The 112379-nt window shown below is 38.4% G+C and overlaps 1 protein-coding gene across 1 annotated transcript; it reads right to left on the bottom strand.

Annotated features, from left to right (window-relative positions):
- Positions 1 to 283: 283 nt before the first annotated feature.
- On the bottom strand, positions 284 to 103660 carry LOC140141122 (uncharacterized). The gene is made up of 3 exons (XM_072162908.1): positions 103087 to 103660; positions 8375 to 8695; positions 284 to 407 (listed from the first exon to the last, which is right to left on the bottom strand). The coding sequence occupies exons 1-3, from the start codon at positions 103423 to 103425 to the stop codon at positions 375 to 377; spliced, it is 693 nt and encodes a 230-aa protein (XP_072019009.1). The 5' UTR covers positions 103426 to 103660; the 3' UTR covers positions 284 to 374.
- Positions 103661 to 112379: the final 8719 nt, after the last annotated feature.

The following is a 112379-nucleotide window of genomic DNA, read 5'->3' as shown; positions in this document are numbered from 1 at the left end:
ATTTTGAGTAGGTTTAGACAATAAATATAATGATATTTGGCCAAAACTTGAACTCATTTGCAATGAAATGTCATTTTTTATTAAGCAAAGCACTACATGTATAATATATGGCTTTTGCACTGGCAATGTGATTGCAATGGCTGTTGAATTCTGCAACTTTTCCGACGTAGAACTTCATTTCGTGGAATTCGACAAACTTTTATGGCATAAAGCAACATTTTTATAGTAAGTACACTGCTCGGGAATGTTCATAATTGGTTAAAAGCGAGAAATGCGGCGTTAAAAGTGAGATCTCGTATTTTACCAGGCCTTAATTTTGAGTAACCAAGAAATGGTCACATTGAAGAAATTACTGTCAATCATTAGCATAATCCTTACCTTCCTTTCCTTGAGAGACCAAGTTCCTTCTGAAAAACAAACACACAAGAAAATGAACTATTAGTAAACTGCAGCAATATAATGCAATGATTGGAGATACATACACAATGACACCCCTCCGACATGTTTGCACATATGCAAGCACACCCCAACATGTGGACACCCCATACACACACAAATAAGCTGTATGTGCTAACTTAAATTATACCAGAATCTGCCTTCCGCGCATCTATATACAAGCTGAACCGAGTTGACTATTTGTATCCAGAGCTACGTAATGGGCCAGTTGAAATCCATACACTGGTATGGAAAACCTGTAGATTTCATAATGGAGTCACCCATTCAGGTAACCCCATTTGAAATTCACACTCCCTGTGTGGAAGATTAACGTAATGTCTTCCATAGGAGGTGTATAGATTTCAACTGGAAGAGCTCAAAGTGCAAACCACCTACCCACATCTTTGGTTGCAATTCTTGATACCGAACATTTACATTTAGGTGCAGAAACTGCCTTCTCCGACACAACATAGGTCTAAATTATGTTTGAAACAAACACCTCCTTCAGACACAGCATCACAGGCATAGCACGACCCCCAAAACACATCAAGGCTTCCTTCCGCACAGAAAGGTCTGAACAGTGATGATGTCAGAATTCTACGAAATCAAGTGATCATGACTTCATCTTCACTATGGACCACAATGGCCTCAACCCAATGGCATAGTTCAATAACCTCAATTAAACAATCATAGTGCAAAATTTGACCTCAAGTTGAAGAGTATGAGTTTTTGTACCCAAATTTTCAAAGATCATTCAATGAATGTGCAAATGTATTGGGGTTAAACAACTGTGCCCTGATAGATGAACATGTTATGGATCCTAGTGCTTATAATGCCAGCTACAAGTTTCTTCAAATAGGCCAATACTTTTAACGAAAGGACAGAACATAACTGGAAAAATACAATGTCTTGAGGGGTGGTGAAAATACTAAAAAATAGAAGGGTATTTTTTGACATTCCTTTTGGAGATATTCAAATTCGTACAAAAATCGGTTCAACCGTTCTTGACAAGATATTTTACATTTGTGTATGACTGAACTAAACATCAAGAAACTTTGGCACTTGCTGATGCCCTCTTTATTGTGTAAATAGAATGGGGTCACACAAAGCTATCCTGATTTGTTGGCGAGGATCTATATGAACAATCAAACTTTTTTTCTGGCCTTACAACAAGCCATTAGGTATTGTGTTCTTGAGTTATAAAGTTCAAATCAAATTAAGAAAATAACGCAAAACAAAGTATGGAACACTGTTGCTTTAATTGTTTCCAAATAAAATTTGGACATAATGAAGTGGTGATCGTAATCATGCTTCAATAATGGACTCTTTTAACAGGGATGCAAGCTGACTTGAAGAAAAAAGCGCCTGAAAAGTGTGTGAATCGGGGCCAAAAGCCTCCAAAACGGGCTGAAAATAAAGAAAAGTACGGGAATTTGGACTTCATAAAAGCAGGAATTCCTGCAAATGCGGGAAAACTTGCATCCCTGTTTCAAAATTAGTTTCTTCCCATTTCCATTCCATAGGAATGCAATGGGAAGTGACAGTTTTTCAAAAAGGTCTGGCCCCCTCCCTCCAGCATCAGTTTAATCAACTTTTCCTTGACATTCAATCACAAACCATAACATTTGGATTACGTCCCAGATCGTCCCAAATTTTGTCAGAATTGATTGGGGAATTATTTTGTACACTGTCTAATCAGCCTCTTCAAACTAAATTACATACCGAAGGGAAACATGCAATTATTATGCCAAAGATGACATCAACCATGCCAATTCTGGTCTGCACCCACAACTGGGTGCTGTTGTACGGGGAGAAAGGGGTTTAAGGGACCGTTCACAAACACTTGTTGGGGGCCTGATGAAAAATGGGGTGTCCTTAAAAGTTTTGACCCTCCTAAGCGGGGCCCTGAAAAATATTGACCACAAATTTTCCCGGGAAAATTGAGTTTATATGCTTTTCTATGGGGTTGGCCGATAATTTTCATGTCAAAAAGGGGAAGCCCTGACATTTTTAAGATCTGAAAAGGGGGCCCCCAAAAAAATTTTGTGATGAAATTTTTTTGCATCAGCCCCCCCTAACAAGTGTTTGTGAACAGTCCCTAATAATGTTCACAATGTTGTCCCTGAAGTTGCAATCTACAGACAGTTAAAGAATTAAGGCACCGGTTCTTTTCACCCATGTATATCTTAAACATGTCATAATTGGAACCAAAAGCCAATAGCTACATCTTTTAGCTCGGATTTAAGACTTCATTGGTTGAAATCGGTCAACAGATTAGGGTTAGGATTATGGTTGCTCTATTTTTGTCAATGTCATGGATGAGGCGTGTAAATGCAAAACGGAAATCCCAACTGGCTAATATCGGATTTATATTCAAGATCAGTTGTATATTTCCCAATACAAATCAAAAGCATGACTTATGCACTACATATCCAACTGTTTTTTATGCACTAATGACAGCACAAATCGTTGCTAATTATCGAATAAATATGACAATCGGATCAAATTTTGCCATGAAAACCACAACACTCAAGATTTCTATGAAACTGGAAAACCAATATCACATCAATCAATGCTCTTCGGTACAATCCACATAGCCTTCAATCAGCCATAGACTATAAAATATTAAGGCCTATGTCATGAACTAAAAAATTACCTACATTGCTTAAATTTCTATTTACTGTAGATGGGTAATTTTTGTGTAATACTTCTCTGTAGCAAAAAAAATACACCAATTGCAATCTTTTTACAAGACTTAATATATAGTATGCAAAAAGTGTGAAAATCAACTGCTCAGTGTCAGATGTGGGTAAGTGCCATGTGTAGCTGCCATGTGTAGATGAGTACAATATACCATGTGTAAATTGCCAATAATGTTCACAGGGTGGCAGCTATTGCACAACCCACTTCTGGCACTGAGCAGTCAAAATGTCCACTTTACAGGCCTTTTAAGTTGGGCCTCATGGAAGAGGATACCTTATAACATCCACTGATTTAGTAACCCAGGCAAAAGTAAAAATAAAACAAACAAACAAACAAACAATATGTACTTTATGTTTCATACTGATGTAAAATCAGAAAAACTTTTTAATATGGTCGCTCAAGAAAATTTGTCTGTGTCTTAAAACAATCAAGACATCAGATTAGCAACATTCATGTGTTATCTATCCCAAACTTAAACCCCAAGGATTAAAGTGGAAAGGATACAATATATTTAACAAATGATCCCAATCAAGACATCCACTGTCCTCAGAATAAGGTTAAATAAGTTTGGTCAAAGACCTCTATACATGATATGAGCCTCACTCCCCTTTACAGTCTCATCAGCCGCAATCAACAGCCTCTAGCATATACACACTATCATGTTTAAAAGGGACAAACGAGGGGAAATTACCAAGCCCCACATTACATCAATGGCAATAACGGCTCGTAACCGCACCATCCCGGTTAACTTAAGCTTGTATGTCTGCATTTTTGGAATATGCAATTCGATGTCCTCCTCTTGAACGTCAGAAGCAATTTTACCAACAACAAACTGTCACCGAACCTTCGTTGACTCATGAATCAAGGCAAATTTGTAAAACCACAAATTGTCATTATACTCGTGTATAGGGAGTAAAGTTTAAAGGGAACTAAATGGATGCTTGTTATTGCTTGAAACTGAATTAATTAATAGTCAAGAAGCTAACAATTTCTGGGTACAATACTCTCAACCCCAGAGACAACAGTACCGTATTCCAAGTTTGTAATGAAACGACCGACTCTCGCAAGTCAAATGCAGAAACTGCAAAACAGCAGACATTAATCAAATTATGAAAGCCAAATGTCTAAATATTGCACTTTTGAAATTCATCACTTTCAATATTTTATATGCTTTTCCACTATTGTTACACAAAACAAAAGTTTCAAAACAGCCAAAAACCAATTGTCTGTCCTGTCCACTATTTTTCCTCATGAATATTATTAACTTGAAAGCAAACACCACCCTGGAACGGGCTGTCTAGATAAAGGTCTCGGCCCAAAGAAGCCAAAATGCCTCAAGTTTCCACCTTATCTTCAATCTACATGGACACCTGATCACCTGGGCTTCTATTTTATAAAAAAAGACCTATCTTAGAGGGACATATGGACTTAGGCTGCTACTAGACTAAATACATCAAGCAGGTGCAGCTGAAGGAAATATTGACCTCAGCCAGCAAATGTAAGCTTATTTGCTCCTGGACAGAAATGCGAGTCTGTCTTGATTATCTGTTAGGACTCGATGCTTGCTTACTCCTGGATAAAAGCTTATAAAATCCATCTAAATGGGCTATTCCATTTAAAGCCCACCCTCCCCTGAGGAAGATAGATTTTGCAAATATCTTCCACAGGGGGATGATGCTTTTCAAATAGAATTAGCTTGGGATAATTATTTTGAAACCCATACTCCCCCTGATAAGGGGTGATTTCAACTGGAACAACTGAATCGAATCGAGACTGCAAAAACCTGAGAAAACCTACTGCATCTGGGATTACTATTTCTCCTTTCTTTTGACTTGAACTTCATTTGCAGAAAAAATTATCCTTCCCAATTACAGGAAATTTGATTTTCTATTTGTTCCTTAAAATAGACAGCTCAAGCCTGCATGAAAAAAAGATGATTTCCAGGTGAATTGCTAGCATTTTGTGTCCAGATGACAATCATTTCCTAAAAATTCCTGAATATCAGGGGTGGGGGAGGGGAATTGAAATTAAACTAAAAGACAGTTGGGGATACTAATTTGCAGGGGCGTAGCAAAGGCCTCGGGGGGCCCATGGACAAGGAGCAGTGCGGGGCCCCTAACATTTCCTTTATCAGCCATATCTTTAACCCATAATAACAACTAATAATACTAATTAGTAATGTCGTCACTAAATGCTTTTAAAAATGCCCACTGTTTCAAAGCTGAAACGTCATTTTATTTGTTTTTCTAGTCTCAGAAATCTTCTAGATTTTCGAATTTTGTGCATAATTGCATAAATTATATTCTTATAATTATATACTTACAAAAAGCTATATAGTTTACTCCAAATTACCAGTGGCGGTGGCAGCATTAAAATGTAGGTGGTCAGGAGACAAGCATATTTCGTTCCGGTTTTACTTGGACTTATTTTTGTTATTTTTTTTTATTTTTCGTTATAGACTCCGCAAACTGGTGTGTTTTGCTATTTGATTGGGCCAGTTTCGCGCCAAAAATTTTACACTGTTACCAATTTGGGCCCAACACACGATGTTTTAAGTGCTAAAAAAGGAAGATGAACAGGGCAATTATTGCTTTACTTTTTCTGCTATTAAGATTTTTATGGAAAAATTTAAGCGGTGATCTTAAGATAATTTACTAAATCGTTTTTTCACTAATTATAATTTTGCATGGAATAATTTTCATAAATTTTCCAACATACTATAGGGGCCCCTTGCTTGCTGTAAATATCACAAAGATGCAAATGTTTAATTTGAAGAGTAGGGGGGCCTATCGTTTTGACGAATTTTATTGAACCTCAATTGCCTTATGGCGAATCTTACAGGGGGCCCCATCAAAATCTGATAGGCCTACTAGGACAAACTAAACTGCTTGTGTTTAGTTTCGTTAATTAAGTAGTCAATATAATTGACAATGCACTGCACTTAATTAGAGTTACATGGGGTTTTTTATCTCTCTTTTTTTTCTTATTTCATTTTCGCTTTTGCTCGGGGCCCCTAAACCCTCGGGGCCCATGGACTTCGTCCACCCTGTCCTCCCGCTTGCTACGCCCCTGCTAGTTTGCTTATTCTTTTAAAAAAATATCAAAACTATAGTAATTGTTTCATTTTTAAACTGTCTTGTTTTCCATATCTATGCTCTTCCAAACTGTAATATTAGCAAAATTGACATTTTATCTTACAAATTGGTTTCAAGTTCCTATCTGCTTAATTATCTGTAAGCCTTATTATTTACTAATTTGAGTAAATTTTAATTTTTCTGCTTGGATCAATTCCTTATGACAAATAAAATATTACCAACACCGATTAATACACCATGAAATATGAATAATACATAACTATTAACTGCAATCAAATCAAATCAAATGTGACATTATTATTTTTCCTGCGGGTGATTTCCATGAAAATCCCGTCATCAAGTCACACACTGCTTGCTACTGCTATACTTTGAAATCCATGCAAAAACAGCGACCTCATAAAATCATCAGAAATTGATACAGATTCTCCGTAGCGGCACGAGCGACACGTGTCAGCTGTAAAGCATCATTTTGCATGTTGCCTGGTTGTGCATTATAAGCGCTAACATAAAATTTTGTTTGCATAATAAATCTGGAAAAATAAAACCATGCAATTCTTGATATCAGTTCGTAAGACTGATTTTCACTTTCCATGGCTGGAAATGACTTGTCAATATGTGAAGCATATGTCGTGGTGTATTTAATGATTTCTTTGAACTCAAAACATATTGGTGTGATCCTGTAATAACTGTTGAATACATCATAACTTTTTGACAAGACATATCCACTTGAGACATTAAAGACCTTGTTTAGAAATGCAGATTCCCCGTATATGATATGCAACAAAGGAATCAAATACTGCAACAATATCTAATACTGCTTTATTTGACGTAATCACATTAAGAAAACTGTCCGAATACGATACCAACGACCCAGTTAATAACAGGTTAAGTGTGTATTGCGGTTTGGAGATTATCTAGGCTAAAATAATGCCTGCATCAAAACTAAGAAAGTGAAAAACTGTCCTGTCATGATTGCATATATAAACAGTCCTTTTACTATGAACTGAATACTCAAATTCTACTTTTAGAGATGTTAATGTTCTGCATACTACCCATATATAAAAAGTCCCAAGTTTTGAGATATTTTCTCAAAATATCAAGAGCTATCTCAAGAACCACTGAACCAATGTTCTGCTTGTTTGTTCTCATTTTAATGCATTTTCATGCTGATTCCATATCTGGTCATAAAAACGTACAATTCTGAAATAATTTTTTGAAACTTTTTGTCTGCAGTCACACCCGGGTGGAGAAGGATAAGAACTCTTTCCATGACTGTATTGTCAATGATTCCCTGGCCAGAAAATTCCCTTCTTATATAAGGCCAAAATTGGTTTGTTGTGTTTTACTCCCAGGGTAAAATGGGAGAGGTTGGATGCCTCCCCCAGATCAATATGCCATTATGAAATTCTGCACAAAGACAGGTATAGCACTGGTCAGAAGGGCGGCCAAAATTAAATTAAAATGTGATGTGATCAAGCTCAGGGGTAGCGCTAGGCTGCATTTTGGGGTCCCGGACCCACCAAAATAGAGTTCGGACCCCCTGTTTTTATATTTTCTGTGAGTTCAGGGGTCCCTGCAGACCCCCAGTTTTTCAATCTAGCGCTAACGCAGACATACTATTTATGCTACATTTGTGCAACTCGGACTCACCAAACTCTACTTCGGACCCTCTACTTTTTAATTTTCTGCAAGTTCGGGGGTCCCTGCGGACTCTGGAATGTTTTGTTCTAGCGCTACCCCTGATCAAGCTAAATTAGGCGGTGGTCAGGATATGGAGGATCAATGTGTAAAAAATTCCTATGTAATTCCTTTGTTTTTGTGATGACTAAAATTTGAAACAAAAGGCGATCTAGAGAGTTAGAAACATTAAGTTTTCAGATAAACCCTACAAAATTTCTAGTATGTCTATAAAAGGGTGGAATTTGATTCAAGTCCTATCAGACTAATTTTGCTTGATCGCATTACATGCTAAGAAAACCCTCTTTACATATCGACTGCTCAACGCCTGAAGAGGTTTAAGTGCAATAGCTGCCATGTGTAACTGCCATGTGTAGATGTGTGTGTAAATTGGCAAATGTTCACAGGGCAGCTATTGCACTTACCCACTTCTGGCACTAAGCTGTTGATATTGGGATACTTACAATGCTAGCTGTTAATGATGGTGCTGATTGGCCCAACAACTGCCTCATTCTCTGCAGATTGGACGAATCGCCCAACGTGAGGGCGTTTGTGGTACTGCTATGATATCCCATCTTGGGCGTACTGGATGAAACGACGTTTAGTCCGCTAATGAGACTTGCACCAAGACTTCCTCTCCGTCCATTGCCGAACCGACCTTCGTCTATGGATAGAGGGCGGTTTAGCTTTGGAAAGGCGCGTGGGAATGATGCATTGAATCCGGCGCTTCGAGGTTGGGGGCTTTGGGGTTCCAGACAGCGGTGTTCTACGTCTTCATAATCACTCTGAAAGGAGAAGAGAAAATAAGAGAGAGTGAATGGAATATTCAAGATAAAGACAAATAATTTAGTACTTGTAAGCAAATGTGATTGAGGAATAGTAATGTATACCCCCAATATTTTACCAGGGAATGGGGCACAGATAATATGGCCAATATTTAGTGCATCACATCTCAGGTGGAAATGGAAAGCCATACAGGTTTTAAGGGTTAACAGTTACCCTAAATTAAGCATATGTGTGTTTTGTTGAAAATATCTTGTCATCATGGAATAATTGGACTTTGTCAAAATAATACAAGAACAATTTTCAAAAATCATCAATTGCCAAGTACTCAAAAAAGAAATGCAAACTATCATTATTTAATGTCTTATTTATCGCAGAACAACTGAAAATCACAGACTGTGCCTCAAGAAAAACAATACTAAATTATGTTTTCAAAAAAGAAAGAAACTAAATTGTCTAAATTTTATCGTTTCTATAATCACGAAAACGATCACACATGACAGACTGTGCCTCAAGATACTACAAACTACAATTTGTAACCACAACAAGATGATTATTAGAGGCCATCAGCATTTGATGTCTGTGTTAAGAAAAATCACTCTAGCCTACGGTGACTTGTCCCATTGAAGACTGCTGTAGTAATATTTACTTTTATACATAAATGATATATAAGATCTGTCTTATTCCCCTGATTCCAAATAAATTATACAGTTGCATTTGAATTGTCTATGTTGAAGGGTATCATATTTATTGCTAAATAAACTTTCTATTTTTTTTTTGTCAATTCTTTTGTTCTTTTCAGTTGGAGCATTGCGTCTAGGATAACATCTCTCAGATCATTTTCTTCGTAAGTTAGTCCTATAATTTCCGTACCCAAGGCACATAATCAAGTGATATAGGTTTTAAAAGGATCTAGTTGTCATTTCTAATGTTTGCTTTTGTTTACTTGTTTATTTATTTTTGCATTCTTTTGTAATTGTGAGCATACAAGGTCAATGACCTTTGCAGATTTTAAACATACATACACTAAAATGCAGGTTTTAACCAAACAAAAACATTTTTCTGTAATTCTATATAACATGAATAAATAAACACAAGTCACAAAACAAATTTGTGCTAATTTCTACTCTGGCGACCCTGGCTGAACTCAATCCAGAGGGTGGAAACAAGTGTATATTTATTCAGGGACTACCTTTTGAGGAGAGCAATCACTCTCTACTGCCCTCCTTAAATCTGAATATGAGTGATTTTTAGCTCTCCTTAGTTGACCATTCTATTATAAATGCTCTAAACAGCTGTTCTTGAAGGCTCCAGAAGAGCTATTTACTCTCCCTCCTCCAAATTCCAAAAGACAGTCTATGTGTATTTAGTAAGAGAACTAGAAAGGATTTGCCAGCATTGGAGCAAAACATTTTGACCCACTAGCCCAGAGGCCCAATTGAATAAATTGATGTGGTTTAGGTCCTCCAACATTGTAACTTGTCAATTTTTTCCTAAATTTGTATTATAATCATATATGTTTTGATTTGTGTAAGGAACAACTAGATCCAGCAAGTAACAACCATATTGCAACTTGCCCAATCTTTTACAACTCTTAAGGTAGCTCACTCGGATACTACACCCTTGCAGGAAAATAGCTCATGCATCAAATCAATCAGGTCTGTTCATTTACATCTTGAATCATTCATAAGAATGGAAGGTATTTTCCCCACCTATTTTAAGAGTTTTGTAGGAATTGTAACAATTCTTATGTTTTTCTTTATTTTCAAGTCAGGAGCTCAATTTTAAGAACTTTCCAAAACGTGGCACAAATAACCAAATAATTCATTCATTACTAACAGTCAGACAACAAGTGGAGGCATGGTAGCCGTATAATATCGCTCATTAACAAGTCTAATTCTATTCGCTGATAACACTTTTATGCCTGTACTGAATCAAACAGTCTCCTTGTGGGGCTCTTCGTACATCCCACGCCTTTGCTTGTACACTACCATCTCAATATGCTCATCATTCAAGGCACAGTTCTTTGACCCTCATACGTTTGTACATTCAATAGAATGACCTTTATAAAATCTCATGCTTCGCAATTTGGGGTCAAATTGTTAGATATGGTTGTTGAATGAAGGTAAGGAACTTTGCCATTGGATGTGCAACCATGCTGGCTCAAAGGGAGTCTTGTCAAAATACCAAACTAATGAAAAGTGGAAATGTTCGCGGCACAATTTTCATGCTTTTCACAATTAATACTGCCATTAAATATAAAAATGCACATGTATTCTTTTATACATAGATCTATTACGAACACTCACAATCGAATCACAAATTTAAAACAAGCAATGAAGTTCAACAAAAGCAAAGTGCAAAAAATTACACACAAAAATTACCATTTTTACACTACATTAAAAACAAGAGCATATTGTTTTTATGCAGTACTGCTTAGTTAATCATCAAAGATGAATTTCAGTTTGAACCTATTAACAAAGTAGTCTGAGACTGCAAACAATCAAGACATTTTAAAACTTAAGAGCACATTAAAACTTATCAGTGGTATTGCCCCCCCCACAACATCAGAACTATAGCAACCCTATTATCAATATAATTCACTGAAAACTTTAGGTCAGGATATACATTGTTTGAGGAAAAAAGTTGAAAAACACCTTTTTTCGCTAAAAACTTAGCTAAATACAATGTTTATGTTAACTGTAGTTCATATATATCCTTTGATGCATCCTCCATAAGCAGCATAGTTTGGGGGAAGTGTTACTAAAAACAAAATGTGTGAACTTGTAATTAATAAACAGTAAAACCAGATGATCTTTATATCCCTGATCTTTCCACATGTTCTTGGATCAAGTTGCGAATGATGTCCCCTACACTAAATTGTGATGGGAAATGTATGCAGCCCTGAATCCAGATAACACAAAATAAACTTCACTACACTTCCGTTCTTCCGAATTTGTAAGTTCCGCCAGTGTGTTTTTTTTTTTGTGGTTGCTCACCAAGTGTGCCACCAACCCACCCCTGTACGTGTGTGTGTACACTCTGTGCTTTTTAGTTAACGTGCAAACTTCGATACGGCAACCAGTATAATATGCACTTTTGTCACTACCAACCAAACACAGGACCTAAGGTAAAGCCAAGTATAACTGCACCGTCCATTGCAATAAATGAATACATCCCTAATTGATGATAAGCGGAAAACCATCCACATAGGATTCTGGGCGACACCATGCAACGCAATGATCATTACTCAAATGGGATTTACTTGCTATTTACACATCTTGTTGAAAGAATACTTGGAAAATGTTAATGGTGTCATTTTCAACTTAAAAGGCAATTTTACACCTCTACCAGTGGCGGCACTACAGGAGGGCAATGGGGGGGCATTTGTCCCCCCCCTCCTACTTTTCTTGCCCCTCAGTTTCTCGCTGCCCACTTTTAAGGAAAATACCCACAATTACAGAAATGGCCACTTTTGCGTCAATTTTGTCCAAGATTGGTTATCATGTTTTGATGGTTATCATATGGATGCATGTAGAAAATATGAGTAAAATTGGGCGGAAAATCAATTTATAAATTTTAATCGATATTGAGTGGCCAATATATCCTTTTTTTTTTAAATCCTGACATCAATAGTCCTAAGTTTATGGTCAAGATGTGACTTTCTTTTAAACTAGAAAAATTCTTGATAGGTATGAAAAAAGTAGGTTGCTGATTCCTCACCTTTTCAAGCTCATACCAAGGACAAAGTTCACTGACCATCAAATACACCTATACTAGTCCCAAACAGAAATGTTTGGTAGACTCATAACCGGTGCGATCTTACCTTTCCGATGTTGATTAAGATACTTCTTGCATCGATCCCGAGATGCGGAAAAACCAATAGTCATTTTGTCCCACATAAATGAATAAATAACAAAAACCCCGATCCCCGGTGGACTCACCCAAAAGGTGACGTCACACCATATGATCGTCCCTTATCCGACTTGGGATCCCCTACCGGACCAAACTTGTAGGGGGTGGCGGGGTCGGGATAATCAACATCGGAAAGGTAAGATCGACCGGTGTACTGAGTCTACCAAACATTTCTGTTTGGGACTAGACTCAGTACACCGGTCGATCTTACCGCTTCCGATGTTGATTAAGATACTTCTTGCATCAACATCTGAAAGATCGATCTAGCAAGTAACCGACGGATGGAGGTACAAGATTGGTCAGCATCTGATCAGGGATCGGGAGCGGGTAACGATGGTTTTCGCGAGGTCAGAAAATATTTTCCCCCAACGGTCGGGAAAACAAAAAAGACCACGCGATCACAGACATAAACCTCCTTACTTAATAAGTTTGGTGGTTAAGAATAGCGACACTGGTTCTTACCATGCTGAGCATTCTGAATAGTCTGAAAACCTGGTACCCGTACACCACCGTATTATGATCGCCGAACAATGTCCGGTAAACCTCCGCCCGTCTCTGATTACTAACGTAAACGGAAGTATCGTAGAGAAGGGCGAAGGTGGCTTCCGGGACACCGCCTGCTAGATCTCCTCAAGGGACAACCGAACGGTATACCTAAGATGATGAGATAGCTCGTGTCGAGTGGGTCGTGGGGACGCGAAACCTTCGCGATCCCCCGGACCCCACCAACACCTGGACCAGCCACTGCGACAGCGGCTGGACCGAAAGGCTTTGTAAGGGTGATGAATGCGGTCGTGAGTCCCTCGCAAGGCTTGTGTTCGGAAGAAATAGTGCTGCAGCGCCTTATCGGACACCCCAGCCTATCTTTGGCTTCAGCCGAACCTTGCCCAACCCTGGGGATTGGAGAGGGACGAATGTCGGTATGCACCGTGCCCGTTCAGAGTCACGAGAACAGAGCGCCGAACCCGTGTCGCGCCAGTGTTTGTGAACACGGAAGCTAACCTCGAGACCGTGTGCAACTCAGCACCGCCGTCCGAAGCCAACGCCAAACCGGAAAGCCATCTTGAGAGTTACGTATTTAAGCGTCGCTTTTGGACGGAAGGTCAAAAGGTGACCCTTAAAGTAATCTAAGACTGTGTTGGGATCCCTTAGGAGGATCACTTTCCTTTTTGGTAGACATTCGTTGAACATACCGTCGAGGCGTAGACTAATAAGGTAACCATCGTCTATGATAGTCGACCCGTCTCGAAACCTCGGTGAATGGAGAGGACAGCTGACTTATAGCTGGCCCCAGTGGCCCGCTGAAGTCTTGCTTGGAACTTTTCTGTCAGAAACTCCGGAACTAGCAGCACAGAGGCTCTAGCGGGAGAGCTATTTGTCTCATTGCACCAAGCGTAGTATGGAGCCAGACTCTGGCTATACGTACGGAGGGTAGACTTCCGTCCAGCCCGGCGATGAGAAAAACAGCTTCTGATGAAAAGTATCCCTCGCTGCTGCGTTCCTGGTAAGGGCCATGCAGCTAACTGCAGGTGCTCTAGTGATAGACTGGGTACCTCCGCTCCGGGCATCCGGAGTAGATCTGGTACCTGGGAGTGCCAGCGGCCTTGCCGCTAGCAGAATGACAATGCAGTCTTCCCACCCGATCTTGGCCACCACCCTCATGAGTAGTGAGATCGGAGGGACTGCATAAGCTGTCATCCCTCCCCAGTCTATGAACAGAGCGTCCACGGTGAATGCTTGGGGGTCCGCGACCCTTGAGCAGTACACCGGCAGTGGATGATTGCGATGAGATGCGAACAGATCTTTCGAGGGGTGGTACATCCCTTGAAGATCGTCTGAGCGACTCTGCGGAGCAAGGGACCATTCTGCTGGTCCCGACACCCTTCCTCGTGACAGATTGTGCGCGAGGATGCTGGTGACGCCAGCGATGTGTATCGCTCTCATCGTAATCTGCCTGAACTTGCACCACCCTATCAGGTGTCGTGCATGCAGGCTCAATCGTGGTGGCCCGGAGTCCCCTTGTCTGTTGGGGTAGGCTACCACGGTTGTGTTATCCGTCAGGACAACGGTATGTGATTCCACGATCACCTCCTCGTAAGCGAGGGAGGTTGATGTGAAACTCTGTCTCTATGGCCCCCATAGGCCCGAGACGGAGTCTCCGTGGATGTGGACCCCCCAGCCCCGTTTTGACGCTATGGTAGTCACTACGTGACATACCGGGGGTGCAGGAAACCTGACACCCTGGGTCAAATTGGGCTGATGGGTCCACCACCAGAGTTCCTCTCGCGATCTCCGACAACGGAACGCGAGGGATATTGGTGACGACTGGGCCTGCAAGCAGGCTAGAAGGTGTAGTTGGGTAAGCCTAACGTAGAAACGGCAGTACAGTACGAGGTCTACCATACTGGCCATTAGGCCTACCACCTTCATCCATGCCACAGCGGGTTTTGCCCGAGACTCGGCCAAGAGTCAGGCACACCGCACCATGTTAAATCACCCGCCGGGTGAGAGCACGCGAACCCCTCCGTGAGGGTGATCTGGGCCCCTACAAATAGTGGTGTCTGCGTCGGGACCACGCTGGACTTTTTGAGCTGATCAAAAATCCAGGGTCCGCACCCCACGGACTATCAACCCCATGAGACCCGTAGTCTTCAGTGGAGTGCGTCCGTATATGAGCCAAACGTTCAGGTAGCAACTGATGTTGACACCCCTGTGCTTCAGGTACGCTGCCACCGCTCTGACCAAGAGTGTTAAACACCCTGGGAGAGATGGACAGGCCGGGTGGCCGGTAGCAAAACTGGTAATTTTGATCCTGTACCTAGAATCGCAGATGCCTCCGATCTTGAGAGGCGATTGGCATATGCAGATAGGCGTCCGAGAGATCTAGCGATGCTGTTCCCATGCCCCTGATGGGGCAGGCTAGCACCGAGGCGAGAGTCCCCATTCTGAACCTCTTGGGTCTGAGGAACGTGTTCAACAGCCTGCGGTTCCGGATGGGGCTCCCGTCGCCGGTCTTCCTTGGAGCCAATGGCTCCAAGATCACCGTAGAACGGGGGTAGACCGGGACAATCGCCCGCTTCGTGAGAAGCTGTGTGATCCCTGTCAGTAGTGCCCGACGCTGGGGGCCGTCTGACGGCACTACTGTGGACCTCTGAAATGTGCAGACAGAATGTGGGGAGACTGGGTTGCCAGTCTGTAACCCCCACTCACCACTGACCATACCCAGGCGCTCAAAGAGATGGTTTCCCACCTCTGGGTGAAAGCCATAAGCGGTCGAATCCACTGGGAGATCCCCTGTGGAAAAACCGCTGAGCCCCCCAGGAATGCTCTGCCTAGCTTCCCTTGGAAGAGCGCTGGCTCTTCTTCGGGGGTTGCCAGCTGTTCCTGCGCTACCCTTGCGCCTCCCAGAAATGGGTGCTGCAGAGGTAGTGGGCTCGGGTACTGTTGGTGGTGCATGGCCTGCTGAAGTCGGAGCTCCTACCCATGGTAAGGGCAGTTTCCGACTTCTTCAGAGTGCTCCGTTGGTAGCTTCTTTGCACGGTCCTCCACCGTGGCGCAGAAGCATCCAAAGAGAAAAGGACCCTGCCTTTCCATCGCGTTGAGCGATTGGAGTGGCAGGCCCCACCCGGCGCTGAGTGGACACCCTATGGGCTAGGCCCATGGAGCTCTCGTTGAGGCTAGCTGTTAGCACCGCTAATAGGCTCACCTCGCGGAAGAGCTCAGATGTTGTCTGAGCGTGATACGCTTGACGACATCTGGGTCCCTCTCGGATCCCCTCAGGTAGGTCCCGTGGTCCTCCCGCGTTACACGCAGAGGAAGCGTGCAAGCACGCGGCGCCATAGCTCTACTGAGCTCGACAGCCCTACGATATCTACCCGTGAGGTTTGCCGGGAATGAGAGTGCAGGCGTCCCCTGTGAGGAAGCAGCAGCTGAGCATCCTACTGAAAGGATCCCTGGTCCTCCTCCATGGACTCCCCTTAGGGGGTGTCCGGAGGAAGATCAGTGTGCTGTTGCTCCCCTCGCAAGGGCAGCGGGGAAGGAGATTGTAGTGATGTCACTACGGACTCAGCTTCCGACTCCTTTCCTCGCCCACAGTATCCGTATCATGCTCCGATGATGACGGTAACTGAGGACGGGCATCTGAAAGCGGGTAAGAAGGCATAACCACTGTGTGGCTCGCCGACTACCTGCCAGCAGAAGAGGGAGTACTCCCGCAAGACCCTGAGGTATCCGCCATGGCACCACTGGGTCCGCATGCTCGCGCAGCCGTCGTCCTAGCGCTAGCAGCACGGGGCCTACCCTGATCAAGATCTGGGTTAGCCCCATGCCGGCTGGCCTGGTCAACAGCTGATGTTGGTACTGCGTGGCCATCGCTAGGCGACACTTGCCACGGTGCTAGGCCGTGGAAGAAACACCCTGCGGCGGGTACCACGGGGCATACCCAGCCGCAGCTGACCCTGAAAGGATCCGCCACCAGGGTAACCCCATGGTACTGCAGTACCAGCACCGCCTCCCCCCCCCTTGTTGCCACAGAGACTGTGGCGACTAAGGCGGGTGCTGCGGTACCGGTGCGGTATCAGCGTGGGTACCCGTGAGGGTTCCCAACTGTGGACCGCTGGACCCTCGCCACACTGCGTTCGCTGTTTGGGGGATCAAGCTGTGTGCTGGCGTGGTACCGGCGCGGTACTAGCATGGGTACCCGTGAGGGTTCCCGGCTGTGTACCGCTGTAGGCGCGTGGTTCCAGCGTAGGTGCCCGTGAGGGCTCCGGCTGTGTACCACTGTACCCATGCCTCACTGCGTTCCCCGCAAAGGGATCAAGCCGTGTGTATGGGTACCCGCCATACCGCTGTCCCTTGGCTAGAGGGAGCTTGCCTAGTACCACGGGTAGCTGAGCGTGCATACCCCCGATCAATCACCTCGCCACCTGAATAGGCAGCGTCAATCAATGGAGCTATGCCCTGTTGATTTGACAGTGATCGATCAAGAGAGGGTAATTGACCCATTGGCGATAATGGATCACCCACGCTCCGCTGGCTCTCGAGGACATAAGTGGGTTGTTGATCAGCTAGGCTGTTCAAGCTACTTACTGTACCCTCTAGAGCTTCGCCCAAGTTCGCTGTGTGTGGCGGACCACTCACGGCAGCTATGGGCGGGCGCATAGCGGCTACCACTGAAGTCAAGCCGTAGCTCGTCTTTGTAGCTGCCACGAATGCACCTGGGTCGCTGTCCCGTGAGAGACTGCGAGCCCAACCCCTGAATAATCGCCAGCCAGTCCCTGTGGACAGCCAGCAGCTATTCTAGGGCCCAGGGTATCACTCGGCGGTCCCGCCATGGAACGCTGCCGTGTGACAACCCCAGTTGGTTCTGCTAAGACTACACCCACAGCGTTAGCAGCGGTATCGTCTCTGCTGAACCCATGCATGCTAGGGTTCAACCCAGGCAAGCCCGGGTACCCTTGCATGCTGCCCGTCGCTGGCTACTACTGTGGCTGTTTGAGCCCGGAGATATGCCTGCAACAGACGGGTGTCCTCCTGCTAAAAACCCGTGAGGATTTTCGCTAGAGGACTGGTATCCTCCTGCTACAAAACCCGCTAGGGTTTTCGCTGGTGGTTACCGCTCTGCTGCCTGCTACTTTGCTCCGACGTATAGTCAGTGCTTTCGCTGGCTGCTGAGCCTTTGGACGCGCTTAGCAGTCCCGAAGGAACCGCCTGCTTGTCCGGGACCGGAGCCCCTTAAGCAGACCTGCCATGACCCATAGGGGCTGTCACAGCAGAATCTACCGTATCGACTGGTATCCTCCTGCTGCAAAACCCGCTAGGGTTTTCGCTGGTGGTTACCGCTCTGCTGCCTGCTACTTTGCTCCGACGTATAGTCAGTGCTTTCGCTGGCTGCTGAGCCTTTGGACGCGCTAGCAGTCCCGAAGGAACCGCCTGCTTGTCCGGGGACCGGAGCCCCTTAAGCAGACCTGCCATGACCCATAGGGGCTGTCACAGCAGAATCCACCGTGTCGACCTTACCAGTGCCCTTGGTAGATTTCTTCTTCGTCTTATGGCGATGACGGAGCCTATCCCAATCGTCAAGCTGGAACTCGGAGAGTCCTAAGCAAAAGAAAGACATCTAGAAGATCGTGAGCACTCCCTGTGGGGGAAACAGAGCGGGTGTGGGTCCCGCTCCGTCACCAGGGAAGGGCAAGCCCGACAGGGCCGAGGCGAAGCGAGGAGAAAAGGGGGGGCACTACCCCCCCCCCCCCAACACCCGCCCCAAGCCCAGCAAGCAAACCTGAGCACGGAGGCTGGTCGCTAACGTTAGTGGTAAAGTAAGGACTGGCTAACTTTATTACTAAAATGTCAGACGGGTCCCTACCAATCCCCACCGTATGAATATCTGATTAACTCGTCTTATCGGACGGTAATGAAGACATAACGATAGAGTAATCACCCTAACATAGCAACAATAACCTACCGTACATGAAATACAATGTGTATGTACAAACATCTATTGTAACTTACAGGCTGCAATGGTTGTTTTACGTGGGAAACAAAATGAATGGCGTCAACGTGCGGCCATTTTGAATTGCTCGTGTGTCCCGTATACAAACGGAGGCACGATATGTAGCTAAGTTTTGGATCGTTTTTGTCACTTTTTCGCCAGAAAATGCCGTCAAAACTATCCTCAGCCGAACAATACCGGTTTGGTTTTACCTAAGGTGTGAAACTACAACCGTATATCTCTTTGGTCGAGAAATTGTCTGTGTCAGTCGGAGACCAAGGAGGATAAGGGGCGATCATATGGTGTGACGTCACCTTTTGGGTGAGTCCACCGGGATCGGGGTTTTGTTATTTATTCATTTATGTGGGACAAAATGACTATTGGTTTTCCCATCTCGGGATCGATGCAAGAAGTATCTTAATCAACATCGGAAGCGGTAAGATCGACCGGTGTACTGAGTCTCTTATAATCTAACCTTATCTTAAAAATATCAAACCTCAACCTCCCATCAGTTTCCACATATACACTGTATAATGGAGAAAGGTGAACTTAAGCCTGGAAATGAGACTATTACAGGTTGACCTATACGACCTGGTTTCAAGGTCAAGCCTCATCTGTTGGCAAACTAACGCCTCATTTCAGTTCCCTTCCCCTACGCGTTTCTAACGGTTGCACACATTATGCGCGACAGACTGTGCAATTTCCTCCTGTGAGCCCGAAAAAGCTCCATCCCCTATCCCCACTTATTAAACTTAATCAAGTTTCGGCAATTTTATAAATAGTAAGTAGGATCGTTACAGTATGCAGGTGTAAGGGTGTGCAACTAGGCATTTTTCCTAAATGTTTTTGCCCTCGGGATGTTTTGAACCTAAATTTAACTAAAGTTTATCATATCATTTCATATGAGATCAGATCATGAGTTCACTTTGATGAATCCAGATTTGAGCCTTGCATATCAAGAACATTTTGTCCAAAATTGTTTTCTCCAAATGGTTTGGTCCAATGTTGTTTGTCCAAATACACTTTGTCCGAAATAGTTTGGTCCAAAAACATATCATCCATGTGTACTTGGGTCCAACAAAAGTTTGGTTCAACATTAATCAAGCCTAACATTTTTCTTTCATGCGTAGAACAATTTTTCAATTTTCTATTGGCCAAAAATATATGGGACAAAAGTCCATTGGAACAATTGTCCTTAGACAAAGTGCTGTTTTCCTGCCTGTGCAGCTCAGCGGTGGGGTTCAAGTCCTGTTTTTTGTACCTGGTTATCTGCAACACTCGTGTGTGTGATGTGTGATTCTTTCTTCCATTTTTTAATAGTTGTTTTATCACAAAACACTCTGAAAAAAAGTGGTTTTTTTCGACGGGAATAAGCAAACTATGATGCAATTTTATCAGTTTTGCCATCGAGCAATGACGTCATTGCTCAACTGCGAAACTGATAAAGTTGCATCATACAGAATACTCTGCCATTTTGAAAGAATAGAAAAACATGTTAAAGTGTAAAACATGTTTCTTTGCACACCACTATTCTTAAAATATTACCAATCTTGCTATTTCACAATAAGATGCTATATGACTGAGAAAAAAACAAAGTTCATCAAATTCATCTTCATCTAGCCATTTTCATTTTAATAAATCATTATGTTAACAAAATTGATCATGTTCACAGTTGTACCATCTACCAATCCATTATTATACACATCACACTATGTCACAAAGGGACCTATAGAAGGCCTATAAACTAAGCAAATCAGACGTCATCATGCACAAAACTCAATTTATCACGGCCCAATTTTTTCCCTGAATACAGCGTGTTCCCAATCATCAATAACACCCTGAATTATTTATATAGCATTAATTGCTCTAGTTTGCATCTCAAAGAAAACACAAGCAAATCGAAATCACATCGGGCTATTCCAGGTGAAATCAATACCCCCTCTGGAAGACATAACATTACTCTCTCACAAAATGGGTGTAGATTTCAAATGGAGTCACCCATTCAGGTAGCCCCATTTGAAATTCACACTCCCTGTGTGGGACATTGAGGCCATGTTTTTCCATAGAGGTGTATGGATTTCAACTGGAAGAGCGCATTCGAGTTGCTTGATGATCCCCCTGCGTCTTTAATAAAGCTGGTGTGACATTTCAGTTGAGACATTCATCAAAATGCAAATGGTTGTCCTCTAAGAATTGAAATAATTGACTTGTATATGTCTGCAGTGAATCCTGTGGTAATTAGGCTATATAACCCACTTGGAATGTTGGTAATGACTATCCGTAAGGATATGTGAAGATATACTTCTTACTAAATGAAAAAGGTGTTAGGTGAGCATTGACAACGATAGTCAGTCAAATTGAATCACGAGAAAGCAACTCAGACAGCCAGACACCCGACAGACACAGACAGACACCCCCCAGAGACAGACCGACAAAAACAAAAATGGAGAAGAAAACAGGGACTGATCATCAGTGAGGTATAAATATGGAAAAGAGTCACAGTTACAAGCAGATAACCGAGCAGACACGTAACTCTAACCCCACATGGACGGTTCTGGCATGAGAATATAGTTCAATGAAAAAAAGTAAAATTCTGAAAAAGAAATGAAAAGGGGGTGTCAAATATGGCAAAAATGCTCAAAAGGGGCTAAAAGAAATAAAAACATTGAAATTAGGGCCAAAAAAGGGAATTCTTTATAAAAAAAAAGGAAAATTCTCATGCCTGATGGTTGCTTGGGCTGGAGTGTCCTGTGTGATACCAGCCCCTACCCCAGCCCCAGGGCAACTCCAAACAACTTCAAACAAGGCGAATAAAATAATTAAGGGGGCTGAGTGAAATGGGGAATAGAAAAATAGAAGAGAGAGGGATAGGAGAGGAGAAGGAACGAGTGACAACCAGTGAGCTACAGAGACGATCTTAATTATTAGCCATCTGCTTGTTCAGCCTGTAGATAATTAAGATACAAAGCTATCACATTAACACTCAAAACATTTGTCTGCGGTATGCGTTCTCACTCCGCAACTTATGATCATCCATCTTCACATCATCCCAACATCAGCCTACGGCATGCCCGAATGATTAGGCATCAAGACTTCAAGACATACCAAGGTGAACAGATTCACCGTATAGGCACTCTGTCATTGCCTAATGGTATGATCTAGTATCTTCTGCAAGTTAATATCCTTATTTGTTTTAACTTAAAGCAATTCTTCTTCTACCCGCAGTTTGTGGCTCTCACAGACTTAGCGAGCGTGAAGCACAGGCAACTGTGCGTATGGCGTTCAACCGAGCACACAACACGAATACTAATAGCAACAGAGCCCGAAATTCAGTTGCTGACGCAACCTCTCTGGATAGTATACTAATAGCAACAGAGCCAGAAAGTAGTGATATGATTCTTCTTCTTGCATTCACATTATCTGACATATGGTACATATTGCTAGACCCTATAATCCTAATAAAAATAAACTGTATCTTTAAGGGAAGGGGTATCAGGGGTGGAATTTCGGCGGGAGTCCGAGAGTCGACACTCGCAGAGACTCCCGTAAAAGTCCTATCGCGAGAGTCCATGTGGACTCGCGCTGGAAATGATCGGCTCAGCGAACTTACGTTTAAGTTCAACGCGCCTTAAAACTCAAAGCCTGCAAAATATAAAGGAAGAGTCGCCAAAGATGCAATTGATGATATGGAAGTGAGAGCATGATGACACATATATTAAAAACTTAACTTTGTTAGTTTGTTTGTTTGAATGCATTTTACGTAGGCCTACATATAGTACCTTTTGGACTCCCGCAAGATTGTACAACGAGAATCCATTTACGGGAATCCATGGACTCTCGCAAAACTCTCTTGCGAGAATCCACTTGGACTCCTGTGGCACTTAACGAAATTCCACCCCTGGGGTATGAACGTTTGGACAGTATTTATTGTGGGACATTAGAGCACATCAGACATATTGAATTGCATTCTGAATACGAAGAATGGCCTTCTGATATCAAATAATTTTGATTTTTTGAAATTCGCAATGTAATACACATTTTATGGCAAATCATTAAAAATTGATATTTTTGATATTTAACAGTACTCGAAGTAAACTTTATAAATCTGATGATTTCTACCTAAAGTGTATGTAGGTGGGATGAAAAGCCGACGATCAATTGAAAATTTTGATTTTTCATTATTGAAGATATGGATTTTTTCCCAAAACACAAAAAAAAATTAGGTCTTTTGGGGAAAAAATCCATATCTTCAATATGAAAGGTCAAAATTTTCAATTGATCGTCGGCTTTTCCTCCCAGCTACATACACTTTAAGACTATATCATTAAATTTATAAAATTTACTTGAGGACTGTTATATCTCCAAATGTGAAAAATATCAAATTTTAATAATTTGTCATAAAATTTGTATTATATTGTGAATTTCATAAAATGAAAATTATTTGATATCAGAAAGACATTCTTCGTATTCAGAATGCAATTCGATATGTCTGATGCACTCTCATGTCCCACAAAAAAAAACTGTCGAAACGCTCAAAACGCTCATTCCAGATCCCTTAATGGGAAATAGAAAATAAATTGAAATTAAATTGTAATCAGCAAATGACTTGTTCACATTAATACAATTTGACTTTAATTTCCGTATTTCAAGACATCCATGGTCACCCTGTTCTTTCATCACCTCATTTCATCAATTTTTCCTTCCTCCTTTCCACATTCTTACTCACATCCTCTAAAATTTTCACAAAAAAACTTTCTTCATAACTTTTCAAACTCTTATTGTACAAGATTCAATAACAACAGTCTTTGAAATTTGTTTAAAATATGAAATTTATTAAAACATACCCACTGAAAAATTCACAACTTTATAATAGCTGGGGCAAGAGGGGAGAAGTATTCTCACGGGGCAGCTGCCTGCCCCTTGCCCCCAGCTATGCCACTGAGATGTAGGGTAACTATGTTATTTTAAAACATTGAACTTATTACTCATAATTTGCAATAAAGCACACTGTAAATGACACTTCACTAAGTTATTGTCTTAATATTAATCTCTAGACTGTTTCAATGACGTGCAGTATTTATTTTTAAGCTGCCCAAAGTTAATTGTTTAACAATGTAATTTCCTTGCCCAACTTTCACCTTATCCGATTACTCTATCTTTAATTTTCAGTAGACACAGAATTTACTGCCTACAAAGTTTAAAGTAACACTGCCTGGGCCATACCACTTCAACCTGTCATCACTCCTTGTATCACTCAGGGGGGTAGAGAAATTGTGCAAAATAAGGGGAGTTTTTAGATCTGTGAAACACAAAAAAGAACATTTTGCAAAATACTTTTTCGAGAAATTGAAAAAAAAAGACATATTTTAAATCTAATGTTGATGTATATTAATATGCACTCGTTTTAAAAAGAGGTGATATATCTTTGCAATAGATCGCAGCTTAATCCAAAACGGGTGCTGTTGAGTGGCTAAAAATTCGCAAATATTGCTGAAAATGGGATGTATTTTTCACCTAAAATGAGATGCAAACGGGGGGGGGGGGGGTTCAAAATTCGCACAAGAACATCGTATACAAATTTTTTAGCTTTTGTAATTCTTTACCCTCTCATACATCATAAAATCATATCAAACCATAATTCCTTCAATAATTGAAAAACTTAAATCAAGTGTGATATAGCTGTTGAGAATGAGTTATAGTACCCAACATATTCAAAGGCTATCATATGAGTGTACAAACATACTGAAGTTGAGGAACCGTGTCTTGGAAGATGAGAATGTTTAAAGTTCAAAGTTCAATGTTATTTGCCACCAGGATAGGAAATAGGTTTAGTATGAATAAGGTGAACAAGGTGAGCGGCCCACCCCAGCTTCCCCTTATAAATTTCATGAACTTTGGATGGAACTAATTATAAACTTGTTCATACATCCCGGTTGTTTAATTAATGGGCATTATTGGATTTAAACGCATGCTTGAATATGTTATTTGTCTCAGCGGTCGCAAAGCCGTCGAGACTCATGGTTCGAGAACTGCCTTGTTTGTTTGGCAATATTGGTGTCATACCAGGAAACAAGAGCACCAATGGTGCAGCAGCTTAGCAGAATTTCATGTTTTGAAGCTCGCCAAGGTATATAGTCAAATGGTGATCATTTAAAGACATTAGCTATGAGGTTGTTATTTATAGTTATGACTCTCCAAAAGTAGTAGCATGATGAATATAAAGGGTTCGTTACATGCTTTCATACCAAAAGTGATCATAAAAATTTGAGCACAATTAATTAAAAGCAACCAATTCCAGATGAATGTGTTGAGAATTATTTAGCTGCAACATGATACCGTAATTATTTAAAAAGAAATTGAAATGGCCAAGGAATTAATGAGTAAGTAACATCTGATGCGATTCAAAAAGTTGCTGTGATGTTTACTGTGTAAAATCAACTGTTTGAATGAGTATCAATAACTGTGCTCAATGCTCTCCGGATTGAAAAGACTGTAGTCAGCATGGTCAGTTACCAATCAACGGCACACACTAGCTGCCACTGACTTCACATGAGTGGAACATGTTAGGCTGATTGAATTTACAACTTTTCATCAAATCAATACCAAATTTGGTATCATACTGCAGCTAACACAATTCTTCTTTTATCTCTGCGAGATGAAAGTCATGTCCGCCCAACCAAGTGGCGACTTTCGTTTTTTTGATGCGTTTATTTATATACTCGCTCCCCATATTGTAGCATCAGAGATACAACTCTCAACATATGTTTTCCATACACTGTAGACCTTTCTGGACTGATAATTTCAAACATTTAAAATAGTGTTCAGCAGCAATGCTAACCATATGTCAATAACTTGATATGATGGTATGAGATGGTATTACATAACAACATCTGTCTGCATCTCCTACCAACCTAATCTCTTGGTTGAGCTCTATCTCTTGCAAGACTGCAAGAGATATTTTGGTTCTCTAGGTTAAGTCTGCCACCCAGTCTGCCTCATTTAATTCAGTCTTTGAAAGTACTCTGAAAGTGGAAATGTTCGCATGCGTAATATTTCACGCTTTTTCAATTTTGAAACGTTCACTTGATTTTTAATGCTCGCTTCTAAGCTTCCACACCTTGAATGATCTTCCACACCTTGAACGATACACAAACGGAATATATTCACACATTGTTATTTTCACGGTGGTTGCTTGAAACACAAAAATGCGGAAATAAACGTAGTGCAAAAATTTCCACTTTTACAGAACTTGTCTATACAAGTTCACTCACTGAAGATTGCAATTGGGTGTTTCATTACACATGAGGGAAAGGACAGATGGAGGGTCATAGACAGACATGCGAGGAGAGGGACACACAAAGAGTATAGTAAAACTTGAGACAGACACATTTATAAACATGTCTTTCTCTCTCCCACTCCCTCTCTCTTTCAATTCAATATCAGCATTTAAATTTATTCGGATCAAAATGTATATAAAATTCAGAGTTGCCTCAGAGAAAAGAAGTATGGGTTCTCAAGGGTTTCATACTTCTTACTTAAACCAGCTAAAATGAATTGCGGCAAAATAAATTTCAAAACAATCTAACATCTCCTACTGTGTATCAAGTTCTTCATGTAACTTAACTTAAAAGTTTAAAATAACCAATGACCCCCACTGATTCATTCCATATCATGAAACAAACAAACAAATGTCACATGCCGCTGGTTCTATTTTAACACATTTTCTTTTAATCTACAGAAATCTAGTGGCCAAATTCTGATAGAGTGACTAGAGTAAAGGAAATCCCTAGTAAGATAGTGTGTGAATTCATAAATCCTTTCCAATTAGCTTGTATTATAGGAGTGTCAAAGAGGTGAATATCTTGCTTACTGCAACAGTGAATTTTCACACAAAAGATGTGATTTCATTCCGATTCAGAGGATCATTCGGATTTATCCTTTCCAATTAGCTTGCATTATAGGAGTGTGAAAGTGGTGAATATTTTGCTTACTGCAACAGTGAAATTTCACACAAAAGATGTGATTTCATTCCAATTCAGATCATTCGGGTCTTCTTTTTTCACACTAGGAGATGTGTTTTAAGTATAAGCTGATTTTTGTCACCCAATAGTAACAATTTACTATAGAACATAAAATCCAAACCATGAGCTGTCACAGTTACTGCATAGCAACTCTAACCCCTGGACAGCTTTTTGGCGACTGGAAGGGAAAGAAGGAAAAATACACAGAAAAGCGAACAAAGAAGTTGTTGGCTCAGCTGGGTGGGATTTGAACCCGAGACCCCTCGCATGCCAAGCAGTCCCGGCAAGCAGTAGGCCGAAGACACTTAGCCACGGGTCTTACGCCAGGCTAGCGAATTTGTGCCCATATAGGGTATTGCGTCATCACATCCCATGGGATGCATGCACATGCAGTGAAGTTGTTTGTAGTGTTTTGTAGTACTCAGGCTTGTTAGGGTTAAAGGTGAACCTCATTGAAAATAAAGTTATATATCAATGGAAAGCTTATGATGTCAGGATATTAAAAATTATTTTTCCGATTTTTTTGATGGCCAATAAAGCTGAAAAATTAAAAAATTATTGAATTTTTGGTCTTTTTAAGGCCCAAAAAGCACCCAAATCAATCGTCTATGACCTTGGGAATGCTTGAGACGTAACCTCAGGGTTCGCAGTTATGTGATCACACACGGGAACATGTAAACAAGACTTGCTTCCTGTACTTTGCAAGCTGCCCGGCAAGTCTGATTTTCACAATAAAGCTTGAAATTAGAGGAATCTTCAAATTGCTGGTTCCTTCTATATATATCTATATAATAATACGCATCGTCTGTCTATCTATCTGTCTGTGTGTCTGTCTGTCCGCCTATTTTCTCGGAGACTGGGGGTCGCACGTTCCTCAAACTTGGTGGGTGGGTGCAGCTTGACCCCATACAGAACAAGTTTGTATTGGTTAGTGGGTCAAGGTCACCCAAGGTCATCCAGGGGTCAAATTAGTAAAAACTGTTTTTCTCAGAAACTGGGGGTAGCACATTCCTCACTGATTTTTGTCACCCAATAGTAACAATTTACTATAGAACATAAAATCCAAACCATGAGCTGTCACAGTTACTGCATATCAACTCTAACCCCTGGACAGCTTTTTGGCGACTGGAAGGGAAAGAAGGGAAAAATACACAGAGAAAACGAACAAAGAAGTTGTTGGCTCAGCTGGGTGGGATTTGAACCCGAGACCCCTCGCATGCCAAGCAGTCCCGGCAAGCAGTAGGCCGAAGACACTTAGCCACGGGTCTTACGCCAGGCTAGCGAATTTGTGCCCATATAGGGTATTGCGTCATCACATCCCATGGGATGCATGCACATGCAGTGAAGTTGTTTGTAGTGTTTTGTAGTACTCAGGCTTGTTAGGGTTAAAGGTGAACCTCATTGAAAATAAAGTTATATATCAATGGAAAGCTTATGATGTCAGGATATTAAAAATTATTTTTCCGATTTTTTTGATGGCCAATAAAGCTGAAAAATTAAAAAATTATTGAATTTTTGGTCTTTTTAAGGCGCCCAAAAAGCACCCAAATCAATCGTCTATGACCTTGGGAATGCTCGTGGACGTAAGCTCAGGGTTCGTGAGTCACGTGATCCTACTCGGAAACACGTAAACAAGACTTGCTTCCTGTACTTTGCAAGCTGCCCGGCAAGTCTGATTTTCACAATAAAGCTTGAAATTAGAGGAATCTTCAAATTGCTGGTTCCTTCTATATATATCCTACTATAATTCACCACAATCTGTGTGTGTGTCTGTCTGTCTGTTTGTCTGTCCGCCTCTTTTCTCGGAGACTGGGGGTCGCGCGTTCCTCAAACTTGGTGGGTGGGTGCAGCTTGGTATGAGGAAGAACGAGTTTATATTTTTTAAGGTCAAAGGTCAAGGCCAAGGTCAAGTCCAATTGAAGTCTAATTTCAAATTGCCCCTATGGAGCTCAAACTTGGTGGGTGGGTTGACCTTGGACTAACAAACAAAAGTTTCCACGGTGACCTTTTCAGTCAGACCTACGGTTAAGAGGTCATAGGTCAAAAAAAGGTAGAAATTTCAAATTGCCCCTATGGAGCTCAAACTTGGTGGGTGGGTGGATCTTGGACTAACAAACAAAAGTTTCCACTGTGACCTTTTGTCAAACCCACGGTTAAGAGGTCATAGGTCACAAAAGGTAGAAATTTCAAATTGTCTCTATGGAGCTCAAACTTGGTAGGTGGGTGGACCTTGGACTAACAAACAAAAGTTTCCACGGTGACCTTTTCGTCAGACCCACGGTTACGAGGTCATAGGTCAAAAAAGGTAGACATTTCAAATTGCCCCTATGGAGCTCAAACTTGGTGGGTGGGTGGATGTTGGACTAACATACAAAAGTTTCCATGGTGACCTTTTCGTCAAACCTACGGTTAAGAGGTCATAGGTCAAAAAAGGTAGAAATTTCAAATTGCCTCAAACTTGGTGGGTGGGTTGACCTTGGACTAACAAACAAAAGTTTCCACGGTGACCTTTTCGTCAGACCTACGGTTAAGAGGTCATAGGTCAAAAAAGGTAGAAATTTCAAATTGCCCCTATGGAGCTCAAACTTGGTGTGTGGGTGGATCTTGGACTAACAAACAAAAGTTTCCACTGTGACCTTTTGTCAAACCCTACGGTTAAGAGGTCATAGGTCAAAAAGGTAGAAATTTCAAATTGTCTCTATGGAGCTCAAACTTGGTGGGTGTGTTGACCTTGGACTAACAAACAAAAGTTTCCACGGTGACCTTTTCAATCAGACCCACTGATTACGAGGTCATAGGTCAAAAAAGGTAGACATTTCAAATTGCCCCTATGGAGCTCAAACTTGGTGGGTGGGTGGATGTTGGACTAACAAACAAAAGTTTGCACGCTGACCTTTTCGTCAGACCTACGGTTAAAAGGTCATAGGTCAAAAAAGGTAGAAATTTCAAATTGCCTCTATGGAGCTCAAACTTGGTGGGTGAGTGGACCTTGGACTAACAAACAAAAGTGTTCACGGTGACCTTTTTGTCAGACCTAGCCAAAGGACACACCCTGATTCTGAGATCTGCGAAAGCCAATAATTATGATAGCCGAAAACCGCGAGATACGGGTAACCGCCTAGTCTATATAATAATACGCATCGTCTGTCTATCTATCTGTCTGTGTGTCTGTCTGTCCGCCTATTTTCTCGGAGACTGGGGGTCGCACGTTCCTCAAACTTGGTGGGCGGGTGCAGCTTGACCCCATACAGAACAAGTTTGTATTGGTTAGTGGGTCAAGGTCACCCAATGTCATCCAGGGGTCAAATTAGTAAAAACTGTTTTTCTCAGAAACTGGGGGTAGCACATTCCTCAAACTTGACAGGTGGGTGCGTCTTGACCCGGGACAGAACACGTTTGTATTGGTTAGTGGGTCAAGGTCACCAGAGGTCATCTAGGGGTCAAATTAGTAAAAACTGTCATATGGGCATGCAACTTGGTGGGTAGGTGGATCTTGACCTAAGACGGAACAAATTTGTATTGGTTATTGGGTCAAGGTCACCCAGGGGTCACCCAAGGTCATCCAGGGGTCAAATTAGTAAAAACTGTCATATGGGCATGCAACTTGGTGGGTAGGTGGATCTTGACCTAAGACGGAACAAGTTTGTATTGGTTAGTGGGTCAAGGTCACCCAGGGGTCATCTGAGCTCAAATTAGTAAAAACTGTTTTCCGCCTATTTTCTCGGAGACTTGGGGTCACACGTTCCTCAAACTTGGTGGGTGGGTGCATCTGGACCTCAGACAGAACAAGTTTGTTTCGGTTAGTGGGCCAAGATCACCCGAGGTCATCCAGGGGTCATCTGAGGTCAAATTAGTAAAAACTGTCGTATGGGCATAAAACTTGGTGAGTACAGTCAGCATCAGCCAGGTAATCGCGACAGCCGAGAACCGCCAAATACGGGTAACCGCCTAGTTAGAAATAATAGAATTATTGTCAACACATAAATTTTCCGTAAATTTTTGACAAAATCAGTCATAACTGGCTGGGTATAACTGGGTAATTGAGTTTGAATTTCGCGCTATGGGATCAATCCCATGCGCAAATGCTGCTACCGTTCATATCATGGACTGAATAAACATGATCGAATAACAAATTAAATACTTGTTTGTGACATTCCCTATATATTCTTGATTCATTTTAAAATGTCTGATTTAAAAAAATATCGTCTTGCAGTAATAAAAAAAAAATAAAACACCGCCGATTTCATCAAATCCAGCCCATAAAAGGTTTTTATATTTAGCGTATTGCGGTAATACATTCTTTCCACACAATCGCGATTGAAAGAAACAGATACTCGGGCAGATACTTTATTATAAAATAAATACAATTTAGACTTAGTAGACCGTTATTTGATGGAATTCTGATCTGAATAAAATTAAAATATTGTCACTTGTGTCATGATTCTTTAATCATGATAGTACAATCAGTGTACGGTACTGAAAAAGTGAAACATTCATGTTTTATGGATTACCGAACACGATGCGTAAATTGCTGCTGAATTGCAGGGACGGATATGCACAAACACAGCGACTCGCTTCGGGACTTCGTCCTCCGTGTTTCATGGGGTGTTTCAGCAGATTTGATCAATCGTTCCCTTATATTTGGAACATTTACAGGAATAAATTTTGCTGATGAAGTAGCAATAAGTTGGAAATATCAGAATGTGAATATCAAATCGGTCATTTTGTCTGCAAGTACTAGTACAGTACAGTCGCGGATACTGAACACTCGGCGTAGTGAGACTCAGTCAGTCACTGAGCTCATCCCGTATGTATCTATAATGAAGTTCGCCTATCATACATGACCGCCATGACCGGTTGTAAAACTAAGAAATAATTAAAAATCCTGTACATGTACCTTATTCTATTCCTTCATTTTCTCATTGTGATAAGTTCATCTCAACTTGGTGTGACGATCTGAACTGGTAGCACTAGCAGTTATTTTTTTGTAATCTGTTTTCATTCCGGTTCTTCGGCGAATCTTCGCTCTTCGTGCTTTACTGAAATATTACCTATGCATATCGTGGATGGCTTGGCCTATCCCAAATCACCCCGGCCAGCACTTTTCCCATTTTTAATCCACACACTTTATTCAGGAACTTCATTCTTAATTTGATCATGATATTTCCTGCATGTTATTCTTATTTTATTGAAGATATTTTTCATGTAAAGTAAGTTGACAATGACTGAATTGCGTGCATTGGCCCGATGCATGCCACAGTAATACACGGACATTGTGTTTACAATCAAACCCGGAAGTAACTGTGTGTCCCTGGGCTGACGTCATCAACGAAAGCGCCCAATTTGAACAATTTCGTTTTGTAATTTAGGGGGGGGGGTGCCAATATCCAATCTTTGCATGGAGATTATGTCCTAAGCCTGGTACGCTATGCAAATAAAAAAAATTCTTTTCTGCTTCCTGACATCATAAGCTTTCCATTGATATATAACTTTATTTTCAATGAGGTTCACCTTTAATGAATATTTATGACCAAGAAATTTACCATATCAGCTGTGTATGTTTTGACTTGGCACTAAGCCACGACCACTACCCTATCCACAATGGCGGTCAGCCGACATGCGCCTCGCTGTCAGCGCTACACACTGGCTGTTCAGGCATCGCAATCCGAGGGAACAGAGCAAGTTCTAGTGTTGATTTTGTTTGTTTACTTAGTCATTAATTTGTTTGCTTGTTTACATCAAACTTAGGTCTCCACAATATGCCTGAATCCGATCTTATCTGGATAATGTTCTGCACAGAATGATCATCTAATCAAACAAAATCTGACCCGTCACAGGACCTACACACTCGCTGAACACATGATACCTTAAACATGGTTTGTCACATTCTAGATTTTGTGGACATCCTGTGATCATTCATCATATTCATGACCAATCAATGGGATGTCCTGTCTTAGTATTAGAATTACATTGATAGATAAACCAAAACAAATGCTAACTGTTGTCGTCAAAACCATATGATTGTCGGCAAATGTAATCAAAGCTATGTGATTGTCGGCAAATTGCAAGTCATATAAAAGATTAATGTGTTGCGAAATTGTGCTGTTGTTACGTAAATAGACCCATTGTGAATGTTAATTGTTAAATGTTATAGTAGTTACTAATTTAAAAAATTTGCCCCCCCCCCACTTTTTAGATTCTTGAGCACCGTCCTAGCTAAAAAAGTAATTGGGTCTACAATTCAAAAAATATTTCCGTCGGCAAAACCTGCTGTACACCCCCCGAATCATATTGGTCTAGCGACGCCCCTGGAGCCATTTGGCAACCTCTTTCGTCAACATTACGATGACTATGTTTGACACTTGAAGTATTACTTTTGAAATCTACGTATCATAATTAGATACCCATGTACTCACTTTTTTTAAGTTGTATCTGTCACATAGTCATCTTTCACTAACATTAGAATGACTGGATTTGATGGTTTAACAACTTCAAAATCCCACTAAGATACAACAGAATTGGGTTCCATTATAAAGTTATCGTGCAAACATCAAGTTGTAAAATCTTTTAATAATCGCATTTCTTTTGACGCCATTTCAGTAAATCCATGACGGAAATGGCATTGCAAGCTGTTAGGCCGTGTACAGTGATCCCGTTCAGTCAATTGACATTTGCCTCAGCTCATTTGCTATAATTATCGTAATTTCCTAAATATGTATACAGGAGCTGACCTTTGTCATGGGGTGATTATTACTTGGCAAGAATCAAAACTTAATAGTTTCTTGGGTTTTAATCTTTCTTGAGAAGAACCAATATTATTGCAGCTATATATTATGTAAGGCAAAACAATATATAATTTCAGAAACTTAGTCGCCAAAATTGCAACAAAGTTTTTTTTGTTTTGTTTTTTTTGTTTTGTTTCATATTTTTAAATCCCAAAAATTAGTGTCCTTCAATTATAATGCAGCTCGCTTTATAATTGAAAGACACTAATTTTTTAATTTATGTTTTTATTTAACATAATATAAAAGTGACATTACTAACTATACTTTGATCAACTTGTAATCGGCCGGAATTGTTTAAGTTTGTTCAGCTTACATAAGGCAGAAATTATTCAGCTTTTGTTACTGCGCAAGTCAATAAAGTCCCAACTCACGCTCGCGTAAATTCACATAATCGTGCGCCAGTCACGCATTATGCAACACACAACTAGTGTAAGCATTGCGCCCAACTGCGTGCATGTCATTCTATATCAATACATGGTGTTATGAGTCTTGTGTTTTTTTTGCCTTATGTTATATAAACCAAACAAACTTTATTAGGCATTTACCACTACACCAAAAAGTAAACTGATGTTAAGAGCAATATAGTGTGAACAAAAACGAGCTGAATTATGCATGGTAACCACAATCAAAAGTACATGTACTATCTTAAGGGGCATTGTTATACATGTTTATATTCTTGTATCAAAACTGCTGGAGCAATACCTGTAACTCAAAATTTGGACACATATTATATTTAATGGTGGGCATCAATGTAAGATTAAAACAAAAGTGATATAATCAGACCACATCCCTTTAAATTGTCAACATTTAAAAGACTTCCAATTGAAATTGCTTCTAATTGTTCCTTCTTGGGAGCAAATAAAATGTGTGAACAAATTCTAGGTCATACATAAATTTTTTTTAATCTACAGAAATCTAGTGGCCAAATTCTGATAGAGTGACTAGAGTAAAGGAAATCCCTAGTAAGGGACGCACCATTAGATTCTCAGGGGGCATGGGAGTTTGGGTCAGGCAGAATTTTTTTTTTAGCCGCCGAAGGCGGCGGAATTTTTTTTTTTCGCCTCCGAGAGCACCAAATAAAATGTGTGAACAAATTCTAGGTCATACATAAATTTTAGAAAGGTCTACATATTATCGGAGCAACACTTTTCTAATTAGTCTTTTACACATGGGTATTACAGTCACACTATATTCATTCTTTTTCACACCACTAATTGATTTCTGGTTAATTACCTTACAATCAAGACTATCATCAGCGTATTAATGAGTATCTATCAGTCCGGATTGACAGGTCTCGTGAAATTACTCATTAATAAGATAGAAAGTGATAATGTTAATTTGAGCTTTCTTGAGAGAGGTTTTATGATTGCCACATTCGCAGCTAATTATTGTACCTTAATTAGGTGCCGATTATAACTGTTCTTATTCATGATTATTAATCACTAATTAATGCATATTGGATGACTATAATGACTGATGGTATGTGGGCTTACAGAGAAAATGCAATCTCGCATTTCACACCGTGAATCTTGATTTTCAGTGCTTTTCTCGCTTTTAAAAGATTCATTTCTATCAAGAAAAATTGTTTCTGTACCGGATGTATACAGAATTCGACAACAAAAACACTGTAAAAAATTTTCCAGCCAGAATTTGCAAAACGGCCCATTTTCTGGCACATCTAAGTATCATTACAAGTGATATTCTTTATTTACTACGCATTCAGTATAGCTTATTTATGAGGAAATATTAGCGTATTTTACTATTTTGGATCACTCCGGGGTCAGGTCCAGCACATGCAATTGCTTCAATGGTGTTTTTTTTGTGGTTTTTTAAACTTTTTTTTAATTCTCTAACCCTAATTGTATGCTAAGCCTGCAGACTAAAATAAATCTGATTGACAAGCCAGACTAACTGAAGAAGAATGCTCATATTCATACTGTCCAATAATTTTTCAAAAACTCTGGTAGCCATGGTAACCATACTATAACGCACCCATTCACAATACTGAAAATGGCTCATCATGAAAAACATACATTTCCAAGAAAGTAACTTTTGGGTCTAGACTTATTGTGGCAGTTCTATTGATCTAACATACTAATGATTTTGATGTTAAATTAGAAATGTCAGCAAACGCACCATTTTCACTGTGTGTGTATAAAATTTACTAATAAGAAAGTTTAATTGATATGCCCCTACATCTGAGTGATATCTGACTCAAATTTGTCACACCACGTACACACAACTTGCGACAAACTTTTTCCCAAAACGCCTGAACAGAAAAAGGGTAACAATATCAACAACTTTTTAGTCTGGCTAGATTTGTGCATGATCAGTGATAAACTGATCTCAGACTCACGAACAAAAATAACATAATAAACTGAACTGAAATATGTCCAAATTCTTGGCATATCCTTATCATTATGACCATGCAAGTCAGATATGAATTACATAGAGCATAAGTACCCCCGTTTTCCAATCACCCATAATGAAACTTTGTGTTACTTGTCAGAAGTTGGGTGTATGTAGTCCGGTTCAATCATCTTGGGAATATAGGGCCTAAATCTCTAGCTGACATGTAGGCCTATAGGGACTGTTAAGCTTTCATAGGAAAAGAGTCGTATGACTTTCAAAATGAAAAAAAAATATTAAAAAAAGAACAGGAACAAAATGTAAGCATTTGTTTGAACTTGGAAGTGGTTTTATGATCAGGTCAGAGTACCTAAAGCTTGGGAATAGGTTATTAGAAGAAGTTCTACTAAAGACAATTGGCAGGCATGCCTATATCTAGGCTTTAAGAATGGCTTGGACATTTGGATTGAGTCTGGTCCCATCAGGACCCAAGCATGTCTTCACATGGAGCGACCATTTAAACAACAAGCAAACAAACAGACGGTTCCTTCAGCATGTTCGACTTTGTAGTATAATGATGCAGTGCATGCTGCATTTATTCTACAAAGCACTGAAAGCAAGCCTGTGCTAGTTAGTATACATGGTATAGGCTAAGTAATCCTGGAAAAATAGTTGGCACACTTGTACTAAACAATAGGCCTATGTGCCCGATCAAAATTGGATAGGAGAGTGAAATATTAATTCAATGCATGTGATGCAGAGACTCCCCTTGTATCTCACCCTTCCCCACCTATCAATGTAGGAGGGTTCCACGAACCTGCCAACAACATGGCTTGGGGGAGCAGGGGATGAGACACACCAAAAGACAGCCAAAGTCCCGGGGGTACTCAAATTTTTTTGGGTAGGGGTGTGCCTCAAGATTTTGAAGTAGGACCCATGTCTATACCACTTCAAACCTGATTTTTACTACCGATGCATATACCAACATAGAATAGACACCCATGACTATACCAGTTGAAAAGACAAAAATACCACCCATTGATATACCAACCCCATATACAATCCATATACCACTATAGTACTTTCAGAATACCGTAAAAAAATTTCAGATCATATTTTTTATTTCTTGTTTACTGTATTTTGTATTTTTTTATGCTATTTATCAAGGGTCTATCATTTATTAATTATTATTATTTTGTTTGTTAGGGGCGTTAATTATGTGTAGCCGGTGGTGAATTATAGGGGCAAAGATTTTTTTTTTTTTTTTAAGGGGGGGGGGGCGCGATTTTTGGCAGAACATTTTGAGAATTCACCACCCCGCGTACACATAATAATTGTTGCACCGCCCCTTATTTTGTAATGAATACAAATCCAAAATATATTTATTGTTGTTTTGTTTTCTCAGTTTCTAAATTTATGTTCGTTTGTCTTGTAGGGGCCAATATCTAGCCTAGTTTGTAACAAGTATTGTGTAGGGAAAGATGATTCTTGCACTTATTTAAATTTTTTAAACAACATACAAAAACCACGAAAACAGTGGCGCAGCCAGTGTTCTCCATACCCCCCCCCCCCCATCATAGCCTTTGGTTCATGCAAGAAAGTCGATTGACGGAAGATGTCTGTGAAAAAAATTGGATGAGCAATCATAATATTTGTACCCTGCATGGTGAAAGAAGAACGGGGAAAAAAAATTTAAAAAATAAAAAATTAATAAAAATTTTGAACATGAATTTTTATTTTATTTTTTTGTACGGTACTACGCTTTTTTCTTTCTACTCATGATTTATTGAAATTTTAAACGAATTTAATATTGCAATTATCATTGAATTATCGAACCAAAACAACATCAATTTGACCCATGCACATCGATCGTGTATGATCTTGGCAGTGCTGTCGGTCATGTCAGCTGAATTCGCACCAAAAATAAAACTCAACTTTACAATAAAAACTTACCCGAATGTTGATAAAACATATTTATATGATTCAATGCATTTAAAAATCGGCAGTTAATTTACTTTAGTTTTGCGATCCCGAGTTCTGAGAGGCAAAACTGACTTAAAAAACAGCGATTTAAAAATTGCTGTTGCAACTTCGATACCGAGTATTTCAGTGATTTATCAAAATTGGCCGGGGGTAAACAGAAGTAGTGCTGGGCTCGCATATACTACACCGGAAGAATGTCGCCATCTGTTTGCAATGACAACTCAACGTTTGCTAATCGGACTATCAATTGATTTGCCCAGCTCTGAATTTATGGTTCTGATTTGACTTATTTGGATAGCGATGTACCTTATTTGGATACGATCAGACAATTTATTTTTGTGAAATTTATGCAAGTGAGTTTAAAGATTTTCGACCCATTGATATACCAAAATCTGATTTAGACCCCATTTGAATACCAATTTCAACTTACTACCCATGCGTATACCACAAAAACGGAAAAAATAAGGGGTCATTGATATACCAAGCGGCCGAAAATGCGACCCATGTTTATGCACATCCTCAGTATGGCCATTTGTACTGAGTACCCCCGGGGCCAAAGTGTCCCAGGATTTTCCAGGATTGTGGATATCAACACTGAACAAGAGCTGGGAAAGATGATAGTACTATATATTGCTTTGATTTATTTGAGGCTTGTAATTTGAGGCTTATTGATTGTAAACATGGATAAATACTGAATACTGAACTAGGATGAACTTAAAACTGAGAGTACGAAAGATCTAAGACTATAATAACAGTATCCCATCAATATTTTCTATGTTAGGGCGCACCATTAGATTTCCAGGGGGGCATGGGAGTAAAAAAAAAAAAAAAACTTTGCCCACTAGTGAGGAAAAAAAAAAAAAACTTTGCCCACTAGTGAGACAAAAAAAAATTTTTGCCTCACTGATGAGTAAAAAAAAATTTCCCCACCCAACTTTGTATTAAAATTGAAAAAAAAATAACTTCGCCGCCAAAGGCGGCGAAAAAAAAAATTTGGTGCTCTTGGAGGCGAAAAAAAAAAATTCCGCCGCCTTCGGCAGCGAAAAAAAAAATTCTGCCTGACCCAAACTCCCATGCCCCCCCTGAGAATCTAATGGTGCGTCCCTTAGTAGCAGCACAGAAAGTGTGGTCCAGAACACTGCGAGCCTGCACCTTGGCTACTGCTAGTTGCCACCTGCATGGAGATACTGGGACTGCATGGCTTTACTTCTTTTAGCTACAATTCCAAGCAGCAGATTCTCATAAAATTTAGTTTTAAATCTAGTTAAATTACAGAACAGACTCCAAGTTGGACGGAGTCAAAATTTAGGTTCAAGGAATCTGGGTGCTCAGAAAGAGCTTCTCTCCAGCAAACACTAACATGTTTTACACTTACGGAAGACGTTTAAATATTTGGTTATTATAAAGGGTCTAAAACAATTTTAAAAAGAGGGCCTAACACTTCAGAAAATATGTGTGAATATGTTTCTTTTGCATAGTCTATGAATAATAGCAAATTTACAAACAAGTAAATAATTAAAGCAACAAAATTAACAGTTTACCTTGTTTCCCCTTAGAGACATTTTTGACATGATATTATATGTATGCTTTGAAATGTTTTGAATATTGGACATAAAGTTAAATGTCAGAGGTACCAAGCACAATACAGCTAGATATCTAATGATAATTTCATGTTGTTACGTATCTCAATCAGCTTAATGGACCGCATTGAATTGGACATGTTATGTTATTGAACATTTCAAAACTCTATTATAAAGGTTGTTCCACTCGGATAGTCGGTGAATTACATTCACATGGGCAATATAATGGTGGTAGTATGTGATGAGGAACCAGAAAAATGAAATATTACCCATAACCAGGAATAATAATAATAATGATAATAATAATAATAATAATAATAATAATAATATTAATAATAATAATATTAATATTAATATTAAATAATAAAAATAAAAATATTAATAAAAAAATGATAATAGTAATAAATAATAATAAAAATAAAATGATAATATTAATCAATAATAATAATAATAATAATAATAATAAACATAATAAATAATAATAATAATAATAATAAATAAATAAATAAATAAATAAATAAATAATAAATTTATAATAAAACAAAAATAATAATAAAAAGAAAAATAACTTTTTTGTCAACTACTAACTAATAATAATAATAACAATGAAAAAAATAACAATGACGACAATAATAGGAATTCATGATATCAAGAACAAAAATAAATAAATAATTAATGCTAACCAAATAGAAAAAAAAAAGAAAAACAATTTAATACGAAAATAAAAACAATAAATCCAAGTAACCAATCACATATCTGTAATCACCCACACATTCGGTTTTCAAAGTACAATGGTGAAATAAAACTATTACTCAAAAGCCTTACCACAATCTTGATGTGAGAGGGCGCTTTGGCCCGCGGCCTCCGCTGCCGCAGTGACTTTAGGTTCATATTCCTTTGGTTTGCCAGTACAATGCTGAGATTCAACACAGTCATCAAAAAAATGATAATTTCGCAACAATGGTCGAGCACCACCACATATCCAAAATCCAAAATCGTCATCAAAAACAACATAGATCCCAAACAATACAATTAAAGTTAACAATAGTTGGTATGTCACATTTCATGACATGGACTAGTAAAATTCCAGTATATCCTTTAGTCGCGGCACTACAGAACCATAACTCAATATATTCCACATCTGACTACTAACTAGTAAATCCTCTTTGATCGGCATTTAAAAATATTTCCAAACATGCAGGAAAAAATCACAAACTCCTCCTTTCTACATTCCAGTCTTTCCGAAGAGGTTCTATCAACAAAAATGAAGTCACGCATTCGCTGAACCATAATTCCTTAAAGCTTTACACAGGTTGAATGAGTGAACGAGTGAGAGGGTGTGTGATTCAAAACAGCCAATCCCTCCCCTCGCTCCTGCAGTTTCTCCGACTCCAACCAAGTAATACATAAGTTGGCAGTCTATGGAGTGTGTATAGGAAACTCATAACTGGCAATCAAGACCTGTGCAATCCTAGTCGAGTCTTTGATTTCTGATGATTCTGATCTGCGTCCACGGATATGACATCAAGGTATACATCCATCCATCATATATGGGACCTGTGTAACTGTGCTTTATAAGTTCAGTGAGTGAGCAAGAGTGAGCACCCTGGCTCCTACTCTTGCCATGTCTGCTTGTGGTATGCTTCTAGCAGAATACGCTCACAGTCAGTTCAAAGCATTTCCCTACGTCAGTCAACTCAGCATACACTACCGCTAGCTACACAGTCAGCCTATGCTCACAGACAGTCGTGGCCTCTCTATAGCTAGTAGTGTGAGCAGTGCAAGTGAGGCTGCTAACGAGGCATTCCTGTAGCTCTTTTCCCTTCACTACAAACACATTCAAGTCACTTTTTCACAGAACACTATATCAAGCCCCTAAACCTACAAGCCTGTAGATATCGCACAAAACTTTTCACCGTATACAAATATACATGTGTGGATTTATTTGGCTTCGCTGGAATCATAGATGTATAATCAAGATACTGCTGATATATTAAACTTTGCACCAAGCCACCAAGTGAGAATTTGCATGACTTTGATGAGTAAACCAAAATAAATTGGTATGACAATCAGCCGTCATGGGTTGGTAGTACTATTAGTACTGATATTTTTCCAATAGTGGTGTGATATGTTGGACTATGCACAATCACACTTTCTTGTCTATGTCTAGACCTTGACTTTTGATAATCATGTTATTTTTTTTTACTTCGCAGAAATATTCATTCCAAGGTATTCCTTACTTTACCATTATGCAATACAATATCCGTGGGCACGGTTCACATCTACCTTCCAGTCATATTATACACGAAATGCCCCCTTTAAAATATATGTATGATAATCTATACCCAGAGTACACAATCAAGTTTCTTGGAATGTAAGCTAACTCCATGGTACAGAACTGTGCACACTGGATATTGTGTTATGGGAAGTTATCAGATCAGCAGGAAGTTCCTGAACCGAGAGAAAATTGCAACTATAAACATCAGGGAAGGAAGAGTGAATAATTTTTAGAACTTGTGTAATTAATAGAATTGTGTATATGTCACAGGTGTTGGCCCTGATCATTTGTTCGTATATCCGCCATTTTGGATTTTTGCCATTTTGTGCATTTTGAAACCAAAGACCAATTTTTTCTTCATTTTTTAAAGTCCCCAATTAATCTGTATGCAATTACCTATCATGTGAGACATGTTAATGGCTTGGCTTCGATTTAGTTTTCTTCTTCTGACAATTTTCACTCTACGGCCGCCATCTTGGATTTTGGGCTGAATTTGCATACATTTTCAAGTTTTACCGGATTTTTAAGTCGAAGGCGAATTTTTTCTTCAAATTTTGAAGTCGCCAAGTAATCCTTGTACAATTATCGCTCATATAGTACATGCAAATTGGTTGGCTTCGACTTAGTTATCTTTTTTTGAACTTTTTTGAACAAGTGATCGAGCGGTCTATGTACATCAACCCCTGTGATGTTACTCTCTGTTATCATACACAAGTGGAAGTATGATTTGCAAAAATAATAATGAATCAGTTATACCTGAAATATAAGGTCGACGCCAAATGAAATGATTGGGATCATAATCAAAATTTGCTTGTAAAAGTAAATGTCTAGATGACTCCAGTGCTATACTTTGTTCAACTTATACTAGGCAAAAATTGTTGGGTTCTGTCAGGCCCGTAACCAGGATTTATTTCCAGGGCTGATTTTCGAAAAAGTGGACTTGGGGCGGATTTGAAAAAGTGGACCTTTTTTTCAAAATTTGGACCTTTTGGTCTAAAAAGGCATAAAAACCTTTATTTTTCACTCCCTACGCTTGCAAATAGGACTTTTTGGGTCAAAATGGGGACTTTTTTTGGCCTTTGGCGATTTGGGGGATGGGGCATCTGCTCCCCCCCCCCTCCACCCCCTAGTTACGGGCCTGGGTTCTGTTCAATCCACGAAGATACAAATCCAACATATTAATTACTGAACAAAGTATAGTAGGTCTTAAGGTGTCACTGACCAGGGAAGTATGAGTTTGCTATACTCAGTGGACTTGGGGCGGATTAACTCATATTTCCCTGGTCAGTGACACCTTAAGACCTACTACACTTCGCTCAATAATTATACTCAGGGGTTGTTAGTGTATGTTTGTTTGCTTGTTTATCGAGATTGGTCTGTAAGGGACACACGCTTGGGTCCATGGAAATTCCACGGTTCAGACCTATGCAAAATGCAAAGCCAGGCTAGCTGCACGGGTATGTGTCTGTTTGAGGAGGCAGGGGGTGCTTGTAATCACTTTCGACTAGGGAAGTTTGTATGATACTTTGCATCCTAAATGGGGACCTGTCAGGAAGCATCTTCACATGACAGTCAGTTAATACAAAGTGTGTATTATTAACCAGTTAACCTGTTAAAAGCAGAAACATCATCACCATTTGCAGTCATATTTTTACATGCGATGTACTTTTTAAAAATATTTTTATTAATACCTGCATATATATGCAAATTTATGCAAAGTCAGATACTAGAGAAAACCAATAACATTTTAGACCAAAATTCTACAAAATAGCACTGTGATCCATTGTGTATTCTTTGTTTGTTTGTTTGTTTGTTTCTAACACCAATATTTTTATCGAAAGCAAACAAAAAAGCCACAATAACATAAGTTTCTAATGGTTAAGTGCCAGATCTTAAATGTTGCAACATTCATATAATGCAAAACAGATTTGTCTTAATAAAGTGACCGAAGTGTCACAATATCTTGTTCTGAGTCCTGTTATACAACATAATAATCATTAAGTAGTAAAAACCTTGACATTACCATTGCAAGTCAAATCTAGAAGTCATCCCATCCTTCAATCATCCCCCCTTTCCACCCACCAATCACAAACCCCCCTTACTCCCAGGTGAGATTACAAATGAACAAATCATCTTTAAGGTGACATCGCCCAGATTAAAGCTAAGTTCAATTCAATAAGGTGACATCACCCAGATTAATGCTATAAGTTCAATTTGATCAAAACTAATTTGTGCATTGTCATACAAGTGCTGATTTATCTCAAAATTTCTCAGAGATAAAAATATGATCCCGGTGTTTGTGGAATTTGGGTTGCTATGGTTTATTATAGTTGGAGTAGGGTATGTGCTTTCAAGGTGCAGATCTTGGGATGTTGTGAAACAGGTCATGGAATAATTTGCACAGGTATGTGAATATATTTCAATGAAAAAACAGGGAAATTCTGGAAAAAGGGGAAAAGTGCATCAAATGTGGCAGAAGAAATAAAAATGCGGAAATTTGGGCAACAAGATAAGGAATTCCTGTAAAAAAGGAAAAAAAATTATCATGCCGTTTTGCAACAATAGGGAAGCAAGGTCATTAGGATTTGGTGGACTACATCATAAATAAATAAACAATAAAAAAATAACTAGATTTTGTTTTTGTTTTGAAAAGACCACAAAAAAATATAATAAAATGTTTGATTTTATTTTGTTTGGGGAGAAAATTACTAAATGAATGTTAGCTCAATTCTAACCCTAACCATAAAACAATTCTAACAAAAAAATCAGCATTTCTGAATCCTGATCAAAATCCTTCTGCTCACCATCCCTCTGCTCATCATCACCCTAAAGCCCTAATAACCCTAACCATAATCAAAACTCTTACGGTCATATCCCATACTTCTAATCTAGTCTTTTTTGTTAGTTTGTTTATTTCTTTGTTTTTGTTGTATTTTTCCAGCAAGTAAAACCAGCAACCCAAATGACCCATTTGATTGCATTCCTTTCAAACTGTAAATAAGCAGCAGCGTTTCTTCTCCACAGTATAGTATAATTGATTCACATCTGCATTTTAATAGAAAACTAGAGTACTCATAGTCACCCAAGATTTTGAGAATTGATCATAAGGGCTTAGCACTTTCTAGTGACAGTCCTAGCATAGGAAGTGATGTAATCGTAGATCACAGTATAAGTTGTAATGATCCCTGACGTTTACGTCGTCGTCGACGTACCACAATTCATACAAGGTGATACAATGGGCTCTTCCAATTGAGATCCACACACCCCTACAAAAGACATGACCTTAATCTTCAAAATAGGGAGTGAGAATCTCAAATGGGGTTACCTGAATGGGTGACTCCGGTTGAAATATACACCCCCTGTGTGGAAGATTACGGTAACGTCTTCCATAGGGGGTGTATGGATTTCAACTAGAATAGCCCAATGTTTCTTGAGGAAATCAAGACTGACAATCATATAGATAGTAAGAAGAGGTGAATGTCAGCAGACCACAGACTGTTTTATGTTGTAGCAAAGCATACCTTTAATCAAGTTTAGTGTAGTCAGAGTTCAACATTTGGTTTCATGATTTCCAATTCCCACTTTATCAATATCATTTTTAAGGCTTACATATGAAACTATGATTTAAAAATTCCCCCCTCCCTCTCTCCATTGGCTTTACACCTTGGTGTGGGTAGACCTTTTATAACTAAATTCAGAGGAGCAGCGAAGACATCACTTACATTACCTTCCAAATGTTGCTACATCATATGCAATTTTATGCAAAAAAGAAAGGGGCATTTATATTATAGGGTGCAGTTTTTCTGTAACTGGTGTTTACATTGAGATCTATGGAGACTGTACCTAATGAGGGCACTATATATAACCTAAAATTTTAGTAACATAAAGACCACTTTCTTGCTATTTTTCTGAAATTTTTATTTGAAATTCAGGGTGTATGCATTTCAACTGAAATAGCCCATTGATCAGCAGGCCCGTAACCAGGATATATTTGGGGGCTGATTTTGAAAAAGTAGACTTTTTTTTCAAAATTTGGACCTTTTTGGCAAAAAAGGCATAAAAAAACTCTTTTTTTCGCTCACTACCATCATATAGGAGACTTTTTGGGTCAAAAAAGGGGACCTTTTTGGCCTTTTGGGATTGGGGGGCATCCTGCCCCCTTGCTCCTCCGCTAGTTACGGGTCTGCTGATTAGTCCAAAATCCAATTCAAGAGGTATCAAAAACAGACAGCACCACTTACCTGTGTTATGAGGAGACAGTGAGTACATGAAAAAGAAAAGAAAAACAGAAAAAAACATTAATTAACAACATGAGCACTTCACTAATGGAATATCGGTAGATTTCTTTCTGACATTGGACGATGACGGTCAGTCGGTCACTGCACAATCCGTGAAGCAGACCATCTTACAAGGTGGCCTAGGGGCCGGATGCGATATCACCATTAGATTAACATGTAATCATGAAATCTTCGCATACAATTCTCAAAGCACAAGTTATTCTAAAACCATTGAAGTTCGACAACAAACTCTACTGTAAGGTCGGATTCAGACTCATAGACTCATCATAGTGCGATGCAATGCTGTAATGCTTTTAAAACTGAAATCTGAGCCAGATTTTTACGAGCTCAGCAGTGAAAATTTTGTCCGCGATGAGAGTTAAAATTTTGTTTAACTTTTTCGCATCACACTGCGATATCTCAGCCGTGCATGCTTGTGATTCGCTGCTGGAAAATCAAGGTCAGCAGAATGACCATAAAAGCAGATGCAGAGCCCAAATGCTTTTAAAACATTGCAGCATCGCGCAATGAAATTGAAATGGTACATTTTATTTTCATCGCGCGATACTGCAATATTTTAAAAGCATCACAGCATCGCATCGCGATGCGATGTGGACTCTGAATGGGACTTAAGTGTGTTGTTTTTCAGTTTGTAATTGATAAACATCTATTTTGAACAGGCTTTCAGCCTTGTAGTTTCATCAGCCTTGTATGTCACATGAAACGTGCCCTGTACCGCCTGACGTGGCCCCAGACAAGTTTGACTACCAGAGGCTATGAGAGGCCATTTTTTGGTTTAATATTCAAACAAAGTTTATGTTTCTAATTATGTTTACTGAGAGGAAAACTATACTGTATATACGTTAATACTGTCAGATACGCTCAACATTGGGGACATTGGGATGATTACACGGGACTGGCCTTCCCCACACCTTATCAAGAGGATACATCCCCACCCCATCCCAAAGTTATGTTTATGGGAATATCGGGTATAGAAATGTCAGTCATGGATGAGGAAAAATGAAGCACTATACTGTCCAGGAGAAATATGATTATAAATGAATTCAAACATTCACACAATTTTCTACTATTGTGTCTCTAATTTCTAGTTAGATTCACATAATATATAAAATAAGCTAATCTTAAGCAAAATAACCTTTTTTTTTTTTTATTCCTCCAGTTTCACGAAAAAGAGAGCTCTTATTTCAAACTACACTCATGAATAACTATCTCGGTTACTCAGCCTATGTGTATACTTCTTATACTGCAGCTCCTCTAATAGAGCAGTTATTTCTAAGAGTTTTATTTGTTTGCATTCAAGAGCATCGTGACTCTTTCGAGAGCCTTTGTAAATCTTTCCAAGAACACTTCAACGATTTTACACAAAACTGGATTTTTGTTTGAACTCTGAAATACTGCCCATTTGTGATTTCAAACTGGTTCAGAAAGTATGTCAAATGTGGAGATGACTATGAATTAGGCTAATAGATTTGAAAAACACACCCCTTCTTGAAAGCATATTGAATTCCCTCCAAATTCAACTTGTTATTACAGATCTAACCATTCTCATGACCAAAAAAAGTGGCAAATGTGTGAAAGATTTTAAAATTCAAAACAAAACTGCCCCAATTTTAGGCCAAATTATTAAAAATTCAACTGCATTTTGTAAATTTCAACAATTTTCAACTGGAATATAGGGGGAAAATAAACTAGCAAAAATGTTCCAGCTGGATAATAGCACAACTGGAATTGAGATGGTAATGAAATATTCCACAGGGAGTGTGGATTTTAACAGAATAGCCCATTAGAGAAGCAAACAAACCAATACAGGAAGTCAAATCGCATATCTTTTGAATCTGTCCCATTTTTTTGTTGTTTCAAAGCTACTTTCTATAATTATTTGAGGCACATTGCGATCCTTTTATCATTGTTGCTGTTGGCACAAACCATAAGTTATAGTTTCACTGTAAAACGTTCATCTGTGGCAATTTTGTTTAGCTGCAATGCTAATGTAAAGTTCATGAGCACACATCTCTGTAAGGGCCCAATAGCATATCGGAATGGATTTTTTAACAATACTTTTCAATTAAATCCTAGAGCTAACTTTATCCAGTGGCCACTCTGCCCACAGTAAAAGGGGCCTATAGGCCTAAATCTCACAGGCATCAACGTTTTTGGATGCACCTTTAAATGAAATTTCATTACAAAAGGAGTTGTTATCAGAATATGGATTTCAAAAAGGGGCTGCAAAGTAGACTAACCTTTATCTTGCCCCCAAAAGCTACAAATACTCCTCTCTTTATCAGTGCCATAAGGAGGCTGGCATTTTCTTCAGAAGGGGGGTCCCAAATATACTGAGGGGGAGGGGTCATAAATTTTTGGAAAGAAAAATAGTCATAAAAGTTTTGATGATCAATCTGTAGGGAGTAAGATGATCACAGATAGTGTGCTTATTTTATTCAAAAAGACTGATTTCAATACAATTTTTGCCTGTTTAGGGGTTAAGGTGTATTGGGTGGGAGGTCATAAATTTTTTGTTGCCGAAATAGTGGGGGGGGGGTCAATATTTTATTGACGCCAACTTTTTGTAAATTTGGGACCCCCTTTCTGAAGAAAATGCCAGCCCCCTAAAAGGCCTAATATTATGTAGTGTCTTAGTGTATAACCAATAATTTAATTAGCTTCCTTATCAGATGGTTCTCATTAAGTTTAGTTTAAACCACAGACTTCATAATTACTAACATCTTCCTTTACCTCCTGCCAAATTTGTCATATACATACCACAACATCAGACAAACAAACCGCTTTTTGAAAACCGTTTCCTTGAAAACATAGCTTGGATGTCTTCAATGGATGTCTTTCATAATAATCTAGGTCTAAGTTTTTCTTGATGACTTGACAAGTGTTTGATTTGAACCAATGGTGGGGAGGCATTTCACAAATCTTGGGTTTGCACCCAGCACCCATGGCATAATGCAGTGGGTGCCCATCCCCACTGCCGTAATGCCCTCAAAATATGTCCGTAACTGACAGCAGTCACTTGCCGTGTCCTCTAATGAAGTTGCCGACGGTGCCCTAGCCCTGCCCCTTCATTATAAAATCATCTATCAGATTGTTTGTGTAAGTTTTCTTTGCTTTTGAGAAATTGTCTTGGTGCCCTTCTCAAATTTTCAACAGTTGCCATGATGCCCTCTTGAAATATTACAAACTGCCATGCTGCCTTGCCTTTTCAGTGAAAATCCAAGGGAATTATCAACTTGCCCTAAAAAGTTGCTGTGCCCCTTCAGATCCTTTATTCGAGGGCTGCCCCGCCCCCAACTTGTCCCACCGAAAAAATGCCTGGTACTGCCACTGGTATCACAAGCGGCTATGGGACACCAGGTAACCTCAGTATTTTCTTGTCAACCTAACCCCTAATCCTAACCCTAACCCTGACCCTAACCCTTCCCCCCAATTAGATGTCGATTAACAGGATACTACTTACTGTGTAACAACAGTAGGTTATCTGGCGTCCCTTACCCGCTTCTCTGATATCAACCTGCAATGCCTGATATTGTTCCTGTGTAAACTAAGATAACTGAACTCACAATACTTTATCCTATCACTATTGCTACCTCTAAATCTCGTACAAATCTCTGAGAGGAAAACCAACTTTCTACATAATGCACACTTTGTTGCAAGCTGTTGGTATTTACCTTCAGCAATCTGTGGGGATCACATAAGCATTATGTGACATCCTCAGACCCCATCCAGCTTAACACCCCCCTCTAATGAATTCATAGCAATACTCCATAAACACCTGTCATGCACCAAGTAAACATTGCAACATAAACCAAACTATTGCCATAATTACAAATGATTGACTTTTTCCTACATGTCACATATCACATACTCACAATACAACACTGTTCTGTGACATTCTTTCCTTGAAAACATGAGTTGGGATGCCCTCAATTGACACATTTCCTGAAGACTTGACACAAGCCCGGGGGGGGCACTCGAATTTTTTTTTGGTAGGGGTGTGCCACCGCCAGTTTCGAACTTGAGGTCTAAGGAACTGATCGGCCAGCCAAAAAGGAGGGTCTAGGGAACTGATTGGCCGGTCAAAAGGGGGTCTTGGGAACTGATTGACTGGCCAAAAGGGGTCTTGGGAACTGATCGGCCGCCAAAATCTGAAAAATCTCGGAAACTAAACCCGCAGGCCAAACCAGGGTTCAATTTTGTTATGTTTTTGCCACAGATTTTTGAAGGAATCGATTTCACTTTGAATTGTGCATTAATTATTAATTAATCAGGAAAATCATTAATGCAAAATAGGTCTGGTTTGGCCCATTACGATGGAAACCTCAACAAAGCAAAACAGCATTCAAATCAAAATTACTAGACCCTGTAGACCTACAATCTATGCTATTAGCCTACTGATAATTATAGCAGCATTACAAAAGCCCACCATAAAAACAAACCCACAAGAATTATTTTTTTCAGTGCCGAATAGAAAAACATTTGAACTGTCATGCTTATACCATGAGATGATTGAGTGAAGTGTGCAGAATTTGACAGCCATTCCACTCCCGATTTTACTAGACCAGTAGATCGTAAATTACCTTTTAATTCATTGTTTATGGAGAGCTGCAAGGATGTGTACATAATTATTAAGGTACTTTTCCTCATATTTGGCAATTTTATTCCAAAAAGAGATCTCAAAATCATTTATTTCTAGCTAAATGTTCACCAGCTGGACTCTCGCGATCGGCATTGCTGCAATGTTTATTTATTATCAGTCAACCAGTGTTGCCACTACTAAAGGAGCCCAAAATCCCACCCAAAGTTCACCTTATTCCTTACAATGTGTTTCAATGGGGAAGAAATTAATGGAAAATTCCCTTTGAAGTTTTTGGGCTCGCAAAAGTAGCTTTTGGGTCTGCTTTTGGGCTTGAAATAGTAGGACAGAAAACACGTCTCTCAAGATGCCGATGAGAGCGGAAATCGATGATCTGAGGGTCTATGGAACGGCTAGAAAAATTTGGGGGCTTCAGAGCGGGCAAACAATGAATTCAGAGGGTCTAAGGAACGGCCAGTGGCTCTGAAAAAGGGGGTCGTCGCCGCGGCACATACCCGTATAGCTGGGAAATGTGAGTGCCCCCCCCGGGGACACAAGTTGGCTACCAACCTGCTTACCACAATGTCCGTGCCAGAAAACGCACAAAAACAAAGCCAGCTGCGTGATTTTGTTCTACATCTCATAATAAAGGATGAGGGACATGCTGATCTAATATCTCAGCTTATTATCTCAACTACCAATTACCATGCCAGAAAACAGATTCAAATGGCATAAATGGTAACCAATTACAATATTTGTACACATCTGAATGGATGAGGGACGTGCTTTACCAATATCTCCTGCAAGCAGCTTATCGGGATCTCTGCTCAATGTCAGTGCCAGAAAACACACCCAGATGACATCAAATTAACTTCCAAGTTAATGTTTTCTTTCCTTTTGTGCTAAATCTTGTGGAGACATGGTTTTATGATCTCTCCAAAACCTCAAGGTGCTTGCCAAGAAACGCACCCGGTATATAACAAACCCAACCGCAAGTTTGATAAGTTTCTTTGATTAAAAAAGGATGGGGAGTTTCCTCCCCTTCCTCTTCCTCACTCTCATCTTCCTCATCATCATTCTCCTCATCATCATTATCTTCATCATCATCATCATCATCATCATCATCATCTTCAAGTTCATCTTCATCATCTCATTTAGTCTTTTAGAATATGAGCTTTTTGTCAAAACCAAAAGAAAAAGCAGCTCTGCCAAATACTTCTGGATTTCTCAAAGCATTGTTGATGTTAATATCGATCTATCTACTTTGGAGCAGGAAACTTGACCGGATGTTTTTACTTCATCAGTAGCTGTACTCCACAGTGGTGGTCTTGAGAAGAGGATTTTCATTATCATGTTATTTTTATCATTATTTTACAGCCTTGAATGTAGTATAGTTTCTAATGAAGTAACCTTGGTCTTTTGTGTCAGAAACAAAAGATTTTGTCGGTGACTTATTGGGACATGATCAAAATCCATTTCTGATAAATCAGACATGCATGTGAAAGTGACAAACCAGCTGCTTGACAAACTACACAAAATAATGAATGTCACTGTAAACTAGCTCATTCATTCCTCTTCCCATACCATCTTCATGATCACCCAGTCATCCTCATCCTACTATCATCATCATCATCATCATCATCATCATCATCATCATCATCATCATCATCATCATCATCATCATCATCATCTTCATCATCTTCAACATCCACCTTGTAATCCTCATTCTCCTCATGTCATCATCATCAGCATCATTCTCATTATCATCATATCATTATACCACCAACATCATCATCATCATGGCAGAAACATAGGTTTTTGCCAGTGTTTATTGGGACATATCAAAATACTCAACTTATGATAAATCAGACATGCATGTGAAAGTGACAAGCCAGCTGCTTAACAAACTAAACAAAATAATGAATGTCACTGTAAACTATAGCTCATTCATTCCTCTCCTCCTTACCCTCCTTATTATCAACATCAGTGTTTTCTGTAAGCATTTTGCTAAATGGGTATTTTCAAATTTTTTGGACCCTTTCAATTGTGAATATTTCCTCTGAAGGGGTCCAAAACATAGCCAAAGGAGTATTATATTATTTTTAAGCCATATTATAACATTTTCAAACAAAATAGATTAGCATTTCTTTGCCATAACATGTTAGCTTTTACTGTCGATATATCCCCTTTTATTTTTGAGATGAACAACTACGGCAAATTAAAGCAAAGAAAATTGGAATTTTTACGCCAATACGTACCTTCGGTCATGTTATGGTACGACCCTTTGTTGTGTATATCACCGTCCCGCACGCCGTGTACGTACTGTGTGTTATGAACATTGTGTATGTGTTCGACTAATAATTCCATCGTAATAATAAAATCTCGGATTTTGACAAAACTACAGCACCTAGAGTCTTGATTTTTGCAGGGTATATTGGTTTAATAAAGTACAATATAATCGTAAAAAAAAAGAATTAAAAAATTCAGTGAGGGCGTCCTCAGCAAATGTTATAATATGGCTTTAACAATGTGTGTGTTTTTGGAGCAGTGCCAGATTGTTCGAACATGCGCTAGCTGCTTATTACAGAAAGTACATCCCGAATTGTATGAAGAGGAACATTGTCATCTGAATTTCTAAATAACTATATTGCTAATTATATCTTATAATCATCATGATCATGGTCTGTATGATAATAATAATAGGTAGTGCTGTCGCCGGCACCATTTTTTAATGTCGACATGTCGATATAAATCGTATACCGACGTTGACAGTGTGTCGACATAATCATGATCAGTATATCATAATAATAATAGGTAGTGCTGTCGTCGGCACCATTTTTTGATGTCGATATAAATCGTATACCGACGTTGACAGTGTGTCGACATAAAAAAATTATTATACAATCCTATATCGATCAATGTCAAGTTCAAAGTACAAAAGGTAAAAAGCTATAAAATAAGATCAAAACAAAAATGTTCAAAGCTTATGTCCATTGCAGTTCTGTTGCTGACGAAATCCTGGCATGAGAAGTCCGGGCCTTATAGTGCTTCCACGCCATGAACGGCTGGAAGTCCCAGTGCGTCATATTTGACTGGTAACAACTCGTACTCTTTGGCAGTGTGTTTCCGATCTGGAAAACAACAACAGCATTCTTTTAAGAAGGCATTCCTGTAAGACGAATTGAAAATGCTATATATGACAGGATTTACAGCAGAATTGATCAGCATTGTTATTCGTCCAATCCAAGTGATATAATGGCTTAGGTGGTCGTTTAAAAAATCTGCTTCTTTGCTTTTAGCAAGACTATTCAGGTTTATGATTTCAAATGGTGTTAGACAAATGAAAAATATAAAAGCGTTAATTTGTAGCATACGAACTAGATTCATTCGAGCTTGAATGGATTTTGCAGATCGAATGCTAACTTTGCGTGTCAGACTGTATCTGAGTTTCAGTACCATTGCTATTGACATGTAGATCACTGTAGGAACTGCAAGAAGATATTGAAGAATATCAGCATATAGTACAACATTATGGCACTTATCACACTCATGGAAGCACACAGGTATCACAGTTGGGTAGTTCCTGTATTCTTCTTCAGGAGGCCATGATACACAAACTTTGAGAACGACGGAAAACGGTATTTGGAATCCAGCTAATAGGAAAGCAATGACCCAAGCAGCAAAAATCGAGACGATGGCGCGTTTATGCGATATTCGATAACGCATTGTATGGCAGATAGCCAGATACTGTTCCGTGGTGACTAGAGTTATTAGAAATACTGAAGCAAAATAACAGAAATAGATCAGCATATTTGGTAGTGTACACCCTGCTGGAGAATCGAAAGCAAATGTTCCACCTAAATTGAACCCAGCCGAATGCACAAAACTCCAGATGTATTGGAGGCTTCCAGCCAATAACAAAAATCCATCTGCAATAGCTAGATTCACCAGGTAAAAGTTAGTTATTGTTCTCATGCGTTGATTGCGATATACCACATACAGGAAGCTGCCATTGATGATCAAGCCAAATACAGATACTATGGGTACAATAACCAGTACAAAATATTTGACGATGGGTGTGTAGAGGTTCGACAAAGTATCCTCTACGGTTAAAGTATCATTGCATTGTTCATCTGTTTCGTTATAACTCTCCATATTGGTGTTATTTCTCTAACAATATAGTTACACATGCATATTACCAGATGTCTAACAATATTATTTAACTAACCTATTTCATTATGAGTCAAATAGTCTCGACCACTTTGCCGTAATTCAATAACCTCTATTTAAGAATCATAACTCCAAATTTGACCTAACATTGTGAAGTATTGTTTTTTAGAAGTAGTTTTTTGTACTCAAAACATTCAAAGGTCAATCCAGCCATATCTGTTAGGAGTGCTGTGTCCTGATAGATAAGCATGTTTGAGATATGTTTGTTTAATGTATAATGACCTATGGTTGTGAAACCTGGACAACAACTAAGTTTTTAGAACAAAAACTCAAGGTAGCACAGCATGCTATGGAGAGGAAGTGACAAAGTAAAAAATGTGGAAATCAGGGACAAAACAAATGTCAAAGATATCATGGAAAGGATCAAGGAGGCAAAGTGGAGATGGGCGGTACACATAGCTCGTAGAGACGACAATAGATGGACAAAGAGGCTAACGGAATGTCAGCCAAGAACAGGAAAGAGAAGAAGGGGAAGACACAAAAACGAAGATGGTGTGATGATCTCACATCCTATCTGGGTACAACCTGGGCAAGAGAAGCACAGAACAGAAGCAAATGGAAGCTACTTGAGGAGGGCTACATCCGACAGTGGGTGACACAGCCTCTGAGGTGAGGTGAGGTGAGGAATAGGAAATAAACATCTCAAAAAAAGTAACTAACCCCCTTTAAACAATGGTCATTATTCAAAAAGGGGCTATTGTATTGCAAATCTGAAAAATGTGTTGGAAGCAGAATTTATTTCTGCGCATTTTGACACCTCATTTGATACAATAGCCCAGAAAGCAATGAAACACCGGTCAATTTAATGTAGTGAGGTCCAGATTTGAAAGTTGTAATTACATACACATTTTTACAATACAAAAACACTCAGATATCATTACGCAGATTTCCTTCCATTACACTGAATGCAAAATCAATAGAATTTACTGCAACTTTCAGATCTTGGGCTACATCGATTTAAATGTACGCTGTGACGTCAATATTTAGTCAATTGCTACAAATGAGGTGTCAAAATGTGCAGAAATAAGTTAGTTGTCGTACTTAACTTTTCAACACAAAATACCTTTGAAATTATGATAATTATTATTAATGTTTACTAAAACAATAACCCCATACATGCTTGGTTCTTGTGTTGAATATGCTTCAAAAGTTACAGGCCAGCAGGATCTGTAACTTAAAAAATTACAGGCCTGGGTGAAAATTTACCGGCCAAAACTTCAAGCTTTTAAACGGAAAATTAAGCCGGGACACGTATCAACATATTTCCGTCAATTACAAGTTACAAGAATTTCACAATATGGACGTTTTGTCATTCATATTTAAAATGTACTGTATAATATAGGCCTACATTGTATACTGATAAAAAGATAATGTTGTTTGTCACAGGGTTTTCTTTAAGCATTTTGATGAAGGGGTATTTTCAATTTTTTTGGACCCTTTCAATTGTGAATATTGCCTCTGAAGGGGTCCAAAACATAGCCAAAGGGGTATTATTATATTATTTTTAACAATATGTGTGTTTTGGAGCAGTGGCGGATCTAGAGCAGTCAGAAGGGGATGGGGTGGGGGGAATTTTAGAAGAAAATAATAAAACGTCCCTCCCCCTTCTGCTCTAGATCTGCCTCTGCTCCAAAAACACACACAAATGAAGACCTAATTGAGGCGATTCGGTCGACCATTTTGGCATTATTAATGTGTACAATTTTAGTTTTAAAAGCCAAATTTGGGCTCTAGAGCATGCAGTCGCAGAAGATTTGGTGGACCATTTCGTGGACGGCAAGTTTTCCCAATTATGGTAGGCCTATAAATTGTGTTTAATTGGCAAAATTAATGTCGAAAGCAGAAGTGAAAGTGGCTATTTGTTTATCAACTACGCAGGGGGATGTTTTGCAAAATTTTGCAAAATAAAGACCTAATTGAAGCGATTTGGTGGACCATTTTGGCACTAAAATTTAAGTTTGAACAGTTGAAAAAACCAACAATTTGTGAAATGATGGTCCATGAAGCCTTTCGTTGTCACATTTTACCTATTATTGTAGGCCTATAAATTGTGCTAAACATAGGGCCTAAATTGGCAAATGTCGAAAGCAGAATCAAAAATGGCCATTTGTTTATCCACTACGCATGGGGGTGTCTGAGGATGTTCCCCCCTGAGAGCGAAAATTTTGCAAAATTAAAGTCCAACTGAAGCTATTTGGTGCATCATTTTGGTGCATCAATTTGCACAATTTCAAACTGACACTACACAAGTCTTGTCGTAAGACTCGCAATCACTAAAACATGCATGGATCCGGATCGATGCTGACAAAAGGTGATGGGCCCTGCATATCGGGAGTAGGTCCTTGACGCCAAAAGCCGAGAATAAATGCACAATATCGGGTGTTTCTCTATTCAAATCTTGCATTATTGGAACGCGTACGTTTCCAAGATTTTGTACGTGTTGGACTTTGGGATTTGAAGGGGTCCGCAAAATGCCTGAACGCGTAAATACAAGTGTTTTGTGCGTTAAAGTAAACCCTGATCAACATCATCATCTTTATCATTCTGATTATCATCATATCATTTATATACCATCATTAACATTATCCCTATCAACGTCATCATCATGCTACTATTTTAATTATTACTACTGCATGTTACAGCAGTCTTAAATTCAAATGAGTTAGGTATGTTGAGTTTGTTGTTGTTCTTATTATTTTTAATGACGTAACCTTGGTCTTTTATGCCAAAGGATTTTGTCAGTGTTATTGGGACAAGACCAAAAATATTCCATTTCTTCTTGTCATCCTTATCATATCAGCATCATCTTTACCTCCTCCTCCTCATCTTTGTCTTCACCACCACCATCCTTGTCATTGTTGTCCTCCTCCTCATCATCATTATCATCATATCATTATAGCATCATCATCATCATCATCATCATCATCATCATCACTATCATTGTCATTATTGTGCTATTCTTTGTACATGTTACAGCAACCTTAAATTCTGATGAAGTATGTTGTTGTTATTGTTGTTGTTGTTGTTATTATTATTGTTTAATAAAGTATCTGTGACTTTTGGGCATAACAATAATAGTTGTCAGTATGTATTGGGACAAAATCAAAATACCGTTTCTGATCAATCCAACAGGCATGTAGAACTGACAAGCCAGCTGTTTAATAGACAAGCTACACAAAATAATAAATGTCACTGTAAACCAGCGCATAATATTGCATGATGTCACATAAGATACAATGATTACGGATTTCCACTAAATAATAAAAGTCATCATACAAATAGCATGATGTATTCATGGGACTGGTCCTATGGACAAAATGGTACGGCAGCTGTCCTATGGACAAAATGGTACAGGCAGCTGTGCCTCTTGGTTGTGTACATAGCCATGTGAAAGGTTTATTCACATCAACTATGATGAGATATGTGATCAAGCAAAATATTTTTACAAACTTGGGAAAGTTTTTTTGTGACAAATCCAGAAAATTGTACTTTAAGCTTTCCCCCACCACATCACAAGTGATCTGGTCCACTGTACGTGTTTCTCACAAGTTTGGACATGTGACCATCCACTTCAAAATGGGTCGTAACGCTGGCACAGCTAGTTATGACATACCGTAAAAACTTGATAGTTAGCAATATGTGCTGACTATCGACCGCTTTTAAAACATGCAAACACAAGGAGCCCCATCCACAAAAGTGTAAGGGGTTTTGAGCAAATCATCGATATATACCGTATTTCGTCGAATAAACGCCCCCGGGGGCGTTACATTTTCCAAAGGGGGGGCGTTTATTAGAGGTCATTTTTAGCGCGACAATTCCCGTTAAAATCATTAGGTAAGCTTAAAAGTCACGCTAAAATGACGAACTATGACCTTTTGACACTGACTTTTGGTTCACTTCCGGGTTTCAATCCAGATTTTCGCCAATTATTGACGCTATTATCAACCATGTGGGCAACTTGGTAAGCTTACTACACAAGATAGCATGGAAATATCGGCATTTTTGAAACATCTTGGTTGATAAAAGTAGTGGGGGGCGTTTATTTGAGGGGGGGCGACTATTTGACGAAATACGGTATGTATAGTTATATACGAACAAGTAAACCTGCAAATGTGTGTCTCAACCCCATTAGCTCAGTTGGACTGAGCATGACAAAGCGTCGGACTTTGCTACAATTTCATGTTTTCAAAAGCGCTCGATAGTAAGCACATACGCTAACTATCAAGTTTTTACGGTATGGTCCATTGAACCTCTCAAAAAATAATAGAAAGTAAATAATTTCCCAAACAATTTACTGATTTTTTACTACCATTGTATCACATTTATATTCAGGGCTTCATAACTTATACTTTGACCTGCTCCTAATAGGTGAGAATTATTCAGTTTTTGTTAATGCGCCATTCAATAAAACCAATGCGCGCAAGCCGCACATCAGTCACACAATATGGTACGCAAAATGCAGTTCGCGTAAGTGCTGCGCCCAGCTGTGTGTACATTATTCTATCAATCCACAATATTATATAGTCCCGCTGATTATGAGCTGATCAGAGTATAGTGTAATTCCTTATTAATTTGTTACCCTCTTTAACAGGCTACAACATGCTCAAAATTCCATCACAATTGCACCAGTGTTCCGAGATATGGATATTCCCATGTTTTGGAAATGAATATCAGAAACTGATAAATGTCAAAACATAAATATTTTATTGGTCATTTCAAAGGAGGAAATGGTTATCATAAAACATGATACTATTTATCCCTTGTTTTTCAGAGTCAATATTAGTTTGTTTTTTATGCTGTCTTATGTTTCTGATTAAACTAGAAACTAGAAACTAGAAACTAATTAGAATCAGACACATAGTAAAATGGAACACCGCATTGTCTGAATCAATACCCATTCCAGAAAATAGAGCACTAATAGACTTGTTCTGGATTAAAAGATATTATCTAGTTTTGCCAAATGAAACATAGCCAAATCTTAACCCTTTAGTTGCAACTAAAAAACACAAAAGGCCACACAGAAAAACAAACATCACAAAATTCTCACTTCATAATAAGACTTCAAGAAATCATATTTGGTGCATCAGTGTAAATTTTGAGCACATTTGAAGGTGTAAAATGATCGGAACTGTGACTGAAACCATCAGCATTAATTTTGTTTGAATCATGCAATCGTCTAACTGTAGTCTTTTTCGCAGACTGCATGTGGCTCAATCAAGAACTTGCAGTGTGAGGAATGGCACAGACCTAAAGAGACTGCATATTCACTCTATAATATATTGAGTAGGAATATGCCCTACCTGTGCCCTGCTTTTTGTAATACAGTGTCGTTCATGGCCTTTGAGTGAGGATAGGAAAGAGAAGGCCGTGAAGTTTCGGGCTATGTCTGAACATGCACTTTTTTTTTAAAGTCAGATTTTGTATAAATTTATTACACTCCTTCCCCATATGCCATTTCTACTGTTATAAACACATTCATCATTGTTCCCAAAATGCCAGAATCTGATTTGTGTATCAGCTCTAAATTTCAATGGTTCCTGGGTGTGTCGCCTATGAGACGATAGACGATAGTGGTTGTCATATGCATGCATCCCACGTGATGCTCTGACACAATCACCCAAAGTGATAACACACTGTTTCGTTGGTCGGGCCAGCGAAACACCTGTGGCTACCAGTTGCCGACCTAGGAAGTGCTTGGCACGCAATGGGTCTCAGGTTCAAATCCTGAACAAAGCAAACAACTTCTTCTTGTTCATTTTCTCTCTTTATTCCTTCCTTCTTTCCTTTTCATTTGCCCAAAACAACTCAGAGCATTTAAGGTTTAAGAATGTTAATAACTTGGTGTTCTGCTCACTGATTGTTCCTTTAAATATATTTTACCTTCATGAAGGATGGCTTATAATTTCTTAGATCACATTGTTTTAATTATCTCCTTAACTTTTCCTTATCTTTTAGCCTTGAATAGAATCAAACCTACTCCCCTTGCAAGAATCTTTGTTATCTTTTGCCTACAGAAGCCTGATATGAGGATACGATTCCAACGTAATCAATTCATCCACCTGAATTTCACAAATATTATTTATACTTCAGTGCTGGGAATCTAAACTATTGTGAAGTTAATTTGCTCATCACAAAAGTTCAAATATACGCTTATGAGGCAAAAAATTGGGCTAACAAAATCACTTGGTACGAGACAGAAAGGCTATCATTGCCATCGTAAAATAAATTTGCAGCAAAAATATTAGGTTTAATGGCAAGTGTAGCAAATAATGTTGTCAAAACACGATGTTCTGTTAGTAGCATTACAATCTACGAACATCCTGATCATATTCTCTTGGTAAACAGTAGCAGGTAGCAAGGGAACCTTAATAATTGATACACGTTCCATGCTGGAACTGAATAATTACTCCCATTTGTTTTTTGGTCCGCCCGCATACAGGGAGGATAATCGAATGTACCTCACAAAATACCTCAGCATGTATTCCTGGTGTGAAAATAACAAACAGAGATCTATAATAAGCACCGGAGGAAAATGCGATCGCGGTATTTGCGGCCGCGATTGTGTTTTTTGGGTGCAATTGCATTTTTTCAAACAAACAAAATCACATTTTCCTTTAATAGAATTGATTCACAAAGAGGATTCACCCCCCGTGGCATAGATAAGGGGGGGGAAAAGGCAGCTGCCTCCTCTGCGAAAAGTCTTGCCTGTCCCCCCTGTAGAAGGCCTTTTTAGTAATTTTGAGCCCATTTTTTACCATTTTCATCCAAGTTTGACCCCCTAGAAAAATGTGCCTATCTATCCCCTCTTGCCTCCCCCTCTGAAAAAGTTCTAGCTACACCACTGCCCCCCCCCCACCACAGCACACTGTCATGATTAAGACACACATCTCTCTCGTGTTGGATTTTGCAGTGGCAGACTCAAATCAGTGCGATTAAATTAGCGTGCGCGATTGGAATCTGTGATAGCGAAAGTCAAAATGGTGTTACTCTCAACTTGAGACGAGATGCACTATAGTAGTGGAATGTAAGCAGACATTAGGGTAAACATTAGAATATCGTTTTGAGATCAGATCGGTATTAGGAGTTAGGGCTGTATGGCTAAAATTACATTTAAAGGAGTATTTTGTGATTCTAGCATTTTCTTTTCATGGTATGTTTCAGCAGATATCCACACAAAAACCTGTTTATTCCCAAAATTTCACTAGATTCCGAGTTGCGAGTTACACCTGATTAATATGTACATTGGTCCATAGGTCACTGTGACGTAACATAAAATACAAATTTGATGATATTTTAGCTAAGCGAATGAATCTGCAAGAAAATGTTTGCATACAAACAATTATGTAGCCAGAGGTTTCCGGTGGAACAAAAACGTCACTTTTTTGGAGAAAAGTGGGGGATCATGAGGCTATGGATCACAAAATGCCCTTTAAATGACAGATTCATTTTGCACACTAATTTTTATTCACTATGAGTTTATTTCCTATTTGTTCTTTTAGTTTAGCACTTTTAGGATAAACAAAGAAACTGAAGATTTTCTGTTTCACTCTATGAATTATAGTTATATCATAATAATAATAATAATATTTAATAATAGTAATAATACAACCTTTAGAGATTGTACTAAATGATATCATGCCGCAGGTTACATAATATAACACAACAAATTATCCCATTATGTAATGTGATGTGACATCAAAATATGTTCATTCCAAAACAAAATCAAATTTCTTTTTACGTCATCAAAATAAATTAAAGTCGGTTAGTCCTTCATTAACTCATTTCAATTAGCTATTCATGATGATTAATAGTGCCATAATTGGTTCTGTACTTATTATTTGTGCCAAATAATTACTAATTGATTTAATGTAAATTAGTCTTTTCCTCAGAGGTTACGTAAATCTTGTTGTCCTTGGCTATAAAATCTGAGAAAAACATACTTTCAGCTAATTAGCCATTTATCTATTTCCCAACTGATAAATGAGCACCAACTTGATGTGGGGAAATAAATACAACACACAACAGTATGCAAAGGGGACAACAAACAACAAATGTAGGCACATTTGATAGCCAAAAATGACAAATTCCGCAGCCCACAGATGTAGTAACCTGCAAAAACAACAGGGACGAACAAGAATACAAAAATGTACAAAAGTGCATGGTGGAACACTGCCAGGTGACGAGTATAACTATGTATAAAGGCAGACAAACCTGTGGCTAAGCCAGGAGGGAGGCAAAGGGGGTAGAAACAGGGTGAGATTGGGGATACACACATGATTTTTTCCAGCAAAGTGAGGATATACAGGGTGAGTCAAAAAAACTGCAATAGAGTAAAGAATCGATATTTATATAAGAACCAAATCGAACTTTCCCAATATTGAAAGATTCTATAAATGCTACACTCAATGGCCACCTTCTGTGACAATATGACGTGAATCACAACTACCGTTTAATTTTGATGAGTCCTTTTGTTGCGATACCCAATTTCGTTATTTGTCCACGAGGTACCATGTATTTTGAATGAGAGCACACAGTGCGCGGTAAAGGCACCATATCTGAAACTGACTTTAACTTAAATATGGTTGATTTTTGTGTTAATTTAATTTCTTTTTTTTTTCTGTTCAAACAAACTTTCTAACATTACTTTAAGTCCTTCATACCTCACTCCAGTTTTTTAATCCCAATATGTCCAACTTACTGGATATTTTGTAATTCACTCCATTTCCATTTCAAAACCCGCCTGCAAATTTGTATGTTTTTGATAGAGAATAAACATCTTTAAAGTAAAGGTAAAATGAAAATAACAACAAATAATGTTTCTTCTCCTAAAACAAGACCAAGGGCAATATCACTTTGGATGCTCCATTTTATTTTTATGCCAATGAGGTTAAGAAAATGGCAGTTGTTCCAAATCTATCTTACACAGAGTGGGCTGACATTCAAATTTTAGATGTCTCTTGGACAAACATTAAAATTGGGTAGCGCTATAAAATGTGTCATAAAAACAAAACGGTAAATGCTAATTCCTTAATTTTTTCACACAAGGTCACTGATGGATATACCATATATAAAATGTTTTCAAACCTAAAAAGTTCAACTTGGTTCTTAAGTAAAAATGGATTCTTTTCTCTATTGCACTTTTTTTTACTCACCCTGTATCCACACATATAATGCAACATAGCATAATAGCATTTGGATGGTCCCAGTTGGATAGCTCAGGCTTTGCCGTTTGAAATTTGCAGGAGAGCTTTTAATCGATCTCCTTAAGTATTACAGGAGAGCACTAGGAGAGCATTTTTACTGAACTGTAGTCTGTATATATGTGGTTATTATTGTTACACCAAAGGTAGGTGAGCAATAAAATGCTCTCCTCAGCTTTATTTGAGGGGAGTGATGAGGAGCAATCGTTCTAGCTCTCCTCAAAAGGCAAAGTCTGATATCAATGGGTAGATATCCCCAATTCACTTGTAGGTGTGTACATTGTTTGTACTATAATGCATCAAAGGTCTTGAAACTTGGAAAGCACATTATGCCGGGACATTATGTACCATACCTGCCAAGACAAGTTGAAATTCTTGCTTTGCACTTGCTATTTAAGGGAAATTTAGGAAATTTAAGACAAGGACACCCATTGGATGGGTTATTCCAGTTGACATCCATACACCCTGTGGAAGATATGACCTTTATCTTTCACACAAGGAGTGTGAATTTCAAATGGAGCTACCTGAATGGGTGACCCCATTTGAAATACACACCCCCTGTGTGGGAGGCCATGTCTTGCATAAGAGGTGTATGGATTTTAAGTGGAATGGCCTATTTCAAGTTAACACATAGTGCTCTCAAAACAGCGCTGTTATAAGGGAGGATGAGCATGTGTGCATACATCACACATAGAGTGTCGTGCACATACATGTATAATAATAAGAAGACATTTGAAAAGGTAGTATGTCTTTGTAGGAGGCCTAGTTCTTTATACTCTTCATGAGAAAATCAGATTTCCTGTAAAAGAATCCCTACAAAATGACTTACAATATGAGTCATCGAATTACCAAAAGAATATGCAGACAATTCAAAAATTGCAAATAAGAAAATGCAACAAGTTTCTATATGTCAATCTATCAATGCATTCTAAATTTACTTCATATATGCAGTTGTTGCCGTTTATAATCAAACTTTATTGCCATTTTGGTGACATTTTGACGTCAGACTATGCTTGAGTCACAACTTTAAAAAAGTTTTCCGCGTAGACACTCAGTTTTAATCTTAATGAATAAATGGGAGTGTCTGATTTGAATTGAGTGCTGAAATTTATTTGTCTTCAATTACTCAAGATTTTAGATCTAAATTGAAGAAGATAATGGTTTCCTGGCTTTTACCTTCACATAATCACATTGTTGAGCATAATTATTATTTAGATCAGGGGAAGCTGGCAGCTTCTTGAACTAGAGTCATATATGTGACCGTACAGCACGAATGAGCCGTAAATGTCCTAAATTGTATTCTGAGTTACAGTGTAAAATGTGCACAAAGGTTGTATTCATTGGCACCTCAAGTTGCTTTGACAAGTATCTCATTTAGATAATCAAACACCTTTTAAACCAATCAATAATCCTATTGTTGAAGAGGATAATAAGCTTCTATCTTAGATGTCTATAGAATTCTAAATAGCTCTGGTCTTTGTTTGCTTTGGCTAAATCCTGTTCAAGTGGTAGGTTCAATGACCGCCAATGATGACTGTTTGACAATTTATTACCAGCAATGTGGAAAAAGAGACACATGTAGAAACAAAAAAAGGTACCAGTTTGTTGAAGGAGCAAAATTCAACAAACCATAACCTCGCTTCTGGATATCATTTGAAGTCAAATTATATACCATTTTAAAGCTTATGATATATATTTTCTAAACACAAAATAAAACAAAATTGACCAGGGGGAGGAATTTACGGCTCATTCGTCGTGTACGGTCACATATTGTATCCAGCCCTGACTAGACCAAGCACTGGCTAGATAAGTGTAAAATCAGCATTTTGAGTGTCTACAAGGAAGAACTTGTTTAAGTTTTGAGGGTGAGATGGCCGAGAGGTTAAGGCGTTGCGCTGAGTGAGCCAGGAGAATATGATCAGGGTTCAAGCCTTGGGCTTGCCATAGGTGAGAATTCTCCTCCTCTCTCAAAATGTTCCTATAAGGTCAGAAATCCTGCAATTGTTTTGAGTTACTTTATACAGAATATAATTGTAGAATTATTTCTTCTCACCCCCATACACTGCTTAGCATGTACAGATATATGTAGTGCATGTGCGATATCTCCTGGTTCGGAAGTCATGTAAAGCTCCTGTATACAGGAAGAGTCTAACCCTGTACATGTTAAGTGTCAGAGCTATTCAAAAAGAAAAGGGGGACCAACCCCGGTTCTGATATCTACAATCAATCCAGGATCGTGCATAGGTAAACTGTACATGTAAAGCCTGTGCGACATCGACAACACTCAAACATTGCGGTACAGCATGTTTATAGGTGATTTTTTTTATAATTCTGCATGTCAAAGGTTGGTTGGTGGGACAAATGTTGTCATGTATTATATTGTTATTGTTATAGTATAACACAAAACTGAATCATACTGACATATATACCATCTTTATCACCCCCCCATTTGTGTATATTTGTGGGTTACTGCCTCCCATTTAATCTTGGAATATATAAACCATGTAAGCTCATGTATTTGTCACACCTGTGTTTTGGCAATGCAAAGGATCTGTTGTATTAGCTGTATGCAATTATTAGGCACAGGAATAACTTTCCAGATTTTCCAGATTAGGGTTGGTGGGATGAGGACAATCAAACAACTACGTAACCTTGTAAGCAAAAGTTTTGACGTTATAAGCGTATTTATAGTGGATGACTTACTTTTTGTGAAGTGGTTTTCAGTGGACACTGAGCTTACCACCCGGGCTTACTATCGATATTGAAGCTTTACAAACATGACCTATGGATAACAATGTTTTCAACTTTCAGGGCGGATGGATTTCAACTGGACTAGCCCAATCAGGATCAAGGGTGTGAGAGTTCCTCTTTTCGGCTGATTCCCTCGTTTTTTGTTGCCAAAATTTAAGCCTTTTCTTTTATTATCAGCCCATATTTGGCATTTTCACCCCGATTTTACACTGTTTTTCAGCGTTTTTAGTAATTTTCCTCATTTTTGGTTTGTGGCCTCTCATACCCCTGCAGGATCCTTTTTCAATTTTGAGCTTCTCTCACTGTTTGGTTTCCTCTGACCATACCACTGACCCTTTACGAAGATTCTTTGGATATGGTAAAAACTTTCTTTGCAATGACCAGTGCAGGTCCTGTGATGTCTGTCATTGTGTCTATCTGTCAGGCTCTCGCATCTTTTCCTGACTGTTTTGCCTTCATTTCCTTTATCATTACTTGGTTTCCTCTGTTATCTAGCAAATAAACAGTTTCTTTGGACATGGCAAAAAAGCTCCCTCGCAATAAATGACCAGTGGCCCATACGATGTCCATCTTTGCCCATTTGGAACTTCTCTTTCATTTTCATACTTTTTCTGCCATTATTTCCGTTTCCACAAATCTGATTTCCTTTACTAAGGAACATCTCTGGCATACAAGAGGAAACGTATTAAGTGCACGCCAGCAACACATTACACAATACCCAATTGGCTTAAGTGCTGCACCCAACTGAATGGACGCTATTTAATATGCAAGCTTTGAAATAAGCAGGCTGGAACCAGGAGCAATTTGCTTTTGAACATTGCTCCTGGTTCACTGGGATTTTACAAGAACCAGGAGCAATTTCTGAAAAACAGGGAGTAATTTTTCAACTTTAGTAAAAAAATTTCTGCATATACAATACAGCATACCAGCATTACTGCATCAAGTGCAAAACAGGAACCAGGAGCAACTTGTTTTTGAAAAGTGCTCCTGGTTCAAGCTAACTTTACAAGGACCAGGAGCAATATTGGTAGCTTTACAAGAGCAAATTTACTCCCAGCGCCCACTTATTTCAAAGCTTGTTCAATACACAATGGTACGAGTGTCATTTTTGTCGCCAATTGTAAGCGATCAAACTTTACAGAATGTTCTTTGAACGACAGCATTTCTTTATCATAGATTTCCAAAAATGTATGATGGTCTTACAAATATATTTATTTTGATGGTAAGAAATATGTGTATAGCTATAATTATAGTGTGAGAACTTGTGCATCAAAACAATCTATGGGCTATGAACACAGCTTGATTAGTTTGGCAGATGATATCGTATGCAGCTCGCTTTGTGAACATCTTGTTCTGATGTTGGGGTACTTTACAAGGTGAATCAAAATGATCTTTACTTTTTTTCTGGCATCTTGGAGTACCATGAAAAAGAACAAGTAGCCTGCTCTTTATGAATAATGATATAGTCCAGTATATAAAGATGTGTAATGTACACCCCGATGTTGCAGCTAGGTCAAACTATACTTTTTCCCTCCCCCCTCATATTTACTGGACTGTATTATCCTTCATAGAAATTTTGAATTTTAAAACTTGGGTTATTTCAATCAGGAGATATATGTCAATATTTTAAAGGTGACTTAGCCCATTAGACTATTCCAGTTGAAATCCATACACCCCTATGGAAGATTTGACCTTAATCTTCCACTCAGGGAATGTTGATTTCAAATGGAGTCACCCATTCAAGTAACCCCATTTGAAATTCACTCTCCCTATGTGGACAAATAAGGTCATTCCATAGGGGGTGTAAGGGTTTCAACTGGAATAGCCTATTTTCACATCCACACACAGAGCTGTAATTGTTGTGCAATTCCTAAGATGAGGTAAAACACAAGCTGAATTTATACTCCATCTCTGAGCAATGAGCAATTGGTATTTGACCAATAACGTAGCATGCTTTTCCCAACACAACAAAGAATGTGCTACCTGATTGGCTAGAAACCAATCGCTTGTCGTTCAGCGATGCAGTATAAATTCAGCTTCATAGTATCAATGCTACAAAAGACAACATCACACATATGGAATCGATCACTCCACATTCTATTTCAGCAGCAGACAATTAATTTTGGCTAGATTCCGTAATATCCCATCACATATGTCGTGATTCAACTCTGTAAAACTTAGATGAAACAATTTGTTGTAATACACATGCTTTATCCCATAGCTACACTAGGATCCACAACATGCTCATCTGTCAGGGCACAGCTCTTTAACCCCAATACATTTGCACATTCATTGAATGAGCTTTGAAAATTTGGGTACAAAATCTCATACTCTGAAACTTGAGGTCAAATTTTGCACTATGATTGTTTAATTGAGGTTATTGAACTATGCCATTGGGATGAGGCCATTGTGGTCCATTATAGTGCTATCTTTTTCCCCAAACATATTTGTCAAACATGCAGTGATGAGTAATTACTCTCAGAAAACTTCCAACTTTTCCAATGATTTAATATATCTCATGAGCACCCACCAAATGAGTTCTAAATCCCTTCTCTTGTAAGAAATGGGGCATTCACCCTTACTTTTCCTGGACCATTTAGTCAATTGGACTTGCATCAAGCGTCCCAAATGTCGTCACGTTAATGATTTGCATGTGTTAGCTACATAGAATACAACGAGTGGCATAATATTTTAAGCTTCGCATCAAAAACCCAAAACCTACGTCATAACCGCTAAACCAATACTGGGCTTGTTTGTACTCATTCAAATGCATTTTTCATGCTGATTCCAAATATGGTCATGAAAATACGAAATTCTAAAATTTTTGAACAATTTTATTTGTAAAAATTTGATTTGTTGAATTTATGCTTTAAGGGTTAAGGTAAATCACCTATGAACACAATGCTATTAGCATGATTCCCTTGTCAGATTGTTCATTTTTCTCAAAGTGCAGTTGTCTCTCATCACTAGAAGAAACCTATAAGTCTCTGTTTCCTGCCCATGGTTCATTGACTTGGCACCTAAAGACGATATACACATGTATGATGCAAACGATTTGTTCCAATTGCAATTTGTTCCAATTGCGAGTTAGCCAAGTTCTATTGAAATGTTCTTAACAACCACTTATGTGAAATACAAAGGAGCAACACAAGTTAAACTTATATACACTCACTTGTATCAATCCCCTCAAATTCAGTGATTTGCCTGACCAAAATAGTGAGAATACACTTAACATTCATAAAAAATCAGATTTGGGGATTTTTGCAGGGTCATAATTTTGTTGCACCATGCAAATTACAAGAATCGATCTTGATTCTTGAATTCTAATCTTGAATCTGTGGCAAGAAAGGATCTTGAATCAATTTTGAATCTGGCAAGAATCAATCTTGATTCAGGCAAAAATCAACCTTGATTCAGGCAAAAAACAACCTTGATTCTGGCAAGAATCAACCTTGATTCTGGCAAGAATCAATCTTGATTCTGGCAAAAATCAATCTTGATTCTGGCAAGAATCAATCTTGATTCTGGTAAGAATCTTGATTCTGGCAAGTATCAATCGTGATTCTGGCAAGAATCAATCTTGATTCTGGCAAGAATAATGATCTTGATTCTATCTTGATTCTGGCAAGAATCAATCTTGATTCTGGCAAGAATTATGATCTTGATTCTATCTTGATTCTGGCAAGAATCAATCTTGATTCTGGCAAGAATTATGATCTTGATTCTGATCTTGATTCTTATGATCTTGATTCTTATCTTTCTAATCTTGAATCTGTGGCAAGAAAGGATCTTGAATCAATTTTGAATCTGGCAAGAATCAATCTTGATTCAGGCAAAATCAACCTTGATTCAGGCAAAAATCAACCTTGATTCTGGCAAGAATCAACCTTGATTCTGGCAAAAATCAATCTTGATTCTGGCAAGAATCAATCTTGATTCTGGCAAGAATTATGATCTTGATTCTATCTTGATTCTGGCAAGAATCAATCTTGATTCTGGCAAGAATTATGATCTTGATTCTATCTTGATTCTGGCAAGAATCAATCTTGATTCTGGCAAGAATTATGATCTTGATTCTGATCTTGATTCTTATGATCTTGATTCTTATCTTGCTGGGAAGAATCAATCATGATTCTTACATGCAATTAGGCCTGTATATACTTTAATTTGGCATAAAAACTAGTTGAAACTGTTTAATTGGTTCTTTTTAATTATCAATAACATTAGAAGCAATTCAATGTGATACTGCATTTAAAAATTCTTTTCTTTTTGCCAAAAAGGTTATCGCAATAGCGATGTCTTTAATGACCACTCCCTAAATAAACAAATCTCTTTTTTTGTTTTGTTTTGTGAACATAATAGTTTTTTGAATTGGTCACATCAGATCATGTCGCTGCAACATACCACATTATTGACTGGGACACATAGAACTTAGAAGATGAAAAATATCCAATTTAATGGATAAGAGAATCCATATGGATTTGTCGCAGGGGAAACTAAGCAATGAACAATTGGGGGTGCAGCATTCAACCTTAGTCACATTTATAACCATTTGATCCAGAACAATTCTAGAAAGTGACACTACATCTTCTAGAAACACCACCAGTGCTGCAAGATCAAGTCATCACTCATGACTAAGAAACCAGACAAGTAGATTTCCAAAATGTTGAGTCTCCAAAATATTTGGGTACTTTATACATGGATATGTTTTATAGAACTTTGGCTTCTAATTGAACATTGAATTATCCAAACGAACCTTTTCCAGAATGTTGCCCAAAAAGACACTTTCCCTTTAAAAAGAAAAACTCAAAACAAAGCTAACATCTATTCACCTTTGGACTTTGGTCATCAATTTCCTGTTATTATCTTGGAATACCTACACTATGGACCACAATAGCCTCATCCCAAGGGCATAGTCCAATAACCTCAATTACATAATCATAGTGCAAACTTTGACCTCAAGTTGCAGAGTATGAGTTTTTGTACCCAAATTTTCAAAGGTCATCCAATGAATGTACAAATTAATTGGGGTTAAAGAACTGTGCCCTGAAAGATGAGCATGTTGTGGATCCTAGCGTAATAAACCAAAACATGTGTGGTTTATACAAATGTTTAAAATGTCATAATCTGTCTGCACATTCAAACATTCTCACAAAACATTAATGCTGTCTTTCAGTGACTACATTTGTAAGCCATCCACCAAGCAGACGAATCTCTCAGCTCTTTTTCAAAAATTCAGAAAAACACATTTTATGGACTCATTATGATTCATTTATGGTATTTTTTCCTTCATCTAGTTTTGCCAGAAAATTATTTTGATAAATTTAGTAAAGGGAGTCTTTACAAAACATTAATGTTCATCAGTCATTAGGTGTATTTGTTATTCCCACACACACAGACATATCTTTCAGCTCTTTTCAAATTCAATAAGAAAAAAAGTTGCAAACTTGCATTGAATTTCATGTTTCTTTGTCATTACTGGCTTCCTTTCATTGGCTTGGTTTAGCTGCCTACCAACCAAATTGATTTACTTCTGTATTGAATTGAAACACCTATTACTGAGAAAAAGTGGGAGTGGTCTAGTTAATAGACACATAATCTGATTGGACAATCGCATGATTTCGGGTGTCATCTCCCAGGCCGTTGGTCGATGATACAGGCTGCCAGTGTCCGCCACTAGGTGAGTGCAACATTTGACACTGAAAAGTTGACTTTTTAAACAAATGCGGTATAAATACTTGATTATAGATTTTCTAATTTCTAATCCAATGAATAGTACTCACTGTGGACGTTTCGAATTCTAGCAGACTCCTTTCTCAACACTATTGTTGTTGTGATGATCTTCTGCAGATGATACTGGTTGCTAAGCAACACGGTTGCCAGTTCGTTTTGCGAGAAGATCGTTAAATGCTACAGCTATAAATACTACAGCTAACAAATTTCAAAATCAATTTTACTGCTTTTATTAAATTAATTGCATTAAATTTATGAAAACACCAAAAAAGAACAGATTTTTTTCTCTGTGAAGTGCTTATTACCCCCATCTTATTACCCTATTACAACATTTGTCATGTTTTTTAACATATAATTATGTTATGCCAATTAACTGAGTTATCATCAACACACAGTGCTCCAGGAGCACTATAATGTTCATAATGGTTAGGGTTACAGAAGGGATTAAGGTTAGGGTTAGTAGTGCTCCAGGAGCACTATATGTTGATGATAACTAAATTTTGCAACATATACACATAAACAAAACTAAACAAAGAGCAGCCATTACTAATATGATTTCCACCTGAAGAAAACTTTGTCCCAACCCTGTCATCAAAATCATCCCTCTTCCCTAATTAGATCTGCAACAACTCACACAGTTCCCCACCCAAACAAAAGGAACTAGGCTCAATTACACCTGCCAGGTAAAGGCAGCAGATTTCACAAGACAAGGTGTGTCGATCTCCACGCTGCCGTGGCTCCAAACAATTTCGCACGCTGGTACCGATCATTTATTTCATTTCCAGTTACTGTGTGGGGGTAGGGTTGATTGGATTTCCTTTGGGTTTATTCCAACTTCATTGTTAGTTGGGGTGTTCTAGTTGTGGTAAGTTTGTTATCAAAGAGTTAGTTTCCTAAGTCTAAAAACAGATTATTTTTTTACTCAAGTAAGGCACCATGGCCAGGTTGTTAGCTAGCTACCCATCCACCAGTCATTTTGGACAGGCAGTTTGCTTCTGGGACAGGCAAAATTAATGGCTATGACATATTCTTAAGTCTAAAAATAATGCTCAAAACAAGGCCAGATTAATAAATGAAAGGTGTTCTGTTGCATCTTCCTCCCCCCCCCCCCCCCCCCCCCCCCCCCACACACACACACACACACCTGCCCATTGATTAAATTGGGCCTGTGAAAACACGTTTTTGCTCGGAAATTTAAAAAAAAAACATCTGACTGACCAACCCTGTCTTCCAGAGAGTGTGAACAAATGGAAAGGACATTGGTACAAAGTCAACAGGTAGACCAGAATTTTCAAGCCAAACTCGTGACAATGTTGTGATATTTACCGACGAATTTGAGTAAAAGCTTTCTTGGTTCTTAGTTTTTAATTGTTTGCTTGTTTCTTTTACATTTTTTGTTATATTTTTCATTTGTTTGTTTGTTTGTTTAGCCCGATTCTTGGCATGATGATGCCTAAAAATCCATACAGAAACTCCTCGATTAAACCTATCGCATGTAGCTAGGCCACCAATGAAAATAATCAACTGTGTCAGCAATCATCAGCTAGGATTTCTCTCTGATACCCTGGTCCGATTCTCAATTCCCTCTAGATTACTCACATCTCATGGGTATAATGAAACTATGATAGTCTTACAGGGATCCACAGCAGGCTTTAAATTGTCTATGTCCAGGGTGTCTGGTTATCTGTCTGGCCGGACATCTCAGTAACACCACAAAGGGGGAAATGAAAACTTAAGCTCTACGATGAGATGTTTGATGATAGCACACCCAAAGACCTACTGCTATATAAACAACAGTTCTCAATCCCCTGATAAATGTGCTAGATTTGATCCTAGATCCTAGAAAGAGATATGACAAGATGTACTTTTGGGAATTTTAAACAAATGTGTGACCAGTTATAGCAGAACATGACCGGTGCCATCCAGGTTGGAAATGGGGATACAGTGGTGCAGCAGTACAGGCTCTGCCTTGTAAGTGGTGCATTGCGAGTTCAAGTCCCCAGCGATGCCATCTTGTTGTGCACTTAGGCAAGAGACATTTTACCTTACTTACCTCTCTACCCAGGGGTGAAATAGGGAGCTGTTATGAATATTGTCCATTGAACGCTGCCAAAAGGTACAAGTATGTCTTTGGCATTGTATTGCAGCTGACATGTTCTTACGGCAATGGAATTAATGTAAAGCCCTTTGATACATGTGACAGGCACTGTTAACATGACAGAACATTGACAGAAGGGGCACTCACATGCTGAAGTATATGTAGGCATCATGTGCATGACCAGTGTAAGGGGCTGCAAATGCTCTTGCATCTCACATCTGCTGCAAAGTGCACATTTGTTGTTGTTTTTGAACATTTTACCACTCCTCATGCCTTGCCACTAGATGCACCTGGTAGCCCTCTATATATGCCTAACAGTGGTGCCGGCCCTATCAATACAGCCCTATTTTAGAGCAATCTCACATATGACCACTTTTTAAAACCAACTTTGCTCAGAGACCCTTGTTACTAAAATTTTAATTATTTTCGGCTGAGCAAAGACCAGTTTTTTCTTTTGATGAAAATTTTAACATTTACCCCTAAAAATTGCAGCAGAGTTGCATCATGATAACATTTGTAAATAACAAAGTAACAGTTTCTGTAAGCACATTCTGTTTCCTGTGGTAAGAATTTCAAAGGAATGAATATAGTGTGCCAATTTAGATGCAGCGTAATCGCATTTATATTATATGTCTGCTGCTGCATCCAGTAACCTCCCTATATGCGGGCACTTTGTCATGGTTTAGTCACAGGAACGTGTGTGTCCATCACGCTGTGGTCGTTCACATTAAATTCTTACTACATTTGTATAATATTCCAACATTCTACAAGTTGCAACATTCCAAAATGGCTAACATGGTCAGAGTCACCTTAACTTGGTTTAGACTGATATAAAATACTTTGTAAATGAAACCAGGTTAATGGAACACAGTATGTTTTAAATTGGCGATGTCCAGGGTGTCCATCTGTCCAGACATCTTCTCAGTAACACCATAGAAATGAAATCTAGAGCCCCATGATTGAAATATTTAGAAGATAACGGAACGATAACACGAGGCCCTACATTACAGTGAACTATCTGACTGCACTTTTATTTTATTTCCATCTTATTTACAACAACAAGAAATACAAGATGTTTACAGTTGTTGTTGTAGGCAGTGTTCCAACTAAGGCTGTATGATGCGCAATTGGCGCTGGACCAGCCGCAATTGGCGCAAAGCCTTCCAAGAAAAAAAAAAAAAGGTGTAAAACAGAGGTTATTTAAGCTTAATCCCCAGTTTACTGTGCAGTAAAAAAGCATTGGGTCAAAAATCACAATAAATGATCAAAATTCTTGTATGAGTTTTGTTTATGGTTTTCAAAGTAAAAACACAAGTTGTTAAGTAGGCCTATACAACATTATTATACACATTACACAATATAGTGCTAAAGCTGTAACCATTCCAATTTTGAATAGTTTGAATTCAAGTTCTGGTCAAAAATAAAAAGGCTTAACAACTAGGTGTAGTGAAGTAAGTGAGCTGGCCCGCAGCCAGGATTTTTTGCAGTGTTGTTTAGAATTTCCAAAGTGTGAGCTTCCTCCCCCCCAAAAAAAAAAAAATCACTTCAACATGTAAAAGGAAGACTTTTGGGGTCTATTCTGAACAGTTTTTAAAACATGATTTTCCATTCCAATTTTGACCTTATTGAATACATTTTAAACATTTTACCCTGAAAAGTTGACCTTTTTGCTGATTGAGCTTTGCATCCCCGCACCGCATGGCTACAGGTCTGTGAGCAGAAGGAAAGGCCACCCTTGTGTCCTAAAACATTTTCCATATCAATTCCTTACCCATATTATGTTAGCAAGGTAAACTGATTATAATTTCCATATAAAAAATATTGATATCAAATGTTTCATTTTTTCATGCACATAAGGACCTGTCACTTCACAAGGACCTGTCGCTCAACCACTATTCATGACATTGCTGCACATCTTCACAACTTTTCTTTCATCCTTCTCTATTGAAACATACATTTTGTACTGGTTTAGTTTATCTCAATTTTTAAAAATTCAAGTGATGTAGTGTTACTAGTTTTTTCCCCAATTTTTAACAAAAATTCCAGATTTCAGGAAAAGGCAACAGCAGCCACATTCCGATTATACATGTACACATTCCTATTTAAATGTATAGGTAGGTACAACTGTACGTACACCATTCTAAACTCAGATTGGGTAAAAATTGAAGTATGGCCAATTTCCTTCTCTAGAGAATAAAAACTAAATTAATCGTACCATTTCTTCTGTGTGGTTGGGCAAAATATCAGGTAGCAGGGGGCTGGGGGAAGCTGCCCCCCCCCCCTCCCCCAAAAGTCCCATTTTTTGAGCCAAAAAGTCCCATTTGCAAGCGTAGCACGCGAAAAAATAGGATTTTTTTATGCCTTTTTGGTCAAAAAAGGTCCACATTTTGGAAAAAAAGTCCACTTTTTCAAAATCCACCCCCTAGTCCAAAAAGGTCCAAAATTTGAAAAAAAATCCACTTTTTTGAAATTAGCCCCCCCCCCCCCAAAAAAAATCCTTGTTATGGGCCTGTCAGGTAGGCCAACATGTCTGTCCAAATGCCAAGATTTTTCCAGAATAATGTGTTTTAGAATTCCACATTTTCCAGGCATGAACCTAGAATATGTTGGCATTTATTCTAAAAGCTAATTCTTATGACTCAAATCATGTGGCATTATACTCCATGAATCACACAATGCATATATGCCAATGGCTTTCTTGGTCTGCTGATATGCCGCATCGTATGCAGGGCGAAAAACAACACTCCGTATCCAATGACGCAAGCTCCCCCTTATTTACCAAAGTCTTGCTCCGCTGGCGAAAAGGTGAAAAATTTGAATAGCAAACCCTGTGGTGGTGTATATTGTCTCTTTATTCTTCAGAGGCTAGTTTTGATGAGCCGTGACCTCGGCTAAAATCTAATTACGTGGGAGTCAAATGGCATTTTGTATCACAGTTTGTATTGTAGATGTAAATTAAATCACAAATCTGAACTTGATTGGGAACTTGCGTAAATGCATTACAATACACTATAATACAACTATGCTCAACCACCAGGACAAAGTGCTTTCATGCTTCTGCATGCTGGCCATTGGCTTCAACATAAAAAGCCCCAATTTCTAAGATATTTTCTCAAAATATCAAGAGCTATTTCAAGAACCACTGAACCAATACTAGGCTTGTTTGTACTCATTTTGTTGCATTTTTCATGCTCTTTCCAAATATGGTTATGAAAATGCACAATTCTGAAATTTTTGAATTTTTAAAAAAATGTTGGAACTTGTCGTCTGCAGTCGACACCCGCGTGGAGAGAGTTAAACCCAATACGTCAGTAAATTCATTGAATGATTTTTAAATATGTTGGATACAAAAACTCATACTCCACAACTTGAGGTCACTTGAGGTCACATTTTGACTACTGATTATTATAACTGAAAACCAAAATAAAAAGATTAGTTTGCGTATATGATGTCCTGTCAACCAGACCAAAAATACTGTACTGCGCAGATCAGCAACCAATCATGTCACACCTTTGCCCTGACGTCAGACGCAAACTAGTCTTTTTAATTCGGTCTTCAATTATAAGTGGAATTAAATGAACTGTGTCACTAGAAATGAGACCATTACTATAGCTCATATAGACTGATATGGTCACAAGCATTCCAATCTGCAAGGACACAGTTCTTTAACCCCAATATACTTGCACACTCACGATATGTGCTTGGTACAAAAACTCATACCCCATAACTTCAGGTCATCATTTGAGCTATTATAAGTAAATGGGGGTGATTGAACTATGCAATTGGATGAGCTTCTTCATCTTCCAAGTTCAATGACATTATCTTGCACTGTAAGAAAGTCTACAGTATGTTTTACTTTCAGAACACGAATTAGAATGTTTTGTTTTCATACATTTTTGATATGTATTCATCTGAGGATTATTACAATAGTTGGGGAATATTTGAAAACTGGATGACAATTTGATAATTCTGGGGTTGAATTTGAAAGGTTAGATCAATTTACTTACCTGTAATAAGATGCCAAAATGAGAATAGAAGGTGACATCACAAGAAGCATGGAAGAAAAAAAAAGAGAATGTCAAAATTAGCATTTTAATAGCAACCTGGTCTTTGAATAGACATGAACAAGTAATGTACTTAAAATTGATCCAACATGGTAACAAACTTAATACATATTTTTAAATACTTTCATTCATTAATTCAGAATATATGTTACCTTCAAAACACATATTGTGAAAGTCTTATTATTCAAAATCCAAAGAGTCCTAAACATCTTCAACATAATCTTCTTGAGTAGAATTTTGAGCCCGTAAAGTTCACACACTTTTGTACTCCTGATGCTAGGACATATAACATAACGGTCCAACTTGTTTTATGAAGTTTATGGGTCTGTGTATCAATGATAATTCTGTGAAATTTAGACACATGAAAATGTTCAATAATCATACTTGTGAAAAATACACCCATGCAAAAATTACTTTGGGCAAAGAAAACAAAAACGATTTACCTGCCGACCCACATTTTGTATTTTGCAAGAACTTGTATTCTTTTTTCATGTTGCTTATAATGTAAAATCGTTGTTGTTTTTTAGGCCAATTTTTTTTTATCGCCTTATTGAATCAAGCCTTATTGAATCAAAAGAGGAAATATTTGACAAAATGTTGAAAATATTACATTGTTTACATCATCTAATAGTCATTTGATATACTACGGTTTGACGCAAATCACATGGAAATTAAATATCTTGTTACCGAGTTATAGATAATGGGCTATTCCATATAAAATCCACACTACCAGGGGAGTATAATGTTCAAATGGAATGAACACATTGGACAGCTCCATTTGAATTTCATACAACCTCCAAGAAAGATTCAACCTGAATCTTCCACAGAGGGAGGATGAGTTTCAAATGGAGCTGCCTAATGTGTTCATTCCATTTGAAATTCATACTCCCCCTGTGGAAGATATTTCCAAAATCTCCCACAAGGGTGGTGTGGATTTTAAATGGAATAGCCCAATTTATCAGTTGCTAAAAACAAACAAATTAGAACTCCCTTTTTGCCATAATCAATACTTAGCGACATTAGACTCATTTCTCTTGATCCTGTCAGGTATTGGAAATGGGAACATCTAGAACATGACTACAATAAAGTGCGCAATAAAAACCTCCATAAAACACTTCCAAACGAAGACATTGTTTAGCTACAGGGAATATGAGTACATTCCGATTCCACATGTACCTGTGCATTCACGCTCCGATTCACCTTCGGAGCGCAAACAAAGAAAACGTTGCCGGCATCCATGGGGGCTTTGGAAAATCAAGCCCTCTTTTCCTGTTTTATCCTGATTATATACAAGTACATGACATTTCATAACTCTTGTATAGTCTATGTTGTCACACATTTTCCCCAACAAAGAGCTACTTTCTCTAATTTCATTAGGAACTCAGAGCACAGGTATTCCTTTCAACTGCAATATCAAGCGACCTGTTTCAAATAATGACTACTCAGTGCCAGAAGTGCAATAGCTGCCATGTGTAGCTGCCATGTGTAGATGAGTACAATATACTGTGTATAAATTGGCAAATGTTCACAGGGCAGCTATTGCACTTACCCACTTCTGGCACTGAACAGTCAATAAGTTCATTTAGAATGTGTTCAGATTTTATTAGGCAGCAAAACATAATGCTTTTTTATATAATTTTTTTCTAAAGATATCAACAATGTTTAACAACCTTGGGCTAAATGTGAGCATCCATTGAATTTTCAGCAACCCTCTATACATTATATGTTAATGAATGTGTTAGCGGAAAAGAATAACATTTATATACTGAAGTTGGTTGAGTGTTGTATTCTTGTGGATAATCAGTGTCAACTGAAAACAATGATCCTGCTCTGGATTAATGCACCACTAATTGATTTTTCATGCAGCTGTCAATAGGAATTTTCAACCTACCCTCCAGAAGCAATGAGCCATTCCTGTTGAAATCCATACACCCTCTACGGAAGATATGATCTTAATTTCCCACACAGTGGGTATAATCTCAAATAAAGGTAACCCCATTTTGAAATCTACACCCCCTGTGTGAGAGATTAAGGTCATGTCTTTTATAGGGGAGTATTGATTTAAAGTGGAAGAGAGCCTGTTTACTCTAATTCACTGTTTCAAATTTAGCCGACTCAGGATTAGTCAGAGTCACACTTTGCAATGATCTCTTTATATGGGTACATTTGTACAAGCATAATCCTTTCCTACCACATTGACACCATGCAAGCACAACAAAAGTTAAATACAAATTTGTTTCAACTTCCATCAAGTTTGGTGTACGAGGTTATCCTAACTCCTTTAAAAGTTCACCTCAGCTCCAGATGGAACTTACCAGAGCTCTTCTGCGAGGTACAGGTAACAGTACAAGATGCTGCTTCATGATGCTCCAATGACATTAGTATTCACCATATTACCTTCAGGTATAATTCACCTATAATCAGCAAAGAACTTTGGGGAAAACAAAAACAGGCCACCAGGCAATCTGGATATCCTCCCATAAAAGTTTTGAATTATTTTGTTCCACAGACATTTCCAATACCTCTCTGTTGGAAGGTTTGATATGTACAAGGCTGAATGTATTGATCAGTCATCTTGGATTTGCTCCCATTGTCTTATAACTCTTATCTTTATATTTCTAGAAGAGAACACTATCACCTTGGCAATGTATATCACCGTCCGTTTACACCCAAATCAGAGCTCCTTCGCACTTTGCTATGGTGAAATGTGTGTACTGTATCAATACAGTTATACAGAAGTGAGGTCTTGATTCACTTGAAATATCGGAATCTCGTTCCTGGAAGAAGCCACATAGCATCATGCTACCCTGGTGTGACACAATTCTTTTCATGCGATAAACAAAGTGCACACATTGGCAAGAGTCAAAGGGACGCTGCTGAGAAATGTAACATCCATGTGACTAATGGCATATGCTAAAAGCAGCTCAAAATGGTTTGCCATTGAGATCCTGATAGATCTGAAGAACCTGTAGTGCTAGTTGCTATGGTCTATACAAGCATAGATCATCTGTATTTAAATGATACAAGAAATACAAGGCACAGATGTTCCCTCTGTATTCACACAATAGGTTTAGAATTTGGAGATACAAGCAGCAACTAGTTCACCAGTAAAATAATCACCATTAGTTAAGCTAATGTGTGATGTGAGTAGACCTGCATCTCTTTACCATCCTTGCTTTGGCACTCAGGGTGAGAGAGTCATACAGGCTATCTGATGTTTAAAATGCAACCCAGCTACCATCATGAAGAAGAACTCTAAATCATTTTCAGTTTTACTAGGAATGATTTTACAGCCACATAGGGCATTCCTATTGCCTGGTCCAATTACCATAGTATCACTTGTGGTTTGCTCCAAATACGATGAACTCAAAATGATTCCGAGTAATGTCTAGGTATTCCATCAGCTTAGATAGGTTAGTGAAGTGATAAACAGCTCCTGATCATCACCAATTAAACTTGCAATATCATCAACTCATCAACTAACAAGACTTTTTAGTGGTCATGACCAATCAAAAATACATTCTTATGATCGCCATAAATAAGAGGGCTCCAAGCTCACTCCAATGTTCCAAATGCTACATTCATGTACAACGGTCAGAGAAGTGATCAGTTCCACATCCTTGTCAAAACCAATGTCCAACACAACATGTCATGTCAGAAAAGTAAAATATCATCTGGTGTGAAATCATTTCAACCAAGAATAATTTCTTTACATGGTTGACTTTGTCACGCCTCGATTCTTCGTCCTTGTCATTATGCCTTATGGTTAAAGCTTACTGATACTGTGTCCCACATGTATGATTCCATATTCACGCTTTCTGTACATAGAATGTCTACCTGTCCATGGAGTGGAACTGATCAACACTGAGAACTTGGTGTTTGTTGATTCCAATTGTATGGACTCTGGTGTGTACATAGGTGAAAGAAGACACAAATTTGGTCTGTATGCTTGGACTATCATTGCACAACTCGATGATTATCCAATATGTTTCGAGGATCCACAACATGCTCATCTATCAGGGGCAACATTCTTTAACCCCAATACATTTGTACATTCATTGAATGACCTTTGAAAATTTGGGTACTAAAACTCATACTCTGCAAGTTGAGGTCAAATTTTGCACTATGATTGTTTAATTGAGGTTATTGAACTATGCCATTGGGATGAGGCCATTGTAGTCCATAGTGTAACAACAACTTGACCAGATGACCTCTTATAGGATTTGTTTAAAACATTTCCTATCATTAGCATTAATATATTATCCATAAATTCATAATTAGCAATGCAGGAATTAAGTACTCTTAATTCATGGGTGCCCATATATTAACGAGCAGGAAACCCTTTTAGGAATTCAAGCTTAAGGACAATAAAGATTCCATTAAAGGTAAATAGGATATTATAGGCACAGATCCACTGGTTTCCTATCACTATGGACCACAATAGCCTCACCCCAATGGCATAGTCCAATAACCTCAATTACATAATCATAATGCAAAATTTGACCTCAAGTTGCATAGTATGAGTTTTTGTACCCAAATCTTCAAAGGTCATTCAATGAATGTACAAATGTATTGGGGTTTAAGAACTGTGCCCCTGATAGATGTGCATGTTGTGGATCCTAGTGTATTCAAATCACAAGTGAGTGACAAAAAAAAATCATTAGTTTTGATTTGAGTAATTTTGGAACACATATTCATGTACTAATTAACATACATTAGTTAATAAACACCCCAGACCCCAGGGGCATGACACTAAAGGAGACATTTATTAGAGGCCTTTTTACAACCATAATTCCAAACAAAAATTGTTTGGAAAGCTTAAAAATATCGCCAAAATTAGGAACTTATGAACTTAGGATGGACAACTTTCCGATCACTTTGCGATGTCTTTTTTAGCAATTGATTGTGTATGCACTATGGTAGACTTACACAAGATAACATTTTGGTTGAAAAAACAGTGGGTCATTTATTAGATAGGGACAACTATAAAAGAATATAAAAGAATATAGGGTACATTTGCATTGTAGTTCTGCAAATGTCGCAGCAATTTGAAATGACAAAATCTGCAATCAAGTCTGTACCCAATTTTACTCTCTTGCAAGTGAGGTAGTTGAATTCAGAAATCTTGCATAAGCTAACGAATGGCTGCCTTTAACATATTACTCCACCACATCCCTCCCAATGACCTCTCAGTTACTGTTGCCCCGCATCAAACTGCTAGAGGTACCTGCGTTCAGCATCCGATCCTATCCCATCTTGTTAACTGTGCATAATAATATCAAGTTGCCTCAGTCTGCTGAATGTAGGACTTTCTTTCATGTTGCTTCTTGCATGTAATGCGTTGCCAACTTATATTAGGGAATAAAGCACCAAAGGTGAAATTAACAGCTTTGATACCAGGACTCAGTCTTGGTTCACCTGAATTAAGCTGAACCAGTACTCAATTTAAGCTTATCAGGAATTTTTCATGATTTTAGGAAAATTAAAAATATTGAGAAAAAATGCCATCTACATGGAAACACCATTGCTAAAATTCAAGATGGCCGTCTTGAGCGCGATTAACAAATATACACCAGTAAAGAAGGCAAAATGCTGCCAAATTATGACCCCTGTCGCCTAAGGCAATGGGCATAGTCAAAACTATGCTCAAACTTTCAGCCAATCAGATTGCATGAAAACTATATAATCTATTTGCCCAATTTTCCCACTAAACCATGTAGTAATTACTATGATCTAGATGTAGCAGCATTTTAAAAGTGTAAATGTATAAGGGTGTAGATCAGGCCCAAGGGCCAACAAATGGTGAAGAATGCCTTGAAGTTAACGAAGATCTGGGGGCACCATGGCCAAAACTGAAAAGGGGCAGGCAATGGCCTTGGACAGGACTCCCTGAAATTCGAGCCCTGGTGACGTGTAGATGTACATTTTTAACCATTAACAGCTCGGATATTGTTTGCGTTTCTTCATTAAAAACATGATCTATTCTGATTGCAATGACTGCTAATTCATCAAAAGGTACAAACTATTTTATGCAGAAAATCACCGATGACTACAAAGAAACCTATTAATTCCAACAATTTTACAGTCAGACTATTAATTTACATTGTACAGGCGGGAAACTTGGTCCAGAACCAAAACTTTTGAGTCAGGAATTAAAAGTGCAATCACTCAGTTGCATCTTGAAATTGGGCTATTCCTGTTGAAATCCATACACCCCTATGGAAGACTTGACCTTAATCTTCCACAAAGGGAGTGTGAATTTCAAATGGGTTTACCTAAATGGGTGACTACATTTGAAATTCACACCTACATGTGAGAGATTAAGGTCATGTCTTCCATAGGGGGTGTATGGATTTCAACAGGAATAGCACAATGCTATCTGTACACAACCATTAAGTTTTGGCATGCATTTGCAGTTTGTACATTTTTCATGGTTTTGATTTTATAAGTTTTAACCATTTCGCTGTTGTAAAAAAAAATATAGGAGGAAATAGAAATGTTAACCCTGTCTGGGATTGCATCAAACCCAGGATCTCGGGTTATGAGACCTGTGCCTTAAACCACTAGCCACAGAAAATATCAATTATTTCTTATCAGAAAGACATTCCTCATATTCAGAATGCAATTTGGTGTGTCGGTGCTCTCAGGTCCCACAAAAAACAATTTGCAGATAAAGTATTTTGTCCAATTCCTTTCATGTTGTTATGAAGACATCAGCAGGGTACATGTATGTGATGGTGGTAAGTTCATTGTAGGGACAGCCTGTAATACTAATCCATTCAATGTGACGATAATCCACTTTAAAAGCTCATATATCAGGTTATGAGGTTGGTACCAAAGCCGATAAGAAGCGGGGATTTCCCTTTTCTCATTTTTTTAATTTCCTTAGCGTACCCAATTTCAAGAGCTGAGGGCAGTACCACAATTCTAATGACACAGTTCATGCATGTGCATTGAATACACTCATGGAACATGGATTATGGCAAGTTGATGAGGCTGTATGTTCTATTGGAATTGACGAGATGAACACCTTTACATTTTGAGCATTGGTATATATATCTCTTAACGTCTCGATGAAATGACAGGGGAACAGGGTATTTGATTCTCTAGCTCAAATTGTTGAGAAGATAAAGACTGAATGTTCTCAGGCAACATTCCCAATAAAGGTGGTTCACATCTTTCCAGCTTTTAATAATTTATCACTCACTAACTAGGGCTGCAAAAAGTTGTGTATTCCTTGGGTATTTAAAAAGTTCTGCACATGATCCGATTGTACTGTTTCAGCCACATGTTTGTTACACTCATAAGGCAAAAACAAATTTGCACTGTACTCAGAGCCGGTCTTCTTTTCAACAAAAATATTTTTCCATGGATGATATTCAAAAATGCAAGTTACCCGCAAAATTATGGTAAACAATGATTTGTGCTGTTTGCTCGTTTTGTGAATATATCAAACTTATCATCCGCTTAGTGCCAGAAGTGGGTAAGTGGAATAGTTGCCATGTGTAGCTACTATGTGTTAGATGAGCACAATATACTGTACGTAAATTGCCAAATGTTCACAGGGCAGCTTTTTGCACTTACCGACTTCTGGCACTGAACAGTTGTTATGCAGTACAAATTACAAACGGGAAAAAAAAATTTCAAATTTTATAACAATAATGTGAACATATAAATATTTTTTGCAAAAAAAGATGACCCTAGATTTGTTAAATTTTAGGGTCAATCAGAAAAATAATGACACTATAATATTGACAAACAATAGATCCATTTATGGTCTGCAAGGATGGGTGGGGTACCCAAAGGTTCTGTTCCTGTGCATATATTCCAATTGACCCAGCAGAAAGACACCTCTCTGGTGCCAATATGCAGTGCAAAGAGGAGACACAAAATGACATCTACAATTTAGATAACTGGAAATCTTGATATCTAGTAATTTAGTTTGAAATTGCACAGATCAAAGCTACCTAATTTATCTGGGTCTGCCTATTACCTTATTTCCCCTCAACTCCACCCCTATTCAGCTTACAGATAAGGATTCTTTTCAGTTTTTTGGAAAAAGAAGTTTTGAATTATTTTTTATTGGGAACCAAAAAAATACACTTAAAGATAAAAGTTCATAAATTTCAGTCTTTAAACACAATTTTCAACCATGTATTTCCCAAATCTTTGGTTAGGTGGTTTGGTGATTTTTTTTTGATAGAAAGCTAAGTATGTACAGAGATAAACAAGGTGAAGACAGGCATCTAATTCAATCGGACCAGTGCCAAAGTACTTTGGCAACATGCATCTGGAGGTATATTAGGCTATTCCAGTTAAAATCCACACACCCCCTATGGAAGACATGACCTTAATTTTCTACACAGGGAGTACGTATTTCAAATAGGGTTACCTGAATGGGGTGCCTCCGTTTGAATGTACACCCACTGTGTGGGAGATTAAGATCATGTCTTCCAGGGGTGTATGGATTTCAAATGGAATAGCCCATAATCCAATGCCATTTTACCTTCTGCTGCATAGACAGATTGCCACTTGTGGACAGGTTCTTGGAGCATAATCAAACAGATGGCAATTGGATGCCAAGAAAATGTTATAACATCTGACATTGATACAAAGAATGCATACCAATTGAAGCAGTCAACTTAACTTAATTGGTAAAGCATTAGATAGAGTTGGGTGCAACTGGTACGTGGCAATGGAAGTTCAAGCCCCGGTGCAGTCTCTTGTTTGTTCTTGTGAAATATGAGCTATCTTGTAATTCCCTGGGCAAAGACCTAACTGTCTCGCCCCATTCTCGGTTACCCATTCAAGAATTTGGGGAGCTGGGGAGCTGATTCTGGTTGTGATGGTTAATTGTGGTATGCAAAGGTACTGGTAAGGGTGTATGCTTCTTTACAGATTGTTGTTTTGTTTATTTGATGTATCTTGGGACAAAGTCAGTAAATTCCTATAATGTGTGATGAGGCTTGTGGATATCAAAATTGCTGCGACTCTTAAGAAAATCCTGCTGGAAAGGTGTCAAATATCCCAATTTCTCTCTGTAAAATTTCTGAAAGGGTAAGAATTCTCTATTATATGTAGGTCTCACAATTTCTACCCATATTTTGTCCCATAAGCTCACTTTCGACAACCCGACATAAAGTACAGGAATTCAACAAAGTTCCAAGAACTCTCTCCTCCAGGTCCTCTCATCTCCCTCCCTTCCCCTCCCATCTTCTCCCAAAGTAAGCTGCACAGGGTGTCAATTGTTCATACAATTCACTTGCCTTGAACAGTGCGGTGTACATGTAATTACATATGCAGTCAAACTCAAGCAATTTAGTTATGCGTGCTTTGTACAACCAAGTTCAATATGAATAATGTGACCTGTTTTTAAAGCAAAATCAGGACAATGTTGCCAAATTTGTTTTTGTGTTTAAAGTTGATTAATCATTCAAATTGATCTGTTTTTGCCCAGGTTTCGGCTTCATATCATACATTATACACCTCTGCCTAGTACAGCAAAGCAACTTGGGAAATTAAAACGTGCCCGTTTGATGCAGTAAAACAACGCTGACTGATGACACAAAGCTACTGGGACATTCTCTGCTTGTGAATTATTTGCACAAAGTAGAACACAAATCAGTTAAATATCCCATAATGCATTGCAACAAGGCCAACTGGGAAATATGGGTTCTTTGCCTCTCAGTCTAATTAGGAAAGTTGAGTTTGTTGCGCAATGTGCATTTAAGGGAACACAACACTTGATTAAACTCTCACTGTAGTACACATTACTTCACATTTTTTACAAAATTAGTATTTGCAATGCATGGTCATATAACAGGTGTGCCTCACAGTGCTGTTGGGAGCGCAGAGTGTAAACTTGTTCATAATGCAGGGAAGAAAATTAGAGCTCTCAGCAAAAAACCTGTAAGACCATTTCATTAACCCTTACCTTACCAAAACCCACAAAATGCTACACAGCAATCCATTGCAAGCTAAGTATTCCTTGTGATACGATTGTGTCATCATGCGAAAGCACATGGGCACCAAAAGCTTAGCCGGCTAAGGTAATCCTGAGGCAAGGTATGACCGTCTGTGTGTCTAACACCAAGGGGTCGGGGTTTAAAGCCACACCCGAAAAATTAAAATTCTCTTCATCTTCTTCCTTCGTTCTTTCCTTTCCCTCCGCCAAAAGCCTCAGCGAAGTTAGGGTTTAATCAGTAACCATGCTCACTTACCAAACCGCACATAATCGATCACTGGTTACCAGTGCATATAAGCCTGCACCACACGTACTCCCGGTGCGTACTGACCAATATTCCTACCCAGCGTGACTGTGAGAAATGTGTCTAAATGTCCCAATTGCATTAAATTTCACGAAGAATAAAAGCGATAAGCGATAAAATAAAATGATACAACAAAAAAGTGGTTATTTTTGTGTAATATTTTTTCAGTCTGTAAAAAATTACCTTTTCCCTTATTTTTAACTTAGCTAATTTCAAGTTTCTGAATAGACATAAAATAATTTAATTTGCTCATTTTTAAAGAAGATCCAGGACATTTTGCACAAAAATTAATGTCAAGCTGAATTCCCACTTTAACAGTGATGTAACATGGAAGTACAGCCCCGGGGGGGGCACTCACATGTTAAGGTGGTACGGGTATGTGCGGCGCTCAAGGGTCCCCTTTTCAGGCTCTCCGGCAGTTCCTTAAGCCCCACATTTGGATCGGCTCCAGTTCTTTGAGCCTCAAACTCTGACAATTGTAGCTCTTTAAGCTCAAATTTGGAAATAATTTAGAAATTTTTAGCTCAACAGCCTATAATTTGGCCCTAATTTCAGTTCTTCAAGCCCCTATTTTGCCCGAAAATTAGTTCTTAGTTCCCAAAGTTCGGGCGCTCTACTACTAGTGTCAGCTTTCTGTGCTAGTGCTACACAGTAACCTGTACACAGTTCTACATGTATGTACATGTAGTATGTACATGTATTCTTGACACTGAGTAGCTAGCTTATGGTCCAGGAAGTGAACATAAATGATGTTACACCTCTAGAGTTCTACTACGACAAACCAATACTGATCAACAGAGGGCAGTATACCGTCTTGTCTAGTGCTTACAAATTTTAAAAAAAGTGATCTTATTTGTCATAACTTTCACTGGCTTTTGCTCTTGTAATTCTATTGAATTCACCTTAATCTTCACATCATCTTTTGAACATAAAATTTTGATGAGATTTTGTATATTTTTTCAAATGGGCAGTTGATTTCATTCAGCATATGTTTTAAAACATTTCACCCCACCTGCTGATCTTCACTACTTCATCTGCTATCTACTGCTGATACTCCACTACTTCATCTGCTATCTACTGCTGATACTCCACTACATCATCTGCTATCTACTGCTGATACTCCACCAAGGCTCCCGCTAGCCTTCAAAAACTCTAGCCTGTAAAACCTGGTCGGGAAATGTGCGTCCCACAAAAATTTTGTGCGTCCGTACATGTATGTTAATGTGTTGGGCAACAGGGAATACAATTTTTACATCGCATTACATCGCAGTTTGATGCAAATATTTGACTATTTCCTTTCAGATTCCTTTCAGAAATTTTAAAGATTTATGTAAATATTATTGTCAACAAATTACGTGAATGCAAACTTGCTGACAATGTACGATAGTTTAGACAGTTGTATTTTCAAAAGCTTACATCAAAAGCTGCCGTAAGAATTTTCATTCATACTGGTTGACTGTTGACCGGAAATGTTGCAAAATGGGAGTGGTTAAGCGTGAAAGGTCAATAACTCGTTTACTGATTAGTCCATTGGTTATGAATATTAATTAAGCTTTATTAGGAGAATTAGGAGTGATCGGTCAACGTAATTTTCATGATTTTTATGATGATGAAATTGGTAAGCTGATAATCACTCATTTTGCATCCGACTGGACGCAACGGGTTGATGAAATTTGTTGAACATTAATTGCATCCAGCAATACAAAAAAGCGTCTGGATGCAAGAATTCGCGTCCAGTGGGAGCCTTGTACTCCACTACTTCATCTGCTATCTACTGCTGATACTTCACTTATTCATCTGCTATCTACTGCTGATACTCCACTACTTCATCTGCTATCTACTGCTAATACTTCACTACTTCATCTGCTATCTACTGCTGATACTCCACTACTTCATCTGCTATTTACTCTTGATACTTCACTACTTCATCTGCTATCTACTGCTGATACTCCACTACTTCATCTGCTATCTACTGCTGATACTCCACTACTTCATCTGCTATCTACTGTTGATACTTCACTACTTCATGAAGAATTCGCGTCCAGTGGGAGCCTTGTACTCCACTACTTCATCTGCTATCTACTGCTGATACTTCACTTATTCATCTGCTATCTACTGCTGATACTCCACTACTTCATCTGCTATCTACTGCTAATACTTCACTACTTCATCTGCTATCTACTGCTGATACTCCACTACTTCATCTGCTATCTACTCTTGATACTTCACTACTTCATCTGCTATCTACTGCTGATACTCCACTACTTCATCTGCTATCTACTGCTGATACTCCACTACTTCATCTGCTATCTACTGCTGATATTACACTACTTCATCTGCTATCTACTGCTGATACTCCACTACTTCATCTGCTATCTACTGTTGATACTTCACTACTTCATTTGTTATCTACGGTACTGCTGATACTCCACTACTATCTACTGCTGACATTTCACTCATTCTTAAGATATCTACTGCTGATACTGTAAGTTTCACTACTTCATCTGCTATCTACTGCTGATACTTCACTACTTCATCTGCTATCTACTGCTGATACTCCACTACTTCATCTGCTATCTACTGCTGATACTTCACTACTTCACCTGCTATCTACTGCTGATACTACACTACTTCTCCTGCTATCTACTGCTGATACTACACTACTTCATCTGTCAATCAACATGTACTGCTGATAGTCCACTATACTTCATCTTCAAAATGGGGACCAGTTGGAACAGGGTTTTAACATAATATTTGAGACAAAATCCTGAGGAGATGTGTAGCGACTGATGAGGCTAATTTGTGACACATTTGTTTGGGAAAGAAGTAAAGAACTGTACTTGAGTAGGAACTGTGCCAATATAACTCCACTGTTATAATTAACAACATTTTGTATTTTATGCGTAAATATAGCCAAATTTAAAATAAAGTGCTAAGCAACAAACCAATTAATTACCAATCATATCAATTTATTCAGTTCCAATCAAGACAATGATTGTATCCATTGTCCTTTTCCATTGTGTATCTTTTGTCCTTCCATCAATTCAATTATGTGATATGACATGTAGATGACAATGAATACCCTTCAAACTGGCTTTTAATACATCAATACATCTGTGATGTAGATAGCTATGACCTCCAATTTAAATCCATAATTCCCATTCATATGCTTATGGGCTATATAAACATTCTTTTTACAACATTGGGTCATCTGAGGATAAAATTATTATATTTTCTCAGTACTAGTACAATATTCTTAATATTAACTGAATCACATGAAATGACTGAAATATAAGTACAAATAACTTTTCAACTCATGATAAAAGTACATTTAAGGTCATTTAAGTCAAGGTCACATAATGTCATGTAAAGGTCATTATTAAAGTTTGATGAATTGTCATTTGTCAAAGATAATATTAAGGGTAGACGAGGTATTGTTGGTCGAAGCAACCTAAAAATCAATTTTCATTATCTTGAATCAATATATTATTGAAAAATAACACCTTGATGTTTTGCAAAAGTTCATTCTACAAATCGTATACTTTGCCAACTTGCTTAATTTATACTATAGTTGTTAATGAGTTATGTACGTTTTACAAAAGTGTTGTTGTTTCAGCCCTCTTTACAACGTAACTCAAGAACCGCAGCACCTATAAAAGTATATCTGTGATATTTTTATTCTTCTACACACTCGCCATTCGTAAGATGCTGTGAACTACCAAATCACAACAGTTTAAAATAATTAATAACCTTAAATCATCAAAGGTCACATAAAGATTGTACTTTGAAGTGATGGATTGGATTGTCATAAGCATGACATGAAATGCGACAGTGATGAACATAATGCAACAAACAAAATTATTATATGAAGATCATGTTCAAAGACAGGGGTCACAATTAGTTCATGTTACACAGCAGACTCACCACACCTAACTAAGTCATGTTCTCTAGAGCATTGCTTGTTCTATTTCTGCATTGTTTTTCTCTTGTTCAGCACTTTGTAGATTCAATTTGTACAGTGTAGCTCATACAAAATCCCACCACAAATCCAGTCAGAATTCACAGGATCCTGTTTCAATCCAATGCTTAACCATTCTATGTTTAACAATCACTCTTGCCCCAAGGGGTTGGACGCTGAGGTAATGCCCAAGTTGAGGTGAAATTAGGGATATCACTTGAAAATCTGCAAACTCGGAAATTTTAGCGTGCTACATTTTTCGTTCATGTTCCAAGCAGCTGCCTAGAATATGTGTATACATGTACTTGGAAGCTTGGGGGGCACTCACTAAAATGGGTGCTGGGGGATGTGCCACAACATTAACCCCCATTTTTCAACTCCCTCTCACCCAATAACCCCCTTTTTTGTTTTACTGAACTCCCTCACACCCAATGACCCCCTTTTTTGTTTTCCTGTCATCAAAAGACCCTTATTTTTCAAAATTTTTGGGAAACTTTAAGATAATCTTTCAATGAATGACCCCATTTTTGTATTATTTTCTTCAAATTTTTCAAAAATGTTCAAATTTGTGACATTTTTGGAAAAAAAATGACAAATTTTTCAAATTTTTGAAAATTTTGTATCAATTTTAAATATCTTAACCCAAAATTTTTCCCAGTGTCACTGAATGACCCCCTTTTTTGGTCAGATTTCCCCAGTCTCACAGAAAGACCCCTTTTTTTGGATCTTCTCCCTGAAAAACCCTTTTTTTTGGTGTCTAGGCTCTCACCGAAAGAGGGCTAGTTTCGAACTGCTGTCCACACATCCCCATCACTTCCAAAGTCAAGTGCCCCTACAGGCTAAACAGGTAAATATTAGCAAGGTGTGAAAAATTAATCACCCGAAAATATCTTGTTTTACAGTACTTAAAATGAACAAAGATCACTAATGAAAAGTAGGGCACAGTGGATGGTGTTAATGGACCGGCAACCTTTTACCTCTTAGTTTCTGTCTGGAAAGTGCTTTTTTTTTCTCTCTCTGGTTTGAGACGTTCAGGAAATTTGAGATCTCAAGTGACTGAAGGGTACCCCAGCATCAAGTCCTAAACGTGTATTCCCATTCCCAAGCACTGAGCATCAGAAAATTGTCATGCTGCATTAACTCAGAGAATAGTGAACACTTTTATCTTTTTTGCCCTGTATCAGAAAATATGCATTACCAGTGCATAAAATATAATCATTACATCATGTTTTGGTTTCAACCGATTGGGAAGCTACCATGTAGGGTCATCGGGTAGGCAAACTGTTTTATCTTGAAAAAATGAACTTCCTAACTTCATATAATTATGTGATAAGCATGATAGGTCAATGGGCTGGCAAAATAAGGAAGGGCATTGTTATAATAGGTCCTACAGTACATGTATGTAAATTGTAGTTGACCAAGTTGTAAGTCAGGGTAAACAATGGGATATTTTAAATGTAGTTGAAATCCATACACCTATGAAAGAAATGATGTATCTCCCACTCAGGGGTATTCACCTGTTCAGGTAACACTGTGTGGAAGAGACCAATTTTTTAAAATCACAAACAGCTATTATTATGTGTGTGTATACATGTTGTAGATATAATGTATTTACTATAAAAACAGGCAGAAAAAGACTCCATGGTGTAAATTGTCACCTGGTGTTTCTCAATTTCCAGTAGTGTAAATTTACACAAACTGGTCCATTTTTACAAGGAATGCATGGCATGATTTGGCATCTATTTCAATTTATTTGGTTGAATCTTGCTGTTTTGTCTGGGAGAGATAGCCCAGACTCTGGACAAACAACTATATATTGAATAATATATAGATCTGTTCTAGGCTCCTACAGTCAACAGAATTCAATTGTATAAACTACAGTGTATTTCAATGCAATTTAATGTAATATCAAATGGCAATGTGTGGGAAATATGTTATCAAATTTCATTCAAAAAATCTGTGCACAACTGCATCATTAGAAATAATGACTTCCTGTAAACATTTTCGCAGATGTAATTTTTTGTGCTTTGCCAATTTCAACTGTTTCACTTTTTTTCTAAATTAAATGTTATTCATAGCTTTCATACATTGAACTATGCACGAAAGCTGTCAAAAAGCATATATGGAACAGGTAAATTAGCAATGGGCTCTTCCATTTAAAATCCACCCTACCCCTGTGGAAGATTTTGGAAATATGTTCCACAGGGGGAGTACACAATGGAATACACATTAGGAAACGTTTGCACAGTATTTTTTGTGGGACATGAGAGCACATCAGACACATCAAATTGCATTCTGATTACTAGGTCGGAATGTCCTTATGATATTAAATAATTTTGATTTTTTTTAAAATACTGTGCAAACGTTGCTATACGATTCTTTAAGCTTTCTGGCTGCAAAAATAGTCTTTTGATGCAACAATAGCCAAAACTAAATGACAATTACCCATAAAAATTGGGGACAATAATTGTTGTAAATTTTTGTATTTTACAAGTCAACCCAATTTTTTTGTATGCATGCATAATAATCTTACAAATTATATTGCAATTGTGGTGCAATCACCTTAAAAAATTCACAGTCCAATACCTGTACACACTGTCAACAGGAAATGGACGAAAGTGTTTACAGCATACATTGTAAATGCACTTGTGAAGGCTGTATAAGGCAATAGAGCATTTAGTGCACTATTTTAGTGCATAATGCATTACATGTGTGTTTATGTGTCTGATCCATTTGCATCTGTGGAAGCCTATATATTCACATGTTGCACTGCATGCATTGCTTTATGTTGGCAATACATGAATTGCATTCAATTTGATTGTGAGAATTAGTTGTCAGAATGTACTGTTTTTCAAATTGCTATTTACGGTCTTTAAGAGTAGAGATTTTCAAGCTAATTTATATTCATGCTTCACACAAGTTCTCAAATGCTTTTAGAATACATGCATGTAGTTACGTATGTTACAAGTGCAATTTTGTGTTTTTTGTACATTTGTACATTCTCCAACACACAATGTTCATTTGATGCCTGTCAACTACATTATACGTACTAGTGATGCTGTAGTTGTGGTACCATATTCGTTTCCAATAAGCGCCCATGCCCCAATAAGCACCCACCCAGGGTATTTTTAATTTACTAAAGGGTACCATTGAAGTGACAGATAGATGTCGATACAGTGAAAGAGCTGCAGGACTACAAGTCCTGCGTACACTTGCAATACATTTTCTGCATCAGAAAAGCTACTAGAACGTCTCAAGACCCTTTTATAACATACGTAAATTTGTCTCTAACAAACGCCCCTTATGAAAAAATTAAGTAAATGAGGTAAAAAAATTAGCGCCCACCCAAAATGACTTTGCTATGCGCCCTGGGCGCTTATTGGAATGAATACGGTAATCTATGCGGTTTTATTCTAGTCATGTAATGTGAAAGAGATCCTTTTTACATACATTTTCCGTCCTTTTACCAATGTTGAACTACATGTTCTAAAGTATTACTGACTTGTTTTTAAACTTGTGATTTCAAGTTTTCTTACATTGAACCTGCATGGATGTACACTGTACATGTATACCATGCATAAAAGAACATTCTCGCAGTATTGAGAGTGAAAACGTTAAAATTTTCACTTTATCTGGAGTTCAGGTGCTAAGTACTAAATACACTAAGTGCTGCCTTGAGTTATAATTTCTTTTTACCGATATTATTAGTTATTAGGTGAAGCGGAGGTATGTACCGTACGGGAAATTATCGTGCGCGAAGTGTCATACTGGGTGAAGCCGAAGGCTGAACCCAGTATGACACTGAGCGCACGATAATACGCTCTCTCTGACTAGATATAAAGCGTAAAATATGCACTCACTGACTAGATACGAAAATATATCAGGTTAGCGGTGTTCTTTGATGTTTCCCTTAGTGGTATGATAATTAATGTTATTCATCACATTATTTATATTTTATATTTTAGTGAATGCCTTTTTACATTTAATATTTATTAAATTCTTGTCTTTTTTAAATCAAAAAACATAGGAGCTGCTATTAAATGGTTATGAACAGTATTATAGTGATCATCCTGATTTACTTCAAAAGGTATACAGTATGTCACTTACTGGTGCTGATCTATGAAATAACATTATTCAAACACACTAAGCCAGGTATTTTCTGGTAATTTTGTGCCCTGGTACCCGACACATTTTTCGTGTTTGTAATCGGGTACCCGAAATTGCAAAAAAGGGGTTTTTTTTTTTGGTTTCGGAGTGTCTCTGGACCTAGAGCTAAATGCTAAAGCATTCATGGTTGACTTACAAGAAAAAACACAAAGTCAACCATGAATGATCCTACCATAACTTAGCTCTAGGTCCAAGGACGCTCTGAAACAGAAAAAATTAAAAATAAATTAATTTAAAAAAAAAAAATTTTGGAATTTTGGGGTACCGGGCAGGGAATTTTCTGCCCGGTAATGTAATCTCAAGCGGTACCCGCAAGCCCGCCGAAAATTGCTGCCTTAAAACACACACCTGACATGGCAGCCTTTGTTTTGCATCTTAACAATCCACATGGTGACTCTACATGTTGTGATTTCCAGTTGAAGATATTAAAATGAAACACTAGTCACTGAGCATATCATTAGTCCATAACAACATCCTACCGTACTTGTACATTGTACGTATTACTATTACTGGTATATCTGGGGAAAAAAAGCAGTTTATTTCATTCAAAAGCAATTTTTTTAAATTTTTTTACAAAATGAATTTTTTTAAATTTAATTTTTGGCCTACTTGTCACTTTTTTCTTTCAGACAAATGTTCAGACTTTTCCCCTCACAGGTTCCCTCATGACTAAAAAATATTCTCGGCTTAGGCCAAAAAAAAAATTGTTTGTTTGTCCACGTCCGACCGACCGTGTACCCTGGTCCCGACTGTGTCAGTTTTTTTTTTTTTTTTTTTTTTTTTTTTTTTTGAATTGTTTTTTTTTTTAATTGTTTTTTTTTGTTGAATTTTTTTTTTGATTTTTGATTTTTTGATTTTGGCATCGATGGGACACCGTATAAAACAGTGGTTAGTATAAATTTAAAGAAAGAAAATGTAAAGAAAATGAACAGTATAACATGCAGAACCATCTCAAGAGTTAAACCAGTCAAGTGCTGCGTGTTTTGACTTATTTACCAGTCTTCAAATTGTCAGTTTCAAGTGCAATATCTGTAAAAAAAAAAAATCCGACCTACCGACCCAACTGTTTCATAAGCCTCTATGGACAAACAAACTATTTTTTTTTTTGGCCTTATGGGAAAACACCTTACCTACTAAAATTCAAATTGTAAATAAACCTCTTTATTTTGGCCAATGATGCTGTAATGTCAAAGATGCATGAAACTGGTGTATACAGTACATGCAGCAACACTATTTTTAAAAGCACCATTAAATTATACTGTACAGGTACCTCAAAGCCCAATGTAAGTGGAACAAATAATGAACTTCCTTCAAATGCTCTTGTATTTATTCATTTGTCAAAAGAATAATGCATTAGTTACCATTTCACTTCATGATAAGAGAATATTTGCGTTCAGACAGTCATTTAGAATTCTTGAGGATTGGCATGCTCAAGAATTGCAACCCCTAAGTTAATCCCAAAGTGTGTTTTCACATGACTCAATTGAAGCCTCAAATCCTAGAGTTTCGCAATGCCTGATGAAGTCAGCTGTGGAATTACAACCGGAAGCTCTACTGTGAGCCAAATATCAAGGCATGAGGGTAGTAGAGATGATCAAGGCTAATCTCAGCACTCTAGAATCACAAAATGTATCATTTGTGACACGATCTGGTTCATGGGGTGCCAAAGGAGGCATTTTTGACAATTGAGTTACTGCACTAATTACATAAATTTTACAATAGGCTATCGTTTACTGAAAACACCAAAGGTATAGCATGCTGCTTGGTTCTAAAGTTACAACGTTTTTTGATGTCTGTTTTCTTGTATTTTATTGTTTTTACTCCATACTTTCACCTTTATCTCAGTTTCAAATTTGCCGCCTTTGGCCCCCATGGACCAGATCATGTCACATTTACACTGCTTTAGCATGAGGAGGCCTCAAGGAAATGGGAAATCCCTAATTTCTTGCAGATAAATTTTGGGACGAACTTAGGGATTAGAATCCTTGAAACAGTTCACACAGTGGATTCCCCCAAATGTTTGTTTTGCTCCAGACTGTGATTGCTTTTACATGCAACAAGCCCTCTGATCATGTTGATATGCCTAATGGCAATGATATATCAATCAGCATTCGTACAAACATTAAAGCCATGATAATAAACTGGTGAGCTGTCATCATAACATGTATGGATCATCAGGGCCCAGGTGCTGATTAAATTCTTTGCATGCTCACTAGAAGTTTGACATAACATTTGTACACTGTTATATTATCATGTAACATGACTGACCTAATTGATAATGAATTGAATGCCCTGGATGTTTTAATGCAAAATGAACTTGGAAGAGGGTAATTGTTATTTGCTACAATTCAGAGAGGAAGTGAATTTTCAAAGCAAAAACTCATGCAATACGATCTTCTGGAACTCGCGAAATATGACTTCCAGTTTGAAATACAATGATCAGAAAGTCACCGAGTCATGCCATTACCAATTTTGATTACCGATTTACCGTATTCACAATAAGTGCACAGTGCGCTTAACAAAGTAATTTTGGGTGGGCGCTTATTTTAACATGGTTTTTTACCTAATTTTTTCCTAACAGGCGTTTATTAGAGACAAATTTATATGTTATCAGTCGAGAGCGTTCTAGTAGCTTTTCTGATGAAGAAAATGTATTGCAAGTTTACATTGGACTTCTAATCCCCCTGCTATTTCACTGTATTTTATCCGTCACTTCAACATTAATGGTCACCCTGTAGAAAATTGAAAATACCCTGGTTGAAAATACCCTGGCTTATTGGGGCATGGGCGCTTATTGGAATGAATACGGTACCTCAAGTGACCTACTGACTAGATGATATGACCTGTGTGATTTCCATGTTATTTTGTAATACATGTAACAATTAAAACCATGTTTTCCTTGATTTTGGTATGAAATTGAGCAAATGACATTTGGAGTTATTAGGCAACTAAAAGTGATAATCATGCCTGGAAAAAGTGGGGAACTTGGGAACCATGTTCCAGGGAAATTTTGCTATTTGGAGGGAAATGTTTGTCTTCTAAACAAAGAAATACATAAGAAATAATGGGAACATTTTCAATGCTGAGAGGGAAATTGTGCAAACTTCGAGGGAAATTTTGATGATGTTCCAGGGAAATATTGCATTTTTTCCAGCCCTGGATAATATGAGGTATAAGTTTTATCTATGGTTTTATCTGTTTGGAATCTGTATTGACTATTCTGAGGCCCATATGGAGTTACGTGTATGCTACATGGTGTATCGTACTGGTTTTCAGGACCCTGTTTTCCATGGGTGACTGTAGGAACCCACGGATTCTATTCATGTAATGCTATCGATACTTTATGGTAAATTAAAAGGCGTAAATCTATAAAAGGCTACATCTATCCTGACTGGCCAATGTAGGTCCTGTATAAACAGCCAAGTCAACAAGTCCACGTCCTTGATTATGACAATTTCTTCTTCTTTGACGTTAGTCTGCAATGCTCCTGATTTGACACCACATGCCTACATGTAAACATGGCTGACTCGGTAGGCCACTGGTTTAAATAAAAGTTCTGGCAACAACAGGAATTGGTTTGGTGATGAATTTATTTCTTCTTACTGGTGCAGATAACATAAGATAATTTGTAATATAAACTCCGGAGAACAGAAATGATCAAACAACCAGAGCAAAAGCTCTGTGTTACAACACCATGTTGATGTGTCTGTGGTATGAGATAGAGTGAACTCCCTGAGCACGCGCTACAGATTTTATCGGAAGTTTGCCCGCATCAGCCCACTCAAATCCTGAACTGACTGATTGGTCAAGATTGCATCTCTATTGTTCCTAATGAAAGACTCGGAATGATTCGGCAATAGCCGTTTATGAAAGGAATCGGAATCCGAAATCGTGAATTTCAACAAGAATGTATTTCACAATTTCACAACTGTGCCGGGTCGTATGCGGGGGAAACACTCGTCTGTTCTAGCAAGAATGTATGTTGTTTACATTTTGAGAGCATGCAAAGCGTTAACACTAAAAGTTGGGTTGTGATAGGCTGAATCAATTGTCCAACAGTCATAGCAAAAGACCGATATTGCGATAATCTGATTGGCCGATTATGCATTCCTTTGAAGGAATCACAAAGCTCAGTCTGTGTATGTCGCTCGTTACTAAGCTAAGGCTAACCTAGAAGCAAGCGCTTGCGTCAATCTGAGCAAGGGGCTGCCGTTCTTCTTTTAAACAGTGTAATAACAAAAACAAAGATACAGTTGATTAATATCACCCAAAAACTAATGAAAAATGATACATTATGGTCATGATAGTATTAGTAAAGGTCTCTAGCCTTGTAATGCATCGTAAGGCTAATGAAAGTTGACTCCCAGTTTCCGTTACCCGACTCGGTCAGAAAAAATGCCGATCAAATATTTCATTATTTTCCATTATTTCATTATTTCACATTTTTCAAGTTTTTAAGAAAAAAGGATAGTTTTAATGTCATCTTTCACGTCCGACACGTATTTTAAGCACTTTTACGCCGACCCTGACGGCCCGAATAGTCTTTGTAAACGCTGGGTTAAACTACGTGGTAAAATGGCAATATCGTAGGGCGCATTTACTGGAGACTAAAAATTCCCTGCATCTAAGTTTCTCCTACCACTAAATGAATAGACCGAACACAAAGAGAGGCAGCCAAGTTTGCGGGAACCAGCGTATGAACAAATATGAAAGCATTTCTACCGTGCACTATGTAGCGCGCTATATATAGACAACATCAAAATAAATAAAATAAATAAAGTTTGAAGTCAAATTTATTCTGCTTTTCTTACAAATATATGTATTTAATAAAATAAACTTATAAATAAAATGATTTATTTGTCAATTTCTTGCATGGTTGTTTTATTATTAACACGTGTACCCTGTGATGATTTTTACCAGCAACCTCCATGTGAACGTTCGAACTTTCATTTGTTGTGCAACCTAAATTGGAAAACAATACAATTTCCATGTATAAAAGTTTACTTTCAAAGATCTGCTTTAGGACCTGTGTCAAGTATTAAAGTTTTGACAGAACAGCTACAATATTTTATTGTGCAACCTAAATGATCAAAAACAGTTTGTGCAAGTAGACAAACTAATTTCCGTATAAATATTGCTTCCAAAGATGTGCTAGTGGAGAGTAAGTTTGGTTTGTAAAAAGTAGTGTGCAATAGAACACACAGACACAGTGTATTTATATGGAAAAGTGGTTCTCCAAAGACTATCATGGACTTCTGGTGCTTTCATATGTTGCACAACCTATAGGTTAATTTGAAGATTCCAAAGAAGATGTGCTTAATTAAAACTTGTTTTGAAGACTAAGTTGGTAAAATATTTGAGTGAAGCATGGTCATTACTACATGTATACTTTATTATTTTATTTGGGCCTCAAAACATAGCATTCCGTAATTAACTTTGCACCGATAATGAAAGTTTGAAAATAATGAATAATGAATAATGAAACAGTCACCTACCCAGTCATGAAAAACTATGTAACGGGAAACTGGGGGTCAACTTTCATTAGCCTAATTCGTGTAATTCTCATGCATATTCGAGGCTAGAGTTCTCAATAGCAAGTCATGAAGCACAATTTGTTGAACTTGTCAGTCATGTCAGTAAACTCACCTCATAACTTTCTGCATCTGCAGCAGACCTCCTTCTCATCCGTATCATTTGTCGTTCATCATATTCAACTCTTGCTTTATGAACTGCTCTCATTAAACGAGCACGGTCATCCAATTTTTCGACTCCGTAATCTTCAAAATCATCTTCTGTGACTGCACGAAAATTACCCAATGTAAAATCTGATGGAAAATAACATAACAGATCTGCCAAACCATTTTGGTGAAGGAATGTTTGAAAAGTAGAGAGAGGCTCCGAAATCGCTGGTGGTGTTCGTGGTGCCTCCTTGGTCCAGCGGCTTGGACGAGGGGAGCTCCCCGTCCCTTCCCCGTGGTCAGCCATCCCTCTCCGCCCGCAACTTCCACGGCAGATGATGAGTTTGCGGCGTTGTGTAGCCGCTGAATAAACTCATCAAATCAATGATGATTGTCGTTAATTTTACATAATGTACGTTCTTATAAGTCTTATCTACCAAATCGTTCACAGAATCACTCGTGTGATATCAGGAAAATGTACAAATCAGTGTAATTTTGGTCACAGATTGTCTCTTTCTTGTTGATCTACGATTCCGCCATGTTTATCGGAATAGTCGCAAGGATTTATGGGTAATTGTTGATATCGCCGGGCGATATAATTTTACTGTGGGGACTGCTCGCAAATTGAATATAAACTTTAAAAAATAATGACACCAATTAAATCAACTTTACTTTCAAAAATAAATTGATTGTTTTATTTAATGTTTATCTGATGTTTTTGCTCAATAATTGAGTCCATGCTTATCATATTTCCTATAGGAAACATTCACAAATGAGGGGAATTTCCGCAAAGATTTCCCCAATTAAATTGACGGGCTTAAATAGTGTCACTCACAGGTTGACAGGTTACAAAAGTGTAATCATCATTGGAAATATTGCTAATCAATGAAACTCAGTTATGTTTTTTGTAAACAAAATACACGCTTCAAGAGTCAAATGATTGTTTTAGAACAAATTTTACATCATTTGACGAGCTCACGCAAGGAGGGCGGGGAGGGAGGAGTCTAGGGGAAAAACATTTACCTGTGTGCCATAGGGTTTGAAAAATATGTGGGGTAACAAATTTACAACCCAAAGGGGGTCCACAAAATTTGACACCAATTATTCACCTTCATTTGAGTGTCAAATATTAAATTTTGTCCATATGAGAAAGCATTTCCGGAGCATATTTAAAATTAAAGATATTGGAGATATGGATTTTTTCCAAAAACAACAAAAAAAGTAGGTCTTTTTGAAAAACAAACCTTCAATAAGAAAGGTCAAATGAATTGATCGTTGACTTTTCATCCCAGCTGCATACTACACTTGAAGTAGGCTACATATCATTAGATTCATAAAGTAAACTTCGAGGACTGTTAAATATCAAAAAAATTTAATAAAAATATAAAATTTTAATAAGTTGTCATAAATTTTGTATTATATCGCGAATTAAAAAAAATCCAAAATTATTTGATATCAGATTCAGAAGGACATTCCTTATATTCAGAATGCAATTCGATATGCCTGGTGCGGGGTCTGGTATAATCTCAGTTCCTACAAAAAAAATACTGTGCAAACGTTTTAAATATTCAATTCCTTGAAGACACTTTACTTGCCGTAGGCCTACCCATTTTATCCCTGAACATTTTCGTTCCCCCAGCTACACCCTCCAAACCCTTTCAAAACATTGAGAAAATACATTATGATTTCAATGTTAATGTTATTCCAACTTCGGCAATTGTTGGTGGTGCATAAATTTGCCTCTGATGGGCAAAGTAACAGTTATAATATCATTGGTGAGAGTTTTGGAAATCAATATTTGGTACTTCCTCAATCTTATTTAGTGGAATAAAAAAAGTTCGATTAAAATTTACCAAATTTGGGTAGAAAAGGGTATTCTCACATTATCCGATATCGATAATTTTGTCAAGACTTTCGAAGATATGTAATGATATTCAAATAATGCACGGGTACTGGTATTTAATATTGGAACAGAATAAAATGCAGCTCTTTGATATGAATGGTTTTAGCTTGGTTTTTACCTTGACTGGTTTCAAGAATGTGTTTTATACTATTTGTTTGTTTGTTTGTTAGTCGTTCGTTTGTTTGTTTGTTTAAACGGTCCCTCCCAGTGGCGGCCCCAAGGGGGGAAATTCCCCCTGTCAGAATCCCCCCACAACCACCACCCCAGTAATCCGTATAGGCCTAAACATGAATTTCGAAATTTTGAAAATCTAAATGTTCACACGATATAAATGTACATTTTGTCCACAACTTATATTGAAACATTTGGGATAGGAGCAAGTGGTGCATGGTACCTGCCCTAGGCGCATCGATTTTTGTATAAAGCCATGCATAAATTGATCAATATATGCCCCCTGCAGCAGTGAAAGTCGAAATCTTCGCGCGCTTTGGCTCTATTTTAACAAAAATAATCATTATGACTGTATGAGAAGCTATATGAGAGGCCGAAATATAAGTTGATAATGATCACATTTAACATATTTAATCAGTAATAAAGTTGTGCAAATTTTCGCGCACTCCACGCCCAATGTAAAAATTTTACTAGATATAGGCTAATAGAAATAAACAATTTGTACCCTGTGCTATCTACTGAAGATAGCACTCTTAAATTGGCAATTCTGTTATGTCCTGTCCGAGGAAGTATGAGGAAGTACACCCATCAGGGACAAGACATAACAGGGCTGTCAATTTGAGAGGGTCATCTTCAGTAGATTGCATCAAAAGGAAGTATGCCAAAACAGATCTCCAACTTTAGAGTATACTGTCTTCAGTAGGAACAGGGCATAACTGCCAATTTGAGAGTGCTATATTCACGTCAGTATACAGAGAGTGCTCCGTACTCCTTCAGTAGATAGCACCAAGAGGAAGTATGCCAAGGGACAGGACATATAACAGTGCTACCAATTTGAGAATGCTATCTTCAGTAGATAGCACCAAGAGGAAGTATGCCAAGGGACAGGACATATAACAGTGCTACCAATTTGAGAATGCTATCTTCAGTAGATAGCATCAAGAGGAAGTATGCCAAGGGACAGGACATAACAGAGCTACCAATTTGAGAATGCTATCTTCAGTAGATAGCATCAAGAGGAAGTATGCCAAGGGACAGGACATAACAGAGCTACCAATTTGAGAATGCTATCTTCAGTAGATCTAGATAGCATCAAGAGGAAATATGCCAAGGGACAGGACATAACAGAGCTGTCAATTTGAGAAGCTATCTTCAGTAGATAGCATCAACGGTATGCCAACGGTCACCACATAACAAAGCTGCCGATTTGAGAATGCTATCTTCAGAGGAAGTATGCCAACGGACAAGACATATTGGGGCTGTGCAATAATTATGAGCTCCCCCCTTCGGGGGGTAAAATTTCGAACGGCTCGCTCAAAATCGCTTGCCCCCCCCTCTCGGCCCGCCCAAAATCGCTTGCCCCCCCTCTCGGCCCGCCCAAAATCGCTTGCCCCTCCCCCCTCTCGGGCATATTTAAGCGTTTCCGTACCGTTTTCCTAAGCCATTTTAGAGAGTTTTATTAAAAAGGCGCCCCGTGAATGCGCGCCAAAAATCGCTTCCCCCCTCTCGGCTTGCCAAAAATTGCTTGCCCCCCCCTTTTGGCTCGCCAAAATTTCTTGCCTCCCCCCCAATTTTACCCTCCCCAGGGCTCATAATTATTGCACAGCCCCTAACAGAGCTACCAATTTGAGAATGCTATCTCCAGTAGATATCATCAAAAGGGAGTATGCCAAGGGACATGATATAACAGTGCTACCAATTTGAGAATGCTATCTTCAGTAGATAGCATCCAGAGGAAGTATGCCAAGGGACATGATATAACAGAGCTGTCAATTTGAGAGTGCTATCTTCAGTAGATAGCACCAAGAGGAAGTATGCCAACAGACAGGATATAACAGAGCCGCCAATTTGAGAATGCTATCTTCAGTAGATAGCATCAAGAGGAAGTATGCCAACGGACAGGACATAACAGAGCTGTCAATTTAAGAATGCCATCTTCAGTAAATAGCATCCAGAGGAAGTATGCCAAGGGACAGGACATAACAGAGCTACCAATTTGAGAATGCTATCTTCAGTAGATAGCATCAAGAGGAAACATGCCAACGGACAGGACATAACAGAGCTGTCAATGTGAGAGTGCTATCGTCAGTAGATAGCATCAAGAGGAAGTATGCCAACGGACAGGACATAACAGAGCTGTCAATTTGAGAGTGCTATCTTCAGTAGATAGCATCATGAGGAAGCATGCCAACGTACAAGACATAACAGAGCTGTCAATGTGAGAGTGCTATCTTCAGTAGACAGCATCAAGAGGAAGAATGCCAATGGACAGGACATAACAGAGCTGTCAATTTGAGAGTGCTATCTTCAGTAGATAGCATCATGAGGAAGCATGCCAACGGACAGGACATAACAGAACTGTCAATTTGAGAATGCTATCTTCAGTAGATAGTATCACGAGGAAGTATGCCAACGGACAAGACATAACAGAGCTGTCAATTTGAGAAGCTATCTTCAGTAGATAGCATCAAGAGGAAGTATGCCAACGGACAGGACATAACAGAGCTGTCAATGTGAGAGTGCTATCTTCAGTAGACAGCATCAAGAGGAAGAATGCCAATGGACAGGACATAACAGAGCTGTCAATTTGAGAGTGCTATCTTCAGTAGATAGCATCAAGAGGAAGTATGCCAACGGACAGGACATAACAGAGCTGTCAATGTGAGAGTGCTATCTTCAGTAGACAGCATCAAGAGGAAGAATGCCAATGGACAGGACATAACAGAGCTGTCAATTTGAGAAGCTATCTTCAGTAGATAGCATCAAGAGGAAGCATGTCAACGGACAGGACATAACAGAGCTGTCAATTTGAGAGTGCTATCTTCAGTAGATAGCATCATGAGGAAGTATGCCAATGGACAGGACATAACAGAGCTGTCAATTTGAGAAGCTATCTTCAGAAGATAGCATCAAGAGGAAGCATGTCAACGGACAGGACATAACAGAGCTGTCAATTTGAGAGTGCTATCTTCAGAAGATAGCATCAAGAGGAAGTATGCCAAGGGACAGGACATAACAGAGCTGCCAATTTGAGAGTGATATCTTCAGAAGAAAGCATCACGAGGAAGCATATTAATGGTGAGGACATAACAGAGCTGCCAATTTGAGAGTGATATCTTCAGAAGAAAACATCAGCACAACAGGAAGAGTGTCAGCGGACAGAATATAACAGAGCTGTCAATTGAGAGTGCTATCTTCAGTAGATAGCATCAAGAGGAAGTATGCCAATGGACAGGACATAATAGAGCTGTCAATTTGAGAGTGCTATCTTCAGTAGATAGCATCAAGAGGAAGTATGCCAAGGGACAGGACATAACAGAGCTGCCAATTTGAGAGTGATATCTTCAGAAGAAAGCATCAGCACAACAGGAAGAGTGTCAGCGGACAGAATATAACAGAGCTGTCAATTTGAGAGTGCTATCTTCAGTAGATAGCATCAAGAGGAAGTATGCCAAGGGACAGGACATAACAGAGCTGCCAATTTGAGAGTGATATCTTCAGAAGAAAGCATCAGCACAACAGGAAGAGTGTCAGCGGACAGAATATAACAGAGCTGTCAATTTGAGAGTGCTATCTTCAGTAGATAGCATCATGAGGAAGCATGCCAACGGACAGGACATAACAGAGCTGTCAATTTGAGAAGCTATCTTCAGTAGATAGCATCAAGAGGAAGTATGCCAAGGGACAGGACATAACAGAGCTGTCAATTTGAGAGTGCTATCTTCAGTAGATAGCATCAAGAGGAAGTATGCCAAGGGACAGGACATAACAGAGCTGTCAATTTGAGAAGCTATCTTCAGTAGATAGCATCAACGGTATGCCAACGGTCACCACATAACAAAGCTGCCGATTTGAGAATGCTATCTTCAGTAGATAGCGTCAAGAGGAAGTACACCCAGGCACAAGACATAACAGAGCTGTCAATTTGAGAATGCTATCTTCAGTAGATAGCACCAAGAGGAAGTATGCCAAGGGACAGGACATAACAGAGCTGCCAATTTGAGAGTGATATCTTCAGAAGAAAGCATCAGCACAACAGGAAGAGTGTCAGCGGACAGAATATAACAGAGCTGTCAATTTGAGAATGCTATCTTCAGTAGATAGCACCAAGAGGAAGTATGCCAAGGGACAGGACATAACAGAGCTGCCAATTTGAGAGTGATATCTTCAGAAGAAAGCATCAGCACAACAGGAAGAGTGTCAGCGGACAGAATATAACAGAGCTGTCAATTTGAGAGTGCTATCTTCAGTAGATAGCATCAAGAGGAAGTATGCCAAGGGACAGGACATAACAGAACTGCCAATTTGAGAGTATTATTTGAGAGGAAGTAATAACCAGTATGACCAAGGTCACGACATAACAGAACTATCAATAGACAATATGCGAGTGCTGTCTTCAGTAGATGGCATCAAGCGGAAGCATGCCAACAGACAGGGCATATTATGCCCTGCCTTTTAAAAAGAGCTGCCAATGTGCGAGTGCTATCTTCAGTAGATAGCGTCAAGAGGAAGTACACCCAGGCACAAGACATAACAGAGCTGTCAATTTGAGAATGCTATCTTCAGTAGATAGCACCAAGAGGAAGTATGCCAAGGGACAGGACATAACAGAGCTGCCAATTTGAGAGTGATATCAGAAGAAAGCATCAGCACAACAGGAAGAGTGTCTGCGGACAGAATATAACAGAGCTGTCAATTTGAGAGTGCTATCTTCAGTAGATAGCATCATGAGGAAGCATGCCAACGGACAGGACATAATAGAGCTGCTAATTTGCTTTCATCTGTGAATAACATCAAGAGGAAGTACATCCAGGGACAAGAATTAACAGGGCTGTCAATTTGAGAGTGCTATCTTCAATAGATAGCATAAAGTGAAAGTATGCCAAGGCACAGGACATAACAGAACTGCCAATTTCATTTTGAGAGTGCTATCTTCAGTAGATATAGCATCACGAAGAAGTATGCTTATGGATAGGACATGGAAGATCTCCAATTTTAGAGTGCTGTCTTCAGTACGGTAGATAGTTTCAAGAAGATTATCGCTCATTCTACAAAATCCGGTGCCAATAGCCTTTTTTCCATTCTTTGGTCCACAAAAACTTTGTCGAGCATTTAGGGCATCGAATATGTTGTTTTTCTGGTAGAACTCAACGAGATCTACACGGACATAAACGCATCCCAAAAAGAAAGTATTCAGTTTGATTTTGGTCCATAAAACAAAGATGGGGTCTTAAATCAAGACCTACCAAAAGTATGGTACAGATGAATTTATTCCGCACAGTTTGATACATCATTTGTCCAAATCAATGCAGAATTGATGACACAATGACCTTTTAAATGCAATCACCTCAATTTTAAAAGTTGCAGTAATCCCTATTGATCAACGGTTGTCCTGCTTCTCAAGATTCTTCATAAAGGTACACAATAACAGAGACGGTATAAGACTGTTCAATGCAGATGCTCTTTTACTCCTTCCTCAATATGTTACCCTTCACTCTTCACAGTCAATGATGTTCTCCTGCTGCATCAATGACTGCCAGCCAGACATCTGCGGCGCATGCTCTCAGCGAGACGTCTGATGCGCCCTGGCCTTGATCTATCGCTGCCCATATTGAGCATGTTGAGTAGCAGGACCAAATCAATAGAAATTTACTGCAACTTTTAAAATTGAGGCGATTGCATTCAAAAGATCATCGTGTCATCAATTCTGCATCGATTTGGACAAATGAGGCATCAAAATGTGCGGAATAAATTTATCTGTACCATACTTTTGGTAGGTCTTGATATAAGACCCCATCTTTGACTTATGGACCAAAATCAAACTGGATACTTTCTTTTTGGGATGCGTTTATATAGTTTTCCATACTTTAAATGCTTTCTTCAGCCTGATTAACCCTTGCAAAGGCTCAAAAATCGCTAAAAATGCGTTTCCACAGCTCAAGTGTCACATCTAACCCTGAATATTTTCTTTGAATAAATGCGATTTCTTTACATATTTGTTGTTTTTTAATTAGATAAATCACCATCATATTGTTTATCAACATTATTTTTTAGTGATTAAAATGTCTTTGTGTAATTCTAAAATAAATTGCACTTTCCACCAAAACGCTGTGAGCTACGTTACCCCTTTTTAACACACGTTATTATAAAGAAGTAAAACAGAGGTATCAATGTAATTTGCGGTTTTTGAAAGGAAACACTGATTTTAAAAATCACAGTAAAAATCGTGATGCTGTAGCATTTTTGGCATAGAAATGTTGTAAACATTGAAATTTCGACCGACCATGTTAAGATTGGTGAGCTACGTTACCAGGATTCTATAGTATGCACTTGTATTACATGTACTTCCTAATATTATGTGAAAGCTACCAGTGGTCGAACCCCATTTATATTAGAATTAACCGACATAACGTTCTAACGTTCGCAAATCACATTAAAAACATTAAAAACCAGTGAACTACGTTACTGTGAGCTACGTTACACACTCATTTAAGCATCTTCAAAACTTCTATGAAATGGTGAAATCTGTTTTACATTTCACTCAAGTGATCTTTAATTTGCTTTTTATGACCTTGGATTGAGTAAAACCAGCCCATTTTATAGTCGGTAACGTAGCTCACATTACATTGAGTTTTAGTGTTAAAAAACATCATGACTTCCTTAAAGAAAAATATGCAAGTGGTGTTGGCAATTTTTTACATCTGAAAGTAGTGATACATTTACTTTTAAAAAACACAAAAAGCAGGTCTTTTTGAACAACTTTGATTTTTTCAATTTTTTTAGTGGATTGGCTCCGGATTTTGTAGAATGAGCGTTATGCCACCGGATAGGATACATTATATACCTCATATATAGATTCCTGTCATCTGATTGGTTGAAAGTGCAGTCATTGAATTAACTATGCCCGCAAAATGAACTATGGACCGGTCCATGGAAATGAACTATGGACCGGTCACGTGCGCCACGATCAAACCGCGCGCTTTTTCCCAGCGTAAAATGATATTACGCACGCGTTAATGTTTCCACGCGTTATAATTATGCAGAAATCGCAGATTGTAATCTGTGTGCCGTTCGCATTGAAACTATTAATTTCTCTTCCCAAAATCGATGCTTTTAACCAAACAGATGACAAGAATCTTAAGATTTGGCATATAAAACAAATATTGACTGCTTTTTATTGGGCATGG

Source organism: Amphiura filiformis, chromosome 19 (assembly GCF_039555335.1).
Source record: "Amphiura filiformis chromosome 19, Afil_fr2py, whole genome shotgun sequence".
NCBI lineage: Eukaryota > Metazoa > Echinodermata > Ophiuroidea > Amphilepidida > Amphiuridae > Amphiura > Amphiura filiformis.
This window is presented reverse-complemented; position numbering and strand designations above follow the sequence as displayed.

Coding starts and splice junctions, on each gene's coding strand:
- LOC140141122 (XM_072162908.1), bottom strand. CDS start 103,425: ATGGCTGACCACGGGGAAGGGACGGGGAGCTCCCCTCGTCCAAGCCGC. Junction 8,696..103,086: donor CAGATGCAGAAAGTTATGAG/GTGAGTTTACTG, acceptor TTCTCCTTTCAG/AGTGATTATGAAGACGTAGA. Junction 408..8,374: donor CATCATTAACAGCTAGCATT/GTAAGTATCCCA, acceptor TTTGTTTTTCAG/AAGGAACTTGGTCTCTCAAG.